This window comes from Onychomys torridus, chromosome 23 (assembly GCF_903995425.1).
Source record: "Onychomys torridus chromosome 23, mOncTor1.1, whole genome shotgun sequence".
In the NCBI taxonomy this organism is placed as follows: domain Eukaryota; kingdom Metazoa; phylum Chordata; class Mammalia; order Rodentia; family Cricetidae; genus Onychomys; species Onychomys torridus.
Window position 1 is genome coordinate 27,975,986 of NC_050465.1, and position 121,896 is coordinate 28,097,881.

General features: G+C 39.8%; 1 protein-coding gene across 2 annotated transcripts; it reads left to right on the forward strand.

Annotated features, from left to right (window-relative positions):
* Window positions 1–47,138: 47,138 nt before the first annotated feature.
* Yes1 (YES proto-oncogene 1, Src family tyrosine kinase) lies at window positions 47,139–120,574 on the forward strand. Of its 2 annotated transcripts, none has more exons than XM_036173510.1 (12): window positions 47,139–47,376; window positions 76,838–77,110; window positions 81,333–81,432; window positions 84,757–84,855; window positions 86,090–86,193; window positions 86,289–86,438; window positions 88,383–88,538; window positions 88,740–88,919; window positions 92,587–92,663; window positions 96,983–97,136; window positions 104,099–104,230; window positions 118,195–120,574. In XM_036173510.1, exons 2-12 carry the CDS (start codon window positions 76,846–76,848, stop codon window positions 118,401–118,403), a joined length of 1,626 nt encoding a protein of 541 aa, XP_036029403.1. In that variant the 5' UTR covers window positions 47,139–47,376; window positions 76,838–76,845; the 3' UTR covers window positions 118,404–120,574. The 2 variants fall into 2 exon arrangements, with proteins under 2 accessions (XP_036029403.1, XP_036029404.1); XM_036173511.1 differs by lacking the exon at window positions 47,139–47,376 and adding an exon at window positions 70,116–70,151.
* Window positions 120,575–121,896: the final 1,322 nt, after the last annotated feature.

Genomic DNA, 121,896 nt, shown 5'->3' on the forward strand with positions numbered 1-121,896 from the left:
TTCTTCCTCAACCTTGCTCTTCTTAGGTGGCGGAGAGTGAGGTCTCAGCTACTGTGAAGAGTTACAATGGGACTAGGGAAATGGCAAGTGAATTGGCTCTGAGTTCAGAACCCAGAACCCCCAAACACACATAAAGAGCCAGATGTGGTGGCACACATCTGGAATCCCATCACTCCTACAGTGAGATGGAAAGTGGAGACAAAAGAATCACCCAGAAACTCACAAGCCAACTCTTCGGAGTACATAGCCTAGTGTCAAGAAACAAGACAAACAAGTGGTCCTCTAACCTCTACACGTGCTGCAGCACACATATCTGTGCGCACACACACACACACACACACACACACACACACTCAAACTTTGAACATGGAAGCATAGACATCTCTTTGGCACAATGATTTCAATGAATATATACCCAATAGTGGGATTACTGAATCATGTCATAATTCTATTTTTAATTTTAAGTGGAGTCTTCATATTGTCTTCCAAAATGCCAACACTAATTTACAGTACCTACATCCCATCAGTACCTTATCTAATACATACAGCACCTTATTCAATCTTGGGGATTGTACAATGCATAAATGTATAAAACACCACACTACATTAGACTGTACAATTATTTTGATCAAATAAAAATAAAATAAGGGGAATCAGAGTAACTGAGCATGACATGTGAGTAATATACACAAGGCCCAGGTTCAATTCCCAATGCCAACATTTTAATTTAATGTATTTATAAACAAAAAGAAGGCCAGTGGGTTTGGCTCAGTAGTACTTGTCTACTATACTATTGTTCTACCATACTACTATTCTAGAGATATAGGTACAATCCCTAGAACCACATAAGCAAGAAAGCATAACAAAGAGAAAATCAGAGGGGAAAAAATCAAGCTAAGTATGCTGGCTCGTGCCCGTAATCCCAGCACTAAGGAGGCTGTAACTTGAGGACAGCTCCAGTCCAGGGCTAACCTAGACTATATAACGAATCTAAAGCAGCCTGTGTTACAATATGATACCCTGTCTCAATAAATAGATAGATAGATAGATAGATAGATAGATAGATATAGCAAAACAAAAGCAATAGTGGTGGTGCTTGGTCTCAATGCAAAGCAGAGTCCACCAGTCAACAAAAGCTAAAATATGCCGCTGGGTGATGGTGGTGGCGCATGTGCTTTAAGCAACACTCGGGAGGCAGAGGCAGGCAGATCTCTCTGAATCTGAGGGCAGCCTGGTCTACAGAGCAAGATCCAAAACAGGTACCAAAACTACACAGAGAAACCCCGTCTCGGAAAAACAAAAACAACAACAACAAAAAAAGCTAAAATGCCTTGATGAACTTTAATAATATAAGTGTGGGGGAACAATTGTAAAATTAATTTCTGTAAACTTACAGGTGCTCTAGAGAACCTGAGAGGACATGGGAATGGAAATTCCCAACAGAAGAGCAGAAAGGTAAAGGCTTTGTGCTTTATCAGCAGTCTTCTCTGTTCCTCTGAGTCACAGAATTAGAAGACAGCTCTGATCTCTTAGGAATTTGCTAAGAGCAGAGTTTATCTGGTTACATCAAAGAGCAGAGTTTATCTGGTTACATCAAAGTGATGTATTTGCCTCAGCTTCCTTGGAGAGAAGCAGGAGCAGCATCACCACAAAGGAATTAGAAAAATAGTGACTTCTATAGGAAATTTTCTCCATTTATTGTATGAAAAAAAGGGGAAGGGGCTGAAGAGATGGCTCAGAGGTTAAGAGCACTGGCTGCTCTTCCAGAGGTCCTGAGTTCAATTCCCAGCAACCACATGGTGGCTCACAACCATCTGTAATGAGATCTGGTGCCCTTTGGGGGCCTGCAGTCATACACGCTGTGTGCATAATAAATAAATAAATCTTTAAAATAAATATGTTTAAAAAAAAAAAAAAGACCCGCCATAAAAGCAGCAACTCTAAAGAAATCGCTAATTTTGTGTGTTTCCTTTTGGTAGTAGATATATAAAATGACGTATGCACGTATGACACAAAAGTAGGAGCAAAACTGCTTAAGGGAATAAGAGTGACAGATGGGGAGGGGGAGAGACAGAGGGGACAGAGGGGACAGAGGGACAGACTCAATATGTACTCGTATGAAAATGTCCTGTGGGAACTAGTGAGACGCTCAGTCAGTAGAGTTCTTTCCATACAAGAATGAGGGCCTGAGTTTGGATCACCAACAATCCTGGAGAGGACCAAGTGTTTGGTGGATATCCTAAGTGGAGAGCCAGAGATTGGCAGGACCCTGGAGCTCACTGGCCAGCAAGCTTAGCCAAATTGGAGAGCTGCAGGTTTGGGAAGAATTCCTGTCTCAAAAAAATAAAGTAGAGAGTTTATTCAGAGAAATACCTGACATCAATGTCTGGTCTCCACATGCACACCAACACATACACTTAGACACACACACACACACACACACACACACACACACACACACACACAATTATATACACACATGAAGAAACAATATATTTTTAAAATATATGCATATCAGTATTGAGAAATAAACTACTTTCAGAATACACCAAACAGCCCCAATATTCTATGTCTTCTTAAATAGCTTAAACACAGTCACTGGGGGCCGGTCCTCTTTCTCATTATCTTTCTCTTTTTAATAAAGCTTATTTGTGTGATATAAATTTTGCTTGCAGGCAGAACTCAATTATGACCCTTTTCATTGAGAAAATTCCAGATGCCCTGTGAGCACCGTCACTTCCCTTTCTTTCCTGTCCTGCCTTGATGGAGTGTAAGACCGGCTTTTGTTGAACAGCCTAAGAGAGATGTTGTAAAAACCAGAAATAGGGCTGGGAAGGAGGGGTCACCAAGCACATTCCATCTCTTCTCTCTTGCGCTTTTACAGTCTTGCCATCTGTATGCTTATTACCTCTAAGAAAGGCAGTTGCTCTAGGTCTAGCTGCAGAACCTTTAACTGCTGGGCTGGGCTGGGGCATCCTTTAATGCAACAGCCCCACAGTCCTGGTTGCTAAGGATACTTTTCACCACAAGAACATGAAATTAAGAGACACAGCTGAAAAGTAAGGGACCCTGATCCTATTTACCCCATGAGGCTACTTGATTCACTCTGGCTTTTTTTTTTTCATCCAAGTGTTGTTTGAAAATAAACGGTATTGCATTCTTAAATGGCAGCCTAAACCCAGATTGAGAACAATTCCAAGACACTAAGAAATCAATCTTAATAAAAGTAGATTCTATAGCCTGTCTGAAAGATCAGAATTACCACAGCTCAAGCCTGAATTTTCTAAAGGACTGTAGAAACCCACATAATGCAGAAAGTGAAACAGAGTTCCTGATTACAGCCTGACAAGATACAATTCATACACTGTTGCTGCCTGCAGCTTCATTTCCTGCTACTTGTGGGTTTCTGTTTGTTTGGTTGTTTTGTTGGTTGGTTGGTTGTTTTGTTGGTTGGTTGGTTGGTTGGTTGGTTGGTTGGTTGGTTGGTTGGTTTGGGGTTTTGGAGACAAGGTTTCTATGTGCAGCCCTAGCTATCCTGGAACTCACTCTGTAGACCAGGCTGGCCTCGAACTCAAGCGAGTCCACCTTCCTCTGCCTCCTGAGGGCTAGGATCAGAGGTACGCACCACCACTTCCTAGCTATTTCTTACTACTTAATCAAGACCTAAGAGATAATTTTATACAAATTAAAAGAAAGTCAGGCATAGTGGTAGACACCTACCATCCAGTCCTAGGGAAGCTAAGATAGGAAGATCCTATGTATGAGGCCACCCTGGGCTGTGTAGATCCTGTTCCAAAAAGCTAATAGCAACACACACACACACACACACACACACACACACACACACACACACACACACGAAGGAGAAGAAAAAGAATTATGATGCTATTTCTTTTTGTTAGACCACACAGACTTTATTCTTTTCCTGGACTATCTATTGAAAACTACATCTCAGGCTGGTGAGATGGCTCACCAGTTAAGAGCACTGACTGCTCTTCCAGAGGTCCTGAGTTCAAATCCCAGAAACCACATGGTGGCTCTATAGTGGGTTCTGATGCCCTCTTCTGGCAAAAAGGTGTGCATGCAGATAGAGCAATCATAATACATTAAATACATAAATAAATCTTTTTTTTAAAAAAAAAGGTAACTACATGTCTGAAAATCCTAAAGTATCAAAATGAAAGAAGAAAGGGATAAGTGAATGCAGCTCATGCTGCTGCCTCAAGACTTTCAAAAGACAATGGGCATGAGATAAGTACATGAGAAGCCACACAACCTGAAACTTTCTGTTTTAAATTATCATACCACAAGGGCATTTGCTCAGCTATGTTCATATCAGCTTTGTTTGTAATAGCCAAAACCTGGAAACAACCTAGATGCCCTTCAACTGAAGAATGGATAAAGAAAATATGGTACATATACACAATGGAGTACTACTCAGCAGAGAAAAACAATGACATCATAAGGTTTGCAGGCAAATGGATGGATCTAGAAAAAATCATCGTGAGTGAGGTAACCCAGACTCAGAAGGACAAACACGGTATGTACTCACTCATAGGAGGACACTAGATGTAAAACAAAGATGACTAGACTGCTACACAACTCCAGGGAGGCTACCTAGAAAACGGGACCCTAGGAAAGACCCAAGGATCACCCACTGACAGAGAAATGGATGAGATCTACATGAACAACCTAGATGACAGTGGGAGTAATGAAGGGCAAGATTTGAGGGAAAGAAAGCTTAGGGGAGCAGGAGATCCCAGCTGGATCAAGAACAGAAAGGGAGAATGAGGAATAACAGACCATGATAAATGAAGACCACATGAGAACAGGAATAGGCAGAGTGCTCGAGAGGTCCCCAGAAATCCACAATGATATATCCTCTGTAGACTGCTGGCAATGGCCGAGAGAAAGCCTGATCTGACCTAGTCTGGTGATCAGATGACTAAACACCCTAACTGTCGTGCTGGAACTCTCATCCAATAACTGATGGAAGTGGATGCAGAGATCCTCAGCCAGGCCCCAGGTGGAGCTCCAGGTGTCCAACTGTCGAGAAAGAGGAGGGTCTGCAAGAGTGTGAATTGTTGAATCCAATATTGCAAAAAGCACAGGGACAAATAGCCAATCGAAAGAAAGCACATGAATTATGAAGCAACAACTGTGGAGCCCCCAGCTGGATCAGGCCCTCTGGATAAGTGAAGCAATTGAATAGCTTGATCTGTTTGGGAGGCACTCAGGCTGTGGGACCAGGACCTGTCCTTAGTGCATGAGCTGGCTGTTTGGAACCTTGGGCTTACACAGGGACACATGCTCAGCCTGGAAGGAGGGGACAGGACCTGCCTGTACTGAATCCACCAGGTTGAATTGAATCCCCAGGGGTGTCTTGGTCCTGGAGGACATGGGAATGGAGGGGAGGGGCTGGGGGGAAGGGGGGGGGGGGTGGGAGTGGGGAGGACAGGGGAACCCATGGCTGATGTATAAAATTAAAACACATAATAAAACAAAAAGAATAAAAGACAGGGCACTTCATATATACCACAAATACATTTCATCAAAACTCATCCCTAGCTGGGTGGTGATGGCACACACCTTTAATCCTAGTGCTAGGGAGACAGAGACAGGTGGATCTCTGTGAGTTCAAGGCCAGTCTGGTCTACAGAGCAGTCAGGACAGTCAGCGGTGCATAGAGAAACACTGTCTTGGGAGAAAAAACAAAAACAACCCATTCCTAAGTTCTTGAAAACACCAATTCATATATTCTTTATTAAGAAATAATTTAAATAGGGATTTTTTTTTTGTTTGGTTTGTTGGTGGTGGTTTTTGAATTTGCTTTTTTGAGACAGACTCTCAAGAAGCTCGGACTAGTCTGGAATTCACTATATAGTTAAAGATGTCCTTGACCTCCTGACCCAGGTCCTCTGAAAGTTCAGCAAGTGCTCTTAAGCAACGAGCCATCTCTCCAGCCCTGAGGTTCTTTGTTGTTTGGTTGGTTTTGGTTGTTGTGTTTGTTGGGTGGATGGATGGATGGATGGATGGATGGATGGATGGATTTGTATTGTAGAGATGGTGTATCACTATGTTTCCCAGGTAACTTCAAACTCTCTGTCTTAAGTGATTCTCCTACCTCAGTTTTTCCATTAAATGAAACTACAAGCACATGCCACTATGATTGTGGTGATATTTTGTTTGTGCTCTAACAAATAAAGCTTGCCTGTAAGATCAGAGGGTAGAGCTAGCCATTAGTTTACCATAGAGGTCTGGAGTTTTGTATAGACATGAACAGGAAGTGATATGGCTGGGCAGAGAGAGAGAAATATAAGGCAGGTAGAGACAGGGGCAGCCCCTTTTCAGTCTAAGAAGTGATGGAGGTAAGTGGTGGCTTTGGCTGCTCCTTTATTTCTCTGATCTTTCAGCATTTACCCCAATATCTGATTCTAGGTTTTTATTATTAAGACCAATTAGAATTTGTGCTACATCTAGCATCCAATTTTTTCTAAGAATAATCTAAACAGAATGTCCCTCCCTTCTGGACTATGCAGAAGGTGTGGCAAAGGCAGACACTGGACTGCATGTAGATCAACAAGGGACAATGAAGGTATCCCTTTGCCATCAGGGAATACCTTGAGGGCCCTCTTGCAGGCCCCCAAATCAAATTCAGTTCAGTCATTTCCTGTCATCATGGAGGAAATTCCTCCTTCCCAGAGCAATTAAAGAATCTAATGCCTATTGCAAAACAAACATATTGCTCTGGATGATAGAACAGCTATAGAAGAGAAAAGAAAAAATCCAAGAGAAACTATAAAGCAAATATTTTGGCAAACTTCTATAAATGAACAAAGACCAAAATTAAATATACAATAAATAACATTGCCATTGAAGGTCTTGTAGTCATAGGTGCAGATATAACAATAATTGCACCAGAATCTTGGCATCTAAGTTAGCCTCTTCAGGAGGTAAATTTTCAGCTTTTAGGGATTGGAATGTTATCTCAGGGAAAACAGAGCATGAGATGGGTCAATTGTATAGGGCCAGAAGGACAGAGAGGAAAATTAAAGCCATATGTAGCTAACATAGCTTTATGGGGACATGATTTGTTACAGCAACAGAATACTCAGATTAACATTCCTCCAGTCTCAGAAACAAACCATAACCTAACATCTGAGAAAAATATTAGACTGGATTATAAAGAACAGTCAATGACCATTCAGGTTGTACAAGAACAAGGCACCAATACCCCTACCTTTAAAATGGTTAACAGACAAACCTGATGGGTTAACAATGGCCTTTAACAACAAAAAAATGCCGACCTTAGAACAGCTGGTACAGGAGCAGTTAAATGCTCAGCATATTGAAGAATCAACCAATCCTTGATATTTTCCTGTATTTGTTATTAAAACTAAATCTGGAAAATGGAGAATGGTAAGATCTAAGAGCTGTTAATAAGGTGACTCAGTCAATGGGCTCTCTACAGCCTGAAATTCATTTGCCTTCTCTATTACCTAAAGGATGGCCTCTTACAGTTATTGATTTAAAAGAAAGTTTCTTCACTATACCTTTACAAGAAAAAGATAGAGAAAAATTTGCCTTCACAGTGCCTACTTATAATAATTCTCAGCCTGTTAAGAGATATCAATGAGGGGCTGGAGAGATGGCTCAGAGGTTAAGAGCACTGGCTGTTCTTCCAGAGGTCCTGAGTTCAATTCCCAGCAACCACATGGTGGCTCACAACCATCTATAATGAGATCTGGTGCTCTCTTCTAGCATGCAGGCATGCATGCAGATAGAACACTGTATACATAAATAAATAAATCTTTAAAAAAAAGAGAGAGAGAGAGAGATGTCAATGAAAGGTTCTCCACAGGGAATGTTCAAGAGCCCCACCCTGTGCCAATATTTTGTATGACAGCTGTTGGAAATGATACATAAGCAATTTCCTCAATCTATAGTTTACCATTATATGGATGATATTTTACTACTGACTCAAATGTAGATACTTTAGAAAGAATGTTTGAAAAAGTAAAGAAAATTTTGCCTTGTTGGGAACTACAAATTGCTCCTGAAAAAAATGCAAAGAGGATATTCTTTAATTACGTAGGATATAAAATAAATCTCTAAAAAATTTGACCCCAAAAGGTGCAAATTAGGAGAGATCAATTGCAGATCAATTTCTTTCAGAAATTGCTAGGAGACATTGCCCACAAATCCAGAACTGAGTAATTTGTTAACATGGGTTCATATTTTTGTTTGTTTGTTTTTATGACAATGAGACATATCTGCATTTGGCAGCACCAATCTACTTTGGAGAAGATAATGGGTATCAAAGAAACTCCACATGGAGTTTATGTCATGACCGCCTTGACCAGCAAGGAAGACGCAACACCGAGCTCTTCTTTCAGCAGTTTACTCAGGAACCTTGAACAATCTTCTGACCCCTGGGAAAGCCCGCCCATGACCTAAATAGCCCCTGGGTGGCCAACCCCAGCCTGCCACGTGGGCACTGCGGATAGGTCCAGGTTCACGGAAGCAAGCCAGATCCTAGGACTAAGCCAAATATGGAGTTGTTTACTCCTGAGAGCACTCACCATCGGGAAGGTGGGGGCGGAAGCTGGTGCCATCTTATGGGTGCAGCTGTGCGCAGCTCTCTACAAGTTTACTTTTTTTGTGGCCAAAGTTGGTCACTGGATGAGAAAGAACACGCTCTTGCCTCAACGGCTGACAGTATGTTGTCCAAACTGGACAGGCAGGACACAAAAGAAAATGACTGCTGAAATTTTCCAAGACAAGGTAGGACAACGATTCAGAACATCCTGCTTCACAGAAAAGTCTGTCAGATACGCTAGGCCTGTAGGCTGAAGATGCCTCAACATTGGGTGACTCTGCAGGCAGCCAGCTATTTCTGTCATTTCTCATATTTTTTGGAAGTCACTTGCTTGCACTTCCTGCTTACTCAGGTAATATTATGTCCTTCTTGGGTCTCTGATGGAACTGAAGACTTTATAGTTATCATTTTCCTTGTTACCAGATTCAGAAAAGAAATTTACTTAAGAAAGAGGCATGACGTGTATAAAGTTGAGAGACATTAAAAGATAGTTTTGGTAATGCAAGTTAGAATAGAAAGTGAATTAGGTACAATCTTTTGGACTCGCCAAGATAGGATAGATAATGGAGTGGTTTTTTTCTGAATTTGTCAAATGTTTACAGACTAGACATTGTTGATGTATTTATTGCCTGTATATATTGTATATAGTTGTTGTACTTATTTTATATCGTTTTTCTCATATTAGTTATAACCTTTTTTATTTTAGACAAAATGGGGGAAATGCGGTGGTATTTTGTTTGTGCTCTAACAAATAAAGCTTGCCTGAAGAATAGAGGGTACAGCTAGCCATTGTTAATCATGGAGATCTGGAGGTCTGTATAGACAACAGACAGGTAATAATATGATATGGCTAGGCAGAGATAGGAATATAAGGCAGAGACGGGAGCTCAGCTACCTTTTGGTCTGAGAAGTCATGGAGGTAAGATGTAACTTTGGCTGTTCCTTTACTTCTCTGATCTTTCAGGATTTACCCCAATATCTGTCTTTGGGTTTTTACTATTAAGGCCAATTAGAATTCATGATACATATGCTAGGATGAAAAAATGATTTTGGAAACCACTTTTTTCATTTTTTTTATTAATTCATTTATAAATTTGTAAAAGCATGAAACCAATTCATTTCTCCATTGGCAATTTCCTGAGACTTCTTTTCTAAAGAGCTACTTTCAATCAAACAAAAAAAAAAAAAATGTTTCAACTTTAACCAACCACACTGGCAAACATTAGAAGCATGGCATGTGGTCTAACCCCTGTAGAAAGAGACAAAAGTGTTATAAAAAGGGAGGTGTTCTCACTGAACCCATTATGAGCAGATAAGCCTCATCCTGATTATCACAGGACAACTCATAACATTAAACCTCATTTTGAAAAGTTGTACTCAGGGCTGGGGATTTAGCTCAGTGGTGGAGTGCTTGCCAAGGGCAAGTCCCTGGGTTTGGTCCTCAGCTCTGAAAAAAAAAAAGAAGAAAAAGAAGAAAAGTTGTACTCAACAAGTTAATACAAAAGAAAAAGAATCACTAATAAAGTTAATACAAGCATTCTTCATAATATTGCAAATAAACTGACTACTTTCTGACCCTCAACATGCCAATTTCATACATCATTACCACCAAATCTGCATTTTTTTTCTTTTAAGCTGAGGATTGAACTCAGGGCCTTGTGCTTGCTAGGCAAGCACTCTACCACTGAGCTAAATCCCCAACCCAAATCTGCATTCTTTTAACTCAGGTCCCAGTATTTGAAGTAATAGTGTGTTGCTCAAAGGATAAGAAGAATTGCTTGAAAGTCTTGATGCATCAGGCTTTGTTCAAGCCCATGGGAGGCCTGCCCCTTTCTGAATGGAGATGGAGGAGTGGATGGGGTGGGGGGGTAAGATGGGAATTGGAGTGGGGGTAGGGAACAGAAGGAGAGAAAGAAGAGGAAACCATGGTCTGTTGGTAAAATAAATTTTAAAAATGTAAATAAAATAAAATAAAATCCACTCTATACTTCAGGCATAAAGAGGCTAGCTGAATACCCACTCGGCACTATTTTGGTTTATGGATAATTGCTCTCATAACTGTCTTCTACAGAAGATGTCTCAAATAAAGTCCTTCCGTTGCTTACAGTAAAACCCAGTGATGGGTCTAGAAAAACAGATTCCAGAGTCAATGAAACACCAGCCGTTCTCTAGGAATCCTCTATGACTCTAGCACCAGATTGGGGCTGCTGAGACATCCAGTCTTTGTGGACCAAACAGCACTGGGATCCTTGGCCTTTCCATCAGGAAACATCTATTATTGGACTACCTAAACCACAACCTCTAAGTCACTCTAGTAAATCCCATTTATATATTTAAAAACAAATAAACAAACAAACAAAAAACCACAAGAATTGCCTGAAAGTTCTCAGCCAAAGAATAATGAAATTCCTATTCCCACTGAAGATTCTGTAAGTTATGATTTATCTTCCTTGGACCAGCCATCATTTGAAACAGCTACCTTAAGGTATAAATCAGAAGTGTGATTGCTAAAGTATATGAAGAGAATGAAAGCGAGTTCAGCTCTGTGCCAGGAAACCTCACGAGGTTTCTTTTGGGAAGTCAAACGTCAGATGCAATCTATGTCACTGACGTCAGCCCCAACCTGAAGCTGAGGCCTGGAGGCCTTGGTTTATCCTAATGCTTTGTGGCTTCTCTGAGAGAAGTCTTTCTCAAATGCTTCTGATCTGGCCTTCCACTCTGTTCAAGGCTTCCCTTTCCTGAGGGAGCTTAGATGATAAACAAGAAAGTTGGGCTATGACGCATTGTGGAATCTCCACAGCTGGGCAGTAGAATCGAGACAATTGTGAGTTCAAGGCCAACGTGAGCTGCATGAGACCCTGTCTTAAAAAAATACAACAAAAATATAAATAGATACATGGACAGATAGATAAATGATAGAAAAATAAGCCAGACACAGAAACACAAATATTGCATTTTCTCTCATATTGGCAACCTAAATTTGAAATTGTGTGTGGGTGGACACACACGTGCGCACTTGTTTATTTGTAAGATATGAAATCATAAAGGGGTGGAAGAGACATGAACCATGGTGGGAAAGAGGAAGGGAAAGGAAATTCCTTGGGTGGAGAACTCACTTGTAGAACTGGAAAGGTGCCCTCTTTTTTCCTAACATTGTTAGTATTAATTATTATCTTGCTATTTGAGCTAAGAATGGTCATATACACTTGAAACCAACGTGTGTGTGTGTGTGTGTGTGTGTGTGTGTGTGTGTGTGTGTGTGTGTATTGGAGCTGAGGATCAAATTCAGGGCCTTGCGCTTGCTAGTCAAGCACTCTACCACTGAGCTAAATCCCCAACCCCGGAGCATAATATATTTTAATGACTGTTTTTAATTTGTCTTAAATATTTATCTAAAACCTAAATAAGAAAATAATAATATTTATTATCAATTTCTTTCAAAGAGTGATCCTGTTATTCCATGTTGGTAGTACAGAGTAGCCAGGTGGTGGAGGCAGCACATATCTTTAATCCCAGCACTGATGAGGCAGAAGTAGGCAGATCCTTTGTGAATTTGAGGCTGCAGAGCAAGTTCCAGGACAGCCAGGTCTACACAGACAAACCCTGTCTTGCAAAAACAAAAACCAAAAATAAATAAATAAATAATAAATTTAAAAAAATAGTGCAATGTCATTAGCTCATGACAGGAGAGTTAACATAGTCAAATAATTTCCATTTGGCCCAGGTTAAATATTTAAAAAAAAAAAAAAAATGGCTGAGAGTCAGTCTTTCTGTACCAGTCTTTCTGTGGTTGAAGCTTCAAGAGTTCTAAATTTGATATTCAGTGTCTTACCACTGTTACTGCCACTTACTGTCAGGAGACTGAACACAGAAGTATCTGGAGTCTAGAATTCAGTAGCACAAGACCATGGTTGTGTGAGATCCCCAGCAACAACAACAAGGAAGTTGGGTGGGAGAGCTGAGTGTTGACCATGAGATGTTAGTTTGAGGTGGTTTGGTTTAAAAGTCTTCCTTTGCAAATAGATATTAAAACCAGAAGAAAGTTCACAGACTCAAGATAATAACATTTGCTTCCCTTTTATAAATGAATTTCCAACAACCCATAGTACTGGGGAGGAGGGAAAAAAGGAGTATTATTAGCCCCGAAAAAAAGAAAGGGATGGAAATTCATAGCGGCTGAATTATTGGCTGCTTTTATGACCAGGACTGGAGGCCTGAGTCTCACCAGGACTAGTGGACAACATTTGTATAAGCGGAAATGAGAATGATGCAGTAAGGAGCCAGCCAGAAGCGAGCAGCAATAGGGCTCGGAGAAAGGAAGGACCTTGGGAAGGGCTGGTGTCTTAACTAGGGTTAAGAGATGTCATAACCATGGAAATGCTTACAAAGGAAAGCATATGATTGGGGCTGGCTGGCAGACAGATTCAGATGTTTAGTCCATTGTCATCATGGAGGGAGGGAAGTATTTTGCAATGCAGGCAGACATTGTGCTTGAGATAAATAACTAAGAGTTCTATACCCTGATCTGCAGGCAGCAGACAGACGCAGGGAGAGAGGGAAAGACAGACAGAGAGACTGAGCTTAGCTTGAGCATTTGAAACCCCAAAGCTCACCCTTAGTGACACACTTCTTCTAACAAGACCACATCTACTCTTGCAAGGTCACACCTCCTTATAGTAGCACTCTCTGGTGACCAAGCATTCAAAACTATGAGTCTATAGGGGCCATTTTAATTCAAACCACCACAGTCCACTCCTTGTCCCCCATAGGCTTGCAGCCATATAATAATGCAAAAATGCGTTCAGTCCCAGTTCAAAAGTCCCCATAGTTCATAACAGTCTCAACACTGTTTAAAAATCCAAAGTCTCTTCTGAGACTCAAGGCAATCTCTTAACTGTAGCAGCCTCTAAAATCAAAATAAAAAAAGTAGATCACATACTTCCAACATACAATGGCACATAATATACATTACCATTCCAAAGGGGAGTGAAGGGAACATAGTGAGGAAATACTGGACCAAAACAAAACCAAAAACTAACCATTCAACCTCCAAACTCTGTATCTCCATGTCTAATGTCAAAACATTGTTCAGATCTCCATCTCCTTTCAGCTTTGTTGACTACAACACCCTTTTTTCTCTTGGGCTGCTTCGACACTATTAGCAGCTCTCCTCAGCAGGTATCCCATGGCTCTGGAATCTCTTGGCATCTCCAAGGCTTCACCTTCACAGCTTCACACAATGGCCTCTCTAGGCTTCCATGGAGGGATACCCTCGCACATGCCTGGCCTCAGTAGATTTCCTTAGTCAAGAAGGGAGCTTCCATAGCCTCTTTCTTGAATCCTTGACTCTAAAGCCAGAACCACATAGCTGAAGCTGCCAAGATCTGCTGCTTGCTAGGGCCAGAACATGGCCCTCTCTTCCTAATAGATTTTCACCAGCTTTCTGTTTTCTATGGTTTCCTTCGCTGTCTAAGCTTGGCTATCCTAGAACTTACGCTATAGGCCATGCTGGGCTTGAACTCAGAGTTCCTCTGTCCTCTGCCTCCTGAGTGCTTGGATTAAAGGTGTACATCACCACACCAGGCCCTAAATTTTTCTTTAATTTCTCAAAGCTTAGCTGGGTGGGGTCTTGCCCTTAAGCCACCATGCCCTTTACTCCATTTAGGATCGGGCTTTTCTTTAAACTTTTCTCGGGTGCTCTTTTTCTCCCCGAACTGTACATTTGTGTTTTCCATGTTCAGCTTTCTCTTCTCATTACAGATCTGTATAAGAGTGGCCACTAGTAACCAAGCAATGCAGTCAATATTAGGCTAGTTAGAAATCTTCTCTGTAAACTCTTCAATTTAGTTCAAGCAGATTTATTTATTTGTTTGTTTGTTTGTTTGTTTGTTTATTTATTTTGGACAAGGGGGGAAAAACTACCACATTCTTCACCAAAATATCACAAGAATGGTTTCTAGGATACCTGCTAATATTTTTCTACTGATATTTTTCTTCTCTGAAACCTCTTGAGCCAAGCCCCCACAGTTCAAATCACAGTTAAAAAAAAAAAACAAAAAAAACAGTGGTGGTTTGAATAAAAATGGCCCACATAGGCCCATAAGGAATGGCACTGTTAGAAGATACGGCCTTGTTGGAATAGGTGTGGCTTTGTTGGAGGAAGTATGTCACCAGAGGTGGGCTTTGAGGTCTCAGATGCTCAAGCCAGACCTAGAGTCTCATTCTCTCTGCCTGCTGCCTATGAATCAGGATACAGAACTCTCAGCTGCTTCTCTAGCACTATGTCTTAGTTAGGGTTTGTATTGCTTTGAAGAGACACCATGACCACAGCAACTCTTATAAGGAAAACATTTAATTGAGGTGGCAGGCTACTGTTTCAGAGGTTCAGTCCATTATCATCATGGGAGAGCATAGTGGCAGGCTGGCAGACATGCTATTGAAGAAATACCTGAGAGTCCTACATCTTACAGGCAACAGGAAGTCGACTGACAGTCCCACTGAGAGAAATGTGACTAAGAGAACTCAAAGCCCACCCCCACAGTGATAAACTTCCTCCAACAAGGCCATACTTTCTAATAGTTCCACTCGTTTTGGGGTCATTTTCTTTCAAACTACTACATTCTACTCCCTGGCCCCCAAGGGCTTATAGCCATACCATAATGAAAAAAAAAAAAATGCATTAAGTCCAACTTCAAAAGTCCTCATAGTTTATAACAGTCTCAAACTTGTTTCAAAGTCCAAAGTCTCTTCTGAGACACATAGTAATCTCTTAACTGTAATCCCCCTGTAAAAATCAAAATCAAAAACTAGATCACATACTTCCAACATATAATGGCACAGGATATGCATTAACATTCCAAAACATACTGAAAGGAGCATAGTGAGAAAATACTGGACCAAAACAAGACCAAAAACCAGCTGACCAAGCTCCAAACTGCAGTTCTATGTTTGATGTCAAAGTACTCTTCAGATCTCCAACTCCTTTCAGCTTTGTTGACTGCAGCACACTTCTTTTTCTTGGGCTGGTTCCATTCCCTGTTACCATCTCTCCTCCATAAGTATCCAACTCCGGCATCTCTAACATCTTGAATTCTCCAAGACAATCCAGGCTTCAACTTCACAGCTTCATGCAATGGCCTCTCTAATAGGCCTCCAGTCAGGGAGACACCTAATACATGTCTGTCCTTTATTCCATAACTCCTTTCTTCTATCCTTAACTCTAAACCCAGAATCATGTGGCCAAAGCTTCAAAGTTCTACTGCTTGCTGGGCCTAGAACATGCTCCCTTGTTCAATTCCGTCTTCACCAGCTTCTGTCTTTCACTGCCTAAGCTTTGCTGTCCTGAAGCTTGCTCTATAGACCTCAAACTCAGAGATCTTCCAGAGACTGTGTTCCAAGTGCTGGGATTAAAGGTCTGCACCACCACACCTGGCTCTAATCTTTTCTTTAGTTTCTTTCTTTCTTTTCTTTTTTTTTTTTTTTTTTTTTTTTTTGGTTTTTCAAGACAGAGTTTCTCTGTGTAGTTTTGGTGTCTGTCCTGGATCTTGCTCTGTAGACCAGGCTGGCCTCAAACTCACAGAGATCTGCCTAGCTCTGCCTCGTGAGTGCTGGGATTAAAGGCATGCACCACCCTGCACTTTCTTTAGTTTCTTTTCACTGGTCAGAAATTTAGCTGATAGGATCATGCCCTGAGGTCACCACTCCCTTTGTTCCTTTTCTTTATCCATTTGTCTCCTTGAACACAGAATTTATCTATGTTCTACTTTCTGGTGCTCTTTTTCTCCTCAAAATTTTCTTTTGTTTTTTGTTTTTTGTTTTTTTGTTTTTGTTTTTGAGCTGGGGATCGAACCCAGGGCCTTGAGCTTGCTAGGCGAGCGCTCTACCACTGAGCTAAATCCCCAACCCCCAAAATTTTCACTTTGTAATTTGCCCTGCTCAGCTTGCTCCTTCTCATTATAAATCTTCACTACAGTTACCACTAAAAAACACATGACATAGTCTATACTAGGTTGTTTTGAGATTTTATCTCTCAATGGAATTAATCCAAAATCCTCACTTTAGCTTTAGCCTTAGGCATACTCTTTGGACAAGGACAAAAAGCAGCCACTTTCTTCACCAAAATATCACAAGCATGATCTCTAGGCAACATATTAAAATTCTTCTCTTCTGAAACCTCTTGAACCCTCATAATTCAAATAACTCTCAGCACTACTGTCTTCAATGCTCCTACTAGTATGGCCCATTATGCAGTGCTTAAAGCATTCCACTGCTTTCTAAACCCTAAGTCCCAAAGTTCAAATCCCTCCAAATACTCACATGGTCAGGCCTATCACAATTCCCCAATCCTGGTACCAACTTCTGTCTTACTTAGGGTTTTACTGCTGCAAAGAGACACCATGACCACAGCAATTCTTATAAGGAAAACATTTAATTGAGGTTGCAGCTTACAATTTCAGAGGTTTATTTCATTATCATCATGGCAGGGAGCCTGGTGACAGGCAAGTAGATGTGGCAATAGAGAAATAGCTAAGAGTCCTGTATCTTGCAGGAAACAGAAAGTCAACTGACAGTCCCACTGAGGGAAGCTTGAGCAAAAGAGACCTCAAAGCCCACCTCCACTGTAACACACTTCCTGTAACAAGGCTACATCTCCTAATACTGCTATTCCCTTCACTGGCCATTATCCTTTAAACTACCATACACTGTGTCTACCTATATGCTGCCATGCTTTCCATCATAATGACAGTGGGCTAAACCTCTGAACTGTGAGCCAGCCTCAATTAAATGCTTTATTTTGTCATGATCTCATCACAGCAATAAAACCCTAAGACATTCTCTCTCTCTCTCTCTCTCTCTCTCTCTCTCTCTCTCTCTTTCGAGACAGGGTTTCTCTGTGTAGCTTTGCACCTTTCCTGGAACTCACTCTATAGACCAGGCTGGCCTCGAACCCACAGAGATCCGCCTGGCTCTGCCTCCCGAGTGCTGGGATTAAAGGTGTGTGCCACCACTGCCCAACTAAGACACACTCTCAGCTCCATTATCTTCCTGCTCCTACTAGTATGGCCCATTGAGCCCACCTAAAGCATTTAACTGCTTTCCTAATCCTAAATCCAAAAGTTTACATTCCTCTAAACAAAAGCATGGTTAGGCCTATCACAGCAATACCCCACTCCCGGTACCAACTTCTGTCTTAGTTAGAGTTTCTATTGCTTTGAAGAGATGGTCACAGAATCTCTTATCAAGTAAAGCATTTAGCTGAGCATTGCTTATAGGTTCAGAGGTTTATTCCATTGTCATCAAGGCAAGAAGCATGATGGGTATGTAGGCAGACATGGTATCTGAGAGTTCTATATCCTGATCTATAGGCAGCAGGCAGAGGGAAAGAGACTGTGGGCCTGGCCTGAGCATTTGAAACCCCAAAGCCCAAACCCAATGGCACACTTCCTCTAACCATACCACACCTATCCCAGTACGGCCACACCTCCTAACAGTGCTACTCTCTGGGAACCAAGCCTTCAGACCTATGAGCCAATGTGAGCCGTTCTTATTCAACCCACCACAAGTGGTTTGTACACAAAGTGAATTCTCAGGGAGAATTGAGAGAACCAAAGTTAAGTGCTGGAGGCTATTTATGTCTTCACTCCCCTGAACAAATTTGTTTGACCCAACTGAAACAGATGTGTTTGATCTCACACAGGCAGGAGGTTTGCAGATAGGAAATATGTCAGGATACATGCTGATCCTAATTGGACCTGATAGGAAACATGTTGGTCTTGTGGTTTTTGCCTTTTTAAGACTCTGCAAAATGTGATCATAGCCATTTCTTGGGAACTATGGAATGGACCTGGCCAGAGTCCATCAGCTTGGTCAATATTTAGTTAAAGCTTGCTTCAAAATAAGCTCAAATACTGTGGTAGTGTTTTTATTCTCAACTGGTGGGATTAGCAGAATTACTTCAAGGGACCACTTGGTTAGAGACTGCCATCAAAGACCATGTCAAAAACAGCCCAGAAGTCACACAAAATTCCCACTTACATGAAACTCAAGCAGAAGTTGACAGGAACACATCCACAGGAAAATTTGAGATCATGTAACCTGAGGGAACTTTTTGTTGAAGAGTCTCATTAGAAACTACTCTATAATGGTGTGGTGGGGAATAGGAGGAAGTTTCAAGACTTCTGCTGAGCCCTGAGATCCAAGATGCACCTTCCTCCCATAAACAGAAATGCTGCCAAGCAACAGCATTCTCCATGGTTTGTAAATTCTGGAATTGTAGTCAAGATTTGATTGTTGAAAAATATGGTCAGAATGACAGTAATTCATCACATAACCAATTATTATGTGAGGTTACATATGTGAATTAGTATGAGGTGAGGCTTTAGTTTTTTGGCTGGAGGGTGGCAAACCCAAATGGGTCATAGAAGACATTTTTATTTGCCAGGCACAGTGGCCCATGCCTGTAATTACAGCACATAGGATGTTGAAGGAGAAGAATACATGAATCTGAGGTCACCCTATCTAAAAATATTTTTTGCCTTATTTGTATATTACCCTCTTTGCAATGGATATCATTGGGAGTTTTTTTTTTAATGCTAAGAACTCCCTAAAGACTAAGGGTGTATGTAATTCAGGGATAAAAAATTTGCCTGGCATGTAGGACACTGTGTGTTTGTGTGTGTGCATATGTGTTACACATGTCCATATGTGTGTTAACATATGTAGAGACATTTGTGTGTGCAGGTGTACATGAAGGCCAGAGGCTAACATCGGATATCTTCTTTATTTATACTCTACCTTGGATGTTGAGGTAGGATCTCTCATTTGAACCCAGAACTCATCTGTTCAGCTTGATTGTACATTACCCTGTCTCCTCTCAAGTGCTGGGATTACAGGAAGGCTGCCATATCTGCCCAATATTTGCATGGTGCTGGTCATCTAAACTCCTGTCTTCCATGAGCTATCACCCCAGCCCCACTAGCACTTTATTTTATAAGCTGGAGAGATGAGTCAGTACTCAGCCATTAAGAGCATGTACTGATCTCAGAGAGGACCTGAGTCTGGTTCTCAGCACCCACGTCCAGTGGCTCACATTCATCTGTAACTCCAGCTCCAGGGGATCTGATGCCTTTTCTGGCCTCCATGGGCACTGCATTCACATGCACAGACCCATTCACAGACACACACATACACATAATTTAAAATAAAAATAAAATATTTTGAGTCATGTGGTTATTTTCTAGTATAAACCTATCTAGTAGCAGGCAGTGGTGATACGTACTTTTATTCCCAGTACTCAGGAGCAGTGGAAAAATATATCTAGCTATAGCTACACTGTTCCCTTCATTCCATTAATAAATATTCTAACATCCAATCACTGTTCTAGTCTCTGGAAATCAACTATTGAACAAGATATATGTCAGGCTGGATTTGATGTCTGAATAGTTTTTAAAAGACGGCCCTTCTGGGAGCAAACAGAGGAAGACTAGATTGTAGCCCATTTTTCCACCTCAGCTGGGGCTTCCTTGCACAGTGCACAATGTATACAAATATCCATAGTGTCTCTAAACAAATGAGTTGACCTCAAGGGTCTTACCTTTTAGTGCAAGGTGAAAAATAACAACCAAGCTATGGTGGTTTGGATGAGAATGGTCCCCATAGGCTCAAATGTTTGAATACTTGGTCCCCAGTTGGAGGAGTTACGTCACTGTGGGGTGGGCTTTGAAGTATCAAAAGCTCATGCCATTCTTAGCTTTAGCTTTCTCTGCTTCATGGTTGTGTCTCAAAATGTAAACTCTCAGCTACTGCTCTGTTGGGGTCCTGGAGAAGTCCCATAAAAGACCATCATCCACTTATGCAATCAGCAAGAGAATTAATTATCTCGAGAACAAAGGTACCAGCATGCTGGGGCTGTACATCAGACAAAAGGCAAAAATGGCAACCCTGGGAGAAGCTTGCAGGCTCCTTTTGAGCACAGGTAAGGGGAGTTCCAGGGACAGTTAAGTCATCTCAGATACGATTGGCTTATGCAAATGGCAATCATATTAGTATGTTCTAATTGGCTAGGGCTAGCAGAAGCTGGTTAAGGCTACAGTTTTTCCATTTTTGGGTAAGCCTGGACAGGTCCCAGGCTCTGTCTTTATTTGGTTATTGACTGTGGGGGCTGGCTTATGTCTGGTATGTGCAGTGCCCTCGTCCTTGCTGTCTGGGGTGCTGGTGATTGATTGCACTTTGTTTGTGGCTTCCTCAGAAACTGCCTGTTTAGTTTCAAGAGGCAGGAACTGACACCTAGTTCTTAACTGAGTTATTAGGAGCCTGTCATGGTATTAGGCTGGCTTTCCCTGCTCCAGCACCATTTCTGCCTGCCTGATGCCATGGGCCCCACGATCATGGACATGGACCCTAACCCTCTGAAATGTGAGCTCCCAATAAATTTCTTCTATAAGTTACCTTTGCCATGTTGTCTTACCGGGGAAGTGAAGAGAAGAAAACAGGGCAGCACCTTTGGAGAGGCTTAACTTTAAGAAGCAAACAAAAATGATGCAGAGAACATGACCTGCCACTCCAAACACTCAGGTCTCTGGGACTGAATCTGTCCCTTGCTGCTCCTTGAGCAATAGATTTAATTTCTCTGAGTTGGAAATTGGAAATGCAAATCACCTGTCTCATCCTCAGGTTATTCTGAGTATTCCATTAGAAAATCAACACAAAGGTGCAGTATCTGGCACTTCTCAGGAGCTTTTCAAGTGGCAAGTTCAAACTCACATATGCGCACTTGGCATTGACACAATTCTCTGAAATGTGAACTGATAAGGACTAGGTGAGAGTCTAAAGAGTCATGTCAGAATCGGAGAGACAGCTAAAGGATGAAGATGGCCAGTGACAGCAATTCCCAAGAGGGGTCAAGAAGGATGAGCCAGAAAAGCAGCCACTGACCTTGTCAATGGTTACTCTATCAAGAATAGTTTCAGCATGCTATCTGTGGTGGAAGCATTGTAACTAGCCTTTGAGGAACTGTGAACTGGTGGGAATAGAGACAGAAAGCTGACTCCACTCTAGGATGAGGTTCAGCTAGGAGAGGAAAAAGAGACCTGTACTAGAGTGGAGAACAGAACTATATCTGCTTCTTGTTCCAAGGTCATATCCCTTAAGCATGGTCACATTTCAACAAGGGTGGAGGGTGAGGGGGAGATGTTTGAATGGAGAAGAGACATGCTCATTGATTTATGAAATGGGAGGGAAGAGGTCATAGGACCTAGAACCCAGATGATGGAAACATACCTTTTGTTGGTGGTTTAAATAAAAATGGCTCCCATAGGGCCATATGGACCATGTGTGTTGAAATCTAAGGACCATGCTGAACTGGCTCTGCCCTTCACTGGCTCTCAGAGAACTGTCCCTGCTCCTTGCTGGCTGCTGTAGCAGGAGAGCTGTTCCCACCCCTCACCACAGGCACAGTAGAGCCAACCTCCACGGCAAGGGTGCAGGAGAGCTGGAGGTAGTCCCAGTGGAGGTCCAGACTGACCAACTCAGCTAGCACCCAGGCCCACATCCAGTACTTTGAGTTTGCCCATCCCAACCTCTACCAGAGCTGCACGATCTCCATGACTCAGGGCAACAGCAGGAAGCCTGAGTGGAGTGTTGGTGAGGGTCTTGTATTGATGGTGTACCAAAAGCCAGACGCCTTGAACCAGACCAACAACTCATTACAATGAACAATTGCAAGTAAAACTGTTTGGACAAAAGGGTATAATGTGTGACACACTGCAGCTTCCAAAGCCACTAAGAAAAACAAAGAGGTAATGAAAAGAGGGCAGATAAGATGGAGAACTGAAATGTTTTGTTGTGTTTTCTTAATTAAAATTTTTTCTTTTGGGAGGCATGCTGCAAGGATGGAGGGTGGATATGAAGGGACTGGGAAATGAGTGGAATTGGGGTGCATGATATGAAATTTCCAAAGAATCAAGGGGTGCATGATTCCAAAAAATCAATAAAAAAAATTGTTTTTTAAAAAAAGGCCTCTGTAGACTTAAGGAGTGGCGTTATTGGAGGTGTGGCCTTGTTGGAGGAAGTGTGTCACAGAGGGGTGGGCTTTGAGGTCTCAGGTGCTCAAGTCAGGCCCAGTGTCCCTCTCTCTTCCTGCTGCCTGCTGATACAGATGTGAAGCTCTCAGCTACTCTCCAGCATCATATCTGCCTGCATGCCACCATGCTTCCTGCCATGACAATGATGGATTAAACCTCTGAACTATAAGCCAGCCCCCATTAAATGTTTCCTTATAAGAGTTGCCCTGATCATGGTGTCTCTTTATAGCAATAGAAACTCTAAATAAGACAGAGGAGAACATGTGGATGAGGATTTGTGATGGTTAAACTTCAATGGGTTTTAGAAACAACTAGGAAACACACTTCTGGGTATGTCTGTAAAAGTTTTCTGAGATGCCTACCTGAGGAGACAAGACTTACCCTGAATGGAGGCAACACTGTCCCATGGACAGGGTCCTGAACTGTAGATAAAAAGAAGAAAGCAAGCTGAGCAAGAGCATCCATCTCTCTCTGCTTCTAGACTGTAGACCCATGTGATCAGCACCCAAGTTCCTGTCACCACGCCATCTCACCAGGATAGCTTGTCCCCTCAAATTGTGAGCCAGAATAAACCTGTCCTTCCTTAAATTGCTGTTTTGTCACTGCGATGAGCAGAGGGACTGATACAAAGGTTAATTTCATAAATCCTTAAGAATGCAAGTAGAGGGTTTGAATCTATCTCTCCAGGCCCTCTCATGATCTATATTGTTACCAGATATAAGGCTGAGGAACAAGAATTTTTAATGGTAGACTTACAAGACTAACTTTTAGAAATGAAAAAAAATGGGTGATAGTTTGGTATCAATTTGTAATAAATTCTGGATAGTATAGCTTATTTTTAAAGTTTTATTTTTATTTTTTATGTTTAAGTTTTGCCTGCACATATTTCTGTAAGCCACCTGTGTGCAGTACCTGTGGGGACCACCGCGTTCTTAACTGCTGGCCTACCTCTTTAGGTGGACAGTGTAGTTCTTTTGCTTTGTTTAGTTTGCTTGTTTTTGTTTTTGAGCTGAGGATCTAACCCAGGGCCTTGCGCTTGCTAGGCAAGCGCTCTATGGCTGAGCTAAATCCCCAACCCTTGTTTTTGTTTTTTGAGTTTTGTTTTGGGGGTGGGGGGAGTTGTTTGTCTTGTTTTTCAAGACAAGGTTGCTCTGTATAGCTCTGGCAGTCTCAGAAGTCACTTTGTAGACCAGGCTGACCTTGAGCTCATGGAAATTTGCCAGCCTCTCCCTTGCAAGCAAGCGCTGGGATTAAAGGCCGCCGCCGCCACCACCAGGCTTAAAATGTGTTGCTCAAGCTAGCCTGGAACTCATGATCCTCTTGTCTTCGCCTCATTCAGCAAATCCTACTGGTGTGTGCCACCACAACCAGAGACAGAGTAGTCTCTAATCCATAACTTTCTTATGGAAATAACAAAAAATAAACTAGAGGTGGGACTATATCTCAGTGGTAGAGACCATGAGACCAAGGGTTCCAAACCCAGAAAAGAAGGGGAACAAGGAAAGAAGGAGGTTGAGGGGGGACTGAAGGAGTAAAATACTTCTAAGTATAAAAGAACTAGAACTCTTTCAAATAGTTCTTAAAGCTAACTTTCCAGAGGGCAAAATTTTAGACCCAAGTTTTTCTAACAAAAACAGAAAAGAAACAAAGAAACAAAAACTGTGAATGCACAAGAGAGCGCTGTCCCTGACCAGAGAGGCCTTCGCTTCTCTGTTCAAGGCTGAACTAAGAAAACCTCCCTCTGACTTCCGCTTTAGTCAGTTTGTTTTGTGTCAGCCTTTGTTGCAAACACCCTCTATGCCCTTAGGCAGGAAATTTATAATCCAAGGCCATTTTCAGAAAACCGTTCTGAGAACCCTTCTGAATCAGACAACTGGCTCTTCAGTACCAGTCATCAACCTCTTAAAGGTCATTTTAAATGAAGAATTTGTCATGGTTCATTGTAAAGTGACCCTGACCACATCTCCGATCAGCAAGGGCTCTTAAATAGTGCATATGCATCAGAGCATTTTATAACCACATTGGGAGACACGTAAGCTGGGTTGAAATATGAAGACAGAGTCATTTTCAAGGTCACTGTTTCAATAAAGAAGAAGTATAATTGAAACAAACTGATTCCAAAAAAGTTTTGGCCACTGTTATCGGCCTTCTCTCCAACAGGCTGAGCAGACCATAAATTATTCACGTGCATCAATGAGCTATTCTTATTTTCCTGATGAGATTCTAGCTACCATACCATGCCCAGCTCATCCACAATCTATTCTAACAAGAGAGCGCTCTTATCCTGGATAGGGCCTCATGTCCTTGAAGAACAGACTTCCAAAACCCTAGCTGAGCTTCATGACAGTACTACTTCTTTAAACCACAAGGTGGCGTCCGAAAACCTCCTCGGCGCTGAACAACCCAGCAGCCCTTGGAAACTCTAACTAAAGAGATGTCAGAGAAAGGTCATCTAATCCAATTTATCTATTTTGCAAACAGCACACTGAAGCCCAAAGAACGCAAATGGCCTAATCCAAGTCACGCTTCCCGTTTGGAGAAGGCAAGATCCAAGTTCAAATCCTCAAATCCCCTTCCACTTCACCAAGAGGCTGTGCTTTCCAAAGCAAAACAATATACTATTTTTTTTTCTAACAGTCTTACAAATAAAATCTACTGCCACTACCCTGGCCACCACCCTCCAGCAGGAGCAAATCTGATCAAATTGGCCTTGAGGCATTGCTGAAGAACCACCAGATCGTCAGACAAGTTTGAAAATGATTGGTGGGTGGAGTAACTGAAGTAGGAGTCTTAACACACATTTGCCATCCTAACTGTCCACTCCCCCAGGCCCTCACTGCTTGTCCATCTAAATCTACCTAGAGAAGTTCACAGGACACCTTAGTTCAGATAGCCAGGAACCCTTAATAAACCCCCAGTCTGCCAGCCCTTCTCTGGACCAAAAATAAATAGTCAGCCTCAGTCATGAATGTATTTGGCCTTCTCCAGTTACTTCCCTTTCTGGTCCACCTCCAATCTAATGGCCTTCCTCTGCTTCTCCTGCTGCTGCACTCTGCCAAACAGCAATTTCTTGCTACAAAATTGTGTCCAACTTTCACTGACCCTGACCCTCATCACCAACTCCTTTGCAGATGTGGTGGCTCATGCCCTACAGAGGATGCCCTGCCATCAAGCCCTGTCCTTGCTTCTGTCATTGCTGACTCAAAACGGAGAACTGACAGCTGCCAAGGGTTGTTCTGAAGTAGTCCATGCGCTGATTCGTTGTAGTCTTCACAACGGTCCTACAAAGATTGGGAAGGGGAAAAAAAAAATCTCCTTTTGTAGATAAGAATCTTAGGCACAGAGCTGGGGAATGGCAGAAGAAATGGAAATCTAGCCAGGTAATCTGACTCCAAAGCCTTCACTTTTTGTCAAAATGTGTGTGGCCTTCAATGGCTGTGCTAGAAGGTTTACTTAGAAAGCAGAAGCCCAGGCATCAAGTCCCTCCATTACCTCCCATCTATCTAATAATTTGTTTATTTTCCTACCATATTTGTTACTTTCTCAATCTCTCCATTCCATGCATCCAGCTAATACTTTGTTTATATTCCCATTGTACTTGTTACTCTCTCAAGTCCCTGCATTTCCCTCTATATAATTATGTATCTATGTTCCCAATGTATTAGTTACTTTCTCATTGTCCTGACAAAATCACTCATGACAAAGACACTCATGAGTTTATTGGTAGGCTCACCGTTTAAGAAGGGATACAATCATAGCAAGATGACTGGCTGTTCACACTAGTTAGGAAGCAGAATCCAGATAGGAAGTAAGAGCTGTTTTAAAAACCCCAAGGCTGGAGAGATGGCTCAGAGGTTAAGAGCACTGACTGTTCTTTCAGAGGTCCTGAGTTCAATTCCCAGCAACTACATGGTGGCTCACAACCATCTGTGATGAGATCTAGTGCCCTCTTCTGTATACTAAATCAATAAATCTTAAAAAATAAAATAAAATAAAACCCCAAGGCACACCCAAGTGACCCACTTCTTGAAGTAAAACTCTACTTCCTGAAGGTTCCATGACCTTTGAAAAGCATGCCACCAGCTGGGGATGAGGTACTTTACATTGAAACCACACCATTATTGTTTGTTTGGGGTTTTGTTTCAAATTGTAGGAGTGGAATCCAGGTCCTGGAGCATCATGGAACACCCCCAAACCTTCTACCAACAGCATCCTAATTTCTTCAGCATCACAGAGGACTTATTCTGCCAGTGATTTCTCCTTTATTCCTACATGGGAAATGCTCTGTCAAGGCTTCTTATAAAACCCCACTTGCTGATCCCATGACTGCCCCTTGGTGCTTGTCCCTCCTCACTGGAAGCTTCTCTCTTTCACCTTACAATGAACACTTTTTGTTGTTGTTGTTGTTTTTTGAGACAGGGTTTCTCTGCAGTTTTGGCGCCTTTACTGGATCTCACTCTGTAGACCCGGCTGGCCTCGAACTCACAGAGATCCGCCTGGCTCTGCCTCCCCAGTGCTGGGATTCACCACCGCCTGGCACAATGCACACTTCTTTCCTGTGCTTTTACAACAGAGATCCTCTGTAGTTAGAGTTTTCCTGCCTGGCCTAGTCAGGACAAATGTTTCTTACCCGCCAGTCCCACAGTCACTCAGACCCAACCAAGGAAGCACACAGAAACTTACATTGTTTAGAAACTGTATGGCCGTGGCAGGCTTCTTGCTATCTGCTTCTTCTATCTTAAATTAACCCATTTCTGTTAGTCTATACTTTGCCACATGGCTTGTGGCTTACCAGTGTCTTTACATGTTGCTTTTCATGGCGGCGGCTGGCGGTGTCTCTCCAGCCTTCTACTTCCCAGCATTCTCTTCTCTCTTGTCTCGCTTATACTTCCTGCCTGGCCACTGGCCAATCAGAACTTTATTTACACAGAGCGATATCCACAGCACTTCCCCTTTTCTTTTTGTTTAAGGAAGGTTTTAACTTTTACATAGTACAATTACATATAACAAAACAATTATCAAGCAAGAATTACAGTTACAATATTAAAGAAGATATCCTATCTATCTTATATTTGTGAGTCTAAGGTTTTATATCTAACTTATCTTGTATCATAACTGAGGAAATTATAACTATCTAGTCTTCAACCACATCAAAGACCTCAGAAGGATATAATATTACCTGAGAACCGGGAGAAGGATGTAAGCATTTTTCAGGAGTCTTGCAGGGTAGACAGAGACAGCTGGCAGCCTGGACAGTCACCTAATGTTTCTTTGTAAAGTTGGGGCATTTGTCTTCAGCCCACAGGGCTAGAGTCTCTTGGTCACTTCTCTCAGTGTCCTGTAGAATGTCTGGCAGTTTCCTCTGCAAAGCAGGAACCTGAAGGACCATTTTGTCAAGCAAAGTTCAGTGGTCACCTTTCTATGGGTCCTGCATGTCTAGTTGATCGAGCAGTCCAGGCAAGAACAGTTTCTTGCCCAAATGGCTATTTTTGCCAAGGTGAAGATAAACTCTATATGAAGTGTCTTCAATACCCATCTTTTCTCTCTGAAGTAAAACGGTGCTGCCAGGGGCAGACATGTCTCACTGTCCAGAAAGTCTAAATTTTAAAAATATTTTAAATGCCATATTCTGTAGACCTTTGAAGTGTTTGAAGATTACCTGTCTACCTGAAATATCTCTGTGTATATGTAGAAGACTTAAGTAACATGGCTAGGAGTTATCATAGATGACTAATTATTAATCTATTTTTAATTATCCATTACAATTTAAAATGAGCTATACAAACATAATACTTTAAACAGGATTAGCAATATACACACAGTATAACAAAATTAACTTTAAGTTTGTATCAATAGACTAAAATCTATACCAATGTAAAACATTTTAAACAAGTTGTTGCTCTTTAGAAGTAAGTTCCCTAATCTACCCTTTCATCCTATTATATCTATATCATATTCCCCTTTCTTCTTTAGAAAGAGATCTCATTTATAATCAACCTGCTTTAAAGAAAAATATTGGTTTTTTTTCTGTCCCACACCAGAGGGCTCTTCTGATTTGGGACACAAGAATCTCTTAACCTTTTCTTTTAGCAATATGTCTCGGTTTAGAGAAGGAGTGAGCTAATTCCATCTCCAAAGCCAGCTTGATAATTTTGGGAATGTGGGCGTAGTTTCTCTTACTACTTCCTGCTGGAGGGGGGCGCTGTATCTTATGGGGATACAAAGAAAATTTTAGGATTATAGAGTAGTCCATTAGGGTGAACCTCTGAGCCAGTTGCCTTGAAACCATTCTGGATGTCAGATCATCTGGGCCATGGTGTCATTGGAGACCTTTCAGGTGGTCTTGGTTGATCAAACCTGATATATCTTAAACTTGAACAAATCCACATCCTCTGGCTTTCTGTGGAAACAAAAGCAGAGACTCCTTTCCAAAGCAACATATCCTTATATCCAAATTTTGAAGTCAAGGTACCTTTAAAATTTACATATTTGTTTAACTCAACAGCTTTTATGATCAAATCTTTTTCTGTAGTTAAAAATCCCAAAGACAACATAAACCAGATTCTCTGTGTAATATCCATCTTTGTAAGACTGAAACGCCGCTGTGGCTGCTGGCTCTGCCCACCTCAGTTTCCCAACATGGTGGTGGTACAGTTTACCACCAGCTCTGGGTCTGGAGCCATGTGTACCATCAACTATCAGAAGCAGTTCTATCAAAGCAGTGCATAGACCAGAAACCTTTTTTTTTTTTCTTTTTTTTTTTAACTAGCAAAGGCTAAATCTACCTTGCAGCAGAGTAAAGTGCCGCTTGTAGACTCCTCATTCCCGCCGCAGTACAGGTCAGACGCACACGCCAGGAACCCGCCATAGTAGCTCAAACTGGCAGGCTGCGGCTAACTTGAGAGAGACAACTAGGAAGCTGTTTTTAGCTCCGGTTTAGAATCTTTTTTTTCTCAGGTTTTAGGTGGAAACTCTTGACAACACGTTGGGCGCCATTTGTAGTTAGAGTTTTCCTGCCTGGCCCAGTCAGGACAAATGTCTCTTACCCGCCAGTCCCACAGTTGCTCAGACCCAACCAAGGAAGCATACAGGAACTTACATTGTTTAGAAACTGTATGGCCGTGGCAGGCTTCTTGCTATCTGCTTCTTCTATCTTAAATTAACCCATTTCTGTTAGTCTATACTTTGCCACATGGCTTGTGGCTTACCAGTGTCTTTACATGTTGCTTTTCATGGCAGCGGCTGGCGGTGTCTCTTCAGCCTTCTACTTCCCAGCATTCTCTTCTCTCTTGTCTCACCTATACTTCCTGCCTGGCCACTGGCCAATCAGAACTTTATTTACACAGCAATCCTCACTTGCTGCTTTGCTTTTAGTGGTTTGATCTATTTTGCAACTGTCAGATAATTGTGCATATTTATGAAATTCATATGATTATTTTGGTGTACTTATACAGTATATAAAGATCAATTTGAGCTAGTCAGGTTATCCACAATCTCAAACATCTATCACTTCTTTGTGATGAGAATATTCAAAACCTTCTCATCTATGTTGGTAACTGTAACTACATTCTGTTATAGAACACAAGAACTATCTAGCAGTCACTTTGGATCCACTCTCCCAACTTGCTTTTTTTTCAGTGCAGGTGTGTGGAGACCCATAGAAGTTTCCTAGTGAGATCTAAGCTTGCTTCACCCAACAGGGTTGAACAGAGGAATGATTGAACCATGGGCGTGGTTACCAGGTGTTTGGAAGGGTCTGCATTTGGCTGTGCGGTATGCTGTGATCTAGCAAGGGGTAGGTCTTTTGCCCCACCCCTTGGCATAGTTATAAAAAGCCCTTTAGAAGAGACAGAGGGGCTGGTGGGTTTTGATCTAGGCCCTCCCAATGCTATCCTGTGTTTCTGTTTCTTCTCCACTATCTTTCTATCTATAAGTTTCTTATTTTTCTCTCCTCATCATAGGAACCTTTTAAAAGGTGGGGGCTGGCCTCCCACACGGGTGTTTGACCTTTTGGTGGTTTGAAGGAAAATGGCCCCATAGGCCCATAGGAAGTGGCACTACAAGGAGGTGTTGTCCTTTTATTTAATTGTTGCTGCCTTTTAAGCCACAGCATGGTCCTAATCAGCAACCTGCAACTCCGCAGCATCTGTTAGGCTGCAAGGGCTATAGCTGGAGGGAATTCTGTTCCCTTAGGCTCCGACTCTTTCACGTCAATGAAGTTCCCTTCTTAACTAAACCTCTGTCCCCTAAAGAACTCATGATTCAAAGGTGAAGGTGGAATTCTGCTCTTCAGAAAGGCTGAACAACAAGCAGCTCACCTCCACTCCTCCCTCATGTCTTCCAAAAAGCCCTCAAGCTGCTCCTCCCCACTCCTTAAAAACCCTTCTTCCCCTGGCTCCTCCCTACCACTTCCTGTCAGCTAGTTGAATTCCTGTCAGCTAGGTGACTTTTATTTAATCAAACACACCTTTGCATGATTAAACAAATGTTTCAGAGCATAAACAAAAGTAACACACCATAAAATAATATTTTACAACAGGAGGTGTGGCCTTATTGGAGTAAATGTGGCCTTGTTAGAGAAAGTATGTCAGGCTTTGAGGTTTCAGATGCTCATGGTCTCTTCTTCGGATCCAGATAAAGAACTCTCAGCTACATCTCCAGCACCATGTCTGCCTGCATGCCACCATACTTCCCACCATAATGACAATGGACTAAACCTCTGAACTATCCCCAGTTAAATGTTTTCTTTTATAAGTGTTGCTGTGGTCATGGTGTCTCTTCACAGCAACAGAAACCTTTATTAAGACAGAAATTGGTACCAGGGACTGGGTTATTTCTATGATAGACCTGACCATGTTTCCTTTCTTTCTTTCTTCCTTCCTTCCTTTCTTTCTGTTTTGTTTTTTGTTTGTTTGTTTGAGGAATGTGGATTTTGGGACTTTAAATTAGAAAGGCAGTGAAATGGTGATGTACACCTTTAATCCCAGCACTTGGGAGGCAGAGGCAGGCACATCTCTGAACTCAAGGTCAGTCTGGTCTACAGAGTGAATTCCAGGACAGCCAGGGCTACTCAGGGAAACCCTGTCTTAAAAAAAAGAAAACAAAAAACAACCAATCAACCAAACAACCAACCAAACAAAAATACCATAAAACTAGTCGTGGTGGGCCATGCTGCTGATGCTAGCTAACTGGAAAGCTGGGATAGAGTATTGAGTCCAGGAATTCAAGATGAGCATGAACAACACTGAAAGACTCTGGAGAGAAAGATGGAGATTAAGAGGCCAGAGGTTTAGAAAGGCAGAAGCAAGACAGAGCTTGAAGAAGAGGAAGGGAGAGAGGAAAGAAGGGAACGTGATGTATCACTTCTACTCTGAAGCAGGTAAAATCTACTGTTCCTCCTCCATCTTTTTTATGTCATGGAGACAAGGTGGTAAGTCAGTAGGTGTTACAGGATTTAGGAAGCCCCCAGATGCTACTTACATACTAACACAGCAGATCTGTATTGTGTTACTTCCCAGAGTTCTTACTTTTCCCTGGAAGTCCCATCTATCCTCTCCTGCCTAACTATTGGCCATTCAGCTCTTTACTAAACTAATAATGTGTCTTTGGCAGGTAAGGTTAACAGAGGCACATCTTCATACAGCATACAAAAAGATTATCCAAACAGGGGTGGCTTACAGTTTCAGAAGTTTAATCCATTATCATCATGGTGGGACATGGTGGCATACAAGCAGACATGGTGCTGGAGGAGGAGCTGAGAGTCCTACCTTGATCCTCAGGCAACATTGGCATAGCTTGTGCATAGGAGAACTCAAAGTCCACCCCAAAACATTTCCTCTAACAGTGCCACACCTACTCCCAACAAGGCCATACCTCCTAATAGAGCCACTTCCTATGAGCTTATGGGGATCAATTACATTCAAACTACCACAGTAGCCAAAAGAAAGTGACATGAGTACCATTAGTTCTACTCATAAGCACTTCTTGAAGCTTGAAGGGCAAGCAAGATGGCTTAACTGGTATAGTCACTTGCTGCCAGTATGAGGATCTAGTTTCAATCCCTCCTGGCCCCATATGGTAGAAGGAAAGAACCAATTCCTGCATGTTTTTCTCTTACCTCCACACATGGGTTGTGTTGCCCATTCTTGTGTGAGTGTGTGCATGAGTGTACGTACACACACACACACACACACACACACACACACACACACACACATACACACACCACACCACACCACACCACAAAGCGACAGGGTAAATAGATGCAATTTAAAATAATAAGTTGTTTAAAACCTCCAAAGTAGCCTTTATTAAATACCAAGAACCATTAGAGGGCACAAGTGAGTTTTAGGAAACTGGTCAACACTGAATTTGAAGTGAGAGACGAAAGAAACATTAAAATAATTAAACAATGTAACAGAAAACTATTAACTTTGAAACAATTTCTTTCTCTGTTAGTTCACTGGCCATCTTTTTCCCTCTGAGAAAATTAAAATATATTTTACATTTCAGTTTTAATATACAATCAGTATTCCAAAGTATACAAAGTACATACAGAAAGGATTTGTTGCACAGAAAAACAAGTGATGTTTTCAGTGTAAAAGGAGAGTTTGTTCTTTCCATTTCTATTTTTGCTTTCTTTGGATAACCCAGTCTAGGAACAATGACTTTTTGGTGGTGGGATCCTACTGTGTCTAATTTGGTCAGTCGAAAAACCCGAGATTTCTGAAGATTTGAGACTAGGAGACCAGATGTTCCACACATCAAGCTGTTACAGGAAGCTTCCCACCCACTCCCAATGTCATGCTGAGTTCTTGACAGACTTCCCTTTCCTGTTTCCTTTTTCCCCCTTTCTAATTTTCTCTTCAAAGTTTATTCAAAGGCTACTGTCAAAACCGGCTTCCTCTTTTGTCCCAGTGATGATGTCATGCCCTTCCCTTACTCGAGTCTGCCTTCTTCCCATGAGCTTTGATCGCCTATTTGTCCCCTTACTATTTGCTGTTTCTCACCAGTTGCTACATAGGATTGTCTTGTTTGCTTTGTTTGGAGGGTTTAGCAGAGAGGAACAGGAGGGACGGTCTTCATTTGCTAAAACCGAATCTCCTCATATAGGCTAGGCTAGTATAATTTTAATTTTTAAATTGTTTGCGTCTTAGAAAGATGCTAGAGACGTGAAATTGCAACACCTTCTCATTCCCACTTCATTCCATGATGCTGTTTTAAAATGGTATGTTTTAAGTGAGCTTTAAATAACTCAGTGAAAGCATTGCATCAACAGAGAACGTGTTCTGGTCAGAACAGTTAAAGCATGGACTTCCAGGGGTTCTCCTTTTCAGCCTCCAATTTGCCACAGAGGCACTGGGATTACAAATACACACTACTCTGCCAGGTTTTACACGGGTTCTGGGCACCTAAACTCTAGTCCTCACACTTGTACAGCAAGCACTTGAACTGCTGGGCCATCTCCCCTACTCTCTACCTACAAGTTATCACACCTTTAGACTCCACCTGGAACTGTGCTTGCTATCTGTTCTTCAGCTCTGCTCTGAGGTTTGATAACTCACAGTGCAGAAGAATTCCCAGCTACAGTAACTCTATATGAACCAGTTCCTTATGATAGGTGTCTATGTGCATGCATATCAGATTGAATCCATTTCTCTGGAGAACCTTAATGGAAGCTTCTTGAGATTCACCTATGAAGTTTGCCAAAAGCCAAGAATTCAGAAATGACTTCAGCATCCCATGCTTCCTGTCTGAATAGGACAGAAATAAATGGTTTGTGCCAGTCATAAATTCATCACCCACTAGATGTTTGACTTTGAGTAACTCACTCAATCTACCTGTCCTCTTCATTCATTCATTTATTCATTCAACAAATGCTGGAAGAATTCCTTTCTTTTTTTTAGGCACTGACAGTATTGAGATAGACACAAAAGCCATGAGTCAATAAGATAAATAAAGCCCCATTTTTTAAAAATTCAATGCAGTGAAAGCAAGAGGTATTTTATATAAAATATCACATTCAGTGTGTAAGGTAAAATGTTGAGTTATTGATTGAATTTCACTCCTTCCTATTCTCCCCCTATACAAACTCTAGATTTCTGGCACTTTGAACACTCTATTTTTTTTTTTTTTAAGCTGAGGATCAAACCCAGGGACTTGTGCTTGTTAGGCAAGTGCTCTACCACTAAGCTAAATCCCCAACCCCAAATACTCTATTATATATACATTTGGGATTCAAGCTATACTTATGCCCCCATCTTCTCTTTCTGGAATTATCTTTCCAGATCATATACCACTGTCTTCCAAATCTATTTGCTCTCTCTGCCTAAGATCTAACCCAATTCTAAACTGCCAATGTTTGTTTTCTAGTTTTCTCACTTTCGAAAAAGTTAGTTATTATTCATGTTTGTATATATTCTATTGTTGAGTGTCTAAAAGTAGGATATTTTACTTTCCATACACTTTGGTAAGAATTTCTTGAGTAATCAAAGATTTGCTGTTGTTGCCTTAGCAAGAGAAATCACTTTATTTCAATCATAAGCTAGACAATATTTCATAGTGGAGATATGTAAGATGCTTATGATTTCTAAGTAGGAAAAAGAACTGTGTTACAAATACAATTGTTTATAGGGTTGGGGATTTAGCTCAGTGGTAGAGCATTTGCCTAGCAAGCACAAGGCTCTGGGTTCGATCCTCAGCTCCTATATATATATATATATATATATATATATATATATATATATATATATATATATAATTGTTTATAATTTTTTCATCATAAGAAAATTACCAATATCTTTGCTGAGGATAAAAAATTCTTCATAAAAAACATCCAAAAGTATTCCTTTATTAAAGAATTCGAATTCTTCTCCTCTCTGTGGTGCAAGGGACTGAACCCAGGAGCTTGGGCATGCTAGGCTAGAACTCCACCACTGAGCTACATTGCCAGCAAGGATCCGATCTATAGTTAAGAATTAAAATTTAACTTCGGCATAGCTCCTAAGCCACATATTACTTACAGGTACAATTTACCAGTATATGATTAAGGAAGTAGGTGCTGGGAAAAAACAAAACAAAACAAAACTGCAGGGCTGGGAACAATTTAGCCGTTCATAGAGGCAACATGAAGGGCATCAGACTCCAGCTGTCCAATCTAACCATCTTGGCTCACATCCCTAAGCCTGTTTCCTCACCTTTAACATTTATGAATTAGAATGGTGTTCCCTTTTTAGTTGACTTAAAGGTATTTGTCACAAACAGGACATTTCTGACTGTCCAGACTTTCACTTTCCATTGCTACCTGAAAAATATAGGATCAGTATAAGGGAATTAAAGGCACCAGGAAATTCCCTGACGCTTGTCAGTTGTGAAATGAATGGTACTTGCCTTAAAAAATAAACGACCAGGAACCCAATATGTGGCTGGTCACACAGGTTCTACATACTTTCTACTGGCTAACATCCCTGTTAAATATGCTGTCCTGTACCTTGGAGAAATCTGTAGTCTTATTTCCCCAAAGAAGTTTATACAAACTAGAAGTTCATGTCTCATTTTATGCTTTATACAAGTGTCTTTTCTCTACTTTTCTACATTTCTTACATTCTCTGCTGGGATCATTATCTTGAACATAATTCCAAGGAAAGGATTATGGCAACTGTGTGGGCATGTGAGGGGGAATCCACCTCAGCCAGAAGTCTCCATTCCTCTTTCAAATTCCACAAAGAATTTGCAAAATTCTTCTTGAATAGCTACATTATTCCTGGTCTCTTAGGCATCAGCAGCCAGACTTAAATTTAACAATTTATAGTGTAGCACTATAAATGGAATAATAGGGGGCTGGAAATGTAGCTCAGTAGTAGAGTGCATGCCTAGCATCCATGAGGACCCTCAGTTCAATCCTCAGCAACAGAAGAAAAAAAAAATCAAGAAAATACTATGAAACATTGGCGATTGCTAGATATAAAGTTAAATATTCAAATTTGAGCTGAACTAAAGGTAAAAGAACAAAATATGGTAGACTACATCTTCTAAATGTGTAATAGCAAAATCCAGATTGCAGGATGGACTGTCTAGGTAACTATCTTATGTGTGCTTCAGTTAATGTAACAATCTAAGTACATTAAGTAAATGCATTTAATGTATGATGGTGTACTCAGAGAGAGGCTTCAGCGTCCTGAAACAAAGGGGACTGCCATGCATGGCTCAGAAACCTCTAACTGAAGCTAGATCCTACAGTATCAATTAATTTAACTGAAGTTCAGTATGCTCATAATGAAACAAGAGAACAAAACCTCATGGTAACGTCTAATTTAAATCCATCAGTCTTACTAAAGAAGATTCAAGTAAGCTTCCTTTAAGTTTTTTTTTTTTAATTTTTAATATTTTTGGTTTTTGACACAGGGTTTCTCAGTGTAGCTCTGGCTGTCCTGGAACTCAGAAATCCACCTGCCTCTGCCTTCCTAAAGGAAAGCAATGTCATGGTTAAGCTTCCAACTTCTAAAAGCTCATGACCATGTATGCATTATTCTTGGTGGTGGTCAGAGGTAACTTTCTGGGGTGTGTTCTCTCCTTCCACCATGTGGGGCCTAGGATCAAACTCAGGTCGTTGGGCTTGACAGAAGTACCTTTGCTGGCTGCTGAGCCATTTCGCCAGCTCAGGCTTTCAATGATTACTGCCAAGAGACTGGAAGTTCATTCACAGTCAGTTCTTGAAAGGGGGGAAAAAGATTGTTTTTGAATCGCTGTAAGAGGAGGAACATGTGTGCACACTCAATAAGAGACATTTTTTTTTTTTTATAGAGGAAGACAGAGAATTAGGAATTAGGCATTGTACTTAAAAAAGAATTTCAACCATTCACCTAAATTTGGTTTTCGATTCTCAGGCATGCTATTATCATTTGCTTAAAAAAAAAAAAAAAGCTAATTAGAACAATTCTGATCTCAGGACACGATGGACATGCTTGTGGCCAAATTCAGCCAAACTAAAGCTGAAGGGAAAGAAATATTTTTGAGACAGGCTCTTTCTGTGTAGCCAAAGCTAGCCTTAAACTTCAAGCCCTGGGGTTCTGAGGTTAGGGGTGTGCAACACAGTGTTCAGTTCCTGCTTCTGTGCTGGGGACTGAAGCCAAAGGCTTTCTTTCATTGCACATGCTAAGCACATACTCAAACCCTGAGCTCAAAGGAATCTTCATACTAAGAGAAGAAGAATTACAGAAGTTTTACTTTTTCTTGAGGAAGAATTCCTTAATACAGAGACACCTGTAACTTTGTATTTTAAAGTTTCTGATTCTCAGTGGAAAGTTTTAATCCCACAAAGGGTGATGGACTAAACTGACTTGACTTCTGTCAGGTCTCCCTAAATGAGGTTTACTTCCTATCAGCAAAATATTGACTTTTTACAAACAATATTCGCCACCAAGTACGTGTATTTTTTTTTCTGAAAAAAAAAATGTTAAAAGATTGTATGTCAATTTTAAACTTAAAAAAATATTGTGAGAACTCTAGATAGGATGTCACAGTAGTTGAGGGGTAGCTCTAAAAATGAACTATTTCCCTTTTGGTGAAATAATTTTTGCCTTAATTATGTTTTTTTTTCTTTCCCTGATATTTCCTGCCTCTTGAATGAAGTTTTTAAATCATTTTCTACTTTCTAGACTATTGTGAAGATTGACTTAATACATACAAAGTTGAGAACAATGTCTGACACATTGTTTAAAAAAATGTTACCTGTGAGTTTCACAAAATACAGTGGAGAACTTTCAAATAGTATAAAGTTAAGATAACTAAATTATATAGGAAGTACATTAAAAACCAGCTGATAGCCGGGCATGGTGGCACGTGCCTTTAATCCCAGTACTTAGGAGACAGAGGCAGGCGGATCTCTGTGAGTTTGAGACCAGCTTGGTCTACAAAGCAAGTTCCAGGACAGCCAGGGCTTTTAAAGCTGTCTCAAAAAAAAAAAAAAAAAAAAAAAAAAAAAAGCTATACTTGGTTTCTAACATTTTTATTGCAACCCATGGTGGAAAAGTATTTACATAATAACTATTATACATATACAAAGGAAGCAAATGTTTTACAAAAATGGCATAGAATATAATTCTTTGCTTCAACTTTCAAAAGATTTTAATTGCCACTAAATTGATTTTTATCTTTCATTAAGGAATTGTAACATAGTTCCAAAGAATATTGGCTTTGTTCAGTCGCTTTATTTTAGAGTAGAAAAACTGATGTCGGGGTTGGGGATTTAGCTCAGTGGTAGAGTGCTTGCCTAGCAAGCCCAAGGCCCTGGGTTCGGTCCTCAGCTCTGGAAAAAAAAAAAAAGAAAGAAAAACTGATGTCCTAAGAACTGGGAAATTTACTTGTCCATATTAGATACAAAGCTACCGGATTTGGGGATCAGAATGACTTCAACTGAGATATAATTTATATATATAAAATAAGATTTACCTTAAAGTTTATAGTTGAGTGGCTTTTTAAGTACATTCATAAAGCTATGGCTATTAGTCCCATATATTTTCATCACTCCAAGAAGAAGAAATCCTGTGTCTACAATGGTACCAAAATTTATATTTTACTCAGAATCCAAAGATATTTGCACTGCCTTAGCCTTACATCATTATTCAAATAGATGATCCTAAAGATGAATAAACATGTCTAAAGAATCAAATTTATCACCCTGGTGGTGGTGGCACACACCTTTAATTCCTGAACTCAGGAGAAAAAGACAGGTGGATCTTGGATCTCTGTGAGTTTGAGGACAGAGTGATCTACACAGTAAGCTCCAAGACAGCCAGAGCAACATGGAGAGATCCTATCTCGAAAAAACAAACAAACAAACAAACAAATCAAGTTTATCAAATAGCTCATAGGATTTTGAATAGCTGTATGTTAAAAATCATCTCAAGGTTTCATATAGATTTCTGTATTTTTCTTCCCCAACCCCATCTCTTCCAGCTTCTTGGGAGGACATGGTAAACACTTAGGAATGGGTCCTATGTACTTGAAACAGACTCAGGAAATACTTTGTTCTTTAGACATACATCATTTACAGGGGATATGCGAGGCTTTGAAAAAAACTTAATAAGTTGTTTATTCTGGAACCTTTTTATAATTTTTTTTCTATTTCGGGGTTTTCAAATAAAACCTATTAGACAATAGACCCCCTAAGAGATTTGAGGGAAACCAAAATGATTTCCTGGACGGAAGTTCAAATAAATTTTGTCATTCACCATAACATTAACAGAGTTTCTAATCTGTGGTTTTTATTTTTCCAAAATGTCCATTCCTTTGTCTCTTCCTTCCCTTCAGTTTTAACTTACTGTAATTAATTTTACATAAAGTGAGCACAAATATCAATGTTCTTTGTATGCCAAAACTGTATGGTTTTCACAAGAGAAATCTCTATGTGAAAGTTAATCAGGTTTGTGTTATTCAAATAGCATCCTCCAAATTTTGAGGGCCATCACATATAGTTTGAATTGTCAGTACATAGCTGCTAATTCTTTAGAAAGCACAGTTTTGAGGATTAATAAGAATGTCTGCCAGGTGGTGGTGGCACAGGCCTATAATCCCATCACTCTGGAGGCAGAGGCAGGTGGATCTATGTAAAAGGGTCAGCCTGCTCTACAAATGAGCTCCAAGACAGCTAGGGCCACGCAGAGAAAAATCTGTCTCGAAAAACAAAAAATCAACAACAACAAAATGTCTAACAATGTAAACTCAGAGCACAAATAATTGTGAAATGTTTGAGAATTAGCTCACAATAAAGACATGAAACGTGATGGTAGTAAGACTACAGGGCAGTTGAGACATAGTGGGTAGGGTTTGCTTTTTGTTGTTAAAACATAATATTTAAACCGCATTAATCTTTAGTGAGTACTTCAAAAATAAAGTTTTTTTGTTGTTGTTTTGTTTCTCGACTGAGTTTCTCTGTGTAGCCTTTGGCTGTCCTGGAACTTGCTCTGTAGATCAGGCTGGCCTTGAACTCACAGGAATTAAGCTGCTTCTACCTCCAGAGTTCTGGAATTAAAGGCATGTGCCACCATAGCCCCCCCCCCAAAAAAAAAAAAGAAAAAAAAAAGAAAAGAAAAGAAAGCAAGCAAGCTTCTGAAGGCACCAGTAGTCTTTGAAAATCTGCTAATTCTGGTGATGATGGTACCCATCTTTAATCCTAGCACTCGGAGGCAGAGACAGGTGGTTCTCTGAGTATATGTCTCACTATCTTGTTTCTCTAAGTTACTGAAAACCACAAAAAAGTTTAATATAGACTAAAATATAACACACTAGGTGGTGCTTTGTAAATGTTCTATGAATGAATAAGCTGATTTTTAAGACATTAAGAATATGACTTCACGTCATGTTATTAACTTATGGGGTCTTATCACTATGGTTATCATGCAAAGCTTAACAATTGTCAGGTAAACTTGTCAGACTAAAATGGAAATGTTAACATATTTTTTCACCTGGTGAGATATTTTATATATAATCATTTTTCAGGTTTTTGCTTAAAAAAACCATGGTTTATGCAATTTCAGTGAAGTTTGTGTGAATAACTACAAAATACTAATCATCAGAAAGCCTTATCTAACATGGTTTTTCTTTTTAAAATAAATTTATTTTACATTCTGTTGCAGTTCCCCTTCCTCCTCTCCTCCCAGTCCCTCATCCCACTCCCCTCCAATCCCACCCCCCAAATAATTCTTTTAAGACTAGTCTCATATGTTTAAGTTTGTCCCAACCCTTTCTTAGGGATATAGTATTGGAATAGAATTTTCAATGAGTTTACAGAACCTCACATTTACTATTGTACACTTATTTTTAAATTCACATTTGTTAAGATTTCACGCCAGGTGGTGGCGGCACATGCCTTTGATCCCAGTACTCTGGAGGCAGAGGCAGGTGGATCTCTGTGAGTTCGAGGGCAGCCTGGTCTACAGAACCAGTTCCAGAACAGGTTCCAAAGCTACAGAGAAACCCTATGGAGAGAGAGAGAGAGAGAGAGAGAGAGAGAGAGAGAGAGAGAGAGAGAGAGAGAGAGGGAGGCAGGGAGGGAGGGAGGGAGGGAGGGAGGGAGGGAGAGAGACAGAGAGACAGAGAGATTTCACTATTATCTCAGACTGGTCCCAGGTGCTGGAATTACAGATGTGTCTACCAACTCGGTTTCAGCTATGTATTTTTCTATGAGCAATTTACCTGTGGCTCTAGAATTAGGGAGAAATAACTGTGGTTTTACGTAGTCATTGAAATATTTTAAAATAATTCTTGTGAGTAGAGGGGGAAATAACTATGTTTTGAAATCATATTCTCAGTGCATTTGGGAGTGGCTCCTCACGTTGTGTTTAAGTCCTCTCTCTAATCCTGAGAGCGCCAAACTGAAAATAAGGCTGCTAACACCCAAGGATATTTGGAGGATTCGATGACTGCTGTAGGCAAGCCCTGTGCATATGGTGTGGGGCTCAATAAAAGACAGACAATGTTCTTGTTATTGTTGCTGGTGTTTTATCAACTTTATTATCTGCATTGCTGATCTGATTAATACATTCATTCACACGACTTAAAACACATTTCACCAAAGCATGGCTCTTACTTTAAATATTTAATGTATATGTATTTCTTCATTGTTTTTTCCGAGACATGGTTTCTCTGTATAGCCCTGGTAACACTTCTGCCTCCTAAGTGCTAGGATTAAAGGCAAGCACCACTATGTGTTTCTTTTAGTAAGAAAAGACAAGCCAAAACAATTCAACATACAAGTTAAAGAAGAGTGAATACATTTTGTTAAAGGATTAAAGACATTTTAGTTTATGCTAATTCCTAAGGTATGGTGAGTCAAGTTTTAAAATCTGGTCAGACACAAATGAGAAAGTGATCTTTGTAGCTAAAACTGCAACAAAATGTTCAGCTTTAGATAGAAAGAAGATTTAAAACAAGTTTGAAAAGCATAAATTCTAAACACAGTTTAAAACCAAGCTAGTATCACCTTGTAAAACATCTAATTATAAAAAGCTCCCCACTATCAATCTTTTATGCTTCATGGTCAGATTTAGTTAACTTTAAAGGTAGAGCTTCATTTAGTTTCTTTTCTAAACTATCAGTTCTGGTAAACATTCCAACTTCCACTTCTTGCCCTCAAGCACAGTTAGGTTCTACTATTCCCAATCCACGTGTAAAGACCTCTAGAAGTAGAAAGCTGGTAGCAATTCAGTGGCGTTTAAACTCAAAGCCAGGAACACTGCCAATGTTATTACACACCAGCTGCAGATATCAGAAAGGCACAGGCCAAACACTCAACAAAGCCTACCCGTTCTAGGAACGAGTTAGAGAACTGCAAATATGGTCAGGGGAGGAAATGACCAGCCTAGCAGGCAGGCACAGCAAAGGCTTCCAAGACATTCCAGTTTAGGGTAGGTAGCTGGTGTCAAAACTGTGGTGAGCAGAGCAGTCTCCACCGGCTGTGTGGCTAATTTTCTCTCTGTGTGAAAAGCCCTTTAAGTGCCTCACTGCTGGGTCTGTACAGAAAGCAGGATATCCTGTCCTCCTCACAGGACTGAGGTGACTGACAGAAATATCAAGTAGGAGACACTTAATTGTGCTTGTTTTCTGGGAATTTCTGTTTTGTTTGTGACCTGCTGAGCCTAGGTTAGCCTGGAACTCAGTATGTAGATGAGGCCAGCCTAGAACTCATGTCTCCATCTCTCAAGAGCTAGGTTTTAAATTGGGTTTCTTACTTGCAAAGAACAGACTTTCTACTTAATTTAAGCCAAAAGGGAATTTATTGGAGTAAGTTCAGAGAATCAACAGGAAGACTGGAGAAACAGGCTCAGTCAGGAAGCTAAGGCGTGGGGAATCCAGATCCGGCTCTAAGAATAACCTGAGTTACTTTCAAAACTCAAAATTCTAGAGGGCCAGACAGATCTATCAGCTGGTAAAGGTGTTCCCCACAAAACCCGGACCTGCACTCAGTTCTCAGGATCCACATGGTGGAAGGGGAACCAACTTCCACAAGCTGTGGTCTCACCTTGCCAAGCACCATGGTGCAAACCTCTCCCCAAATTAAAAATACTCAAAATTCCAGATTAAAGCCTGCTATTAGTAGTACAGGTACTTAAAGAGCAGGCTTAAATTCTACCTACTGGTGGAGGACTAATTCTCAGAAAATTTTAGATATACTTCTCTCCCCATATCCTTCTCCTTTTCAGCCAGCTCTCAAGTATACCAGATGGGCCTGGAACTCAATAAACAGCAAAGGATGACTATGAACTTCTTCTCTTCTGCTTCTACCTCCCAAGCTTTGAAATTACAAGGCTATACTTCCACACAGGGTTTAGATAGTGCTGGGGATGGAACCTATGGCTCTGTGTAGGCTAAGCAAGCACTCTATCAACTGAGATACATTTCCAGACCCATAGACACCCCTTTTCAAAAGGCATCAACAACCACTACTTTCTGTATTTCACTCTACAGAGGACACATAGAAGATGTCAAGTGCAAGTTCAGTGTAGAAGTTGCAGTTGAAAGAGCAGAATGAAGTATCAACTTGGAATATGAGTCTGAAAATGTAGGCAAGACTTTCTAGTAGAAGCATGCAGAGTAAATAGTAAGAGCTAGAGTTGAAAGTGGGGATTTTGTTGTAAGACTGGGTCCAAACTAAAAAGAACTTGGATTGAAGTAAGAGAATATGTCAATGGATCCCAAAGTAGATGTCAAAGCAAAACCTAGACAAAACAGCCCTGGATCTGAGGAAGTAAAGAAAGTAGGAGTGGAATTCGAAGATTGTATATCAAATAGCCACAAGGTTAAAAGCTAGAGAAAGTAATAAAAAGCAGCAAGAAGACAGGAAGACAGGGTGGATTTGCTGAACCACATACACATGTGTATTCATTGTAGAGCACATTCTTGCACCTCTGTTATTCTGGTTCTCTTAGACAACTCTTGTCCAGTTGAGAGGAAATAAAAAACAAAACCACCATGTCCATTACAAGGTAATGACAATACGAAGTTTGAGAAAGAAATGGGTACTGCTTCAGAGGGCTTGGCACAGTGAGCCTCACACTCAAGAAGAAATGCCTGAGCCTACAACTCTTAGCTTAGGGAGGCTCTTTTGTTCTTCTTAGATGGGTCCTTGGAGTAGGCATGGCCAGCTGGAAGAGGCAAAGCCAAGGTGGTACAGAAAACGTTAGGTGCCTTGTGGCTACAAGGACATCCTGCTTCTAAGGGATAAAAGGCATCTTGAAAAATCTGTTTGGCGACAGGGATGGTTGTTTGAGATCATACACTGTATACACCTTGTGAAGAGCAGTTGGCTTTCCAGTCAAAGGAAAAGAAAATCATCATCAGGGCCTTAGTGATGGGGGGTAGAGCTCTCCCTGACAGCAGAAGTTTAACCTAAATAAAAACATTTCCAGGCAGAATCACAGGTTCCACTGAGCATCAGTTCAACTTTAATAATTCAAGCTTCCAGTCAAGTAATTTTTAAGCATTAATAAACTTTAATAAGAACACCTTAGTTTTAGAATACCTAATATAGTTTAAACGTTCCCCTGCCCTTCCCCTTCCTCCCTAGGGCTGACTATCCCAGAGGTTTCAAGATAGGTTCTTATCACACCAGAACACTGTGCAAGAGGGAAACGTGGGCTGACATCCTTCACGTGTCCATTTCACAAACAGGTTTTTAGCTCAGACTAACTTCTGTAACACCAAACGAAGCAAAACTTTCCAGATTCTGACACTTTCTTTAAAAAAAGTTTTAAATATTATTAAAATTAATGGACTTTAAATGTAAACTATATTTTGTAGGTGTGACTTTGATGCCCTCTCCCTACCTTAAAATACAGAAATTGTGTGTGATGGCATCTACCTGCAACCCCATCGACTGGGAGGTGGAGGCAGAAGTGGGGGGCTCAAGGTCATCCTCACCTACACAGCAAGTTCAAAGTCAGTCTGAGCTACACAAGACCATGTCTCAGAAACAAAGTAAAACAAAGTAACAAAACATACAGGATAAATTCAAAGAAGGTTAAACGAACATTGAGAGTTTGTTTTGTTTTTGAGATTGAGTTTAGGGGCACAAATATATTTCTATCATATCTGGAGGTTTAGAAAGGCCACAGCTCAAATAATTAAAGCTCTAGTTTCAAGAAACACGGAATATATATCTATATGAAAAAACTTAATGCCCCAGTCAATGGCGAAATAAAGCACCATTCTGCACCACATGTAAAATTGTTTATGTGAATTCCCATACTTTTCTTTTGAAGAAACTTTCAAAAAAAACTTTACGTATTTAAGTTCCTAGAATACCAGAATACTGACACATTTGATGGTGCTATTTAGAATACGCCAAAGATGATTCTGAACTTTCTTGAAAAACCACAAAGGAAACCAAGAGTCCCACATTAATACTTCGGATAACCCCATCAAACAGGAACTACAACCTAGAAATTAAGAGTCTGACAAGGCAGCAGTGCCTTCAGCGGGACTGGATCTAGATGCAGTCCCTTGACCTTGCCTCTCATCTTTACCCCAGTTCCCTCTGACCCTTCCTCTCCCACAAGGCAAACAGAGGAAGGATGCACGGGCCTTTGGAGAAAAACCCTTGCATCGTGGCTTCTAAACTTCAGGGGGCCCTAGCCTCAGGAGTCCACATCGGTCAAAGCCGAGTCCCAGTCCGGGTTCCCACTAGGATCCATGAAGATGCTGTCCCCGCGCTAAGTGAAAGCCATCATTCCGGGGGCAGGGGGGGGGGGGGTTGCCAACACATCGGCTTCGGTTCCCCTCCTGGCCAGGCTGGCTGTTCGGTTTACAGTCAACAGGAAGCTTCTGGGGCAGGGACAGGATCCCAGCTTCGGAAAGAGGCCAGAGGAGAACGTTTTTGGACCGCGACCAGGGTGTCAGCACCGCCCCGCCGGCTCACGCGGCTAGGGGCTGATTTTTTTTTTTTTTTATTATTATTATATCTGTGACAAAATGGCTTGCGCAGACCTAAGCCTGCGAAACGAATCAACAAACTCTCTCCAAAGAAGCCCCAACCCCGGCCACCCCCCCCAAACCAAGCCCCACACCCCTTTCGGCGGCTCCGGAGCGTGCGGGAGGGTAAGGGCGGCCGCAGGCCTGGGCCGCTCGCTTTCTCCTCACCCCCCTTTGGAGCCCGCCGCGGGCCCCCGCCGCCATGTTGGGCCGGCAGGCGTGACACAGACACACACACACAAACACACAGACACGGCCTGGCCTCCCAGCCGCCCGAGGACCCCGCACGGAGACCCGGCGCCGGAAGGCGCTGGAAGCCGGCAGCAGGCAGGGTGCGAGTTCCGGTGAGCCGCTGGCCGGGCGGGCAGGCAGGCGCGCGCAGGTAGCCGCCGCAGCTCCGGCCCTGCGCGCTGCTGCCGCTGCTGCTGCTGCTGCTTCCCCCGCCCCACACCGTCCGGAGCGGAGGGGCGGGGCCGGCGGCGAGAGGAGGAGGAGGGGGAGGAGGAGAAGGAGGAGGAGAGAGGGAGACCGCGGGGTGCGGGCGCCCGGGAGTTCCCTCCTCTACAAGTAACGCGTCCCGGGGGCCGGCTGTGTCGTCGTCGCTGCCTCCTCCCGGCGCCCGGCGGCGTGTGAGCCGGAGGTGAAGGGAGAGGGCCCCCCCGCGGGCGTCCGCCGGCCTTGGCCGGCCACCTTCTCCCCCTCGCAGCGACCCGTGCCCGAGCGCGGCAGGTAAGTTGGCGGAGGAGGGCCTCGCGACGTAGGCTGCTCGCTGATTCTCCCCCGGCCCGGGCAGCGCTAGGCCCCGGCCCCGGCGGCGTCCGTCCTCCCGCTTCCCCGGATTCTCCAGGCGCCGCGGTTCCTGCCGATATCCGTCTGCCGGGCCGGGAGTGTCGGGAAGTTGAGAAAACTTCTCCCTTCCCCGGGTCCGGCGGGCAGACGGGCGGGCGTGTCTCCTGGACGAGCTACCTGCTTGCCCCCCCCCCCGTTCGGTCCCCGCCCCGTCCACTCCTTCCCGGTCCTGCGAGGGGCCGGCTGCTGCTGCACTCTGCGTCCTAAAGGCGTGGGGGGTCCCTCGCGAGTGAGGGCTAGCGGGAGGCAGGGGAGTGGCCCCCTTCTTGTCCTAGGGCTGAGAGGTCTGTGTTGCCTGACGCCCTGCAGCCACTGCCCCGACACGGAGCCAGGACTGGGGAGGTGAGGGGCGAGTAGGTGAGCGCGGCTGGCGAGTAGGCATGGTTTGATTGAACACCGCGACGTGTTTATAAAGTTTTCCCTTTGTTTGGGGTTGAGGGTGTTGGGAAATGTTAGATTCAGCGGCCACTTTGAAGGTGCCATGCCACCCTGCCGCTTCTGTTGGGTTCGGCTCTCTATCCTGGGTTAACGAAGATTTTGTTTGAGAGTGTGTTTTTTCTTCTTGGTAATTGCTTCCAGTTTTTTGCTTCATTGGACCTGGGGAAGAGTTGTTTTAAGAAAGTGGGAATATCGTTTCTGGTATAGGGGATTGCTATAGTGAATGGGGCACAGCGTGGTTTTGATGTGGTTATTTTTTTATATGTATAAAAGTGATTGAAACAGTCATGGAATGATTAATGGCAGTTATCAAAGTAAATAAACGAATAGTCTGCAGTACAGCAACTTTGCAGCTTGGGCGTTTGTTATGTATTGACTCAGAGCTGCGTTTTCACATGGGTGATTTCACAGGACACTGTGGTCTAGTATATTCGTGCATTATTGTATACAGTTACCCTACCAAAAGTGTCTTGACAATTGAAAGTGCATTTAAATATCCCGTTAAGTTTCTAAGGTTAAAATGTTACTAAGTGAGCATATGTGACTATATGAATTTATGTGAAATACATGTCAAATCTGTTAACAAGCACAATGGTTGTGGACAGGAAACATTTTGCGTGGACAGATAAGGGAATGTTAAAGTTCTCGTATGCATCACATATGAGAGAACACAAACTGTAGGAAAGTTGTTCACCAGGAATATTTTTTTTCTTCTTTTTGCCATGTCAGCATTTAGCTATATCTTATTTTTTTAATACCAGCAAAATCTCGTTGAAGAATTTAGATACTAGTTGACATTTCAGAGGGGCCCAATTTGAAAAAGCAAAAACGATTGCCTTTGATCAAAACCTAAATACAAGACAGTTTGTATCCATGTCTCCAGGATAAAAAAAAAAAAAAAATGGAAGGGCTCTTAAAATATGTACTTTGTCATAACCACAGTAATGCTATCATAGCTTTAATTTTGCAGCTAGTTTTTGCTGACTTCACAAACCACAAAATTGACTCCTTTCTGTTCAACCGAAAGTGAAATTACAGCCCTGACCTGTCTTCCTGAGAGAGGTATAGAATTTGTCTTATGGTCAAAGGATAATATTAATATCTAGTAAAAAAATTTGTTTTTAGTTGAAATTCTCCAAAACAAGTCACTGTCTATGCAAATAAAATTCTTCTTCATTGTGTTTATAAGTAAAAGGATACATTGAAAAAAGTTTAGTGACCCAGTACAGGTGAAAGATTACTAATCCTTGTTTATTTGTAGCTCGAATTGGCATAGTTCTAGCTGTAAATAGCTTATTACTGTGGGTAATTTTTCTTTAAAAATATTTAACTCCTATTGCCATTATTTAGGAAAGAGGCCTAAGCAGATTTTTTTTTTTTTTTGGAAGAGCATTTGCTAGGCTCTGATGTCTAGAAATGTAACCGTAAGTGAATAAAACTATTATTTAAAAAGAACTACAAGGAAGTGATTTGCATAAAAACAATGATTGGGAGGGAGGTAGCTGATAAGGGCCCCCACTTCTGAAATAGTAGGAAAGTTCTTTTAACCTTGGGGTCTTAATGTAATTCATCAAGTTATATATTTGTGTGTTTGTCTGTACCTGGGTTTTATATTTTGCATGAATATAGTTTTAAAAAGCCTGTGTGTAATGCAGTGTAGATGGTGTTTGGATTAAATTACTAATTTAAGTTCTGGGATACCCTGGTTTCTTGTCACATCCTTTAATCTTTCCCCTTTTTGTTAAAAACTTTAACCATTGGTGACTGACTTTAGAACACTCCTTGGGCTCTCCTTTGCTAATAGGTTTAGATTTCCTGCTTCATAACTGTCATATATTAGCTTGTGTGTATAACTGCCTTGAAAATACCACACACTTCCAAAAGTACAATAATGAGAGAATTTTGAAAAAACTATTTCTCATAGAAATAGAAGTATTCTAGAGTTTTGTTAATGTTATTTTAATACTTTGAGAGAAGGCATTGTGCTTTTACTAATTTTAAATGTGAGTAGTAAATAGTAAGTAATCAAAATGTTTATGGAATGAATGGATGTTGTTCTGTTAATCAAGTACCTACTTTTGAGAAAATTGGGTACCATGACAAAATTGATATAGCAAGTCTTGACTTTGATTCAGTTTTGTCCCCCTAGAGCAATAATGCTTTAACTAAAATATTTCAGTGTTAGTTTTGATATTCTCATGAGATTCTTATTGTGTAGTAATTTTTTCTTTCCTTTATGAGGTGGGTAGAGTCTGAAGAAATAACACTTTGGTTGCAGAAGAAAGCTGTGATGGTGGTGGTGTGTTTCAGAAAGGCAGAGTAGTTTCGTGATGATACTTGGTTTATTCTGTGTAGTGGTTTGTTGTTTTAGCTGTTGATTTTGTTGCTTTACATTGTTGTAATGGAACATTGAAGAAGAGATTGCATCTGTGCCAAGTTCTTATGTCACAGGAACTTTGCCATGTTGTAAAGGTGATGTTTGTTACTCTGGCCTTGTGTGAATATTTACAGGAAGTTTTAGTAAGATCTTCCATTGTTCAGAGGGCTGCATGGCTAGGTCACCTTTGTTTCACATTTAAACTGGTTTATAACATAAATACAAGTCCTCTAGCAAGATCCAACTGTTTCTCTTTAAAGGAACTACTTTGTTCCTATTAAAGTATCTTGCTGTCTTAACCAATACTGTGAACAGCCATTTGTGTATGGCTACCGTAGGGTATATATTTTCTTTTTTCTTTTCTCAGCTGCTCCAGTGCCACAATTAGCAGAGTATTGCTCAGCTGCAGCTGCTGGGTGATTATGAGCCATCCAGCTCCTGTCTAAACTCAGAGGCAGATTTAGCAAAAGGAGCTACAGTGATAGTCGAGATAGGAAGAGAAGAGCCAGTGTCGTTTGAGCAAGTCTGTGCCAAAGGATCATCGGCTGCTGTAGCAGTACTATTGTCTTGGAACCAGCCAACATGGTGGCAGCGTATCTTTATCTGAGTTGAGCTTTACCCTTAAGATTGAGAAGCATACTCCACGAAAAATGGGAAGTCCCATGATTACAAAGTATAGCATGATACACCGAAGGCCTGAATTACAAGCCCCAATGCTTCATCTCCTTGCCTAGCAGTGTCCTTCTGTACCTCTTTTGGGTTTCAAGAAGCATTTAACGTATTCCATTCTGCTTTAACTACTGTTAGTATTTGGGGGAATGACTGGATTGCTGATGTACCAATATACATTCTCCTTTCTAACAAAAAGTGGAAGACCCTTGAGAGGGGTTAGTTCTATAACTAGCTACCCATAGTTTATCCCCTGATGTCTGAATTTTGAAAGTAGAAATCCAAAATTCTTTTTTCTTACTGTTGGTATTTGAGAACATCAGCCTCAACAAGCACAAGTACTAGCCATGCATGATAGTCTGTATTCCCACATACTGGGGAGGAGGCTGAGATGGGAGGATTGGGAATTCAAGGCCAGCCTAGACCATTTAGTAATACCTTATCTCAAAAGTAAAAGAAGAAAGCAACATGCAAATACAGTATCAGCTGTGTATGGAAAACTGCAGACTGGAAGATGCCATGGGCAAATTTTGTTGCCTCTGAAATGATAATTACAGTGTCTTATACTACTTTTTTACAGCTATCTACTGAGATAGCAGGGACAATTCCTTTTACTAATCCTGGCAATAGTGGGTGGTTCAAGGTTTGGCTTTTTAAATCCATAACAAACATTTTATGTGTTTCTTCACCAAAATTAATACAATTAGCGTAGTGCTTTTTTTTTAAAATAGATTAAAGTTACATAATGTCAGTTTTTTTGCTCTCAAAGTTTTGTTTACATTTTGTAAAATAATTTAAAACAAATTTTAAACAAATTCTTGCAGGTAAGAACTTTGAAGGTTTTCTTTATAAACTGAAAACTCTTTATAGTTGAAGTTAAACTTGTCTTTAGGAAAGATTATTTCAAAGAAATACTTTTTACAGTTCTGATGTTTTAGTTGTGAGCCTAGCCTTCAATGGCAGAACCATCTCTCCAGCCCTACTTTTTTTTTTTTTTAACAGTTTTAATGAATATAGGAAGTCTTAACTAATAAAAAGAATCCTGATTTTTATCTGAAATACATTTGGTAATTTATCGTACTAAAACTGACAATATTATAATTTAGGTTCATTTCTCTGTATGATGAAAGGAAAGAAATGTACTCATTTGCCATGATGTGTGTAAAGGAATGCATAGTTCTTGGGACACATTATGTTGGGGTTTTTTTTGGGTGGGGGTGGGGTGGGGTGGGTGGGGGCAGGAAGTCCAGGAAGGAAAGTGCTGACCACTGAAACTTCAAGATTGTCTGGTTTTCAGCCTGTGTTTCTAACAGTGTATATATAGAGTCTTAGGTTGTTTCAGCAGCCTGTCTCTCTCTTTTTGTCTTTTAAATAATTTACAGTTTCTTAGCCTTCAAGAGCAATTGGAGTGAGGTAGAGTTGATGACTTAGAATTGTTCTGAAGCAGATTTATTGAAGTCTAACCTTTGTTCATGTGATTAGTTTTTTACAGATAAGGACACCTTAAAGTAATGGCAGCCAGGCATATGGAAAGGAGCAGAGAAGGAAATGTATGATGAACTTTTGTAAAGACATTCTTTATTTTAAATTAGTGTACAGGATTCCACTAATGACGGTGACCAGTTCCATAGTTTTGTCAATTTAGTAAGCTTCTTTGGTAAGAGGTTGTTGAACCAGATGGTTCCTAATAACATTTTAGTATTGTATAATGTGTAAAATGTTACTTTTGCTACTGTTGAAATTTTTGTGATTTTGATAAATTTTTTTTGTTGTTTTTTTTGAGACAGGGTTTCTCTGTGTAGCTTTGCGCCTTTCCTGGATCTCGCTCTGTAGACCAGGCTGGCCTTGAACTCACAAAGATCCGCCTGCCTCTGCTTCCCAAGTGCTGGGATCAAAGGTGTGTGCCACCACTGCCCAGCGATTTTGATAAATTTTTATGAAAATGTTTTAATCTGAAGTTTATAATAAAATTAGGTTTCAGATACATAGAAATGATAAAAAATAAAAAAATATGACCTATGGACTTTGCAGTGAATCTTCTTAAGCAAATGCAGTGTTATTCTATTCATTAAATGAACAAAAACTGATAATTTTGATTATAAAAATGCTGTAACCTGACTGCTGCTTCCTAGGGATTCACAGTTGGTAGAATTAGCTATGGCTATGTGGCTGTTGTAAATTTTATAAATTGGTAGCTGTTTTTAGTGTGATAATCCATTACAATACTTTTGGATTTTGATGGTTGTAGTGTTTTAATAGGAATGGCCTCCATAAACTCTTGTGTTTGAATGCTTGGTCCCTAAGGAGTGACACTATTTGAAGGTGTGGCCTTGCTGGACTAGGTGTGTCTTTGTTGGAGAAAGTATGTCACTGGGGGTGGGCTTTGAGGTCTCAGATGCTCAAGCCTGACCAGTGTGTCAAGTCTCTTCCTTCTGCCAGAGGATCCAGATACAGAACTCTCAGCTTCTCCAGCAACCATGTCTGCCTGCACACCCACCGCCCATAATGATAATATAATGGATTAAACTGCTGATCCTGGAAGCCATCCCCAATGAAATGTTTTCCTTTATAGAAGTTGCTGTGGTCATGGTGTCTCCACAGCAATAGAAACTCCAACTAAGACAATGGTGTTTAGTGTGTGATACTTCTGAAACTTTTTGGTTTGTTTGTTTTTTAGTTTTTTGAGGAAGGGTTTACCTGGAGCTCACTCTGTAGACTAGGCTGGCGTTGTACTCAGAAATCCACCTGCCTCTGTCTCCCAGATGCTGGGATTAAAGGCATGTGCCACCACTACCCAGCAGAAATTGATTTCTTAACTGTTCTTTGAAGCAGTTAGCTGTGATACCAGTTATCAGATAATTCATGGCTATTTGGGTGAGGACATTGCCACACTGTAACAGGAAAATAGCTATTGTCATTAAAATTCAGATTTTTTTAAAAAAATTTTGGTTATTATGTTTATGTGAATTCATGATGGGCAGAAATATGCCTGCCACTGCATGTATCTGGAGGTTAGAGGACACAGTAGGTTCTTCCTTCTCACCTTTACTGGGGTTTCAGGCATTTAATTTAGGTTACAAGGTTTACATGGTAAGCATCTTTACTCAATGAGCCATCCTACTGACCCAAATTTAGGATTCTTTCTATTGACAAAGTATAAACTCCTTGAAAAGGGTATTTATTTTTCCTTGAACAAATACTTAATATTTGGAACACAACAAGCATGGATACTAGAAGTCATCACCTTTGAAGGTTTGCAGAATAGATTTCCTAGGGGAAAACCTAAAATTGCAAATAGTTTATTAGTTTTTTGAAATTGGAATGTTTTCCCGGAATGTCTTTTCCTGTAATATAACCTATTTGGTTAGATTTCTTTGTAGCCCATTAAAATTATCCTGTAAAATGCCAAGAAGCAATGGTAACAGTGTTTTTGTAGTAAAGTGCATTTTAAATTTTTTTTTTTTTTCTGGAGCTGAGGGCTTGTGATTGCTAGGCAAGTGCTCTACCACTGAGCTAAATCCCAACCCCCCCCTTTTTTGCTCTTTTTCTTCCCCCCAAGATAGGGTTTCTCCATGTAACAGAGTCCTGGTCTCGAACTCACAGAGATCCGCCTGCCTCTGCCTCCCCAGTTCTGGGATTAAAGGTGTGTGCCACCACCGCCCCCCCTTTTTTTTTTAAATATGTACTTTTTGAGTTAATAAAATGTTTGTCTACAAATGTTCTTAAGGATGAGGTAGATAAACCTATTATCTATTCTGTCACCCCCTTGGTACCTTGGCAGCCCCTACTCTTGTTAAGAATCACTGAGGCTCCTAGTGAACCCTGAGTAAAGAATTATCCATAGTCTCTCTCACCTGCTTAGTATACTTTTTTATTTTTATTTTTTTGTTTTTTTTCGAGACAGGGTTTTTCTGTGCAGCTTTGAGCCTTTCCTGGAACTCACTTGGTAGACCAGGCTGGCCTCGAACTCACAGAGATCCGCCTGGCTCTGCCTCCTAAGTGCTGGGATTGAAGGCGTGTGCCACCACTGCCTGGCTGGATAATCATATTTAATATGAATTTTAATATGTTTTCAAATATGCAGAAAAATCATGGACATACATATTCATTACAGCTGGAGCAACTGATGATGTTTGACTTACTAGAGATGCATGCTCATGATTTAGCAGGACTAGGATTTGAATCTAGACCTTGATTCCTTGGGAATGAGAAACAGTGGTAGGAAAGGAGGGTCTTATCCTTTTCTATCTAGCTTAAATTTTATCTGTTTGAATTGAGAGAAAAGAAAAGTTTTCACTTAGACATTTTTTTGTTTTTGTTTGTTTGTATTCATGGTTTTACAGTGTAACCAGATTGGCCTTGAACTAACTCTGTAGCCTAAGCTAGCCTCAGACTCTTAGTCTTTGCTTTCTGCTCCCTAGTTGTGGAATTAGAGACATCTGCCACCATCCTTAACTTTTTAAGAGAAGAAGCTTTTTGCATCAGATGCTGTTGTTTGTGGGTTTATCATGGAAAATGATACAAGGATTCTTTTTTTCTTTCTTTTTTTTTGGTTTTTAGAGACAGGGTTTCTCTGTGTAGCTTTGGAGCCTGTCCTGGATCTCACTCTGTAGCCCAGGCTGGCCTCAAACTCACAGAGGTCCACCTGCCTCTGCCTCCCGAGTGCTGGAGTTAAAGGCATGTACCACCACCACCACCTGGCCCACTGTTTCATCATTTTAATTCTTACTGTCTTCCATATGGTTTGCTTCTGTAAATCATATTGCTATACAAATTCTTCACTATCTGGAAAGATCTAAATGGAATTTTTGTTTGCTACTTTGACCACATATTAAATTCTTGACAGTTTCCTTCACTACTTTGGAAGTCTTTTTTGGCTTCCTTTCATGCCCTGAGTTGTAGCTGAGATTATACTGTTTGTTCTCCCTCAGAGGCAAGAACATCGTTTTCTAGTGGGAACCCCAGCTAGACTTTCTAACATTGTTATGCCACAGAGAATAAATGCAGTACAGGTCCTTTATAAATAACTTCAGCAGTTTATCACTGTCCATGCTTAGTAAGTTGTCATATGAAGAGTAACAGGTTTTACTCTGCTGTTAGGCCAGCTCTAGACTAAAATTTAAGCTGCCTGGGATAGGAAGTTTTATTTTAGCTCCTAAAGTTTTCATGAGTCCAAGACAGTGACCCTTATGAAGTGGTTTGAATGTAGGATATGCAGCTGGCAGTGTCTGCTTATCACAGACCCAGCAACAAATACCTCACTAAATTTGTGCAACAACCACAGACTTTTTTTTTTTTTTTTCAATATTTGACTTTTTGGCATGGCAGACCTAATGTAAATTATTGTAGCAGACTTTTCTTTGGGCTGCCAGCTCATGAATGACATGAAGACATTATTAATTATGAAAGCTTGGGCTTAAATTAGGCTTTTAAAAAATTTTATGTATATGAGTGTTCTGTTGGATTTAATGCCAGAAGAGGCATCAGATGTCACTATAGATGGTTGTGAGTCACCATATGGGTGCTGGGAATTGAACTCAGGACCTCCGGAAGAGTAGCCAGTGCTCTTAACCTCTGAGCCATCTCTCCAGCCCCCTAGGCTTGTCCTAACCAGTTCTTATAACTTAAATTAACTCATATTTTAAAATCTACATTCTTTTACATGACTAGATTACCTTTACTCTGTACTGCCTATCCTGTTTTGTCCATGTCTGGCTGGCGATCTGCCTTTCTTCTTCCTGAGACCTTTTATCTCCACAAGTCCCACCTAACCTCTTCCTGCCTAGCTATAAGCCATTCAGCTCTTTATTAAACCAGTCACAGTAATACATCTTCACACAGTGTAAAGGGATATTCTGAAACAAATTAGTGTCATTGTTTATTTTTCTCCTAATAAATTCAAATAAGGATTTAACTTGACTGATGTTTGAATTGGCAGGAAGATGTAAATGTTGAGAAGTACTTAATTATCCCTAAGCACAGTTACTCATTTTCAATGAGAGCATTCTGTTTATGTCTAGTGACCATGCTTCTTAAAAACTATAGCATACATCAGGCCCTGTTATATTACATTAATGTAAACAAGTCCTAGGGATTTACCAGATGGTTATAAGGAGAGTTGGGAAAAATAGTCTCTGTCAGGTCCCTAGCTACTCATAACAACTTTACACATGGGAGGAAGGAGAAAATGAAATTTTAGAGGACAATAGTTTTATCTTTGCCACAGAATGGCTTGGTAATTAAACAAGTTGGATATTGTCAGGTCCCAAAGAAACCTGGGATAGGTCTCAGTACCTGTGGCTCCTCCCAGCACTTCTCACTACACCACCCACTCTAAACTCTTTCCCAAGGGCTGGTCTCTCCTTCCTTTCCTTCCCCTTGCTTCAGATTCCTGTACAACAAAGCTATTTGGCTCTGTACCCTCGTGGTCTCCTGGCTCACTCCTAGCCCATTCCTGGCCAAGTGGTCCATGGCCCCCTCTTGTTCTGCTTGCCACCTTCCTTCTCTTCCTCTCTCGCTCCCCTTCCCCACCCCTCCTCTCATGACCCGGTTCAGTTTCAGTCCGCTGGCCATACTCAGTCTGGACCCTTCAAGATGTCTCTGGCTATTCTCTCTCTTAGATCTACAATAAACTTCCTCAACCATACCTTGGAGCAGTCATGTCCTCATTTTTTTCATCCCGATATCTGTATAGTATTTGTTGCTTTCTACCTAGAAACTTCTAAAGCTTTATGTGACAGTTTTGATAATCAAAATGTTTGCATTTTTAATAAGATTTAAAATGTTGACTTAGGTGCATACAGTTAACAAATTTTAAATTTTATTATATTTCTTGAAGAGAGAGAGAGAGAGAGAGAGAGTGTGTGTGTGTGTGTGTGTGTTTGTGTGTTTGTGTACATGCATCCATGTAAAAACCTGCCAAGCTATGTGCGTGGTAACCAGAGGAGGACAACTTTCAGGAGTTAGTTCTTTCCTTGTACCACATAGACATGGGTCCCAGGGAATCAAACAAACTTAGTCATCAGGTTTGGTGCCAAGTGCCTTTACTTGCTAAGCCATCTCTTCAGGCTTGTTATGCTAATTTTCAGATTCACTCCCTAGCACTGCAAAAATTAATTAGAACAACAGCATTTAGATTTTCCTTTACATAAATGCTTATTAGAGGGAAAATTGATAATCATTCATTTGGAGCTAGGGGTTTAACTTGATGGTTACAGTGTGTGTGTATCACATGAGGCACCAGCTTCAATCTCTAGCATCAAACAAAACATTTAACTTACTTATAACAGTTTTTTCCATCAAAGTAACCATATATACAAAATATCCTAGTTAGCTTTAACTGTTAACCTGACAGCATAGGATCACTCAAAAAGAGAGGCTCCCTCCAGTGCGGTATTACTCAGATCTTATTGGCTTGTAGCCATGTATGTTAGGTATTGTCTTGATTGTTGGTTGATGTGAGAGGGCCTAGTCCACTATGGCAGGTGGTCCTGGGTTATTTAAGAAAGCTAGCTAAGCTTGAGCCAGTCAGGAAGCAGTGTTCCTTAATGGTTTCTGCTTCAGGTTCTTGTTTGAGTTCCTGCCCTCACTTCTCACAGTGATGGACAATGACCTGTGAGCTGAAATAAACCCTTTTATCCTTAAGCAGCAGAACTAGAGTAGAATCAGAGCACAAAATAATTATTTCTGGTTATGTTCTATAAAATTACTATTAACATTAAGTTAACAGCCACTGAACTTTGCTTCTTAGGTGAAACCCACAATTAGGTTCTTAGGAGCTTTTGTAAATACCATGTAACTCTTGCCTGTGTGCTTCGTTTAAAAACACCTTAATATACATATTGATTTGGTAACATCAAACTCAAAAAATAATACTTTAATTCATGCCTAAATGCAGCTTTTCTAACACTTGTGTTTTCTCTGTTAGACACAGCCTAGCCTTCTTACATTTATATATTTTTATTTACTTTTGAACTTTTTAGACAGGGTCTTTCACAGCTCAGTGATTGACTAGACTGGCCAGCAAGTTCTAAGGATCCTCCTATCTCTTCCTCCATGTGTATATCATTTTCCTCTGAGATTAAAGTCTTCCATTTTGGAGGGAATCTTAAGGTATAGGATGTGAAAAGGAAAGTGAAACAGCAGGATGCTCTAAGAGCAGGTGAAACACTCTATCCTGCAGGGAAGCTCCTTAGATAGGAAGTAAACTCAAAATAGCTTCTAGAAGTCTCTGAAACTGACCAGATTCTCCAAGAGTACTTAAGCAGTAAGTCTCAAGACAAGACAAGATACCTAAAAGACTGTCTGCCAGCCGTGCTGTCTTGGAGAGACTCATACTAACCTAGCTGCCTGAAAGAAACATAGACCAACATAGTTGTTTATAAGAGACTCAGACCAGTGGACTACTATGAAAGGACACTGTATCTGTTGAGTTGCCTGCAGGGCTGTGCAGTGTACTCCAGGTTTCCAGCTTTCTAGCTGGAGTGGACTTTTGGTGATATAACTGTCTTTAAGTCATTTCTGGTCTTATGAATGAGCCCATACCCATATTCCATAAGTAACCCCAGTAAAACTTGTTAGATCACTAAGTTGGAGTTTGGTAGTATCTGGACTTGGTCTGCCAGTGACTCCCTATCTGGGGTGAGTAGACATTTATTCTCATCTTCCCAGGAACAGTGTCACACAATCACACAATACTCCCCAGCACTGAGATTGCAAGCTGAGTACTGAACCTAGGGCCTTGCGCTTGCTAGGCAAGTGCTCTACCACTGAGCTAAATCCCCAACCCAGTTACTTTAGTAACTTTTATTGAAAGTCCCCTTGTTGCTTAAGCTACCTAGTCAGATATGTTCTTTCATTCTGGAGTTTTGTTTTTGTTTCTCTTGACAGAGGTTCTCTGTGTAGCCCTCTGGGCCTGGAACTCACTCAAGAGACCAGGCTGGCCTGGAACTCACAGAGATCCTCCTGCCTCTGCCTCTGCCTCTGCCTCTGGAGTGCTGGGGTTAGTGTGCACTCATTCTCACCTGGCTCATTCTGGAGTCTTAATGAAAGCAAATATCTGCTTTTGTTAGGATATGTGGTGTTTGCTTGTTTGTTTGTTTTTGCATATAATATTAGTTCTTGCAACTTCAAGATAGGTAGTATTCTTGCAGGTGTGGGCTCAGTTGGGGTTGAGAGTGGGGAAGAAGTTGGGTTTAGAAAAGATTAAATAGGGGCTGGAGAGATGGCTCAAGAGCACTGCTTGCTCTTCCAGAGGTCCCAGGTTCAATTCCCAGCACCCACATGGCAGCTCACAACTGTCTGTAATCCAGTTCTATGGGTTCTGGGACCCTCACACAGACATATATGTAGGTAAAACACCAATACACATAAAAAAATTGTAAAATGTTTAAAAAAAAAGAAAGAAAAGATTAAATAAGAATCATAATAAGTGGCCAAAGCAGAATTGAACTATAGATCTAAACCCAAAGATAATTTCTTTTTTATAGTACATGGGCACTATATAAAATATTCTTTGGGTGTGTCTGTGGTACAGATATTAGGCCAAGTTACAAGAGAAACACCTCCACCCCCAAATAGCTTTTCTAAAGCTTAGAGTTCTAAAGCTCAGAGGAAGATGGAGGCATAAACAGGCAGTGATAATTCCCCACCGTTAATCCTTTGGGGGAAGGAATAAAATGGGCTGTGAGAACACAAGAGGACTTAGTGGGGAAGATCCTTAGACTACACAAGGGAAGACTAGAGAAGGGTGAGGATAAACTAAGCATAAAATAAATGATTGTGCCAAACAGCGAAGAAAACATTTTGGTGCACTTGAGAATTTAAAAAAAATAAAAAATAAAAAAATTTAGCTGGCTAGGAAGATAAAAATATAAGAATAAAGCCAACTGTAGTGGTACATGCCTTTAATCCCAGCACTCCAGAGGCAGAAGCAGACAAATCTCTGTAAGTTTGAGGCCAGCCTGGTCTACAGAGCTAGTTCCAGGACAGCCAAGACTACACAGAGAAACCCTGTCTCAAAAAACTAAAAACAAACAAACAAACAAGAATAAACAAGAAAAAGCCTGGAGAGGGAAGTAAAGTAAGTTGTGTGTATAGCATGTTAAGGAGTGGACTTTACAGAAAGGGAAGGAAAAAGTAATAAAAAAGATTGGAGAACTAACACTTAGAGACAAGGTGTGCAGTGAACTAGACATGACCAGTAGCCAGGGGAGTAGTAATTAGCTTGGGGAGAAGTAGAGTATCTTTACTAGATAATAGAGTCGTTCGGGCAGAGTTGAGTGACTGAGTGGCTGAGGCATGGGGTGAGTGAGACCAAAGTGGCCCTCAAGTTTCTGAGGGTAGATGGGAGCGCCGTTCTCTCCATTCATAGAGCATTTGTGACAAAGGAGTGGATTGGCGTGATAGGAAAAAATTGCAAGTATTACTTTGGACATGATAAATTTGAAATTCCTGGAAAAGACTCCAGTGGATGCCCAGGAGACAACTTTACCAGTTTCCAATGAGCCTTTGGGTTTCTGGAAAAGAATGTCTGTAGGTTGTTAATTAGCCTTGCCTTTCAAATACCTAAGAGAAACCAATTTTCTGTTTATATTGACTCACATTTTTAAAAGTTTTAGTTCATGGTTGGCCAGCTCTTCGACTTTGGGGCCAAGGTGAAGGAGAACATCATGTCTGGAAGCATATGGTAGAGCAGAGGTGCTCATCTTATGACATCCAGGAAGGAAAAAGAAAGAAAGATGAGGAGTAAGGGAGGAAAGAATGCAGATCCTGGCACAAGATAAACCCTTCTCTGACATTCGCCTAATGATCTGCTTCCTGCATCTAGACCATAGCTGGTTTCTACACTACTTCTAGTGATGCCCACAAATTATCAATCCATCATTGAATTGATCCAACATCCTCAAGATCCAGTCACACAGATTAATCTATTAAAACCAAAGGTAAAAGTTTAGAACTTTATTGCCAAGCACTGGAGGTACTTAACTACTGATTGTTCAAGAGTTTTCATTTTTCATCTCATTACCATGAAGCCTGTACCTTGCAAGTCCTCCAAACTCCAAAGGACTGACTTTGCCTAAGCATAGGGGTAAACAGGGTTCCTAGTCATAATGAGAGGAGACTATAGGGAAAAAGCCAAAGGCACCCAGTAGAGAGTAACCTGAGGACCTTCAGGGAGGGGTCTTGGTCTTCTCAGTGTCTCCAGTATCCATAGTAGTAAAAGGTTTGGAAGTTATCTGCCCTGCAGGATACATCCACACTAATAACAATGCAATTAAAGAAAACTAAGTTAGTGGGGGAGGGAATAGCAATAAAAACATCCTAAAATGTAAGTCCTGTTACTTCCCAAATCTGTATCAGCAGGCAACCAGGCCTTTAGCAAATGAGCCTTCAAGGAACATTTTAAATTCAAACTATGTCTTAGTTTTGTTTCCTTTTGCAGGGATAAAATACTCCAACAGAAACAACTTGGGGATGAAAGGGTTTATTTTAGCTGCTCCATGAGAGCAGAGAAATCAAGTGGCAAACTTGAAGCAACTGATCACCCTATAGGCAAGAGCAGAGAGTGGATGTGGATATACTTACTTCAGCTCACCTTTCACTCTAATTCTCTCCACTCTTCTTGTTTCTCTGCGTAGCCCTGCTTGTCCTGGAACTGGCCTTGAACTCAGAGGTCGGCCTGTCTCTGCCTCCTGAGTTCTGGGCACACTCCTCCCTCCATCCCCCACCAGTCTCTCCACTCTTAAACAACACAAGCCTGTAAGGCGTTTTCTTAAATAGTGATTGATGGGGGGTGCCCAGCCCATTGTGGGTGGTTCCATCCCTGGGCTGGTGGTTCTGGGTTCTGTAAGAAAGCAAACTGAGCAAGCCATGGGGAAGCAGTAATAAGCAGCACCCTTCCATGGCCTCTGCATCAGCTCCTGCCTGCAGCTTCTTGTCCTGTTTGAGTTCCTGTCCTGGCTTCCTGTGATGATGAACAGTAATATAGAAGTGTAAGCTGAAATAAATAAACCCTTTCCTTCCCAAGTTGCTCTGAGACACCTAGGGACGCTTGCCACTCACAGTGGACAGGTCTTTTCACCTCTGTTAAGACAATCCTCCCACCTCCACCGCATCAACTTTCTCTAAACAATCTTTCATTGAGATTCACTTCCTAGGTGATTTGAGATTGGGTCAAACTTACAATTAAAACTAGCCATCACAAACCATGGCAGCATCTAATAGGTTTTGATATTTTAGTTGATCTGAGACTTTGCTTGTTAAAACAGTAAAGTTGTGGGTTTTTTTTCCCCTTATGCTATTCTGTGAACTTTTCGGAGGAAACAAACCTATTTAAAAGGTAAAATTGGAACTTTCTGTATTTTTTAATTTGTAGTTACCTATAGAATTGTATTAGCATTTATAAAAGCTAAAGAAGTTGGATAGTAAACATTTAGTGAACACTTAATATATACAAACCACAATATTTTTATGTGTTTAATTTCTTAATAACAGGACAGAACTTTCTTAATGGAATTTTTAAGTTGAGAAAACGTCTTTTAACACAGTTGGCTATTAAAATGTCAAGAGATTTCAAAACTAGCCCAGTGGTGATAGTGCATACTTTTAGTTCCAGCACTCAGGAGGCAGAGACAGGCCAACCTTTGAGTTCGAGGTCAGCCTTGTCCACAGAGTAAGTTCCAGAACAGCCAGGGGTACACAGAGAAACCCTGTCTTGAACCCCCCCCCTCCACCAAAAGACAGGGTCATTCTATGTAGCCCAGGCTAGCCTAAAATCCTCCTGCCTCGGTAAACTTTGCGCCAATAATACATATATAAAAGTAAACAATTGTAAATGTAGGTACAGTATAACATAAGGAAAAGAAAACAAAAAAAAAGCTAAATATAAGGGGATGCAGGACTGAATACAGGTACTAGACATGAATTATGGAAGCTGATTGTTTTTCTAATTCTGTCATGGACTTTGGTTTTGGTGGTGGATAAGTGTATAAAATACATTTGCTGCTGAAAGTGTAAAATTTAATGGGTTTAAGTGCCAATTCTAACTGTGTAAGTTCATTAACTTGTGTAGAGTATGGGATTGGTTAATTTTAGTATGTAATATTTTTATTTGCAAACGTTTTTTAAGTAAAAATTTAAAAAGTTTATTCTTAAAAGGTTCTTATAGATGTCAGAATAGTTTAAGTTCTCAAAAAATGGGATAAATCTGATGGACTGATACCCAGAAGTGTACTTATTTCTAATGATTGAGATCTGTTTTATTTATCTATCTATCTATCTATCTATCTATCTATTTATTTATTTTCTGAAACAGGGTTTCTTTGTGTAGCACTGGCTCTCCTGGAATTCTGTAGACCATGCTGGTCTGAAACTCAGAGATCTTTCTGCATCTGCTTCCCTAGTGCTGGGATTAAAAGTCTGTGCCACCTGGCCCCTTACACACACACACACACACACACACACACACACAAACATAAAATTGCAAGATCAGAAACCATAATATACTAGCAAATGACCAGTAAGGCAATAAACACCCAAACGAAACAACGGATCTTCAAAATTACCTTTGAGTTCATTTTGTTGTTCATCTATTACTGAACATGTAAAGTGTGGTTTGTATATGCACACTAATTTTTCATTTTCAGGCAGTTGTCGATTGGAGGTGGCTTTTTGGTTAGGCATGGTCGCTGATGTCTACTTCCCCCTTTCAACACTGAGACCCTGTCTGGATTAGACCTGTGCAGGCCCCTCATGTGCTACTACATTCTCTGAGTTCATGTGTGCATCAGTTCTGTTGTGTCTGGAAGATAATTGTTATCCTTGGTTTCATCCCCTCTGGTTCTTACATTCTTTTTGCCTTCTCTTCCACATAGTTCTCTGAGCTCTGAAGGAAGGAGTTTGATGAAGACATCCCATTTAGGACTGTGTGTTCCAAGGTCTCTCACTCTCTGCATATAGTCCAGTTGTGAGTCTCTTATTAATTCCCATCTACTGTAGGAGAAAGCTTTCTGGTGACTGAGTGAGACACTGATCTGTGGGTATAGCAGAATTCCATTAAGAGTCATCTTATCACTTTGTTCCCTTAGAAGAACAATAGTAAAATTTTTAGATCTTGAGGCTTTACATTAATTTGAAAGGTTGTTGTTGTTGGTTTTTTTTTTTTTTTTTTTTTTTTTTTTTGAGACAGGGTTTCTCTGTGTAGCTTTGCGCCTTTTCTGGAACTAACTTGGTAGCCCAGGCTGGCCTCGAACTCACAGAGATCCTCCTGGCTCTGCCTCCTGAGTGCTGGGATTAAAGGCGTTTGCCACCACCACCCGGCCGTTGTTGTTGTTTTTGTTTGTTTGTTTGTTTTCAAGACAGGGTTTCTCTGTGTAGCTTTGGAGCCTGTCCTGGAACTGGCTCTGTAGACCAGGCTGGCCTTGAATTCATAGAGATCTGCTTGTCTCTGTCTCCTAAGTGCTGGAGTTAAAGGCGTGTGCTACCACCACCTGGCAATTTGAAAGTTTTTAAAAATTATATCCCACAGCAGAAAATAAATTATGAATTATTTACAATTCTTTGCATATTGTATATCAGGTCAGGTCCTTCTTAGGGCAGTCTGTTAAAGGCTTCATTAAAGAAGCTGTGAGCTGGGCCTGGTGGTACTGGCCTGTATCCCGGTGCACAGTAAGTGAGGGAGAAGATCAGAAGAGAAACCAGGAAGCTCCAAGGACTTAGCTTGTGAAGGCTTGTTTCTTCAAGGTCAGTTGTTTGTGTATCTAAAGTGTGTGTGGTGAGGGGAGGGGTTTGTTCCCAGAGTGAGCCCTGCAAACTCAGTTTTCCATAGATCACGTTTTCTGTCTTTAAAGAGACTCTTGGAAAATCAATTAAGTTCTTTGTTTGCTCTTAGGAGACAATGTACATACCCCATAGCAGTCTGCCACTTCCTCCTCTCCCTGTTTTCAGTTTTATGGTCCTGCCTGTCCTTTGTGCTTTGTACTAAAAGAGGTTTTAAAATGAAACCAGAGAAAAATCATTGACTATTTATAACCCATTGAATTGCTTGTCTGGTAGAGATTGCTTGTTTTATATCTTTTAAAAGTAAGTTTATAAATTAATTTCTATAAGTTTTGTTTTGTTTTAATACTGCAGACTGAACCCATTGTCTTACACATGTTAGGCACATACTCTACCTAATCTCTAGCCTTCTGAAGGCTGTCTTAAAGATTTAGAACTTTGTTATAAACTGGAACTGTCTGGGCAAAATGCCAAACTATAACTTAATCCTCTAGCTGGTTACAGTATGTGATGTCACAATTGGTTAGCTTGCTAAAATTGGAAAGACTGTACATTTAAATCCTTTTTAAAAGTTCAAAAGTGAGAGTTCAAGAGTTCTGAGAGTTTTTAGTCTCTATTACTTATAATAAAGGGACAAGTTCCTGGTGGAGGTGGGAGGCTGTTTTCAAAGTGAGTGGATTTGTGTTGACCAAATAGTGAAGCTGGCTGCCAATAAAGTTACCCTATTTATAAAGTTTTACAAAGAGCTAATATTTAATAACTTATCTATGAACATTATGAACATGAAATGTACACAAGGCTTCCCTAGAGGGTGTGTGAATAGTAGGAAAACATGTAGTTTAGACAGCAGAAAACCTGGGTTCCCACTCAGCTTCATCTCCTTTAAGAAGACAGCTTTCCTCAGCTCCAGGTTCCTCACATGTAATATATAGTAGCTATGTCTACTCCTAGTAACCGGTTAGGATTGTGTGGGAAATAAAACTGGGGAGATAAAAATTACTATCACCAGGTAAAATACTATTTTTAAGTGAACTTAACATACTGTATATCATGATACTTTATTCTGGCTTCTGGCCAAGCCAGATGCTTTAATAAACCCACCTCAAATTCATTGCACCTTTACCAAAACACTATTATAAAGCAGGTTCTAATAAGTGAATTCTTTAAAAAGAATTATTTTATTTATTTCTTGAGACAGGGTTTCCATTGTGTAGCCCTGGCTGGTCTGGAACTAAGAAATCCACCTGCTTCTGCTCCCCAGTACTGGGTTTAAAGACATGTGCCTCCATGCCCAGCTAAGGAAATTCTGATATTTATAAAGTTGAAAAACATTGAGTTATAGAATTGATGTAGGAAAACTACTTCTAAAACTTATGCTACGTTTGAGTGTAGGAGAAATATTAGGTTGGTTGTTCTGTAAAATTGTTTAGACCTAAGTTACAGTTCATTGATTTCTTTTAAAAGAAAGTTTAAGTGAACACGTAAAATGTGATTTGTGGGAGAAACAAGAGTTTTTGAGACAGGCTCAAAAACTGTAGACTAGGCTGGCTTTTAATTCACTGTGTAGCTGAGAATGACTTTGAGACTTTGAAATTTTGATCTTCTGCCTCATCTCCTTGTGTGTGCTACGATTATAGATGTGTACCACCATGCCTGGCTTTATGTGGGGCGGAGATCAAATGCAGGGCCTGGTGCATGCAAGGCAAAACATCTTAACAAACTGAGCTGCATCCCCAGCCCCAAATTCAGCATCTTTATTGGAGGTATTCGACTTCATTGCTTCTCTTCCTATTCTTATACTGTACTTCCAGCCCGAATTACTTAAGGTTTCAAAAAACCATCTTTTCTTTCTTGTGCATTGCTTGTCAGCATCCTCTTGTCTCTCCTTACAAGATTATGTATCTCTGCCTCTTCATTTTCTCAGTTAAGATCTTGCTAGTCTTTCTCTAAACCCCAAGACTGTTGCTGGAAAATAAGCAGGAAATAGGGAAGTTACCCTGGAATGCCAGATCAAGGGTCAGGTTCTGTTGTCTCGTTTCTATGAAGCCCTATGGGGTGCTAGGGAGAGGACTGATGGGCAGGCCTCCCAAATTTTAAATTAATGGAATTAACAAGCAATAAAAATATTTGGGTTATATTTTAAGTAAAGGTGAGAAACCAGGAAGTTGAATTTACTGGAATAAATGTTGGGAGGTAGGCAGTATGTAGAGGCTAGAGATTTGAAAACAAGTGCTTGGCCATTTCAGTACCCAGCAGCATTTCTTAGTACTGCCACAACTTTATTTCTTACAGGATTTTGAAACAAGACAGATTTTAAACATGTATATAATGTATTTGATCATACTGGCTCCTGGGGCCCTTGTTTTATAGCATGTTATGATATTATTCCTAGAAACATGTATTGGCCTGTATTCCTTTTCTGAGAGTGTAGGAATTTTAATATGGGTATTCCACTGTTGTAACAGATCTCGGCCCCATAGATTTACTGCTACATTTGCTACATATGGCTTCCGCCTTCCTCTCTGTCCTTCTGGCCCTATGCATTCAACCCATCTCGAACTCTGTTTTATCTGAGATAGGGTGCCAATTCCTAAAAGTTGGACATCTACCTCTTGAAGAGGCCAATTTGGATGCCATGATTTTGGTGTAATTACAGTCACATCCGCACCTTTGTCTACCAGGCCCTCCAGAACCAAGCCATTAATTCGAATTCTAAGCTTTGGTCTTTGTTCATTTATGGAAGTCTGCCAAAATATTTGTTTTATTGTGTTCTTTGTAAACTGTGATTCATCTATCAGAGCTGTTTTATCATCCATTGCAGTATCAGTTTTTACATTAGGCATTGGTTTATTCAGTTGTCCTGGAGAGGAATGTCTTCCACAGTGGCTGGGAATGTTCTTACCACATTTGATTTGGGGGCCTGCAAGAGGCCCCCTGAAGTGTTTCCCGCCAGTAAAGGGTTGCCTCGTATATCTATTTTTTATCTGCACTCACTGGTCCAATGTCGGCCTTTGCCACATCTACATAATCCAGGAGGTGGTTGGGGTCTTCTGTTTAGGCTATTCCTAGAAGGAGTATTACTTCTAGGATTACCCCATGTACAGTTTTTACTTATATGACCTGGTGTACCACATTTAAAACATTTGGTACCACAGGGCCTTCTTTCACCTCTGGGATTTGTCTTTCCTATCCAAGCCTCATTACTGTAGTTAAGAGATTCAACACTATTAGTATACTGAATCCATTCTTCCAAAGGAGTTGATCTGATCTTTAATGGTGTAAATATTCTTTTGCATTCTGCATTAGCATTGTTGAATGCCAAGGACTCAGTTAATACTTTTCTTAATTCTTTATCTGATACAGCTTTTGTTATAGCTGTGTTCAGCCTTTGTAAAAAATCAGTGAAGGGTTCATGTGGTCCCTCAAATATCTTTGTGTATACCTCAGTTGCTTTTCCAGGTTCTGGAATTTTTTTTCCCAAGCATTTAGAGCTGCTGTACAGCATAGGGATATTGTATGCTCATCATAAATGGCTTGTACATTCCTGTCAGCGAAACATCCCTCACCATGAAAGACCCCCGGAGAGGTCTCCCCTCAGGAGAGACCCCCGGCTCAAGGAGCACGCAGCGACCACGGATCAGATGCAACAGCACGAGGTTTATTTAAACACAGGTACCTGGGCAACCAAGTCTCTCAGAAAACTTGCGCGCCTCTGGGTTGGTAAGATGGGTTTTTATAGCAAGAAGCGCGGGAAAGCATTAGTCAAAGGGTTCTGATTGGATAATTTAAACAAGGCGCGAATGGTTACAAAGCTCTGATTGGACAATTCAAGTGAGGCGCGAATAGTCAAAGGGTTCTAATTGGACAAAGCTCTGTCAAAGTGAGGCGCGAATAGTCAAAGGGTTCTAATTGGACAAAGCTCTGATTGGACAATTCAAAGTGAGGCGCGAATATATGAGCATAAATCAAATGGGGCGTGAACTCAGGCTCAGGGCGGTTTGTGGGTTTTTCCCTGGGTAACCAGATATGTGTGTTGGCTCAACCCCTATCTAGAATTCCAGCTGCTCTGGCCCTCCCGCACTGACGCCAGGCAGTCTGCCCCTGACATCCTGCTTATCTATCGGCTATCTGGGCTGCGGTGGGGCCATTCTATTTCCTGGAACTGTCTTTTGTTCCCTTATAAGCCTTGCAAACATAGCATTACTATAGGGGTGCCGGGGGGGTCTTTCAACCAAGTATTTGATCTTGGGAGATCTCAAAACCTCTGAGTTTACCTTGTTGTTCTAAAATTCTTGCCTCTTCTCTCAACCAGCTTTTCCACTGTAACTGCTGGCTATATTCTAGAACAGCTGAAATTAACCGATGCCAGTCATCTGGAATGATTCTATGTGAGGTAGGCCACGAATTTAACATCTGTTTTACATATGTGGAGTGTATCCCATATGTAACTACTGCTTCCTTTATATTTTTAAAGTCCCTTGTTGAAATTGGTTGTAATGTATATGTCGTATATGGCTCGGGGTGTGTGTCATCTGCTGGCTTCTCATGGATGATAACAGGATAAGCCATTGTATGAGAGCCATTTGGAGATGTTACAACCTGTATGGTCTTGCCCTTCTGCTTATTAGGTCCCTTGTCATGTTTATTGAGAGTTTCCTCCAGGGTTTGTAAACGAGCACCTAGGGTCTGTTCCAGGGAGTAAACCTCCTCTCTTGTAAGGGATTCCAGATTTCTCATGGAACCATGGCAGTTTTTATGTTCTTCTGAAACACATGATTCCATGGACCTTATCTTATCAAGTAATGATAATTTTACTTCCTTATATAATGTCTGAGTAGCTACAACTTCACTCTGGAGAGTTAGTGTTCTATCCATTAAATACTCATATTTATTATCAATAAAAGCAACTTTGGATACAAGTTTGTTTTGTAAATTCTGGTTAGCAGATTCCAGAGAGAGAATATTTTTATGTAAGTCCTGGTCAGCAGATTCCATAGACAGAATCTTTTTCTGTAAGCCTTCATTGCTAACTTTTAAAGCCTGTAAATCCTGGTTAGCAGATTCCAGAAAGAGAATCTTTTTCTGTAAGCCTTCATTGCTATCTTTTAAAACCTGTAATTCCTGGTTAGCATATTCCAGAAAGAGAATCTTTTTCTGTAAGCCTTCATTGCTATCTTTTAAAGCCTGTATCAGTCCCAATAATGACTCATCTTTGTTCTTATTAAACCAGTGTTTGAACACTGTGTGATTATTACAATGAATGTCAAAATGGTACAGGCCAGATATGTCTTAGGGAGGTCGTATATTTCCAGGAAAATGTCATTCATCATACAGGTAAAAAGGTTTTTAAATTCTTGTGAGGTAATGTTGTCAGCCATATTACAAGAATTACTCAAAATTCGTTAGTCAGTTTTAAGGTGTAAAATTATCAAGTACTTTTACTTGAAAGAAGCTTACCTTTCTGTGGTTTTGGGGGATGCAGTAGCACTTTTCAGCCAGCAGGAGGCATTGGTATAGCTCCAAAGGAAGGCCTGCTGGCGACCTTGGCTGGCGGCAGCTGAAGGCAGGAGCCAAGATGGCGGGGAGCTGGCACTCAGGGAGGAGTGGGAACGCCTCACTCACAGCGGTTTTCGCTGGCCTAGGGGCTAAGTAGGGAACTGAGACCAGACTAGCTGCTCCCTTTTTCGGGAATGGAACCGTGTAGGCATCCCCTGGTTAAATGGAACTTTGCAGGCGGGTTTAGATACCTGCCAGCCGGGGAGGAGGCTGAGGGAGGGAGCTGCCTAGGCCTTTGGAATTTGCCCCATGTTGGGCGCCAGATATTGGTGAAATTATTAAGGTCACTCCACGTAGTTAAAAGGGAGGTTTATTTTGTGGGGTAACTTACAAATGAAGGGGTAGGTTGCAGGGTCTGGCAAAGGTATAGCGCAGTCTGGTGGTGTTCTCTGGAGAACTCTGCTCAGTCTACCTCCAGCGTCCAGGGTCTCGGAACCAAGAGAGAGACTTCCTTTCGATCCTCGGTCTTCCGCTTCCTCCTCTGCCCTGCCTTGTGGGCGTGACCATTACTGAAGCCTCAATGGGGGTTGGAACTTCCAGGCCAATGCTGGGATGGCTATCCACTACACCCTTGCATCTCTCAACTTTGTGCCTCTCCTCCCCCATGTATAACCTATTGGATCTGGTAAGAGGAGCTGTCCCTGTGCACTTGGATGTAGGGCCATCCACTGAACCATTGGCAAGCTACTAGAGGCCACATACCTTAAGAAACCTGACTCCCACTCACAGTCAACTGCCAATAGCTCTCAGCTAGGGAATGGGCATCATAAGTGGATCCACATCAATGCTGGAATTTGCCTCTGGATCTTGTGCACATCTTTCATTCATTCTCTGCTCTTTGACTAGTTGTGAGGTGCTGTGGATATCGCTCTGTGTAAATAAAATGCTGATTGGCCAGTAGCCAGGCAGGAAGTATAGGTGGGACAAGCAGAGAAGAGAATTCTGGGAGGTGGAAGGCTGGGGGAGGAGAGACGCTGCCAGCCACCGCCATGACAATGTGAGGTACAGGTAAGCCACGAGCCACGTGGCAAAGTATAGATTAATAGAAATGGATTAATTTAAGATAGAAGAAGTAGATAACAAGAAGCCTGCCACAGCCATACAGTTTCTAAACAATGTAAGTTTCTGTGTGCTTTCTTGGTTGGGTCTGAGCGACTGTGGGACTGGCGGGTAAGAGAGATTTGTCCTGACTGGGCCAGGCAGAAAAACTCTAACTACAGTGAGGCTCTATATTAACTGTCGTCTACTGCAGTTAAAACAAACAAACAAACAAACAAACAAAAAACCTCTCTAATGAGGCAAATTAGTGGTAAGATTGTTTGGTAATAACTCAGGTCTCCACCACTAAACTAGAACTCAGTGCTTAACTTGTTCTAATGGTTTTTAATAGTTTTGTAGTAAATGCATTTAACATCAACTCATTCAGATGCATTTTGTATCATTGGCTTCTTTTTTATATCAGTAGGTGTCAATTGTAAAGCTTTCTAAATAGAGTGAAATGGTAGCTATATTGATGTTTAGATCTGTCCAGATCCATGTATATGTATCATGGCTTTTTGAGAAAGAAAAGGAAGGGAGGGAGGGAGGGAGGGAGGAGGGAGGGAGGGAAGGAAGGAAGGAAGGAGTGTTTATATATGTAAAGCAACTGGAATTCACCTGACTGTGTGAGGGCTTATAGTAGAACATATTATATAGAAAATAGATGAATAGCTTCATAGAGTAATGGAGTCTTTAATTTTACCACATGTGACCAAATAGTTCCATTCCTACCTGCTGCTGAGGCTGAGGAGAAAACAATAACCCAAATATTTGTTGGAATATTTATAGCCCAAAACTGGACTAAATAACTCATTTAACAAACAAATATCAATAAAAATTAATGAGTTAATCATACCTATAACATTGTGGAGCTATTCAGATACATAGTATTTGATTTTTTAAAAGACACAAAAGATACCGGGTGGTGGTAGCTCACGCCTTTAATCCCAGCACTCGGGAGGCAGAGCCAGGTGGATCTCTGTGAGTTCGAGGCCAGCCTGGGCTACCAAGTGAGTTCCAGGAAAGCTACACAGAGAAACTGCTTTTGTGAGTCTCTCTATGTATAACCCTAGAAAAGATGAATCTTTAATTAGAAGCAACTGATTAGTGGTACCTAGGGCTATGGTTGGAAATTTTCTGAGGTAGGGATGATGAAACCATTGTATGTTGTGATTATAGTGTTGGTTGTGAAATTTTACACATTTGCCAAAACACAATTGAACCTCTCATATGAACGGGTGCATTTGAATGTATGTAAATTATACCTCCATTAATTGGGGGGGGCATTTTATGTAAAACCGGTGATAGTATCTGAGAGGAAGGATTTCCATAATTTTCATTCTTAAATAAGTTCATACTGTACATACTCACTTCCTTTGCACCTCTTCCTTCCCTCAACATTCAGGGCTTCACTTAAACGCTCTTGTGTTCTAGGATAGTTTGTACCTCTCTCCCTTCTATCACTTTTCAGATTTCACAGTATTTTGTATCTTATACTTTGTGTGGGGCCTTTTTAAAAAAGAGAGACCATTTCCTCTTGTGGTCTAATAATTTATATTAACATACTAACTTAAGAGGTATTAAAACTTTGTACCTCTGGAATTATATCTGAAACCAGTCTACTCTGTACCATGAAGTCTGTGAATGAGGCATACCTGTCTGTACTTGGAGAGCATATATATAAAACCTTGGGGTTGGGGCTGTTTAACTGATACCCTAGTCATCAAACATCATCAGATCTGAGAAGGATAGATTTAAGGAGAAGTGAGACAGCTTTCCAGCTACCTAGGCAGCAGTCCTAAGTCTTTTTGTGGTCATTGTGGGGACAGAAGCCCCAAAGTCAGCACTTGGTCAGCTGACAGGCTCCAGAAAAATCTGACAGATTTTTTTTTTTCTGTAGATTAGAAATTTGGGGAGACTGATCTGCCTTGACTTTGCAATATGAGGCAGTAGGTCCTCTGTTGTGCCTCTTATTCACAGTCTGGACAGGGTCTCAGCTTTTCGCTGCATTGCCAGCCTTGCCATAGCTTCCAGGTGGAAGTTCTTCTGCAGCCATCCATCTTCTTGGAGATGATACAGGATGCTGCCAGGAGCTGACATGTCTCTTTATCATAAAAAGCTGTTATATTAAATTCTCAGATCTCTACAGGTGTTTGAGGACTGGGGGGACAAAATCTGTTAGATGTATTTATAACTTTGAAAGCATATATATGACTTAAATCTGAATATACAGGTTTCCCAGTTACAGCTTAATGAAGTTAGTGAGGACGGGGTGGGGTTGGGAGTTGATCTTTGAGTACTGGCAGTACTAATCAGCAGAGACTGGAAGAGCATGGGCCAGTGGACAAGGAGGGAGCTGGGATGGGGTAGGCACAGTTTTCCACAGTGAGGTATAAGGCCCAGCAGACTGACCTCCAGCATACCAAAGGGTCAACAAGGGCCAACGATAATGGCACAAGTTAGCCAATGCACCACCATAACAAAGGCTATGGGGCCGTGGAGTGAGTGGGCACAGGCCATCTCCATAAGCCATCACATAGGGGCAGGGGTTGAAAGACAAGGGCAAGTGAAACAAGACAAATCCTCATTTGTGGGAAAATGGCCCGAAAAGAAGGGAGGAATCTTACTGATCCAGTAGGGTGAAGCATCCCCATCAGTGCTCCAGCCGAAAAAAGGGTGGGTGGTACAGGATCCCAAAGCTTGTCAGTTGGGCAAGAGAAGGAAGTGAGATTGTCTGGTGATATTGGACCCCAATGTTATGAATTATACATGGGGACCCTTAGGGCATCCTGCATGTGCAGGGAAACATGCTGGCATGCTGGGCAGATGCAGTGGTGGGCTGGCGGGCAATCCACAAAAAAATGGTTTATTATAATAGAGAGACGAAGGAAAGATAGGAAGAGAGATGGGGGGGGGCAAAGGGTGCCTACCTCATGGGTGAGGGGGGAGATAGAGGGGGTTTTTCCTTTACATCAGGACCCAGGATGGCCCCAAGGGGGGTGAATTTCAAGGGGCAGGTCAGAATATTAACAGTTTACACCTGACAGTTACTTTAAAATAAAACATACCTTACATTTTTAACATTTGAAATGAGATGGACAGCAGTCTGGCTTCTGTGTGTCAATGTCGTGTGCTGATGGAGCCTGACAGACAGTGGTGGTCTGTCCTGTGATATTGAAAAGGATAAGTAGGTGGACAAAAGAGGGGAAAAAAGAGGCATATTAAAAGTAAAATAATCAGGATTTAGATAATTAATTTGACAAAGGAAGAGGGGACATGAAGAAAATTATTTATATTCACTATAAGGGCGAAGAACATTTAAGAGGAAATGGGAGATGTCAGGAATACTAATAGAAGACTTCATAGGTAAGCAAAGGAAAGTGTGTGTGGCTCTTCAAGGGAGAGGATGTGTGTAACGAGTCTTGTTGGACTTTCTTTGTATAACCAGCCCCCAAACAATGACAAGGAGACTTATTATGAAAACTTGGCCATAGCTTAGGCTTGTTTCACTCGCTCTTATAACTTAAATTAACCTGTTTCTGTTAATCTGGGTTCTGCCATGAGTCTCTTAACCTCTCCTCTGTTCTGTACATCCAACCCCCTCAGTGTCTCATTGGCTCATGCTGTGTGCCTAGATTCATCCCCTGAGTTCCTCAGATTCATCCCCTGAGTTCCTCTCTCCGCCAGAAAGTCCTGCCTAACCTTCCCTGCATAGCTGTTGGCTGTTCAGTTTTTTATTAAGCCAGTCACAGTGACACATCTTCACACAGTGTACAAATATCCCACAACAGATGTAGACTTAGAGGAGTGTGTCTTAGGTGAAGTCATACTGCATAAAAGTAGGAAATAATTAAGGAAACTGCCAGAGAGACAGTAATTACAGTAACCTTTTATGAATTGATAGAACTTTTCACCATTAGCCTACTATCAGATTTAAAATAATTAGTGTTTTCTTTCATATTTTAAACTCTGATATGACTGCCATTCTTTCAGACTTAATTTAGTTACCAACAGTTCTGTAATACTTAGACTTTGTATTTAGGTAATTTTGTAAATTTGTTATACTAATATATTTTTGCAGTTTAATGTATTTTTTGGGTATTAATAAATTTTGGATAAAATTCAGCCTTAAATATTGAGTTAGAATTTTCCAAAGTGATAATAAAAAAAGGTAACTTAAAATTTGTGTTGGCTGGGAGGTTGAACACATGTTCTTAATGTTGTTAATTGCTAACCTGTTGTTAGTTGCTCTTTCATATGTTTGCTTGTTTGTTTGTTTTGCTTTGTTTTTTTGAGACAGGGGTTCTTGTGTAGCCCTGGCTATCCTGGAACTAGCTCTGTAGACCAGGTTGGCCTCAGAGTTCCACCTGCCTCTGCCTCTGGAGTGCTAGGATTAAAGTCAGCAACTGCCTTGCTCAATTGTATCTTTGTGAAGTTCCCTGTATGTTAACTAATTCTCAAATACTTGCTTTATTGCCTCTGCAGATTTGATAATGGGCTGCATTAAAAGTAAAGAAAACAAAAGTCCAACCATTAAATATACACCGGAAAACCCTCCAGAGCCCGTAAACACAAGTGCCAATCATTATGGAACAGAACATACCACAGTTGCCCCGACCTCTTCCACAAAAGGAGCACCGGTCAATTTTAACAGTCTTTCCATGACACCATTTGGAGGGTCCTCTGGGGTGACTCCTTTTGGAGGCACATCTTCCTCATTCTCAGTGGTGCCGAGTTCATACCCTACAGGTTTAACAGGTGAGATTTAAATGGACAGTCACAGAAATACAACCTTGGGCTTTACATACTTCAGGTCTGGCCACTGCAAGGGAAACTTCCTTTTTAGCAAATTTCCCAAGAAATTGTGTGAGCAAATAAAGTCTGTAACAAAAGGCAGTCTGACTCTGTAGCCATACCACCCTCAAATTTTCAGGGTTTCTTTCTTTCTTTCTTTCTTTCTTTCTTTCTTTCTTTCTTTCTTTCTTTCTTTCTTTCTTTCTTTCTTCTTCTTCTTTTTTTTTTTTTTTTTTTTTTTTTTTTTTTTTGTGGAGCTGGGGATCAAAAGCAAGGCCTCCAGCATAACATGCTAGGCAAGCATGGAGCTGTATCTCCAGTCCTGAAGTCTTAATATATATATATATGATAGGGTTCTGGGAAATTTGATGAGAACTAATAGTGACTATTTACTGAATTATAACATAAATTGTTTCATTAACTCATAATCTAAGTAATTATTGAGCACCTACTATGTGGCAGACACTGGGAATATGGAAATTTAAAAATGTTCTTTTTTCTGTACCCCAGCAATTTGTTAGCTATTTAGGACTGTGAAGTGCTATATTATTTATTTAATAAGTGTTAATATATGTTAGTTTATTAACATAGCACACTGTTTTCTATCAGATACCGAGTTTATTGTATTTATTTACTTTGTGTGTACACTCTTGCATGCCCCATAGTGAACATGTGGAAGTCAGAAGACAATTTGCAGGAGTCAGTCAATTTTCTCCTTCTACCATGTTGGTTCTAGGGATTGAACTGAGGTCATCAGTGTTGGCAGCAAACACCTTTATTAGCTAAGCTGTCTCACTGGCCAGGGTGCTGATTTTAAAAAGGAAAATCCTGAAGCTTAGAGTTCAGATAGTTTTCCTCCAGAGTCACAGTTGATAAGCAACAGATTTAGTCCATAAATCCATTTATTACATTGTCATTTCCTTTCAGAAGATGGCAAGAAGTGATAGTTGACTATCTGGCTGTCGAATCAGGTAGTACTAGAATTGTCGATTTTAAAAAGAAAGAAAATAAACTTATTAGTTCAACATCCCACATTAGGATGCTTTTCTCTTAAAAATAACAAAGCACAGCTAACTTAGAAAAGAGTGATCTCCAGGATTCCCTGATGTGAGGGTTCCATGATGTCAGCGAGGCATGGTGTTACTTTCATCTCTTTCCTCTAATCTTTGGAGTGCTCACCTTAACCTTGAGTGTAAACAGGTGCCAAGGACAAATGGAATGGTTCTTGTCCTTATTAATAATCAGTGGGGGCAAAAAGAGGAAGTATCTTCTATAAGCATGGACTATATGTACATTTATCTTCCTCAGTCTGCTCATTTCTGGACCAGTACAAGTAGCCAAAGGACTTTAATACACTAGATCGATTAGACAGCATTTGGAGAGTGGTAGACATCACAGTTGATCACAGTTCTGATTTCAGCCAACAAGTGACCATGGTGCTATTTCTGATAGTTAACACAAGCCTTGAAATTACTTGGGAAAGGTAGTAATTAAAAGTGTCTAGAGTAAATAAATGTTGATACAAAAAGACATTCCTTTAGTTACTTAAAGCAATTTTAAAAAATACTGTATTTCTATTTGTTGTGAATTTCATGTATGCATACAACATATTTTGATCCTTTTCACCTCCCACAATCCTCTCCCTAACTCTTCCCAGATCCACCTCCAATACTTAAAGCGATTTACTTATTTCAAATATTCCAATCATGGGTGTTCATTTAGTAGCTAAAAAGAGGGTTGGGGGGACCAGAATGTTTTGTACAAGACAGAGAGAGGTGAGCAACATAAACGAAGTTTCTGAACCTGGTGAAGTTTATATTATAATGTTTGAATAATAATTAGTGAATAAACAGCTAAACAGTGATCATTAGTGTTTAACTATTGTGAAGACAAAAACAAGATGGTTGGTAAAGACCCCACTTCAACTGATACTTAATTGATAGATATGACCTATGAGAAAGAAGGAGCAAAATAACAAAATTAGCAAACACAAAGTTCAAAAAGTATAAATGCACTTGGAACTTTTGAAGACCAGTGAACACATATGGAAGAATTGTACAAGGCTAGACAAGTGGACAGGACACTGTAATTACTTAGGACCATAGACTATAGAAGGGGTTGTTTGAGTGTTATTCAAAGCTAGAAAGAAGCTTTGAGATTTAAGGAAAGGATTTTGCTTGTTGGGTTTCCTCTTTAAAATACTCTAGAGATTTAGCTCAGTGGTAGAGCGCTTGCTAGCAAGCACAAGGCCCTGGGTTCGGTCCTCAGCTCTGGGAAAAAAAAAAAAAAGAAAACAAAAAAACAAAAAACTCTAGGAACTACAGAGATGGCTTGGCAGTTTAGAGCACTGGATGCTCTTCAAGAGGACCCAAGTTTGGTTCCCGGCATCCATATCAGGCAGCTCAAAACTTCCAGCTCAACACCCTCTGGTCTCCTCAGGCACCTGTACATATATGGCTTACACTCATATACACATACACTTAAATAAAACTAAATCTTGAAAAGTAATTAAAACTCACTCTAGTAGCTGTGTGAAGAATGGATGATAGTGAAGCAGAGTAGAAGCAGGTTAGGAAGGTAGTCTCTGATGCCAGCATTCCTAGTGAGAGCTGGCCACAGTAGAAGTCGGAAGTAGGTAAATCATCTATTTTAGAGCTAGAACTAACTGTCCCAACCTCATCGCACTCCCCTTTCCTCAGAGAACAATGACTTGGGCAAATACAAATTAAAGGAGAAAAATCAAGAGGTTCATTTGTTTATTATAAATTTTGAATGCTTACTAGATGTTGAAGTAGAGATGTCAAATAAGCAAGTTGATTGATGACTAAAGCTTAGAGAAGAAGCCAGCTGCGTGAGCTGATGTTATGTATGAATGTGTCCTTATACCTTTGCTTTTCTCCTACTTTGTATTTACAGGTAGTAAATTTTATTCTCCATGCTGTTCCCATGCATTTTCCATGTCACAGTATTTGTATTTATCACTCATTTGTAGTTATACTACCTGCTTTTTCCCTCTCCCATTTAAAAAAAATATATTAATGGATATAAACTAATAATGAATGCAGCAAATCAATTTAACTATACAAGATAGGGTTTATACATAATTGAGTTAAGACTATATTGGTCAGCTGGATGTAGTGACACACATCTTTAATCCCAGCACTCAGGAGGCAGAGACAGGCAGATCTCTATGAGTTGGATGCCAGCCTGGCATGTTTGTCAGAGGTCAGGTCTAAAAGTATAGCTCAGGGCTGATCTTGCATGTAGGAGGCTAAGGATTTGATCCTCTCACACCCTTCTCAGAAAAAAGTTGGTAAAATGATATAAATTTTCAGTAGGAGTAAGTTCAAGAATTTCATTGTACAACCTTGTGACTGCTTAGTAACAACAAATTGTATTGAAAATCGGTAAAAGTAGGTTTTAAGTTTCTTGCCTAAAAAAAAAATGAATAAATAATGTAACCTGATTTAACCATTCCATAATTTATTCATGTTTCAAAACATTTTATTATACTTAATAAATATATACATCTTTAAAAGGTGATATAATTGATTTTTAAAACTAGAATACCTACTATTAAGTATTCTAAACACTGCAATGTCATTTTTATTGTATGTATGCTCTGTTATTCTGATTGCACATAATAGATTAGATATTAAATGCTTATCTTTTAACTATATTCACACATTGCTAGATCTGACAACTATTTTTTAATTTATACTATATAATTCATATTAACCATGCCCTTAACTTTTAAGACAAATATGACATTTTCATTTTTAAGTATGAAGTGGACCTTAAGAAAACCTTAGTGATTGCTGTTAATGGTTGTAGATGGAAATGTCTTCATGTTTGAGGTAAGAAATTGAAGGCAGGTACCAGTAGTCTGTGTGCTTTCTACTCCCAAAGAATTGATCTGCAATGTGGCTGCCTTTTCAAGCTAGACATGTTGTTTCAGAAGTGAAATTATAGTTATTTCAGAGGTTATAGAATTTTAGAATTTATATAGTACAGTACATGGTTTTACAGGAAGCCTTAGGAAAACATTTTATCAAAACCCAGCTTCTAAAAATATAAATACTAGAGCAAGGAGGAAACTGAGCCTAAGCTTTTACTAGCATTAACTGTTTATTTCTTTCATGCATTCAGGTTTATCATTTACGTTGGTCTTTTTTCCCTGTGCCAGGTGGTGTCACTATATTTGTGGCCTTATATGATTATGAAGCTAGAACTACAGAGGACCTTTCCTTTAAGAAGGGTGAAAGATTTCAAATAATTAACAATACGTAAGTTTTGTGTATTTTTTTTCTAAGAGAGGAACCTGGTCTCTGCATAGGACCACTGATGGAGTTGATGATGTGGAGATGAGAGTGGTGGGGTACGGGTCTTTGTCTTTGGGTTAGATGATGCATTTGGCTTCTTGAGACACATTGGATACTATATTGCTATAAGCAGAAGTTACTACTTTTGAAAACTGTGCTTATGGAGTTAGTCTGGAAACAGATTTTAGAAGAAAGAGTTCTTTCTAGGTGTGGTGGCACATACCTGTAATCATAGCACTAGAGAGGCTAAGACCAAAAGATCTTGAGTTTGAGGCTAGCCTAGGCTGCATAGTGAGTTCCAAGCCAACATGGGCTACATACTTACCAAGTTCCTGTCTCCAAAATGATGCCCCTTATAAAAAGATCTTTAGGAAGTAAAATCTGTATTTATATAAATACCAGATGACTTTAAAACCTTATTTGTTGGGGGACTGGCTAGGATATGGAAACCTTGTACTCTGAAACTTACCAAATTGTGTTTTTCTTATGTTTACTCTTAGACTTTGTCATTTAGCGGTCTGCCATAGAAAATTTGATGTTGTTATGCAGCAGATTTCATAATTTCATTAACAAGCATAACAAATACTTTGTAACTTCTCAAAGCACATACTTATGGTCTTCATTGCTTCTAGTCATGTTTCCCTCTAATGTTGTTTTACCATCTGTTACCACTTACTGTTCCAGAGCATAAACTGTGATTGTGTGTCTCTGCCTTAAGACCCTTCAGTAGCTATGATGGCTATGAAGACTTAAAAAGAGCAACAACAGTAATCATCATCCATCGAGACTTTCCCCTGGGTTTCTATCCTTTCTCATTCTGCTACCCAGCCATACTGAAGTACTTGCAGTATTTTGAGTACAATAGTTTCTCACCCTCTTCATGCCTTTATACATACTATTTCCTTTTCTAGAATGATTTTTGGTCTATTTGTTTCTTTTTTGTGGGGGAAAGGTGGCTCGTTTGAGACGGGGATAGAATCCTGAGCCTCAAGCATTTGAGCCTGAGCTCTGTCACTAAGCTATACTTGATCCCTTGTCTCTTTCCTCTTTCAAGTTAGCCTTCCTCGTCCTTTAAAAAATACTTCCTATGTCCTTTTCAGGGGTTCCTCTCCTTGTCCTCTTCTTCTTCTCCTGCCTGGCTCAGTTCCCACACCCTACTCTATGAAGTGCTTCTCTTGGGTATTTGCATGAAGCTCTACAAACCTCAGTCATGGCTGTCATCACATCGTAAATTACAATTTTTAATTTGACTTGTCATTCTTTCAGACCAGTGGTTCTCAGGTTGAGGTAGAATCACATAGTGTCTACAGGTATTTTTGGTTGTCACAGTCAGGAAGAGAGTATGGCTATTGTCACCTGGGTACACGCCATGGATATGGGTAAAGTCCTGCTATGTATGTACATGACAAAAATTCATCAACTCCAAAGTGTCAGAGTGTTAGTACCATTAAAATTGTCGTCCCTGCTCCAGAGTCAGTTCTTGAGCTTAAGGAATGCTGTTTGCCTTACACTTAGTAACACTCAGTGGATGACTCAGTTAACGCAAAGTTTTAGTCTAAGAAAGGATTACCACAGGTTCTAGGCCAGCCAGGGCTACATAGTAAGACTTTATAATGAATATGAGAAAAGATTTAATATATTCTAGGACACCACTAATCAAAGTATCTATTTTCAAATAGTTAAAGTATCAAAAACTTTCTTAATTCTTTTTTTTTTTTTTTTTAGAGAATAAATTCACTTTAAACATGTATAAAAATTTCAGTTTGGACAATAACATGTAATCTTTAGTAGTGAATAACATATATAACTTCTCTTTAGAGATACTTTCATAGGAATTTTGGAAAAGCGAAGGTTAATATATTCTAAACAATATACAGTTCTCATATTTTGAATTACAATATTAGTCTTGCTGATATTTGGATATCAGTTTTTGAATAACATGTTTGTTTTATTTGAATCAGGGCCTTGCTATGTGGCCCCATCTGACTTTGAACTCACTATTCTGCCCTCAACTCCTGGGTGCTGGATCATCGGCCTTTGCCACCACCAATTCAGCTTTTTTAAAGGAATAGTTTTACTTATTGTGAGAAACACATACATACATACACACACACACACACACACACACACACACACACACACACACAGGGCATGTACATGTACCATGGTACACGTGTGGAGGTCAGAGGACAACTTTTGGAAATAGGTTCTCTGTCCCCCTAACCCCCATAGGACTGGGGGTCACTCAGGTTGTTAGACTTGGAAGCAAGTGCCTTTACCCACTAAACCATTCCACCAGCTCTAAAAAATCAACTTTGGATTGTTATTATTCATTGTTAAGTTTTTGGCTATAAGCATGCTAAGGCCTTTTATTTTATTCCTTAGGTGACTTTTTAAAGTTACAATTTTATATGCTATTAAGAAGGAAGCATTTGGTAATAACAACAAAAAATTAACTGACATAGGCTAAAATATGGGTGAACGTTAATAATATTCTAAGAAGGCCGTCACAAAAGACTTCACAAATGGCCCCATATCGCACAAAAAGCATGTCCATAGAGATTAGTTAGAGAGAATGTGAGGGGATGGGAATGACAAGCAGGTGTGGGCTTTCTATCTTTCTAACTTTATTTTCTTTCTTTATCAGTATGTGTATGATGTGTGTGGGGCTGCATATATGGAGCCCAGAGGACAGCTTGGTCCTTTTGGTTCCTCCTTTACACTGGCTCTGGGGACTGAACTCATGTCAACAGCTTGTGTGGCAAGTGCCTTCACCTGCTGAGCTATCTTGCCAGCCCAGGGTTTTTATGGTGGTGAAATGTTCTAAAATGTATTATTTTGATTACTGTACAACTCTGAATATATTAAAACCGTTAAATGTTGTCCTTTAAATTTGAGAGATGTGTCTGGCATACAAATAAAACTCAAACTTCTAAAATTTTATTTAAAATTTAGTAAATTTCTTTATTCAGCATAGTTCATTAGGTTTAGTTGAAACAATTAACATGAAAAAGGTAAGTAGAATTCACATGTGCAGTATTTAGGGATTTTCTGTTATTACTGTTGGTTTAGAACAGATAGGTGCAGTTGTGCTTTTATGTGGTCTTAATTCATCTAACCAGCTTTTAAAAATACCCCTCTTTTGAATTCAGTTCTTTGATTAATCTATAAAAAATTGAGATTAAAAATGAAAGTTTTTCCTGTTCTTTGCTTGAGATAAGAATTACACCGTGGGTAAGCATCTACATTATAGTGATGGTTGTTGTTTTTTTTTTGTGTGTGTTGCAGGGAAGGAGACTGGTGGGAAGCAAGATCAATTGCTACCGGAAAGAATGGTTATATCCCTAGCAATTATGTAGCACCTGCAGATTCCATTCAGGCAGAAGAGTATGGTGCTACTTCATATTTTATTAATTACTCTGACTTTTAAAATGTTTTGATGCACATTCTACTTAACCACAACTTTATACACAGTTATATACCAGTCTTAATACAGCTAATGTATCATATTAATAAGTGCTATTGAGAATTAATAATTAATGTGTCTGCTCAGAGACACACAGTAAGTAAATCTTCTTTAGTCATTGTACATTGTATTTAGTCTCTTTACTTTTCTGTTTATTTTTAAAACTCATTTTTTACACTCAGTACACTACCTCTTCATCTCTTTGCACCCTGTATACTTTTGTGATGCTTGTTTGTTTTTGCTGATACAAATCGTTACAACAGTGCTCTTTTTCTACTCTGACTTTTGTTTGCTTCTTTGTCTTTAGAATTCTGTGAACTTTCCCACAGCAGTGACTGTCAGTTTTTGTCACAAAGCTTTATTAAATAAAACCCACACAAGTTTGGAGTCCCCTATAATTTTGGTATGATCTACTTGCATCTTACTGAATACAAGTGATCATACTTGTTTCCAAAGAATTAATTACCCCTCACTGACAGATTTTCTGTCTTTCCTTCTCTATTTACTGGTTTACTGGCTGGTAACGGGAATTTAAGAGACATACTGAATAGATAGTACATGGAAAAACTGTTAGAGCATATTTCCACAGTTCTGTTTTTTGTTTTATTTTAATTTGTTTTTTTTTTTGAGACAAGGTTTCTCTATTTAGCCCTGGCTGACTTGGAACTTGCGCTGTGGACCAGGCTGGCCTCAAACTCACAGAAATCTGCCTGCCTCTGCCTCCTGACTGCTGAGATTAAAGGCATGTGCCACCACTGCCTGGCTCATAGTTAATATTTTTATATTTGATCTAACATACTTTTTTATGTTTTTTATTGTTGTTTTTTGGTTTTTGTTTTTTTTTTTTTGCCAAAGCTGAGGACCAAACCCAGGGCCTTGCGCTTGCTAGGCAAGCACTCTACCAGTGAGCTAAATCCCAAACCCTTTTTTTTGTTTTGTTTTTCAAGACAGGTTTGTCTGTATAGTTCTGGCTATCCTGGAACTTGCTCTGTAAACCAGGCTGGCCTTGACCTCACAGAGGTCCTCTGCCTGGGATAAAAGGAGTGTGCCACCACTGCCAGGCTTTCACACTCCATTTTTATTGATACATGTATGTAATTTTTCTGATCCTCATACCTTATTAACTCAAAACATCATTAATTTTTTTTTTTTCAGATGGTATTTTGGCAAAATGGGGAGAAAAGATGCCGAAAGATTACTCCTGAATCCTGGGAATCAGCGAGGTATATTCTTAGTAAGAGAAAGTGAAACCACTAAAGGTATGATTATTATATTAATATGTACATAATGTGCTTTAGGCATAGTTTGAGGAAGCTAGAGTAAACATGTTCCTCTCCCACCCCTGCCACCCCAGGTGCTTATTCCCTCTCAATTCGTGATTGGGATGAGGTAAGGGGTGATAATGTGAAGCACTACAAAATCAGGAAACTTGACAATGGCGGATACTACATCACAACCAGAGCTCAGTTTGATACTCTGCAGAAACTGGTGAAGCACTACACAGGTAGGTGAGCACTTCAGAGGTAGGAATTAATCTGACATTCTATTTTTGTGAGGACAACTCTTTATCTCTCTTAAGCTTTAATATGCTCATTTATATTTATACATAGTAAATCTCCAATAGATGTTGGTGTTCTGGGTTGGATTTTTTAAATTATTTATTTAGTGTTTGTGCATGTGATCGTGTGTATGCACACCCATGCTGTGGTACATGTGTGAAGGTCAGGGAACAACTTAGGGACTCAGTTCTCTTTTTATAACATATGGGTCCTGGGGATGAAACTTAAATTACCAGGCTTGGCCACAAGTACCAGCTGAGCCATCTTACTGGTGCTGTGCTCTGGTTTCAAAAAGAGGAACAAGAGTTACATATGGCCCAGGCAACATAGCAGAACCATAAATTGGGCGATTGGATGTCATGCTCAAATCAGACTCTAATTGGAATCATTATGCCTTATTGGCATAGTGTTTGTATTGGAGTTCTAGATCATAATGTATAAATGCTAAGATAGATTGTGACGGTAAATTATAAAACATGACAGCAAATATTTATGTATATTAAGTAGCTAAAATTAAACTTATAATATAACAAAGTTATCTCAGAGCTAGGATTATAGCTCAGTAGTAAAGTACTTACTTACATGTGTTAAGGTTTCCTCCCCAACACTGCAAAAAAGAAAAAGGAATAGAGTCAAAAGTTCTCAGATGTCTTCTTTGATTTCCTTCTGTAGAAGCTGAATCTTTTTAAGACTTTCTAAAATATAAACCCTACAAAACCCAATTTGAAGATGCTATTTCTTATCCAAGAAAATGAACCTATAGCAGCTATAGGCATTCTGGTCTTTCAAGGACCTTTGCAAAGTATTCTGTTTTGCAGTCTCGGGTCTTAAATTTTTTCATTGCCAATTGGATATGTAAATGTGTCTGAAAGTCTTTAACTAATTAGTACTACAAGGGGGACGTTTCCATGGCAATTCTTTTTCTATGACAGCTAGCAGCAAACTGAAACTATCAAGCCAATCAATCAGCAAGCTTGAAATTAATCAAACTTGTTATCAAGCTGGTGTTAACTTGTAATTGACATTGTTAGAATGTGAATTTGAGTGGTTGGTTGATAAGAATGGGAGGAAATGTGTCTCACTTACAATGAGAAGTTTTATATAAGCAGGGTACACAAACCAAGCCATTATGAATCTGGACTGGCTGCCTTTAGGTCTCCTTTATTAAAATTCAGTCACTTACATCAACTTCTTCTTTGATTTTCAAAGTCTGACTAATTAGTGGTTATTAGAAATAACAACTAATGATCATCCCCCTGGGGAAATATATGAATCCTAGTGGTCTAAGCAGAGGTTTAACCTGTGATGCAGGCTTTTAATCCCAGCATTTAAGAGACTAAGGCAGGAAGAACCTGAATTTAAGTCCAGCCTAGAATATATAGCAAGACCTTGTCTCAGACACCCTATTTACCTGCCAAAAAGCATAGTGGAATTTTGGAGGCAAACAGATAGATCTGTGTTTGAATCCTCTCATTTACTAGCTGGGACCTTGGGACAGTTCTCTAGGTTTTCCATGCTCAATTTACATGAAAGATTTACATAGTACTGATTGACACAATAACATAAGCATATGTAGTCAATAAATACTAGCATAAATGTATTTCTAAAATGTTTCACTTGTATAGACTTCACATCTTTCTTATAGAAAGCTTCCTATTGTACATGTAGTTTTAGAGGAAAGTTGATAGCTTATAGGAGATTATGACTTTAATTTAATGACTTAAGCTTTTTTTTTGAAAAAATCAAGTAATAAGCCAGGCATGGTGGCATACCCCTTTAATCCTAGAAGCAGGTAAATCACTGAGTTCATATATGTATGTGTATATACACACTAATTGTCTTAACTTTGAAAGTAATTCATTTACAGTATACCCTGTTCATTTATCTAGAACATGCTGATGGTTTATGCCACAAGTTAACAACTGTGTGTCCAACTGTGAAACCCCAGACTCAAGGTCTAGCAAAAGATGCTTGGGAAATTCCTCGAGAATCTTTGCGACTAGAGGTTAAACTAGGTCAAGGATGCTTTGGTGAAGTGTGGATGGGTAAGAAGCCTGAACTTTGTTGTTACTTCATTTTGTTATTGTGGAACCATAAATTAAAATAGCAAAATATGATAAAATATGTACAATATGTTCTTAATTATGTAGAGTAACTTTTATTGTTGGTTGAATTTTGGTCTAAAATCCCTTCAAATACACATTCAGATACAGAAATATTGAGAGTCAAATAAATTGTTTTCCTAGGAACATGGAATGGAACCACAAAAGTAGCAATCAAAACACTAAAGCCAGGTACAATGATGCCAGAATCTTTCCTTCAAGAAGCTCAGATAATGAAGAAATTAAGACATGATAAACTTGTTCCGCTGTATGCAGTTGTTTCTGAAGAGCCAATTTATATTGTCACTGAGTTTATGTCAAAAGGTAAGTGCATATGAATTGTCTTTTACCTGGTTCTGTTGCAATTTAACAACTTCATTTCTGTTCTTTTTTAGATTAAAAAATCATACAATATATTTTGATCATATTTTTTCCCAGATACTCAACCTACTCACCCAAAAATCTTTATATTCTTTCCCTTAAAAAGACAAAATAATTGAGAAAAACCTAAAACAAAATTAAAAACAAAAACATGGAGTCCATTTTGTGTTGGCCACTATTCCTGAGCATTCAGCCTTCCCTAGGGTGTAGTTGATATACCCATTGTCTCTCCACTGGGGGAAAAAAAAACAACCCGATTTTTCCCTTTCCTAGCAATTGTCAATTGGAAATAGGTCCTTGGGTAGGAGTTGGACTATTTGCCCACTTACCCTTCTCTTTGTTGGGATTTTGTCTGGTTTAAACTTGTGCATCTGTCACAGTCTTTGTGAGTTCATGTGTGTATCAGACCTGATGTGTCTGGAAAATGCTGTTTGTTATTGTGGAGTCATCCACCACCTCTGGCTCTTGCATAGATCCCTGAGCCTAGAGGGAACTTGTGTGATTCCATCTAGATCTCAGTGTTTCAAAGTCTCTCACTCTCTGCACGTTGTCCAATTGTGATTCTCTGTGTTAATTGTCACTTTCTGTAAGAAGTCATCTTTCTGATGAGGCTCAGTGATACACTTTTCTATGGGTATAGCAGTATGTTGTTAGGAGTCCTTTTATTGCTTTGTTCATTTAACAAAATAATTGTAGATTTTCTCTGGGGTCCATGATCTACCTCTCATTGGTTCTTGGTTTCATTAAGTGTCAGGTATGGGTTCCATCTTACGAAGTGAGCCTTTTAAGTCCAACCAGAAGATGGATGGTTACTTTCATAACATTCATGCCCCTATTATACCAGTGAGTATACCTGGCAAGCAGATTGCTAATGTAGCTCACAGAATTCACTTTTCCCCTTTAAAATGAAATTTAATTATGTATTTTGGATGCATATATGTATGGGTGCTATGACACATATGTGGAGTTCGAGGGACAGCTTGAAGGAGCTGGTCTTGGCAGCAGGCACCTTTATCCACTGAGCTCTTTTGCAGGCCCCTCTGTATTTTTATACATACAGATTTTTATCATATAATACTTTCTAACTTAAGATTTTTCTGTAGTCTTTTGAAAAGAGGAAATGTGATATTTTTTTAATGGAATAGTTGTTATTCCCAGTTATCCCACAGGATTTTATGAGACTTTAAAGGAAAATTAGACAGAGTCTTTTCATAGTTTATTTGACTAAAGGAAATGGAATTGCTGGAGCAGTAAAAAAGTAGACAAATTGACCCAAAAGGTATAATTTTTACCTCATTTTATATATTAACATAGTTCTTACACACTAGACTTCCAGAAACTGTTCTCCCCTGCTGTCGATTGAAATTTCTCATCCTCGCCAGTCCAGGCACAGGTGGGCTCTTATGTAAGGCTAGTTAGAGCCAGGGGCAAAGCCAGACAAGGTTGATGCTCTTCCCTATTTATTTCTAGGACATTGTTGCTTTTGAAGAGAATCTAGTAAATGATGCTGATTAGCCTGAATCTACCCCTTTTTATTCGTTTATTTTGGTTTTTCAAGACGGCGTTCTCTGTCTAGCCCTGGCTGACCTTGAACTCAGAGATCCACTTGCCTCTGCCTCCCAAGTGCTGGGATTAAAGGCATGCACCACCACCTTCTGGGATTTATTTATTTATTCATTTATTTATTTATTTATTTATTTATTTGTTTGTTTGTTTGTTTGTTGAATCAGACTAGTTAAGTAACTATTATGTCACCTTCTCTAGTAGTCCCCCTTGGCTGGTGATATAGTTCCTGCTAGTGGTGATAGAGGCATCTACACATTCAAATCTGTGACAGGAAGGAAAAAATTCTTTTAAAAGGACTTATACCAAAAGCCTAGTAATTAATAGCCAAAGCATACCTAAAGTTCCAAAGTATATGTCTTCTTCGGAAGGTGTTTAGGCTGCAGACATTGTCACCTATGGCATTTGAATGAGTGCATTAGATGAACTAGAAGAGGAAGTGAGAAAAGAACAAGAAAGAAATGTAAGTCAAGATATTGGCAGCATAAAAACATCAAATGGGAGCTGGGCAGTGGTGGTGCACGCCTTTAATTCCAGCACTTGAGAGGCAGAGCCAGGCAGATCTCTGTGAGTTTGAGGCCAGCCTGTTCTACAAAGCGAGATCCAGGAAAGGTGCAAAGCTACACAGAGAAACCCAATCTCGGGGGGGGGGGGGGGGGGGGGGGAATCAAATGGGTAAAACTAATGGACCATTCACAATTGGGAGAAAATGCTAGAATTCTGTGTTGTTACATAATTTGGTTAAGATTATTTCCAGGTGAGAGATTTAGAATATAAAATAGTAAAAGTTGTTTCTGGTTTTAAAATGTAGTGATTCCTCACTCATTAATATTCAGTTGCATGACAGTAGGCCCCTGTAATCCATTAAAGTTTATTGCCTCATGTGCTTTGTCATAAATCTTTTGTTGCAGACAGATTTTCTTGCTGTTCTTGAAAAAACATGTGTTTTTTCCTACTGTTGTGTTGACTATCAAACCCAGGGTCTTGTATATTCTAAGAACATATTCTACCACTGAGCTATGTTGGCCCCAGCTTTGCGCTGAGTTCTGTTCATATTATTCTCGTCCCTTAGAATTTGTTTCTCTTTCTTTGCCAGTTCTACCAATTATACTTTCCTGATCTAGTGTGGAATCCATGGTCAGGCCCAACATTTAATTGCTATCTCTCTTTTTGTGGCCCACCTCCCAGACAGGGTTTCTCTGTGCAATAGCCCTGGCTGTCCTGGATTTGTAAACCAGGATGGCCTTGAACTCACTGAGATCTGCCTGCCTCTACCTCCCAAGTGCTGGGATTAAAGGCGTGCACCACCATGGCCCAGCTCTTTATATGCCTTTTAATCTGAAATTCTCAGCCTTTCTTATAAAAATGAGTATTTTTGTTGTTTTGCTTCTATAAAAATGTGTCTTTATTTGATTTTATCTGATGTTGTATGCTTTTAACTCATAGTAGAGGGAACAACCAGACCTCCCTTCCGAACCTTTCACTTTGCTGAGTTCATCATACTTGGCTATCCCCATGGTGCCTGACGCCAAGGAGCTATCAATCAAGCCAGCATGAGTTGCTTGTATATAATTGTAACAATTCCATGATATTCCCAGTTGGCTGAATACTAGTTTCAAACTGACTTTTTAAATATATGTAGTTCTAACACCTTTTTCATCACAGAATCTTGATCAAAGTATGTGTGTGGGAGTAACTAATCTGGTGATGTTTTCTCAGGATAGGGAAGTGGTAGTTTTTTTCCTTTAAAATCTGTTATCAAGAGAATTTTTAAAATTTTAGTTTGGGGTTGGGGATTTAGCTCAGTGGTAGAGCGTTTGCCTAGCTAGCACAAGGCTCTGGGTTCCATCCTCAGCTCAAAAAAAAAAAAAATTTAGTTTGGGACTCCTCTGGAATCCTTAATAGTTCCAAAAGTTCCCAAAATATATATTTTTAAAAAGCTGAAAGGTTTTCTGGTTTAATGATTTGTTTAAAGTATTGAAGAATATTCATTTCCATTTTAATGTAATGTTTAAATTTTTCTGGCCTGTCTTTCTGTTTTTTACAGGGAGCTTGTTAGATTTCCTTAAAGAAGGAGATGGAAAATATTTGAAGCTTCCACAGCTGGTTGATATGGCTGCTCAGGTAGTTACATATATATGTATCAATTTGAAACAAAAGAATATGCTTAAAATGTAGAAAAATCTTAGTATAATATTAAAATTGGTGCAGTGAAATACTAGAATTTTAGAAGAGAAAGGAACATAGGAGATGGTTCAGTATGAGCCCCTTAATAGCTGAGCTAGTATTATATATTATAGCTCTTCCTGTCAGGTGCTACCTTGTATCATATGGCCTTTGACACAGTGCTTCCACAAATACAATTTATGTATTTACATTTCAGCAAATTTAAGAAAATTAAGATGGGCTGAGAGGTAGTGGTACACATTTTTAATCCTAGCACTCAGGAGGTAGAGGCAGGCATTTGAGGCCAACCTGTTCTACAGAGTGAATTCCAGGATAGCCAGGGCTACAGAGAGAAACCCTGTCTCCAAAAACAAACAAACAAACAAACAAACAAACAGAAAATTAAGATGGATGAGAATTATTCTAAATATTAAACCTGAAAGTATATGCTAAAGTTTTTATTATAGGCTAAGACAAGAATTCAGATAATATACAAGTAAGAATTAGTGTTGTGTACTTCTGAGTTTTTGTTGCAAAGTTTCTATTAAGATAGAGGTTAAGTATTGAAGGCACCATTTATTGCCTTCAGTTTATGAGCTTGCTTCTGCAGTGTAGCCAGAAGTTTCTGTCCCTCCAGAAACTCACAGATATACGGCAGCTGCTTCCCAAATTACCACACAGAGGCTTATGTTAATTAATGCTTTGCTGATAGCTCAAGCTTGTTACTAACTAACTCTTACACTTAAATTAACCCATATTTCTGTTTATACTTTGCCACATGCCTTGTTACCTCATTTTTTTTACATATCCTGCTTGTTTGGCAGCTGACTGACATCTCTCCTGGCTCTGCCCTCCTTCTTTACATCATTTTCAGTTTGTCTTTCCCATCTAACTTCCTGCCCAGCTACTGGCCTGTCAGCTTTTTATTAGCCAATGAGAGTAATACATATTCCTAGTGTAGAAAAGAATTGTTCCACAACACTTCCCCCTTTTTGTCTAATTAAAAAGGAAAGTTTTAACCTTAATATAGTAAAACTATATACAACAAAAACAGTTATTAAATAAGAATTACAATAATACTGTCTAATCCATTTGCATTTGGCAAAATTAGAGAAAATACTTAATTTTCTATCTTATCTTGGTAAGTCCAAATTTTTATATCTAATTTATTTTGTACTATAACTAAGGAAAACTGTAATTATTTAGTCTTCAGTTCTATAAAATACCTTAGAAGAGTGAAATGTTACCTAGTGACAAGGACATCAGACTACCTGGACAGTCATCCAAAGTTCTACTGTAACGTTGGGGCATCTAATTCTGGCCTACAGGCCTAGTATATATGACAGACTTTCCTGTAAAGCAGGGAATTTTGAAGGACTGTCCTACCTTGTCTTGTCAAAGTTCAGCAGTGACCTTTCTTGTGTCGTATTGGTCCAGTAACTGTCAACAGTTGAGGCAAGAGCAATTTCTTTGCCCACATGGCTAGCTTTTGTCATAAAGAAAACAAACTCCTTATGGAGTTTCTTCAACACCCATCATCCTCTTTGAAGTAATTGGTGCTGCCAAGAGCAGATGTGTCTCACTGTTTAGAAAAGTCTGAGTTCTTAAAACATTTTAAATGCCATATTCTTTATGTCTTTGAAGTGTTTGAAGAGTGCCTATCTATCTGAAGTGTATCTCTGTATAACCTTGAAAACCTAACTAACATGACTATAAGTTTGCTATTGTAGATAATTATTAATCTGTGTTTCTTAATTATATATTGCATTTTAAATGAGCCGCAAAACACAATACTTTAAACAAGAGTAGAAATATACATATGGTATAGTAAAATTAACTTTAAATTTATATCAATAAACTAAAATCCATACTAATGTAAGATTAATAGTATTAAAGTAGATTCAATAATCTATCCTTTTATCCTATCATTTCTATATCCTCCTTTTTTCTTTTCAGAACAAGATCCCTGAATCTAATCTCCTTTGTTTAGCAATTTTTTTCCTGACCATATATCCATAACAACTTGTAACCAACACCCCAGAATGATGACAAACATCCATAATTTATTTTGGGGGTATAGTTCTTTATACTACTTCCTGTTGACTGGGGCCTTTGGTAATCTTGTGGGGGGACTCTGAGAAAATTAAGGATTATGGGCAAGTCCTGATTAGAATATTCTATGAGACTGGATCATCTCAGTCAGCAGCTTTGAAGCTATTCTGGATGTAGAGCTCAGAGGAAACTACAACAGAGGCACTCTGAAACATTTGGTCATTTGGGCCATCCATTCCCATCAGAGACTTTCAGGGGGTCTTCCTTGATCAAACCTGATTTTTCTTAATCCAGAATGAATCCACAGCTTCTCATTTCCTGTGGAAATAAAAGCAGAACCTCTTTCCCAAAGTAACATATCTTTTGACTTAATTTTGAAGTCAAGATATTTTTAAAATATATAGGTTGGTTTAATCTAACAGCTTTCATGATCAAATGTCTCTCAGCAGTTATCATTTGTTCATTAGCAGTCAAAAAAATTTAAAGATAACACAATAACATATAGTATCCAAACTGTATGTCTTATTTTTCCTATTACTCTATTTTTGTTTTGTCTTGTTTTGTTTGTTGAGACAGGGTTTCTCTGTATAGCTTTGCGCCTTTCCTGGACTAGCTTTGTAGACCAGGCTGGCCTCGAACTCACAGAGATCCACCTGCCTCTCCCTCCCGAGTGCTGGGATTACAGGTGTGCGCTACCACCGCCTGGCCTATTACTCTATTCTTTAAGGACTTTTTCTGTTCTTTTTTTCTTCTTTCTATCTCCCAAGCTTACATATAGTAAGGCACATTTACTGCCAGCTCTGAGTGCCATGTTTACTGCCCCAACTCTGGGAAGTTTCTAGGTCCACACTGTCACTGAATATCATACTGCCAGCTGCTCTTAAATACCATATAAATGTTTGGCAGCACAGCCTCTTAAAAGAGCCACCTATTTTTGCCATTAGCACTGAGCCAGAAAGCTGTCTCTTAGAGCTGCACCTCTGTTCACAGCCAACATGTAGAACCCACCTGAGAAAAGGCAGCTACCAAGAAGTCATGCTTGACTCCATTCTTGTGTGTCTAGAATCCTTTTTGAAGCTTTGTCAGGTTTTATGTGGAAATTTTGGCCCCACGTTGAAATGCCATATGTATGTAGGTGGAAGTCTCTGTCCCTCCAGAAACTCCCAAATACTCAGCAGCCACTTTCAAATTACCACACAGAGGCTTATATTAATTATAAATGCTCAGCCTTGTTACTAGCTAACTCTTACACTTAAATTAACCTATTTTCTATTTTTGCTTTGCCATGTGGCTCAATGGCTTGTTACCTCATTTTTTTTTTTAATGTCCTGGTTGTTTGGTGGCTGGCTGGCATCTCTCCTACTTCACCCTCTTTCCCATCATTCCCAGTTTGGCTTTCCTGCTTAACTTCCTGCTCAGGTACCAGCCTGTCAGCTTTTTATTAACCAGTGAGAGTAATACATATTCATCATGTAGAAAAGGATTGTTCTCCAGCACTGTGGTTTTTACCTGTCAGTGAAAGTCCACATGTCAATAACATCTGATAATGTAGACAAACTTCAGAGGAGACAGGCTTATGCCAGACCCTACATTCAAGGCTCTTAGTCACTTTCTCTTGGAAAAATGGCAGACCTTAAAAGGCTTTCACAGCCCTTTAAAAAAATGTAGAAGCTATTTTTTTTTCAGAGCTGAGGATCGAAGCCAGGGCTTTGTGCTTGCTAGGCAAGTGCTCTACCATTAGGATAAATCCTCAACCACCATTTAAAAAAAAAAAAAAAGCACTTCTCAAGACATGTGAAAACAGGTTGTGGCCACATCTGACTTATAAGCTATAGTTTGTTGGTACTTCAGTTCCTTAGATTGTGTCTGGTATCGACCGTGTGAGTTTTTGTACAGAGACTGCAGACTCCATCCTCTTGTGATGCCCTTCTTCTGACCATCGACAAGACAGGACATTGTGCTGGTCGTGGTCACTGGATATACTCTGGGCATAAAATACTGATCTTCAAAATATATGTTGATTGTTTTTTCCTTGCAGTGTTAGGGATGTAAAGATTAATTTAGCCTTTTTTTATTGTAGTTTTTTTTTTTCTGTTGTCTTATGGACTGTGTCTGTTGCTATAATTTTTTTTAAATACCTAACTTTTCAACAGTCTCTTTAATTTAACCAAAATTTTTCCCTTTGTATCATATATTTTGCCTCTCATTTTGTTTCCTCTCTTAAGATTGCTGATGGTATGGCATATATTGAAAGAATGAACTACATTCACCGAGATCTCCGAGCTGCTAATATTCTTGTAGGAGAAAATCTTGTATGCAAAATAGCAGATTTTGGCTTAGCAAGATTAATTGAAGACAATGAATACACAGCAAGACAAGGTAAAATAACATACATAGAGCTTATATTCTGCCCTGTACTTGTTTTACTTAACACTGTTTTGAACTTTATGCAAAATACTAATAGTTATCCAGGTTCTTGCCTAGTTGGGCTGTCACCAAGGTAGGATGTGGATGCAAGAACCTTTTGTTGTGGGAATCAGAACACAGCTGGATGGAGAGACTACCTTTTTTGCTTAGTATGTAACATGCATGTTTATGTGGGCCTGGCAAGAAACCATCTGTAGACTAAGTGCTTTTATGTGAGTGTTTCCCATGTAGCAAAGCAACTCCATCTATGAGATCTGTTGGAGGTCAACAGATTTTGGGGAATAGGGATCAGGAAGATGGCTGAGTAGGTTTAAAAAAAAAAACAAAAAAAACACATGAAACTCTTGAGGAGGGAGAATCGAGAAATATTTAGGTAGAAGGATAGAGGAGAGAGAGATAGATAGATAGAAACAAAGGATAGCTCGGGAGGGCCTGGATCCTTATCCACTGGCCCTTTCTGTTTCTTCTAAAGGGCTTTTTAAAGGAATGCCAAGGGGCAGGGCAAAAGACCTTCCCTTGCTAGATCAAAGCATACTGCACATCCAAGTGAAGACCCACGCACGTTGTCAAGCAATCCTCTAATACAGCTCTGCTAGGTAAAACAAGCTCAGATCTCACTAGGAAACCTTTGTGGGCCTCCACAACTCCCCCTTCTTGATATAAAAAAGGTCCCCCCAGGTCCCTCAGATAGACTGCGCCTGTCTTAGGTCACCTCCTTGATTGATCATTCTTACCTGTCGTGGAGTTATACTTTCCATCAAGCACACTCTGTCTTCAGTTGGAAGCTATCAAGAAGAAAGTTGCCTGTCTGACTACCAGCCTCTGGCAGGAGGGGGTACATATCCTAACTCAGCTCTGGCACCGGTTCCTACTGAGCCTGCAAACATCCACAGTGGTCTCCATAACGGCCACACCTCCCAGTATTGGAGTGGAGGGTAATAAAGATGGAATATCCTTGTTGGAATGGGTCTAAGGTGATTACAGCAGTCTTAGATGAATCAAGCCCTTTTCCTGGATCAAAACTCTCTCCTAGCAGATGTTCAATAAAACTTTCAAGAGACTATTTTGATTCCCAGGAGAAAACAGTCATTTCAGATCATTTCAAAGTGTCCACTCCAGTAAACACAAACCATACTAATTATAAAGACACTTTTACAAACTCGATTGTGGGAGGCTTATCCCTTTGTGGGAAGCCTACACCTTTCTAAACAGAAACAGGAGTGGAAACTTCCAGGAATAAGACAGAAAAACTCTCCTAATTATGACACCTTCAGTTAAGTTTTCCAGGGGCTACTGAGATCATAAAATTGTATTTTAAAAAGTATTCCGCTAGGTGATGGTGATGCACGCCTTTAATCCCGGCACTTGGGAGGCAGAGCCAGGCAAATCTTTGTGAGTTCGAGGTCAACCTGGGCTACAGAGTGAGTTACAGGAAAGGTGCAAAACTACACAGAGAAACCCTGTCTCAAAAGAGTAATAAACACTTCACATGCTTCTAAGGTGATTGATTGGTTTATCCCTTAAAAATTAATGTTATCTAATTTTTCCAGACTAGACAGATATTAATGGAGTAATAAAAACAATTCTAGTATGAACTTACATTTAACATTTACACTTTTTACAAGACTTAGATTCAACATTTAGACTTACATTCAACATTTACATTTTTTACAAATATATTCAAAAGGAAACTCTATTTTTTTTTACAGACTTTATGTTCAAAAGGAAAATATAGAACTATTTAATAAACTTTAACAGATATCTAGAAAGAATCTCATAACAGAACTAACTTATATTCGAAAGTAAGCTCTATTGGACTACTTTACAAACTTTAGCAAACATTTAGAAAATATTTCTTAACTGAACTGTTATATTTTCTTTCAACAAGACAGAAAGTACGCAAATCATTTCTAAAGTTCAGAGTTTATAGTCAACTTTGATATCATTCAGAAAGTTTTCTTCAGAATTTGAAGTCAGAGCCTAATTTATCTAACCTTGACTGGGGGTAAAACTCCTCTTAATTTCTTAAAGCTGCTTTTTAAGATTACCATGAGCTTTTTTAACGATGTCAATATTTCTCTTGCATTTTTTTAAAGATTTATTTATTTATTATGTATACAGAAGAGGGTGCCAGATCTCATTACAGATGGTTGTGAGCCATCATGTGGGTGCTGGGAATTGAACTCAGGACCTCTCTCTTGCATTTTTAAGGCTAAGCTTTCTAACATCGCTTGGAAAAGAAATGGCATTTTAAGCTGAAAAAATAGAGTTTTGGGGCAGTGCAGTATTGGTATCTGTTATAGATTTCATTTCCCAAACTGCCTTTCTCTATATCGTCACACTGCTACAAACAAACCACATTTCCCATACTCCTTTTCAGGTCCAGGAGAAAACTTCCATTCACACAATCTGTATTCATGCTTTTGCTTTTACCATGGGAGAGTTTTTTCCCCTAAGCTTGCATTAGGACTCCTGCGTTACCATTTGACAGATGTACCTTTCTAATTAGATTTTTCACCTGACACTGTTCGCAGAGGAGGTCATGTCTGTCTGTGTATACTCAGGCGTTTGTCTCCTGTTTTATGGGTCAGCGAAAGAAAATGAAAGTACTTGGAATTAAAGCTTTTTCAAAAAGGTCTTTTCCCCAATAGAAAAGACAGCTTTATCAGAAAGTTTTGGTTTTTTTTTTCAGCTATGGACACTGCATAGTCCCACCTACTGATTCGGGGCTTGCAATTGGGTGGGCAACTGTAGCTGCCTTGTTTGTGTGGCAAAATGTACCGTCCTTTTTTAGGCTAGCAGTTTTCCCCATGTCCTGCTCCACTTCTGCTTCAGCTCCATGCTCGAGGAAGGTGCTTGACAACTACAGGAACTCTAGTATTCCTGGGATGCACTCAGACTCAGAGGCACTTGCTCCCTGGCCCTTTGCCAATCGCTTCCTGACTGCTGGTTAGAAACAGAGATACAATGCTAACAGTAAGAATTAGCAGTGCTTCAGGAGATTGTTTTCTATTACAAGTGATTTTCACATTCTGATAGATGTTTCTTCCAGATGAATTTAATTTTTTGCCCCTACAGAAAGAGAAAAAGAGAAAGAAAGGTCTGAAAAGCTTTTAGTGTTTAGAGAGAGATTACTAAGTCTTTTTCCAAAGTTTCTGTTCTTTAAACTTAGACTTCATGGTCAAAATGAAACTAATTTTAATTGTACGGTGTTGTAATGGTGTTTACCAGTGGGGCAGAGGGTTTTGTTTCATCCCCATCTGCCTCAGGAAAAATTCCCCATGCTTCTCAGGGCTTGATTCTAAGTGTCTCCAGGCCAAAAACTGCCACAGGAATCTTTTTCTGCCCATTTTTTTCTCATCTTTGGTAGATTTTTCTCTGATTCTTCCCCAGGATTTTGCACTAACAGTCCCATAGTTGGAAATCAAAGACATAGTTCCTCTGTCTTGTCACTTATCTTATCCTAAATTTTTTCTTAAACATATTCTTAACCCAGTATTTCTATAGTCTACATTACTCTAATTTTTTAATTTTTATAGATAGAAAGTAAGAGAGAGAGAGAGAGAGAGAGAGAGAGAGAGAGAGAGAGGAACCGAGAGAGAGAGAGATGTATGCAGCAGCTTCACTTCTCAACTTTGCATTCCACTGCCTTACTTTCACTCCCAAAAATAGAAGACCCCTGCCTTAATTTTTCAACATAACCGCACATGCCCAGACTTCCTGCGGGGCCTCTCCCCTTTTCGCCAAGGGCCTGGTCCCTGTTTGGGTGCCTCCGTGGGAGACCCACTCCCACTTTTACCCCAAGGTACTCTTGAGGTGGGAGAAGTGAGAAATACTTAGATAGACGGACAGAGGGGAGAGAGACAGACAGAAACACAGGATGGCTCAGGGGGTCCTGGATCCTTATCCACTGGCCCCGTCTGTTTCTTCTAAAGGGATTTTTTGTTTTGGTTTTTAATTTGTTTGTTTGTTTCAAGACAGAGTTTCTCCATGTAATTTTGGTGCCTGTCCTGGATCTCGCTCTGTAGATCAGGATGGCCTTGAACTCACAAGAGATCCGCCTGGCTCTGCCTCCCAAGTGCCGAGATTGAAGGTGTGCACCACCACCACCGCCACTGCCTGTCTCTAAAGGGCTTTTTAAAGGAATGCCAAGGAGCAGGGCAAAATACCTCCCTTTGTTAGATCAAAGCATACCACACATCTAAGTGCAGACCCTTCTAAACACCTGGTAACCCTGCAGGTGGTCAAGCAATTTTCTAATGCAGCTCTGCTGAGTAAAGAAAGCTCAGGTCTCACTAGGAAACCTTTGTGGGCCTCCACAACACACACTTGACACAGTAAGCACACAAAAGTCAGAAGACAGCCTTGGGCTTTACTCTCCCATCTTGAGATTGGGTTTCTTGTTTCCCAGTATAAGTGCCAGATTTAGCTGTCTCTAAACGTCCTGACATTTTCTGTCTCCAATTACCCTCTCACTGTAAAAACAGTTGGATTACACACAGAAGTTACACGGGTTCTGGGAATCCAAACTCAAGTCCTCATGGCTGACAAGCACTTGACCCACTGAGCTATCTTCCTTGTCTCGAATAAATGTTTTCTATTTCTTTTTTAAAACAAACTTGATGAGTTGTTATTTAAACTATTGTCTTAGATTGGAGGTAGTTCCCAATCAACCATTGTCTCTTCCTACCCCAAGGAGACCTCAGCAATGTCTGGAAACATTTTTGGTTGTTCCAATTTGGGGACTACTGTCAGCATCTGGTTACTGCTAAACATGCTGTAACATACAGCCTAATGATCACACACACACAAAATAATTACCATGCCCAGCATAGTTATCATTGCCAAAGTAGAGAACCCATGATTTAGCTCCAGATTGAAAAAAGGATTTATTTTTATTTTATGTGTGTGTAGGTTTTTGTTTGTGTGTATGTCAGTGTACCACATGCATGTAGTACTTGTAGAGGCCAGAAGAGGGTGTCAAATCTCCTAGAACTGGAGGGATGGATGTTAGCTGCCTTGTGGGTGCTGGGTATCATTCCTGGATCCTCTGGAAGAGCAGCCAGTACTCTTAACTGCTGAGTCATCTCACTACCCTCTCCATTTCTTTTCTATCTCTACCCCTACATATACTTACCTCCAACTAGTCATATATTCCTGTAGTCCTTACTTAGAAAATCAAAACCATTTGTTTGAGGCTAAATTTAGTTGCCACTGTTTAATGAAGCCTTGTTATTGTGACAAATGAAAATTGAACTATTTTTAATAATATCTAAGAACTCTTATTTTAATACACACACACACACACACACACACAATCACTTCAAGTAGATATAGCACTTATAATTTTGCTAGCATAAATATACAAATTTCATGAAAGCTGTGTTGTTTGTGTATCCACAGTACTTAGCAAAATGCTTGTGTTGTAAAGTCTTCCACTAAATATTTGTGTAAATTAACATAGTGTTTTAAAAATGGTAACACAAGAGCTGGCTTAGTGACTCATCTATCAGATGTGCTTGTTACTCAAGCCTGGTGACCTGAGTTTGATCGTTGGAACTCACATAAAGGTAGAAAGGTAGAGCTAACTCCACAAAGTTGTCTTCTGACCTCCATGCAAGTGCCATGGCACATGTGCACTCACACAAATACCCAATAAAAAATATGATAGCACAATAAAAATTGTAGCAGGAATCCTAATTAGTCTTAATAATAAAAATCTGGAGCGAGATATTGGGGTAAATACTGAAAGATCAGAGAGACAAAGGAGCAAGCCACAGCTACCTCTTACCTTGTCAACTCCTCAGCCTGAAAGTGGTTCAGCTCCTGTCTTCTCCTGCCTTATATTGCCCTTTCCACCCAGCCTTATCAAATCCTGTCTCCACCTCCCTAGTGCTGGGATAAAAGATGTGTGCCACCACTGCCTGGTTTCTATGGTTAACTAGTGGCTGGCTCCACACTCTGATCTCCAGGCAAGCTTTATTTGTTGGAGCACAAACAAAATATCACCACCACAAAAAAACTTATGCAAAGATAGCACAAAAGTACAAAAGAGGTTATGAACCAATAGCCATTAGACCCAGAATGGGTTTTCAACCATAATTGGCTACAGCCACTGGATGTCGTGAACTTAAAGTTATAGATTTTATAATAATGTAGTATCTCATGTCTCTAAACCTAGCACTTGGAAGTTAGAGGCAGAAAGATCGAGAGTTCATGGTCTTTCTTCAATAGATAACATGTTAGAGACCAGCTGACCCTTTCTCAAAAAGCCAGACAGAAGGAGAGACCAATGCATGAAGTTTTAATCTTTGTTCATCACATATTTTACACACACACTAAAAACAGCAACAGATTTAGCAAATGTTTGTAATCCCAATTTTCAAGAGGCTGACACAGTATTGTGAGACTTTTTTTTCAAGACAGGGTTTCTCTATCCCTGGATGTACTAGAACTTGCTCTGTAGACCAGGCTGCTCTTAAACTCAGAGATCTGCCTGCCTCTGTCTCCTGAGTGCTGGGATTAAAGGTGTGCATCACCATGCCCACCCAGCCATAATTGTGAGAATTTAAGAGTAGCCTTAGGTAAATACAGCAAGATCAGGATCCCATGTGCTCCCCCCTCCCAAATTTCCAATTTTATAATGCATGTTTTTGTCTTATTAAAACTTCTGCTGTTTTATTGGGTCATGTTCTGTTTCCACCAGCAACTTTTTATATCATTAAATATAAGAAAAAAACATTTATTTTAATGTAAAAATTTAAAGTCAATGCAGTTTTCCACATATTTTCTATGTTTGAAGATTTAAATTTATGACACACAGAATTGGGATATTGATAGAGATTAGACCTGTGTGCCTTACATTCACAAATAGGCTCTTCAGAAACATCTAAGATTGTCAATATTATTTTTAGGTGCCAAATTTCCAATCAAGTGGACAGCTCCTGAGGCTGCACTGTACGGTCGGTTTACGATAAAGTCAGATGTGTGGTCATTTGGGATTCTGCAGACAGAGCTGGTGACAAAGGGGAGAGTGCCCTATCCAGGTAAGCTTGTGTTTCCCTGGCTCCTTAGTTCTCTCAGCACGGGCCTTAGTGAGTGGTGCACTCAGCAAGAGTGTGAGGGGGGACCATTTCTCCTTTCCTGCCCCTTTGTTTTGGCACTGGGTATGTAGCAATCCATGAGAGCTGGAATCCTTGAGCAGACACAGGAGGTGTGTCCTACATTCACTTTGGCTCCTCTAAGATGTTTTCCAAAAAAGCTTTTTATATGTTTTGTACTCTCATATCTCAGAAGCATTTTTTTTTTTGTTTGTTTGTTTTGTTTTTTTTGTTTTGGTTTTTTAAGACAGGGTTTCCCTGTATAGCTTTGCGCCTTTCCTGGAGCTCACTTGGTAGCCCAGGCTGGCCACCACCACCACCTGGCTCAGAATCATATTTTAAATATCCTAGATTATATCTGTCCCCCCAAGTATTCTTTTCTAGAATTGTGATATTCTAGACTCAAAAGATTGTTTTGAGAAGCATTGTTTCCTCTTGTAATAAGAGGAAAAATAGACTATTTTCTATAAAAATTAAGACTTTGATGTCGGTTTTTGGTAGCAAGAAGAAATTTTAGCCTAGTTGAACTTCAGCTATAATTGAATATTCCTTCAGTATGTTACCTCTCAAACACGTCCACTGAAGTATCCTAACAGTTGAAGAATGTGAAAGCATAGAAATCCAGTCTTTGTGAAGAATTGCTATAGTGATCTCTTATGTGCCATTCCTTAATACTTGTGGCAGTAGATGAAGTGTTGTCATGTTCTGTGGGCCATATCCTTTCATTATGTGCTGACACTTAGCCATACAATTCTCCTCACTTAATGGTCATTCCTCATCACCCTGTCAAATAAGACTCTGTTCCTATCTTAATTCATGGTCATCTTTTTTTTTAAATGTACTGAGTTTTTTAATTTCATACACACACACACAGACACACACACACACACACACACACACACACACACGATGGTTTTTCAAGACATGGTTTCTCTGTGTAGCCCTAGCTGTCCTGGAACTCACTCAGTAGCTGGCCTCTAACTCACAGATCCACCTGTCTCTGCCTCCCAAGTGTTGGGATTAAAGGCATGCACCACCACTGCCTATATTTTTTTTTATCATTTCCCCTCCCCCAACTTGTCCCAGATCCTTTCCTCCTTTCTACCCACCCATCTTTTATTTTTTCCTCTTTCAAAAAAAACAAACAAAAAAAAAAAACCAAAAACCACAAAAATAAAAATCAAGGGCTGGAGAGATGGCTCAGAGGTTAAGAGCACCGACTGCTCTTCCAGAGGTCCTGAGTTCAATTCCCAGCAACCACATGGTGGCTCATAACCATCTGTAATAAGATCTGGTGCCCTCTTCTGTATACATAATAAATAAATAGATCTTAATTTAAAATAAAAATAAACAATCAAAAGACCAATAATACAAAAGGGGGGGCGCACATCAGGCCTTTAATTCCAGCACTTAGTAAGCCCAGTGATAGATGAGTCTCAAAGTTCAAGGCTAGCGTGGTGTACAGGCTAGTTTCAGGTTACACAGAGAATCCCTGTCTTGAAAAATCAAAAAAAAAAAAGAAAAGGTCACAGAAATATCATTGAGTTTATTTTGTGTTGGCCAGCTACTTCTAGGCATAGTCTGCCCTAGACTGTGGTTGATACACAAAGTGACACTCCATTAGAGAAAAGTGATGTTTCTCTTTGTTTGCAGGTCTTCAGTTGCAAATACCTTATTGGTTAGAGATGGGATGTCCTGTCCATTTTCTCCTTTCAGTGCTGGGACCCCATCTGGCTTTAACCTGTGCAAATCTTGTGTTTTACCACAGTCTCTGGGTGCATATGTACATCAGTCCTATTGTATCTGGAAGACACTGTTTCCTTGGAATCAACTGTCACCTCTGGCTTTTACAGTCTTTTCTGCTTCCTCTTCCAATATCAATTCCTGAGCCTTGAGGGGAGGGCTGTTATGAAGACATCCCATTCCGGACTGAGTTTTCTAAAACCTCTCAATCTTTGCACATTTTTCAATTGTGGGACTTTGTGTTAATTCTCATTTTATGCAAGAAGAAATTTCTCTGATATGGCTTAAGTGAGCTACTGATCTATGGGTGTAGTACTATGTCATTAGATTACTAGGTTCCTTTAGCCAAATAATAGTAGGTTTTCCCCTACGCCCATGGCCTATCTAGTCTTAGTTTCTTGGCTACTTTAGCAGTGTCAGATATGGGTTCCATGTCATAGAGTGTGCCTTAAATCCATTCAGAAAGTGTTTGGTTATTCCTGTAGCATTTGTGAAACTATTGCACCAGTGTGACTTGCAGGCAAGTTGCTATTGTAGGTAGCTGGGTGATATTAATAACCTTTCTCTTCCAGTGCATGCAGAGTACCTTCCAGCACCATGAATGCTAATCAGTAAGGGTAAAGCTTCTGGTTAGGCACCAACTCAACTTCTCTGTGTTTGATGTCATAAGTGCTTTCTTCAGCAGTAGGACCTTACCATAAGGTTATGGAGAACAGCCAATAAGCCGTGGCAGTAGCCTGTGCTGTTTAGTGGAAGTATCTCTATGGGACTCCTTTGGCCAACATCAATATTCCTGGCACTGGCAGTTTTACTTGGTGCTAGAAGATGTCTAGTTGGGATATTGTCTCCCCTAATATATGGTGACTATTTAGATTGTTTTTGTTGTGAAACCTCAATTTCACATACCTACAGACACTTGATTTTTTACAAAGAAGCCAAAAGTACACACTGGAGAAACTGAATGGCTCCATGTAGAAGAATCCAAATAGTTATGTATCACTCTGTACAAAACTCCAGATGGATCAAGGGTCTTAACAGAATATCAGATGTCATGAGTCTGATAGAATAGAAAGTAAGGAAATGGCTTGAACTCATTGGCACAGGAAAAGACTACTGAACAAGGCAACAGTAGCACAGGCACTAAGAACAACAAATAACAAATGGGAATCTCATGAATCTGAAAAGCTTCTATAAAGCAAGGACACAATAGTCATCTTAACATATATGTCAGTGGTTCCTCCCATTCTCTGATCTCATGCCTTGAACATGTTCTGTCTGTGATCTTGTCATTTCTCACACTTTCAACTTTTTTTTAAAGATTTATTTATTTATTATGTATACAGCATGTATGACAGCAGGCCAGAAGAGGGCACCAGATCTCATTACAGATGGCTGTGAGCCACCATGTGGTTGCTGGGAATTGAACTCAGGACCTCTGGAAGAGCAGTCAGTGCTCTTAACCTCTGAGCCATCTCTCCAGCCCCACACTTTCAACTTTAACAATACCTATAACTATAGTCCTCTCATTACCACAATTTCATGTGCCCCTTATCTGACTCCTACCTTGCATCTTTCTATCCTTTTCTACCGCAGCTTTAGCAATCTCTTGACATGACCAAGATCTTTAATGTATTGGTACCAACTTTGCCAGACCCTCATCCTCTTCATAAAACCCCTCTGTTCTTAAACTTTATAGTCAAACAATATGATCATTCCCTTGGGTTTATTTTATCCTTTATCTTTCTTTTACTTTATTACTACTTAAATCATAATTCTGGATAAAATCTAATTTTGTTCTCTCTATACCAACAAATATAGCCAGAGGTGAAAAAGCAGTTAGTTATATTAAGTCATTTCACTTTGAATTTTAATCATGGTGCACTTTCCATTTTGGCCACAATAGAGAATCTAATATCTACTATCTCACTACAAACAAATACAGAATTAGACAGATACATAATACAGTTGTTTATATATTTCACAGCCACCAAGGAAGAATGTACTCTTTTTTTTTTTAATGAGACTTACATTTATATCACATTTATAGTGGGCATATTGATAAAGTCCAAGGGAAGACATCAGTTTTGGGTTTTTGGGGTGTTTCTTAGTTTTTCTGAAAAAGGAGACGTATAAGTGCTCTTAAAGAGGAAGGAGCCCCAATAAAAGAACTCTGAAATTTTGCATTAAACAGACGCTATAGGCTCTTTACAGTAGCTCCTCCTAGAAGGGAAAGGCTGTGGTAGAGAGTCCTAACAGAAAACAGGAACTCAAAGTATGAAAGCTGAGCTAAGCTGAGCTGAGCTAAAAGCATGGGGTGGTAGTGAGTTCTTGCCCAGCCAAAATGAACAGATATTAGGGAACATATTAGGCTTATTGTTGAGACCCTAGAAGGCAATACGTCATCACTTTACAGAAGTGGGACTTGGGGGAAGGGAACCGATAAATGAGGGACTAAAGTCTCAAGCCAACTTTATCAGCACCACAGACAGTTTATCCTCTGAGGGGTAAGAAGGGTCACGTGAGTAAAGTTCTCATGAGTTCAAGCTGTGTACAATTTCCATTGAGGCATATAAAGGATCGTTTAAACATTTAATTCAATTAACAACAGCAAGCAATAATGAGTTATCTGAAGTAAACTCACTCCTGCGCTACACCTGGGAGGAGCACACCCAGGAGGGGCACAAAAACATATTCCAAGAATAATTTTGTGCTTTTGAAGAAACTGAGTTTACAAGATTCTTGTCTTGTTTTCTTGGAGTGTTCTCACAAGCACTCAGAATTCTCCTCACGTAATTCCATTCCTGGACAGTGTTCTGACAGCAATGCTCTAGTAGCAAAGGCAAAATTAAAGAAAACCTAAAGCAAGCTATTGCCAAGGAAGAACCAGGTGATCTGACAGTAAATTTGCTGGTAAAATCAAACCCAATGTCTTGAAAAAAAAGAAATAATCCATAGTATGTGATTCAGAATATCAGCATAAAATAGATCTATTGAGGGGCTGGAGAGATGGCTCAGAGGTTAAGAGCACTGGCTGTTCTTCCAGAGGTCCTGAGTTCAATTCCCAGCAACCACATGGTGGCTCACAACCATCTACAATGAGATCTGATGCCCTCTTCTGGCCTGCAGGCCTACATGCGGGCAGAACACTGTATACATAATAAATAAATAAATCTTTTTTAAAAAATATATCTATTGGTGCAAAATTTTGTATTCTGTGAAAGAAAAATAAAGCCCCAATCATTTATTTCTCAATGTTCCTAATGCTTTGACCCTTTAGTACAGTTCCTCGTGTTGTGGTGACCCCCAACCATAACATTATTTTGTTGCTACTTCATAACTGTAATTTTGCTACTGTTATGAGTTATAATATAAATATGCAGGATGTCTGATATGTGACACCTATGAAAGGATCATTCAACCTCCCAAAGGGGTTGCAACCCCCGGGTTGAGAACTGATTAGGGGAGAGCCATGTCTTAGTTATTTTTCTATTACTGTGGAGACACAGGATGACCAAGGCAACTCTTACAAAAGAAAGACCTAAGCAGGGGCTTGCTTACAGTTTAAAGGATTTGTCCATGGTCATCATGACAGGAAGCAGACAGGCCTGGTGTAGGAACAGTAGCTGAGAGCTTTATATCTGATCCTCAGGCATCAGGCAAAGAGAGAGACATTAGGCCTGGCATTGGATTTTGAAACCTGAAAGCTTATTCCTAATGACCCACCTCCTCCAACAAGGCCACCCTCCTAATCTTTTTGAACAATTCAATTAACTGATGGCAAGCATTCAGATATTTTAGCCTGTGAAGGCCATTCTCATGCAAACTGCCAAAAGCCACATGTGGTGGTGCATGTTTTAATCCTAGCACTTGAGAGACAGAAACAGGTGGATCTTTGTGAGTTCCAGGCCAGCAGAGTACACAGTAAGATCGTGTCTCTAAAATATAAATAAATAAATAGATGACTGATTCAAGAATTGAAAACTACTAGGCCCTAAAGAGAACCCCAATTATAAACTTAGTAAAGATCTTCAAATTAGTGCTTTATGTTGTGTGTGCATGAGTGTGGTATGGTATGGTAAGTATATGTGTGGGGAGGGTATGAGTGCATGGTGTGTTTGGGAGGGCATATGTGCATGTTGTGTGTGTGTGTGTGTGTGTGTGTGTGTGTGTGTGTGTGTGTTGTCTGAGGCAGGTCATCCTTTTGGAACCCAAGCTTTCCTTGATCTTCCTATTTAAAGTAGCCAGACTGGCCTCAAACTTGAAATGATCTACCTGTCTTAGCCTCCAGACTGCTAGTACTATAGGTGTACATGACCAAAGCTAACAGTACTTAAAATGAAAGAAGTAGTTAGCAAAATGAAAAGGGAAACTGGATAATTGCAATAGAAATGGAATTTATAAACAAAATAAACAAAGCTGGATGTGGTGGTGCACACCTGTAATCCCAGCAATCAAGATGCTGAAGCAGAAGGATCACAGCTTCAAGGCTACCCTGGGCTGCTTAGCAAGACCCTGTCTCTAATAGGTAAATATCATGTAAGAACTGTAAAACATTTTGTAAAATTAACACATATGGCTGTGGAAGACAAAATTAATAGATTCATAGGTTCATTATTAGAAGAATTCTCAAGGCAATGTGTGGATTAAATATCTGGCATGGGGATGGACAACGTATGAACCAAGTAGAGCATAGTGAAAAGGTCTCATTTCTCTGTACCTGGAGCCCTAGGAGAGTGGAACAGTAACAAGTATTACTAGAAAAGGAATAGCCAGAAGTTCCTTAAAAATAAATAGTTTTGGTTAACTCAGTGAACTTGAAGCAGGATAAAGGAAATTCAGTGTATTCAATCAGGAATAGCATTACCAGATTATAAAAGTCAAAGCCAAATAGCCTTAGGGAGTTGGTATATACTTGCCTTTTCCTCACTGCATATGGAAGCTAGAAATAAGTGAAAGATCTTTATTATGTTTTTATTTATTTGTGTATATGTATGTGTGGGGACACACATGGAAAGATCAGAGGACAACCTGTAGGAGTTGGCTTGTTCTACTGTGTAGATTCTGGTGCTGTAATTCAAGCCACCAGATTTGATAGCAAAGCACCCTTACCCATTAAGCCACCTCTGTCCAAAATGTCTTCAAAGTGTTTAGGAGAAAATTGTTGTCTTACCACATTTATAGTCCACCTAAAAATAAATTCAATGGGGCTAGAGAGATGGCTCAGTGATTGAGAGCACTCAGTGCTCTTCAAGAGGACCTGGATTCCATTCCTATCACCCACATGGTGACTCACAACTGCCCAAAACTCTAGTTACAGGGGAGCCAGTGTCCTTTTCTGGTTCTGTGCATGTGGTACATAGGCATAGATAGAGACAAAACCACCCACACACTTAGAATAAAAATAAATCTTTAAAAATTAAAATAAAATAAATTCCATGATAGTAACACAAAGGTCACAGGGTATAAAACAGTAATAGGTAGTTAGTTCTGAGTTTCTATTAATATGTAGAGATTATAGAAGTGCTTATTTAAAGTAAAGCATAAGCCCCAGAGAAGCGTATTGCAATTCCAATAGAGTGTGGTTCAGTGGTAGGCGACTATGTGGAGTGTAGAGTGCTCACTTAGCATTCACTAGGCCATAAGCACAAAAACAATCCACTAAAATGTAATGATGAACAGCACTTGCTTAATCAAAATATAAAGATCACCAAGGAATAGATGGGACAAACAACAAGTAAATGGGATGATAAACCTGGCAGTGGCAAATACCTTTAATCTCAGCACTCAGGAGGCAGTCAGATGGATCTCTTAAGTTTGAGGCCAACCTGGTCTACACAGTGAGGTCTAGGATTGTCAGGGCTATACAAGAAAACCAGGTCTCAAAAAAAAAGAGGGGGGGAGAAAGATGATAGTTAAACCTATGTGTGTAGCTGCACTAAATATTCCAGTTAAAAGACATAAACCAGATTTAAATATATACATCAATGCCAAACCTCTAGTACACCCCTATCACTCCTTGTATTCCTTTTGAAGCAGTGTCTCTCCCTGGATCTAGGGCTCATATTTTTTTCTTGGCCAGGCTAGAAACTAACAAACCCCAGAAATCCTTCTGTATCTGCCTCACCACCCATCCCTGCTCTTGGAGCTGCCATCACAGGTATGCATTGGCCACCTAGTTTATTACATGAATGCTGGAATCCCAACTATGAATGGTCTTCATGACTTTGTAGTGCTCGTAGCCCCTAAAGTACTATTTTTAAGAGATACACTTTAAATATATAAGCTGTACAAAATGATTAAAATTCAGAGGGTGGAAAGAGACATACTATGCATAATATTAGCCAAAAGAAAACTTGTGCAGGTGTGGACTTCAAGACAAATATTACTAGAGACAAAAGATCATTGAATGATAAAAGGGTTAGTTGAACAGGGAAACATAAAAATCCAAACAGGTATAACTAATTACATATCTGTAAATATACATTACATTAATAAACATTTAAATAAGCAGAATATAAACAATTTATAGATTTTATTTTGGCAGGAAAGTGCTAGGGATTGGGCCTAGGACCATGTATAAACTAAGCCAGCACTCTACCACTGAGCTACCACTCCAGCCCCCAGATTCCCAGGCTTCAGAAAAGGAAAAGATAATATATTGTCCATCTTTGATTACTGAAGAGGATTAACATGTAACACAGTTTCTATTTGCTACTATTATTTTAGCAAAATAACCTCAACACATGTAAGCAATAATGAAATACTTCATTGACAGAAAGCAAAGCCATTACTATCAGTTTTAAGTATTAAGTGTTAGAGGTCTATCTTCTTTTTATTAAAAAGCAGGTATGAAAGAACTGACTTACTGTCATGCTCCAGAGTTATGTCTTACTCAGCAACTTAGAAGCTATTGTAGGAATTGGTTATCTTTCTGAAGATTGAGTGGAGGCCATTTCTGCCATGCTTTATTTTTAAATGTGTTGGCATAAAAACTTTCATTAGTTCTGATTATCAGAAAATTCTGAAAGATCAAATCTTGATTTGAAATAGTTGTTAGGATTTAGGACTGAAGTATAGTTCAAAGGTAGAGCATATGCTTAGTATACATAAGACCCTGGGTTCAGAGACTGGAGAGACAGCTTAGTGTTCTCAATTTGATTATTTCCTGGCATCTCTTCTTTCTGAGTGACTTTGCTTCTTCTTGTTCTAGAGCTTTCAAGTATGCTGTTAAGTCACTAGTGTGAAATTTCTCCAAATTCTTTATGTGGGCATTTAGTGCTATGAATTTCCCTCTTAGCACTGTTTTCATAGTGTCCCATAAGTTTGGGTATGTAGTATATTCATTTTCATTGATCTCTAGGAAGTCTTTAATTTCTTTCTTTATTTCTTCCTTAACCCATTGGTGATTCAGTTGAGCATTATTCAGTTTCCAAGAGATTGTAGGCTTTCTGTAATTTTTGTTGTTGAACAACAACTTTAAGCCATGGTGGTCTGATACAACACAGGAGCTTATTCCAATTGTTTTGTATCTGTTGAGACTTGCTTTTTGGCCAAGTATGTGGTAGATTTTAGAGAAGGTTCCATGGGGTGCTGAGAAGAAGGTATATTCTTTTTTGTTAGGATGGAATGTTCTATAGATATTAAGTCCATTTGAGTCATAACATCTATTAAATCCTTTATTTCTCTGTTAAGTTCCGATTTGGCAGATCTGTCCAGTGGTGAGAGTGGGGTGTTAAAGTCTCCCACTGTTAATGTGTGGGGATTTATATGTGATTTAAGCTTTAGTAATGTTTCTTTTACACATGTGGGTGCCCTTGTGTTTGGGGCATAAATGTTCAGAACTGAAACTTCATCTTGGTGGATCTTTCCTGTGATGAGTATATAATGCCCTTCTTGATCTCTTTTGACTGATTTTAGTTTGAAGTCTGTTTTGCTGGATATTAGGATGGCTACACCAGCTTGCTTCTTGAGACCATTTGATTGGAAAGTCTTTTCCCAGCCTTTTATTCTTAAGTAGTGTCTATCTTTAAAATTGAGGTGTGTTTCTTGTATGCAGCAGAAACATGGGTCCTACTTTCATATCCATTCTGTTAGCCTGTGTCTTTTCATAGGTGAATTAATAAGTCCATTGATATTAAGGGATATTAATGACCAGTGATTGTTCATTCCTGGGTTGTTTTGTTTTGTTTTGTTTTGTTTTGTTTTTTGATGGTAGTGTGTGTGTAGTTCTCTTCTTTGGGGTTTACTGCTGTGGTGTTATCTGTTGCCTGTGTTTTCGAGGGTGTATCTGACTTCCTTAGGTTGGAATTTTCCTTCTGGTGCTTTCTGTAGGGCTGGGTTTGTGGATAATTATTATTTAAATATGGCTTTGTCTTGGAATGTCTTGTTCACTCCATTTATGATGATTGAAAGTTTTGCTGGGTATATTAGTCTAGGATGGCATCCATGGTTTCTTAGTGTCTGCATTACATCTGTCCAAGTCATTCTGGCTTTCAAAGTCTCCATTGAGAAATCAGGTGTTATTCTGATGGGTTTGCCTTTATAAGTCACTTAACCTTTTTCCTTTGCTGCTCTTAATATTCTTTCTTTATTCTGTACGTTTAGTTGTTTAATTATTATGTGGCGAGGGGACTTTTTTGGGGGGTCTGGTCTGTTTGGTGTTCATAGGCTTCATGTGTCTTCATAGGCATTTCCTTCTTTAAGTTGGGAAAGTTTTCTTCTATGATTTTCTGTGCCTTTGAGTTGGTATTCTTCTCCTTCCTCTATCCCTATTATTCATATGTTTGGTCTTTTCATGGTGTCCCAAATTTCCTGGACATTTTGGGTCATGACTTTGTTGGCTGTAGTGTTTTCTTTGCTTGATGAATCTGTTTCTTCTACCATATCTTCAACACCAGAGATCCTCTCTTCCATCTCTTGCATTCTGTTGGTTATACTTGCCTCTGTGTAGTTCCTGTTTGTTTACTCAGATTTTCTATTCCAGCATTCCTTCTGCTAGTGTCTTCTTCATTTTTTCTATTTCCCTTTTCAGATCTTGGACTGTTTCCCTTATCTGTTTCATTGCTTTTTCATGGTTTTCTTTCAGGGATTTATTGTTTTCTTCTACTTTATTTGTCTTTTCCTCTAGTTTTTTATAGCGTTCTTCCCATTTTTTGTCTGTTCCTCCACTTTATTTTTGATTTCTTCTATATAAGGCTCTAGCCTCTTCATGATGTTATTTATAAGGTTGTTTTCTTCTGCTTCTTCCATTCTGTGATGCTCAGGTCTAGCTGTTGGAGGAGGGCTAGGTTCTGGCGATGCTGTATTGCTCTTTATTTTGTTGTATGTACTTCTGCCTTGACGTCTGCCCATCTTCCTCGCGGTTTTATTCTTGGTCCAGACAGAGCTGACAGATTCAGCATTTCAGGGTGCCTCTTTTGGTCCAATGAGAGGTGGCAGATTCTGTTTCTCAGAATGCCACACTTGGTCTAATCAGGGCTGCCAGATTCCCTGTCTCTTGAGTTCACTCTTGGTCCAATGATGGCTCTTTGTCCAATGAGAGCTCTCTCTTTCTCTGGCTGGGTGGGAGCTCTCTGGGCTAGATGGGAGCTCTCTGGTCCTCATAAGAGCTCTCTGGGCCAAATGAGAGCTCTCTGGGCCAGATGGGAGCTCTGGGGGCAGGGTGGGTCTCAGGTGGATGGGTGTGGGGGCAGGGCGTGTAGATTGCAGGGTCTGGAGGGGGAGGGAATGGGGGGGTGTTGGAGAAGGGGAACCTGCCCTGGGGCCAAGTTGGGCAGGTCTTCCCTAGGAATGGCTGATGCCCAGGCATGGGACCTAGGGGCAGTTCAGCCTACTTTCTTATGGAACACAGGACCACCAGCCCAGGGATGGCCAACAGCTTAGTGTTAAGAGTGCATTGCTTTGATAGAGAACTGGAGCTGGGATCCCAGATCCCACATTTTGCAAGATGCAGCTGCTTGTAACTTCATCTCCAGGAGTTCCATTGTTGCTTTCTATACTCTGCAAGATCTTGTTCTCTCCCTCACTTCTTCTCCCTCTTGCTGTCCTCCCCACCACTCACTCTCACATACATACACACACATGCACACACACAGAACACACAGCACACAGACATACACACATGCACACACACAGAACACACAGCACACACAGAACACAGACATACACACACATACACACAACATACACACACACAGAACACACAGCACACACACATACACACACACATACATACACACATACACACACACACAGAACACACAGCACACACAGCACACAGAACACACAGAACACACAGAATTAAAAATACAGCAAATGTTTTTTTTTAAAAAAAAAAAAAGGCCCTGGGTTCTATCTCCAGCACACACCTTCCCCCAAAGGAGAAGTAATTGGTACTTAAAGTTGGTTTTGTGGGTTCAGGCCTATTTAGATTAATTAATATTAGTTTATTAAAAATTACAAAAGCTCATAGGCATGTATGATCAGTAACAAAAGTTTTCCAGTTACAGTAAGCCCTCATCGAATGATAAATATTTGGTCCTTTCTGCATGTGTCTAACAACTTCTGGCTTTATTTCTGTAGCAGGAAAATATATTGGATTTCACTAAGAGGTGCTATTTTCTTTGATGAAAACATTCTCCTTCAGTTTTTAAGATTTTAAGTATTTTTGAGGAATCCTTTATTCCTTAGAAAGTCATAACTAAAAATGGAAATAGTTTTATCATGTTCCATTGTTTGAAAGTAATCATAGTTGCTGGGCAGTGGTGGTGCATGCCTTTAATCCCAGCACTCAGGAGGGGAGGCAGAGCCGGTCGGATCTCTGTGAGTTCGAGGCCAACCTGGTCTACGGATTGAGTTCCAGGACAGGCTCCAAAGCTACAGAGAAACCCTGCCTTGAAAACAAACAAACAAACAAACAAACAAAATAGTCAGGGTCAGTGAACAATCTTACTGCTGGTGGTCAGTATAAGATCACAGGAAATAAGGGATGGCCTGTCTTGGCTTGCAGGGAAGGTGATAAGTGGATGTGGGAAAGAGTCAAGGGTTTGCTGGCATGACAAGTGTATCGGTTGTTTTACATGTTGCTGGAACAAAATACCTGACTAAAGGGAGGAAGAAAGGACTTGTTTTAGCCCACAGTTGAAGGTACTATCACATCATAGTAGTAAGTCGTAACTGTAGAAGCGTAAGATACTGACCTCATTGTGTCTAGTCAAGAAGCAGAGAGAGATGAAAGCTAGTGTTCAGCTGTGTAGCCGGAAGGTTCCTCAGCTGCTTATAAAATAATTATTCAGAGGCTTAATATTTATTACCAGTTGCATGGCTATGGTAGGCTTCTTGCTAGCTAGCTCTTATAACTTAACCCATTTCCATTAATCTATATGTGGCCATGGCATCACCAGTATGCTGGCATCTTGCTGCTGCTTCTGCACGGCAGCTGGCATCTCTCACCCCTCTCCTTTCTCCTCTCCATATATCTGCTTGGATTTCCCACCTGCTGCTAAGCTGCCTTGCCATAGGCCAATGTATCCTTATTTATCAACCAGTTAGAGTAACACATATTCACAGCATACAGAAAGACATCCCACAACATAGCTCTTTCTCCTTTATATTCAGTCCAAGACCCCGCCCCTCCTCAGCTCATGGAATGATGCTGTCCACAGTTAAATGGGTCTTCCCACCTTAAATAACCTAGCCTAGATAATCCTTTATAGGTATGCCTAGAGGCTGTCTTAATCTAGATAATTCTTCACAGCCATGCCCAGACGTTTTCTCCTAAATAATTTTACCATCACAGTGAAAAATTGATCATATTAAAATATAGATTATCAGCTGTGTGTGGTGGCGCACACCTTTAATCCCAGCACTGGAGGCAGAAGCAGGTGAATCTCAGTGAGTTTGAGGCCAGCCTAATCTACAGAGTGAGTTCTAGGACAGGCTCCAAAGCTATACAAAGAAACCGTATCTCATAAAATGGTATACACATATATATTCATTTCTCAGCTTTTCTTTAAATAAATCAATGTTCAAATTTTATTCTAGTCTCTGTTGAAAATGTCTTTTCACTAGATAAATTTGGTATGTCTTTAGTTAATTGCTAGGGTATTTACACTGTTTTGCTCTTCATGGCTAGGACCACTATTTTTAACGTTTGAATTTAACCTTAGGTATGGTAAACCGTGAAGTGCTGGAACAAGTGGAGCGAGGGTACAGGATGCCTTGCCCTCAGGGCTGTCCAGAATCCCTCCATGAATTGATGAATCATTGTTGGAAGAAGGACCCTGATGAGAGACCAACATTTGAATATATTCAGTCCTTCTTGGAAGACTACTTCACTGCTACAGAGCCACAGTACCAACCAGGAGAAAATTTATAATCCAAGTAGCTGTGTGCACAGATCTGCCAAACATAAAGACCTTGTGTGAGAGTTTCATGCACAGGAATGAGAAGATACTCTTCACTCTGCATGTTTCTTGTGGTAAACTGGAATTCCAGATATGGTTGCACGAAACCACTTTTCCCCTCCAAGTGTTAAACTCTAAAGTACCAATGATACATCTTATAACTTACTTCGGGGTCCAAAGAAAGCTAAGATATTGTGACTGTGGGTGATAGCATGGTAAGACAGAGCAACAGGACTACTATTACTAGTCACTTCCTTTTCTTCCCCAAACTCAGAAGTGCTAAAAGAAAACTATTTATTGATATGGATGAAACTTGGGCTGTTATACCACTGTAAAATCTAAAATCAAAGAACGTCATGGGACCAAATGATTCCATTCCAGTTTTTAAAAATCTCTTGCATTTTTTTTTCCTCAAAAGTTAGGTTTCTGTTTTGCTTTTCTATTTAACAGTTGGCATGTAGTCTTAACACAGATCTCCTTTTGTGTGGAATGGGCCAAGTCTTCCAAAAGGAAAAAAAAAACAGCATCAAAAACTTGATTAAATGTTAGACCGCAGCTGTGGAATTTGGAAGCATAATACACTATGTTCACATTTAGTTCATAGAACTGGAAAGTAGAAAAATCGTTTTTTTACTTCAGTTATTTCTTGAATTGTTCAGCTTAGAATAATAAGATAACCAATTAATCTTTTGCAAGATTTTTTTTAAGGCAATGTACAATTGAAACTATACTATCCAGTCCAAGGGAAAAACCCAGCATTTAAGCAGTCCATTTTTAAAAAATAGATGGTGTACTGTGAGGTATTGCTAGTATGTTTTTATGGTGATGGGCTTCACAGTAGAAAACATCACTAGATCAGGGACTTGAATGCACTTTGCTTGTATTGAGTATAGAATAGGAGAGAGGAAAATGTATTTAAATAAATATGAGAGAAGAAAATGTGAAAGTTTTACAGGTATTGGGATAGGATGGAATGTTTAATGTTGGTGTTGTGGAGTGACAACATGGCTTTTCTGGCACTCAGAGCTCCTCATTAGCTATTTCTTAGACTTTAAAAGTTATAAAGTATGACTGTAAAATTCATTTTCTTAACATATACACTAAATAAGTTTTACATCCTCAAAATAGTGAAGATAAGGTTTAACACTAATTTCAGTGGCCCATTTTTATACAGAACCTTTCTAGAACTCCAATTTTCAAATCTCTGAAACTTCACTTATATTTCAGATATACTTGATGATTATCATATTTTCCTTTCATAATATAATTAATTTGAGTAACAGTAATTTAAAGAGGGAAGTTTTTGCCCATTTAAAGTGCATAGTAAAACATTCAAAATGAGAGCTTTTCAAACTCAGAAATTATGAAATATTAATTTGAATTGAGTAGTGTTAATGGTTTAAGGGTCTAGCAAGGGAAAAACGGTGTCTGCTAATAAAATGAAAGTCTAATATTTATGTTTTTAATGCTGTGTTTTATAGTTATGCTTTAAAGCGTTTTATCAAGTTGTCTTATTTTCAGCATATATTTTAAACTACCATCATTTTAATCACGAAAATTAAAGGTCTGTGCCATGGTAAATTATGTTCAGATTTAAACCTTTTTAAATGTGACAAGTGAACTTCATGCAAGTTGGCAAAAGTTCTGGTACTAAAAGTTGTTTGTTTTCTTTTTACTTAACCTATTCAGTACTGAATCCTCTGCCAAGAGGGTCTCCTGAGAAGAATGTCGTCCTTATTTGCCCTGATGTCTACAGTTTATGACATGAGTGTTTTAAAGGGCTTCATATGAACTATGGTATTGTAGTTTTTCTAAGGATTCTTTAAAGAGTAATAAAATTACGTTTATGTACTAATTCTGATCAGAAAAATAAGGCAGAAAAAGTTGATGGCATTCTTCAGATTTTAAATAAACTGAGTGGAGCAGTTCTTATACTAACACTTGTATAGTAAGGATTCAACACTAACTTAATGTATATTCAGTTTAAATTGTTATGTATTTTTGAATTGTCAAGAAAAACAGTTTTGTACATTTGAAGATTTTTTTTTCCAACAGCTTTCATCTTTATTGTCTTAACTTGGAACTTTAACCCTTACCAAAAAAGAAAAGTTGGCAAAAGTAGCCTTCTATCACACTTTTTTAAAATAAATAATGGTAACCTAAAACTTAATATTTTTATAAAATGTTGAAATATTGTTTTGTGGATAATTAAAATAAAAATCTTTGTTGAATGCATCTATTTATCTTTTCAGTTGCTCTATATATTTCCTCATTAACTTTGTAAATATTGGTTATTCTGAATTTAGTCTTCCATTGGAAAAAAATGTTCAGTTAGAAATTGTAACTCCTGAACAGAGTTAAAATCAGTTCTTTCTTTTTTAAGTTTAGAATGCTATTGAATTTATTTCACATGATTAATTTCCCGTGTACAGTAATCAACATTTTCTAAAATTGTATCAGCAAATACAGCCACTGTATCACATAGAGAAAACTGGGTGATTTAAGTGAAGCTATTTACAGACAATAGGAAGGATATAAAGTAGAAAAGTTACTTTACCTTCCTAAAGCTGCACAAGCATCTCTATTTGTTCTACAATTATCTTTTCATAGATTTAATTAAAATAAAATTTTAAATGTCTAGTCAAAAGCTTTTGTGATTTTCAGTTCTATAATTGTTAATTACTTTTTACTGCTACTTCATGTGAAATTGTTGCCCCTTTTCATGATTTTCAAAAGAATTCCCAAATAACAATTCAATTCGTTGTTTTTTGTTTTTGTTTTTGTTTTTGTTTTTGTTTTTGGAGCTGAGGATTGAACCCAGGGCCTTGTGCTTGCTAGGCAAGCACTCTACCACTGAGCTAAATCCCCAACCCTCAATTCATTGTTTATGTAGTGTATTAACAATCTCCTAGAATGTTTTTCCAGCTGGGCATGGTGTACATTCTTCTAATCTCAACACTTGGAAGGCAGAGGCAAGCAAATCTCTTATTTCCAGGCCAGCCTGATCAACACAGACAGTTCCAATCCTGATGTGGTATGTCTTTTCTGTACTCTGTGGTATCAACAGAGGTTATAGCTGGTCTTCCCAGGACTTGGCCATTATCTCAGATTTTCTCAGGGACCCTAAAGATAGCTTGTCCACAGACAACAGGAGCAGTTTGGAGAAAATGATGTCCACATTCTCTCTCAAGAATGGGGATATGCATGGTCTTCGGTTATTTGGTGGGTTATGAATGTTATGTTAGGAGAATATGGGATAAAAAAAGGCAACTATTAATCTCAGCTATTTTGCATTGGCATGGATTTTGTTATAGTGATACAAATTTCAAGTTAATTTTGTTACACTATATGTTTGTATATGTTTCTTGTTTCTAAAGGATTTTTGTATATTGATACAAATTTAAGGTTATTTTTGGCTCAACATATTATATATATGCTTCTACTCTTGTTTAAGGTATTTTACTT

What these genes read in the sequence shown, in the direction of transcription:
- Yes1 (XM_036173510.1), top strand. Translation starts at nt 76,846, where the DNA reads ATGGGCTGCATTAAAAGTAAAGAAAACAAAAGTCCAACCATTAAATAT. An exon ending in TTTCAAATAATTAACAATAC is followed by an intron (nt 81,433 to 84,756) that starts GTAAGTTTTGTG and finishes TGTGTGTTGCAG; the next exon opens with GGAAGGAGACTGGTGGGAAG. An exon ending in CACTGAGTTTATGTCAAAAG is followed by an intron (nt 88,920 to 92,586) that starts GTAAGTGCATAT and finishes TGTTTTTTACAG; the next exon opens with GGAGCTTGTTAGATTTCCTT.